This window comes from Musa acuminata, chromosome BXJ3-4 (assembly GCF_036884655.1).
Source record: "Musa acuminata AAA Group cultivar baxijiao chromosome BXJ3-4, Cavendish_Baxijiao_AAA, whole genome shotgun sequence".
Classification (NCBI taxonomy): domain Eukaryota; kingdom Viridiplantae; phylum Streptophyta; class Magnoliopsida; order Zingiberales; family Musaceae; genus Musa; species Musa acuminata.
Window position 1 is genome coordinate 37,685,205 of NC_088352.1, and position 132,762 is coordinate 37,817,966.

The 132,762-nt window shown below is 38.0% G+C and overlaps 15 protein-coding genes across 25 annotated transcripts in view; 8 read left to right on the top strand and 7 right to left on the bottom strand.

The window, feature by feature from the left end:
* The window catches only part of LOC103976054 (serine/arginine-rich splicing factor RS41), a 4,887-nt gene extending 4,654 nt beyond the window's left edge, over positions 1-233 (top strand). For all 3 annotated transcript variants that reach the window (XM_009391240.3, XM_065145834.1, XM_009391247.3), the window contains one exon: positions 1-233. This exon is cut by the window's left edge and continues 32 nt beyond it. The gene's annotated coding sequence lies outside the window, so the exon portion shown is untranslated.
* Positions 234-9,211: 8,978 nt separating this feature from the next.
* Positions 9,212-14,063, bottom strand: LOC135637313 (peroxisomal membrane protein 11-5-like). Of its 2 annotated transcripts, none has more exons than XM_065149979.1 (8): positions 13,919-14,063; positions 10,580-10,778; positions 10,418-10,492; positions 10,264-10,338; positions 10,089-10,169; positions 9,860-9,934; positions 9,603-9,776; positions 9,212-9,513 (listed from the first exon to the last, which is right to left on the bottom strand). In XM_065149979.1, the coding sequence occupies exons 2-8, from the start codon at positions 10,772-10,774 to the stop codon at positions 9,478-9,480; spliced, it is 711 nt and encodes a 236-aa protein (XP_065006051.1). In that variant the 5' UTR covers positions 10,775-10,778; positions 13,919-14,063; the 3' UTR covers positions 9,212-9,477. The 2 variants fall into 2 exon arrangements, with proteins under 2 accessions (XP_065006051.1, XP_065006052.1); XM_065149980.1 differs by having other exon boundaries at positions 10,580-10,840; positions 13,919-14,019.
* A 780-nt stretch (positions 14,064-14,843) lies between these two features.
* LOC135635390 (F-box protein PP2-A13-like) lies at positions 14,844-18,277 on the bottom strand. The gene is made up of 3 exons (XM_065146422.1): positions 17,740-18,277; positions 17,423-17,541; positions 14,844-15,683 (listed from the first exon to the last, which is right to left on the bottom strand). Exons 1-3 carry the CDS (start codon positions 18,067-18,069, stop codon positions 15,254-15,256), a joined length of 879 nt encoding a protein of 292 aa, XP_065002494.1. The 5' UTR covers positions 18,070-18,277; the 3' UTR covers positions 14,844-15,253.
* A 10,167-nt stretch (positions 18,278-28,444) lies between these two features.
* Positions 28,445-29,733, bottom strand: LOC135636137 (heat stress transcription factor B-2b-like). Its single transcript, XM_065147727.1, has 2 exons — positions 29,369-29,733; positions 28,445-29,278 (listed from the first exon to the last, which is right to left on the bottom strand). The coding sequence occupies exons 1-2, from the start codon at positions 29,630-29,632 to the stop codon at positions 28,661-28,663; spliced, it is 882 nt and encodes a 293-aa protein (XP_065003799.1). The 5' UTR covers positions 29,633-29,733; the 3' UTR covers positions 28,445-28,660.
* A 3,222-nt stretch (positions 29,734-32,955) lies between these two features.
* LOC103976022 (uncharacterized) lies at positions 32,956-36,593 on the bottom strand. Its single transcript, XM_009391197.3, has 3 exons — positions 36,238-36,593; positions 36,011-36,154; positions 32,956-33,289 (listed from the first exon to the last, which is right to left on the bottom strand). Exons 1-3 carry the CDS (start codon positions 36,442-36,444, stop codon positions 33,146-33,148), a joined length of 495 nt encoding a protein of 164 aa, XP_009389472.2. The 5' UTR covers positions 36,445-36,593; the 3' UTR covers positions 32,956-33,145.
* A 5,887-nt stretch (positions 36,594-42,480) lies between these two features.
* Positions 42,481-43,811, top strand: LOC135581711 (dof zinc finger protein 1-like). The gene is made up of 2 exons (XM_065145278.1): positions 42,481-42,656; positions 42,886-43,811. The coding sequence occupies exons 1-2, from the start codon at positions 42,633-42,635 to the stop codon at positions 43,744-43,746; spliced, it is 885 nt and encodes a 294-aa protein (XP_065001350.1). The 5' UTR covers positions 42,481-42,632; the 3' UTR covers positions 43,747-43,811.
* A 1,092-nt stretch (positions 43,812-44,903) lies between these two features.
* On the bottom strand, positions 44,904-54,445 carry LOC103976005 (uncharacterized). Its single transcript, XM_009391175.3, is given in 5 exon segments — positions 44,904-45,212; positions 45,214-45,252; positions 46,652-46,674; positions 46,676-46,801; positions 54,044-54,445. Coding segments are annotated over 5 exon segments (468 nt in total). The 5' UTR covers positions 54,230-54,445; the 3' UTR covers positions 44,904-45,118.
* Positions 54,446-58,780: 4,335 nt separating this feature from the next.
* On the top strand, positions 58,781-66,004 carry LOC135581716 (uncharacterized). Of its 3 annotated transcripts, XM_065145569.1 has the most exons (9): positions 58,781-59,041; positions 59,152-59,272; positions 60,115-60,222; positions 62,938-63,529; positions 63,608-64,728; positions 64,816-64,917; positions 65,029-65,181; positions 65,259-65,384; positions 65,473-66,004. In XM_065145569.1, the coding sequence occupies exons 4-9, from the start codon at positions 62,995-62,997 to the stop codon at positions 65,632-65,634; spliced, it is 2,199 nt and encodes a 732-aa protein (XP_065001641.1). In that variant the 5' UTR covers positions 58,781-59,041; positions 59,152-59,272; positions 60,115-60,222; positions 62,938-62,994; the 3' UTR covers positions 65,635-66,004. The 3 variants fall into 3 exon arrangements, with proteins under 3 accessions (XP_065001641.1, XP_065001640.1, XP_065001642.1); XM_065145568.1 differs by lacking the exon at positions 59,152-59,272; XM_065145570.1 differs by lacking the exons at positions 58,781-59,041; positions 59,152-59,272 and adding an exon at positions 59,593-59,691.
* A 1,470-nt stretch (positions 66,005-67,474) lies between these two features.
* On the top strand, positions 67,475-73,063 carry LOC135635110 (plant UBX domain-containing protein 10-like). 2 transcript variants are annotated; one of them, XM_065145976.1, is made up of 5 exons: positions 67,475-68,419; positions 68,986-69,156; positions 69,289-69,492; positions 72,514-72,714; positions 72,794-73,063. In XM_065145976.1, exons 1-5 carry the CDS (start codon positions 67,646-67,648, stop codon positions 72,938-72,940), a joined length of 1,497 nt encoding a protein of 498 aa, XP_065002048.1. In that variant the 5' UTR covers positions 67,475-67,645; the 3' UTR covers positions 72,941-73,063. The 2 variants fall into 2 exon arrangements, with proteins under 2 accessions (XP_065002048.1, XP_065002049.1); XM_065145977.1 differs by having other exon boundaries at positions 72,514-73,000.
* Positions 73,064-75,355: 2,292 nt separating this feature from the next.
* On the top strand, positions 75,356-79,410 carry LOC135636850 (probable serine/threonine-protein kinase WNK4). Its single transcript, XM_065148947.1, has 7 exons — positions 75,356-76,053; positions 76,265-76,302; positions 76,427-76,654; positions 76,739-76,959; positions 77,733-77,890; positions 77,993-78,392; positions 78,473-79,410. Exons 1-7 carry the CDS (start codon positions 75,940-75,942, stop codon positions 79,276-79,278), a joined length of 1,965 nt encoding a protein of 654 aa, XP_065005019.1. The 5' UTR covers positions 75,356-75,939; the 3' UTR covers positions 79,279-79,410.
* Positions 79,411-87,652: 8,242 nt separating this feature from the next.
* On the top strand, positions 87,653-88,643 carry LOC135637068 (calcium-binding protein KIC-like). Its single transcript, XM_065149435.1, has one exon. It carries the CDS (start codon positions 88,098-88,100, stop codon positions 88,470-88,472), a length of 375 nt encoding a protein of 124 aa, XP_065005507.1. The 5' UTR covers positions 87,653-88,097; the 3' UTR covers positions 88,473-88,643.
* Positions 88,644-89,409: 766 nt separating this feature from the next.
* Positions 89,410-94,004, bottom strand: LOC135637067 (serine/arginine-rich splicing factor RS31-like). 3 transcript variants are annotated; one of them, XM_065149433.1, is made up of 6 exons: positions 93,895-94,004; positions 93,608-93,743; positions 91,720-91,832; positions 90,890-91,125; positions 89,780-90,019; positions 89,410-89,598 (listed from the first exon to the last, which is right to left on the bottom strand). In XM_065149433.1, the coding sequence occupies exons 2-6, from the start codon at positions 93,711-93,713 to the stop codon at positions 89,565-89,567; spliced, it is 729 nt and encodes a 242-aa protein (XP_065005505.1). In that variant the 5' UTR covers positions 93,714-93,743; positions 93,895-94,004; the 3' UTR covers positions 89,410-89,564. The 3 variants fall into 3 exon arrangements, with proteins under 3 accessions (XP_065005505.1, XP_065005506.1, XP_065005504.1); XM_065149434.1 differs by having other exon boundaries at positions 90,890-91,122; positions 93,845-93,962; XM_065149432.1 differs by having other exon boundaries at positions 93,845-93,962.
* Positions 94,005-96,734: 2,730 nt separating this feature from the next.
* LOC135581725 (calcium-transporting ATPase, endoplasmic reticulum-type-like) lies at positions 96,735-104,087 on the top strand. 3 transcript variants are annotated; one of them, XM_065147094.1, is made up of 10 exons: positions 96,735-96,902; positions 97,013-97,227; positions 98,191-99,582; positions 100,186-100,291; positions 100,382-100,503; positions 101,061-101,339; positions 101,460-101,843; positions 102,386-102,495; positions 102,570-102,798; positions 103,260-104,087. In XM_065147094.1, exons 3-10 carry the CDS (start codon positions 98,221-98,223, stop codon positions 103,821-103,823), a joined length of 3,156 nt encoding a protein of 1,051 aa, XP_065003166.1. In that variant the 5' UTR covers positions 96,735-96,902; positions 97,013-97,227; positions 98,191-98,220; the 3' UTR covers positions 103,824-104,087. The 3 variants fall into 3 exon arrangements, with proteins under 3 accessions (XP_065003166.1, XP_065003167.1, XP_065003168.1); XM_065147095.1 differs by lacking the exon at positions 96,735-96,902 and having other exon boundaries at positions 96,969-97,227; XM_065147096.1 differs by lacking the exons at positions 96,735-96,902; positions 97,013-97,227 and having other exon boundaries at positions 97,376-99,582.
* A 1,154-nt stretch (positions 104,088-105,241) lies between these two features.
* On the top strand, positions 105,242-106,509 carry LOC103975927 (mitochondrial import inner membrane translocase subunit TIM23-1-like). The gene is made up of 2 exons (XM_018818674.2): positions 105,242-106,034; positions 106,118-106,509. Exon 1 carries the CDS (start codon positions 105,453-105,455, stop codon positions 106,026-106,028), a length of 576 nt encoding a protein of 191 aa, XP_018674219.2. The 5' UTR covers positions 105,242-105,452; the 3' UTR covers positions 106,029-106,034; positions 106,118-106,509.
* Positions 106,510-108,282: 1,773 nt separating this feature from the next.
* LOC135634666 (uncharacterized) lies at positions 108,283-112,313 on the bottom strand. The gene is made up of 8 exons (XM_065145134.1): positions 112,136-112,313; positions 111,306-111,450; positions 111,058-111,226; positions 109,727-109,997; positions 109,371-109,636; positions 109,077-109,289; positions 108,777-108,885; positions 108,283-108,622 (listed from the first exon to the last, which is right to left on the bottom strand). The coding sequence occupies exons 1-8, from the start codon at positions 112,284-112,286 to the stop codon at positions 108,561-108,563; spliced, it is 1,386 nt and encodes a 461-aa protein (XP_065001206.1). The 5' UTR covers positions 112,287-112,313; the 3' UTR covers positions 108,283-108,560.
* Positions 112,314-132,762: the final 20,449 nt, after the last annotated feature.

Here is a 132,762-nt window from a genome sequence, read left to right on the forward strand (position 1 = left end):
ACAAAGTTCTGGTACCTGCGAAAGCAAAAAACTGTGATGCAGTGTAGCTTATATTATTTAGATGTTTTGTTCTCTCTGCATTTAGCAGTGTTCACCGTTCCATTCTATGCAAGGACTTTAGCTTTTCTGTTTCTTATTAGAAATTAGGCTTTGGAATGTGCTTCTGCACTTATCTTTATTTTTGACTATTGTAGAACTCTTCAGTTTTATTTCAAGCACATTCCTTAGTTCCACAGGAGGCTTTGACTTGCCAGTAATGGTACGTTAACTTAGTTGCACAGGAGGATTTGACTTTCTAGTTTAGTTGGTATGGCAAATCCGATGCTGCAGGCCCGAATCACAACAAACAAGATTTGTCGCTCTGGTCTTTCACGTAGTTCTACCAGTACAAGGCATTATCGGGAGTTTTCGTTCCTAAGTTTACGATTTAATATAATTATTATTTAATATATATACATCATGTGAAAGTTATAAAAAGGAAGAAAGTTATAAAATGTTATTTAATATATATAGGTCATTTAGGGTTGTCTATCCTATGTTATCCACTCTCAGGTTTTGTATAAAAAGGTAATCATCAATACTGAATCATACTAAAAAAAAGATCTTGGTGATTAACTTGAGTGTTGAAAAGATCAGGTCAAAAAATTTCTCTCATCGGTCTTAGTGCATGTATCACATCGGGAGCTTAACACTTTCTTCTCTGAGTCGTCATCTTAGAGCCACATCGGACACTCCTATGCCCATGAGTTTAGACTATATCAAGTTGATTCAGACGTCGATGATGATTTCCCCTAATAATTTTTTACGTCAGGAGGGCCTGATATCGTAGGAATATTTACCCTTCAATCCCCTCAACGAATACTCCAACGAGAAGGCCCTGCCTCGAACCCATAGCACCTTTACTCAAGAGGGACAGCTTTTATCCTTCCCTCATGTGGATGTGTCCACTTCAATGCAAATATCGACACAGTATTGACATCTATTCAATTACCTAGGCTTTTCACCCTTAAGGACAACCTCAAGCCACTTATCCATCCCAATTAAGGTGTTTTTGAGTCTCACCTGTGTAGACACTAACAAGTTTGATGCATGTTATTGCCTTCCTTCTGGCTCAGTTAACCCAACAAGCAACACCACTATCTCAATCGTGATCAATACCTCAACCAACACTAGCTCTGGCACCCAATGTGGTGCCAACATCTTAAGATCACCCAAAGCTTGTGGAACTACTGGTCAAGGGAGCACCTTGCTCCCCAACTGTGGAATTCAATGGATAACTCCCTAAGGATCTAACTATGGCAAATGGACCATCATCTTGAAGAGATACGACAAGAGTTCGAGCAATCCCAAGTGAAAACGTCAGACGATCCCGATGAGCCAATCTTGACGAACTTTCACCTCATGTCATTGGAGGCCTTTGATGATAATATTGACTCGATAGAGAACATTATCGCCTTCTGCGCCCAGATGTTGCTATACGGTACCTTGGATGCCTTGATGTGCCACACATTCTCAACAATATTAAGAGGTTCGTCATAAGAATGGTACGCTCGCTTGAAGCCTCTCTCAATAGGCTCTTTTGCTCAACTCGCAAAGGATTTCGAGCTCAACTTCTGCGAGAATGTGCCTGAGGCCATCGTTGGTGATGTTTCTCGGACTTAGGTAAAGGGAGGAAGAAGCAGTCTCTGACTTTATCGCTCGATTTACTAACGAGATTTGAGGCATGCAAGAAGTTTATCTATCACTTGTAATACAAGCCTTCATGATGGGGCTTAAGCCCTTTTGCTTTTTCTGATTGTTGGTGGAGAGGCCATCATACCCGAGATACTCCAAATGGCCAACAAATGCATTGCTGCAAAGGCAATCGTCTCGAATAACATGAGAAGATACGCAAAAGGCCAAGACAAGAGCGACCATCATCAACGCAACCCCGAGGTCACCACAACGAAGAAGAAATGATTGACTTGAGCTACCTTGGCTGAGGTTCAAGTCAACTCCTTTGAACATGACTAAAAAAAACCAAAGTCTTTTTACAGATAAAGGGAAAATAACTCTTAAAAAACCCTAAACCAATATAGACATTCCTAGAGAGGAGAAATAAATCTAAGTATTGCCACTTCCACTATGATTATATCCAGGACACAAAGGACTATCACGATTTGTAGGAGCAAATCAAATAACTCATTTGTAGGGGACACTTCAGGAGGTTCGTCCGGAGGCACCAGAAACCCTCACCCAGACCTTAGGGGTTAGTGGAGAGGTAGATCGATGTCATCATTGGTGGACCTGCCTCGAGAGGAGATAGCTCTTCGAGTCACAAGGCCTATGCCCGAGCTACCATCAAAAAGCACCCAAGGTCTAAAGATGACTCAGAAATAACCTTTAAGAAGAGATAGAGTACCTCGATCCAAACCATGATGATACCTTGGTGGGCTCTATAAGGATGGTTAACGCCCAAATGAAGAGAGTTATAATCGACACAAGTAGCTATATCAATATCCTCTACTATGACACTGTTCAAAAACTTGGGCTCTCAGCTAACAATCTTATCCCTATGACTTCTTTACTAACATGGTTCATTGGCAACTCCATCTATCTTCTTGGACTATGAGACTGCACATTTCGTTCAGCGATGAGCCCTACTCCAAAATGATGAGGGCAAAATTTATGATGGTCAACATCCTCTCGATATACAACACATTCATAGGTCGACTCACACTCAATAGGCTAAAGGTGTCGACCCATCATATGTTGATGAAATTTTAAATGAGGATTAGTGTTGGAGAGTTGAGAAACAACCCGAGAGAGTCACACCAGTGCTATCTAATAACAATCTCCCTATTGAAGAGAGCTTGGCTTAAGGCATCATCGATGGACCCTCGTAATTTTGCTAAGTCCCTCCCACATCGAAAGCCAATGAAGTCCCTGATTGAGGCACCCCTAGACAAGGCTCATCCTGATCATATTGTCAAGGACGATGCTACACTTCCTAAGGAGAAGCAAGTGCAACTCATTAATTTTCTCAAAGAGAATATCGATGTGTTTGTATGGTTATTGAGAGTCATATTGAAAATCGACCCAAACGTGGCCTAACACCACTTGAACATCTCTCTCGAGGCTCGATTGATGAAGCAAAAGTCTTGCAAGTTTGCTCATGATTGCTAGCAAGCGATTAGCGATGAAATAGACAAGTTATTAGGAGTATGGTTTATTACTAAGGTGCAGTATCCCTAGTGGCTAGCTAATATTGCATCGATTAAAAAGTCTAGCAAAAATTAAAGGTTGTGTACTGATTATACCGATTTCAACAAGGTGTGTTTGAAGGACAACTGTCCTCTCCCCAAATTGATCAATTGGTTAATGCTACCTTGAGCCATGAGCTTTTTACCTTCATGGATGTAATTTTGGGATATAATAAAAAAAGGATGGCACCACAGAAACACACCTCCTTTATTATCGATCGAGGTATATATTGTTGCTAAGTTATACCATTTCGGTTGAAAAATACAGACGTGACATACCAAAGGATGATGAACAAGATGTTTAAGCATTAGATAGACATCTATGTAGATGACATTATAGAAAAAGAAAAAACAACGAACTCATATTTAGTGGACTTGTCAAGACATTTCAAGTTATGAAAAAGTTTAACATGCGCCTTAACTCATCTAAATGTGCTTTCGAAGTTAGCTTGGGAGAAATCCTCGAATTCATTATTCACTAGAGAGGAATATATGTCAACCCCAAAAAGGTGTGAGCTATATTGATGATCAGCCCACCTCAATTGGTAAATGAAGTACAATAATTAATAGGGCAAATAGCTATGCTTAACTAGTTCCTATCTTGATTCGGTGATAAATATCTATCCTTCTTCCAAGCATTGAAGAATCCAAAGAGTTTCCTATAGATTGATGAGTGTTAGAAAGCATTTAAAGATTTAAAATACCACCTTGCCTAGTTACCACAGCTCTCCTCTACCTCGGGTAAAGCTTTAAGCCTCTATCTCGTCACCACCGAGCAAGCTGTCAGCTTGGTGTTGTGTGAGACAACTTAGGAATTTAGAAGTCTATTTATTATGTCAATCATGTCATAAGTAGACTTGATGAGTGATACCCCCCATCGAGGGACTGACATTTGCGTTAGTACTGGTAGTAAGGAAGCTCCATCTCTTCCAAGCACATGTCATATAGGTGATCACTGACCAACCACTCAAGCAAGCTATTTTATGATTTGATGTCTCGAGGTGGTTGTTAAGGTGATCAGTAGAGCTGGGTGAATTCGACATTTAATACGTACCGAGGACTATTATAAAGGCTCAAGCTTTGATAGATTTTATTTCAGAGTTGACTCTCTCACCCAGCGTCAATGCCGACAATCACACCCCCTCAACATGGACCTTATTCATGGATGGTTCCAGCACCTCAAAAATGAGTAGTGCTAGACTTGTCCTAAAGGACCTGAACAAGTAGTTGTATGAACAAGCTCTCTAGTTCAAATTTAAAATCTCCAACAATGAGGCCAAATACTTCTCGTCGAGGTCACCAACCAAGCCATTCTCGAAGGATTAAAAAAGTGGATCATTAGAACAAATGGTACATAAGAGGATGAAATGCAAAGCATTCTATGGATCTCTCAAATGACACTCAAGAATGACTTGAGAGAATTATCATTTAGCCTTACATTTAGCACCAAAACTATCCTGCCACCCAAGATAGTTTTCTCGAGATCTTAGATTGAGAGCTTTGATAAAGTAACTTCCAAGGGATTTTAAGTTGGGTTTGACTTGATTAGTGAAATTAGAGCCGAAACACACCTACGAGCGCTAAGATACACCTATGACCGAGGAGTTCACCCTCTAGAGGTTGGACTAGGGAACCTGGTTATCTGAAAAGTCAAGGTCAATTAGGAGAGAATGACACTCTAAGTATCAAATATTGGCATGTCAAGCCTAGGGTGTTGATTGTATAATGTATCTTTAAAGTGCTAGTTGCAAATAAAAAAGAAAAAAAATTATTACTAAAAGGATTACATTAACTAGGACAAGCTTCTACATCCAAGATAAAGCCTCAATCTATCAAAATAAAGCATTAGTGGGGCGGATAAAAGGAAAAGTCAAATAGATTGACCCGACAACCAAAAAAGAGATCAAGTTGAATATGACATATCAAGTGGCAAGGTGAGGTGACGAGTTAAGACTATCGTCGAAGGGCATCTTGATCGACATTGAGATGTTCTAGTCCTTGGGGTGACTATGAATTGATCCTCCTCAAGCTCTAGCTTAGGATACCTCGTATTAAAATGAGACAAAATGATTTGGTACCAGAATCGGTATAAGGTGACCCTGTCCTCTCCAAACCCTTCTTGAACTCGACGAATGCCTTATAGTCAGCAATTGCTTTCTTGTGATACTTTGATATCCTATTCCACTCGGCCTCCTTTAATGTGTGAGCCTCCTCATTGGCCGGCATGACCTCCTCGGTAAGCTTCGAGTTGCACATTCGCTAGACCTCCAATGCTTCCCTTAACTAGCGAGCCTTCCTAATAGTCGATGTGACCTCATTGGTAATCTCCGAGTTGTGTATCCTTATCAAGTCTAACTCCTGGGTGAGTCACAATAATTCATCCTCCATGGCTTGATTATCACTCTGAACCTCTTTCAGCTATTTGGTTAGGCTAGCCAGGTGTTGCTCGGCATCTAATTAATATGCTAGCTTAGCCGCCTAAGCCTCCACCTCAGCGACTGTAGAAGGGCTCCTCCCCCCTTCAACTCTTCGACCACTACTTGGACGTCATTAACTATAAGAGACTGCCAGTGAATAATAGTGCTAGTGTTTCAAACATGATCAATAAGAGACGATCAATGAGGGTCGTCACATAGTGGTGGTATTGTGAGTAAAAAAAAAAAAGTCAACAAGGTGAAACTAAAGGAGCTAGCCACCACCTAACTTACCACCACTTAATTTTGGTAGCAAGTGTTAATTAGGACCTCCGAGGGGGAGCAGTAGATCTGCTTCACCATCCCCGAGCACAAGGACTCGTGGTAATATTGCTTCGTAGCCACGCCCTTGTCCCGCACCTTATGCATATCCTTTAAGCCTTCCCACCTTAGTTGCAGTGGCACATCTAGAGTTGAGTCTAATAGATTAGTCAACTGTAAAACTATAAAGGGTAGGGGCTTTCCTTTGCACAAGTCTAACATCAAACTCGGCACGCTCTTCTTTTTCTCCGAGGAAGACCTGGAACTTCAACCTTCGGGTGGTGTAGGCATATTGTGGAAGACCTAGAAGACCTGTAGTGGTTGGAGGCTCCCTTTCCTACGATAACTTTTTGGGTGCATCATCCCTTTGAGGGCGTGAGACCTTCCTTACAAAGATTTTATATTTCTTCATCGATTTATTAGTACTACCGTGACAATCAGACTAAGGTGGGTTTAGTGCCTCTACCGACGGGTTCGTGAGTGGCAACCTAGGCTAAACAGGACTCCACCATGCCTGACGAGAAATCAGGCACCTTCCTCTTTGAAGAGTGCAGATCCATGCCTATAAGAGATCCAAATTACAAGGTTGAGGACTAAAAAAGATGAAGTGAAGCGATGGGAAGTTCAGGTCATACCTCGAGGAGCCGAGTTAAGACTCACATCGATCAGCTATTCTTCATCCATCTTTTGGACTACCTTGGAGGAAGAGAATATGTCCCTCAATTGAAGCACTTGACTCGTCTCCACGTTTGACAAGAAGGGATAAGTATTATTAATGCAATGTGTCAACTCAACAAAGTTGAATTCTCAATCTCAACTTGAACTCACGATGAATAAGCACTCTTTCCAACTTTTGTGGTTGGAAAGGACACCATTAACCTTGAAACCTCCTTGAGTAGCTAGGTCATAGCTACTTATCCCCTTGCATAACAAAAAATTAAGTGACAAGAAGGGTTCGGGTTAGAGTAATATTTGCACATCGACATTCTTCGATGAACACTATTATGTAGTGTCACGAGTTTAGTGTCATTTGAGAAGGGTAGACCACTATCATCAAGTAGAGGGGAAGATGAAGTCCTACCTCGAGAGTGTTGCAAGATAAGCAGAAAGGCCCGAGCATGGTGTCGAAAGGGCATTGACTAGGTCGAGAGACTTGTAGATTAAACTCGGTCAAATTATAATACCTAGTTTGCAAGCGATCCAAGAAAGGCATGCTTACCATTGAGTCATAGTCATATGAACTTTTTAAAAGCTCCAAGTCCTGAAGAACCTTCAGGTTCATAGGAGATGACTTCTCCGATAAAGGGGAGGACACAACCTCCTCCACCCTTTAAATGTCTAAAGACGAAGCACATACCTCGATCAACTAGCAACTAGAGGATCGAGAGAAACTTGTACAAGAAATGAAAAACATCTTGACCTGAGATGGAGCAAAATGACTAATGACTAGTTTGTTGCAGAACTAACACCAAGACAAAGGATTCGAAGACTAACCCACCCATCCAAGAACTAGGGCAAGGTATAAAATGCTCCTAAGGAGGCCCTAGGGGTGAGACTAAAAGCTTCCGGGGAGGCTCTGAAGACTAGGGCCTTTGGAGGCTTAGATGGAAGAATGAATACCACCCTAGAAGAGAGGAAAATTTATAAAGAAGATGCCAATCTCTCTCTTCTCTTATGATCAAAACAAGTGTCCCTTCGGGGCAATTCCCAAAGGACATCGATAATAAAAGAATCCAAAATCGGTGACAAGAAAAGGACTTGAAGCCCACCATGGTGGAAGGATGACTCGAAATCAATGACGATGAGGGGAGACTTGAAGCTCGCCACGATAGGAGGATCCAAAATTTGTCACAACAAAGGAAGGACTTGAAGTCCACTATGGCAAGAGGAGAACTCGAAATCCACCATGACGAAGAGAGGACTTGAAGGCCACACGATAGGAGGATCCAAAATCTATCATGGTAGAGAAAGGACATGAAGCCTGCCATGATGGGATGAGGACTCAAAATCTACCATGACAAAGGCATAGAGCAAAATATACTTGAGGTATGTGAGATGAGAAAACCTGACCCACGCTAAAAGAAATCCACCACAGTGGTGGCATAAGGTGAAATATGCCCAAGACATGTGAGTTGGGAAAATCAAACTCATGCAAAAAAAAAAAAAAAAACACCATCACGGTGGAGGTGCAGAGCGAAATGTGCCCGATGCGAGTGAGTTGGAAAAACTTGATCTATGCCAAGAGAAATCTACCATGGCAAAGGCATAGGGCGAAATGAGCCCAAGGCATGAGTCGAGAAAACTTGGCCCACGTCAAGAGAAATCTGCCATAGTGGAGGCGCAGAGTGGAATGTGCTTGAGGCATGTAATTTAGAAAAACCCGACCTACACCAAGAGAAATCTGCCACGACATAAGCACAAGGCGAAATGTGCCTAGTGGCATGAGTCGGATGAAGGTGCAAGTTAGCAATAGGCCTATCAAATGAATTAAACTTCACACTCCGAGCTTATCTAAACAAGAGCACCAAAGCACGCTTAAGGGAGGGAGGGGAGAGACATGATATGAGATATATTAATAGTTAATCATAATCCGACACGTAAGTGCCACATGGAACCTATCGTAGACAGAGAAAAGTTCATATCATCACCAGTTTGTCTGCTCGCATGGACAAAAGTAAGGCAAGCTATTTAAGGCTATCTCTCCCTACCATCTACGTGGACAAAACATCAAGAGAGGAACGTTGGAGTGATTACAAATTATCCCCTACAAGATCCAAAATAAATGATAATTCTCGACTCTACATTGGAGGCTCTCTTAAAAAGACCTCAATGATTGATTTGAGCGTCAAAGGATCGAGTTAGAAATTTTTTTTCTGACATCAGTCTTAATATAGGGACCACCTTATGAGCCCAACATTTCTTCCTCACCTCAGATATTCCTATATCCTCGGGTTTCGACCACATAGAATTAACATCAATGATGATTTCCCGCTTCAATGCAATATAATCATTTGCATCACATATTTATGTACCCAAATTCTATATGGTAAAGGTAGAATTGTGAGTTTATAAAATTAGCTTATGAACAATTCGCTCTCACGTCCTCAGGTGCTTACAAGTGCTGGCTAATCTCTCTCTTCAATGATGCATCACACATCGAAGTCAAATGAACCTCGAGTCGGGTCCAAATTAAGAGAGCCCAAAGTACGTGTCCGTTGTGAAACAGATGCAGAATCACAGGAAAATGTTTGATTTCATTAGAAGGCACAAAAGCATAAACTTCTAACAGTATTGCATCAAAACCCTACATAAGAAGTACTTGACGCATTCAAACAGACGTAATTTCCAGAAACATCTACCAACGGTCATCCAGAATACATCAGTGACTTGGATTTTCATCTTTTATGGGTCTTTCCTCCTGATGTGGAGTGTTCTTAATAACATCTAAGATTATTTTTTGGCAGATAGAAATATCCAAGATTTAAAGACTGCCGCCACATTCATGCTTTCTTCTCCCTTGCTGGTGCAGGAAGCAACTGTGGCAAAGCAAAGCCAGCAAAAAACGGGGAATCAGAATTTTGCAGAGATTCTCTTGAAAAGTTATGGTTGATTTAGTAAGAGCTACCTGATAACAGGAAATGAGAGAAGTTACGAATCCAAGGGCTCCCGTCACTCGAGGTGTGATCTTCTTTGGGGCCAGTTGAAGCAGCCCAATGGCAACCACAAAATCCATGGAGGCTTTTATCAGAGCTAGCTGCCTTTGATTTAATTGCTTGATCTTGTTGTGGTACTGCTCATCCTGAAATTTCACGAGGAGAACATAGAGCATTTTGAACACAAAAGAAAACACCCAGAGATGGTGTGAATTATGGACAAACATACCTTAGATCTGTCGACTTGCTTCAGCTCCTTCTCTAACTTCGTCACTGCTGAAGATATTCTCCCAAGTTCTCCTAACTAAAGTTGATATAAGGTATAACTATGCTTGAGCAATAGATTATGGAACAAAATACTAACAAATTGCTGATACTCATCATACAACAAAGTTTGCCACGTGTTTTTTCAAAGATTTAAGTCCAAAAAGGTGAACATTCATAGCAACGACACAAACCTCAAGCAAAGTGGTGCATGCTGAAGATCCCATCCAACAATAAAGAGAAATTCTGCCAAGTAGCTCTGCACGCTCTTTATTCTTTGATACAAATGAATAAATCAGTCTTTCTACTTGTTTACATGTAAAAGAGGCCAGAAATTATAATTTCAGAGTTGATTCGGGAAGCACAAACCTTGTATATCCCTGTTCTGCTTGCCCAGACAATTTGATCCAAAAATAAGAATGTTGACAACAATGCATTTTTTGACTGCACAAATCATTTTGTAAGCTAAAAGCGGAAAGGACCTCCTGCAAATATACTGCAGAAAAAATTACTATCTACATACCTTTCCAAGTAAAATGACAGGGAGAGAAGATCCTGGGGATGGTGGAGTTATAAGAGCATGTAGATCGTTAACAAACTGCACATTAAAGAGATGAGGTTGCAAAAACATAAAAGCAGGAACCATTCAATCGTCTATTTCCAACCACAAAAAAGTAAATCTCACCTTAAAAAGTCGAAACACTTTACGTGCCAAGCTAGTTGTTTTATCAACATTCTGTGCGGTGCCAGGCTTTCCATTGCTCAAGAATTTTGAGCCATACTGGATAGCCCTACAAATCTTATCTCTTGCTTCAGCTTTATTCAAATACAAAACCAAGAGCGCAAGCTCTGCTCTTGTAGCATCTAATGTGATAGTCATGGGTCTGATGACCAATGATAGTACCCAATTTCAATCGTCAGTAGAAGGCAGTGTCAAAAGAAGAATCTAAACCAATTCCAACGATATTATAGACAATTTAATCAGATTTAAGATTATGAAATACAAAGAGAAACCTAGCAGACAAAAGTAATGAAGACATGTTTGAATGAAAGAATCCCTTTTATTTTAACAATTATTAAAATACAAATGTATCCGAAATACTTGGCAGATTTTTGTGCACAAGTTTAAAATATTTTTCCTGTTAATGAATGACAATATCTAATCATAGACAAGATGGATACTTTTCATTTTATGAACATGGTAGCATCAAAGGCTTCTAATGATGTTGTTTTATAATTTGGCTTCCATGCTTTACCTTATTGTCCCTGATATATCTATAAAAGGACATACAAAATATTAGTAAGTGTTGATATATTCTGGTACAGTACAATATGTTTTCCTACATACTAGTCATCAGACCAGCATAGGACAGTCATAAAATTGTGATAAATCCATGATGTATACCAATACACATATTTCAGGCTAGAGGCATAGCATATTGTTTGAGGTAGTTGCTTCCTAGTCAAGCAAGCTAGGTCTATCTTTAATGTTTTTCATCTGTAATAAAGCAAATAAATTATTTTATTATTAGGTATATCTAATATGTTGTCATCTGTAATATAGTTTGTTCAAATATGGTGTCCATTCTTCATAGCTATAGGTATATCTATTGCTTTGACTTGAAAGAAGAATTTGTGCCTGGACATAATAAAATAACAGATTTTAGTGTTCAGTTGGTAAATTTCCATCTTGTAACTAGTTCATAGCAAGCAAGTATTTTGTCCTTGGTGGCTTGTTCATGAGTCTAATCTGCTACACTTAACAAGTGTATCAAAAGCAGCTAGCCATACAGCCCTGCAGTAAAACAACTTACAAAGACAGAATTTTAGTTTTCGTTACAAAGTGTCTCACTCCACAGAGACACCTTAAATTGTTTAATGATCATAATAAATTTCTCAACAAAGAGCAACTAAAATTGTATTCAGAAAGTATCATTTAATTTATGATAACATATAGTCTATTATAGATGTAGGAAGAGATCCGATACTATTTTGACAAGCAAAAGACTTCTTTTATGATAACAGAGGAAGAAAAAGAGAAAAGAAAATATAACAATAGTAAGTGAAAAATCGGGAAAAAAGATAATTACACTACTCATTGTGTCTCAAAAAATAAATTCCAGTGATGCGGGTCATACACCTCCACACATTTCATATGTGGATGACGTGATCGTACCATTGGAACTTAAAATATGACCTCACACCATTCATAAGATAATATAATTTTAATTAATTAATTCTATGATTTATTCATATCCCAACTACAATCCCTTTGTAGACCCCAATTACAAGAAAAAATAATAAATAAAAAAAGATTACGATTGTCTCGATGCAATCAATCATCTTTTTTTTTACTTCTCTGAAAAAAAAAATTAGAGACTTGATCTAAAGAAAAATCTCTTTTTTTGATGATATATCTGATTGAAAGACTTTCATCCATCTACAATCTGATTGAATTTGATATCTTCAATCAAATTCAATGTTAAACTACTTGTTCATTAGGATCATCAATCAGACCAATTATTGACTCATTCCTTTTTGTTTGGCTTTCTTGTTTCTTCTTTGGCAATCGTGATAACATATATAGCATTGTAATAAATGTTCTCATGTGAGAAATTTACAAAAGAAATCCTAAAAAATATTATTCAAGAAAAAAAGAATCAAAATGGTTCCACATCAAGTATACTACTAGATTGTGTACTAAATATAGACATAAGGTCTTATACTTGCATCGCCGGCCAGTGATAAACAGTTATGATGGACATGGACTACATCCATGATAATTATCTGTTGCCTGAGTTAACTGGGTATCCTACTAAGCAATCAAATTGATCTACATTCTAAAATCTTTGATTCTAACAAAAATCATATGTATGTTTCTTTTTGTGAGATTCGCCAGAGTTTCCAATTGAGAAGTTTACTCATAAGACATGCTTGATTGGTTCTTCATTTTTATGCCATGTTAGTTAGAATCGCTATTGACAGATGTCATGAAGTTCAGACTTTGTTTTCCTCATTTTTACTATTCCATTGATAATGTGTAAATATCATCAAGACAAACAAATCTTAAGAAATAAACAAAAAATGATTGCCCATTGATGTCTCTTTCCATAATTATCCAACTTCAAATATGTGAATGCTATCTTCATTAATATTGCCTTCATGCTAGATGACAGAGAATCCAAAGCTCTAATACTAAATTCTTGTCTATCTTTTGTTGACCATGCCATGAATCTTCTCCTGATATTGCTAAATTTGCACTTTATGTTGAGATTGGTATTAGTTTTTCTTAGGTTAGAACTGTATTTTCTAGCATGTCTCAGTAGCACAAGTTCAACACTATATCAAATAAACCATCATCAAATGAAACAGTATGATCAGCAAACAACAAGCATCGTGAAAGTTCATGTAAAAAATACCAGGAATTTGATAATCAAGAGTAATAACTAATAACAATATCTCAATCATGCTGTTATCTTGAGACCTGCCGATCAGAGTATCACGTTTGCAAACGAGATGATAAAAAAAAATGGCGCGTAATTATGCTTGGATGGCAGAATCTACAAATGTCATTTTTAGGGCACAAAATGTTGGGAATACACCCCATCGAATTTTAACATGCTTTGACCGTAGCCTAACGATTAGAAACATGGAAGGCATATAAATCGATCGCGCAAGCTGAACAAAAGGCACATGTACGAACATATCATCGGATCATATATCACATCAATCACTGCTAGGGATCCACCCATTACCACCACAAGTACTCGATTCATGAACTATCGATTGTTAAACCGCAAGATGACGACGGAATAAAGCTAGCGATCTAAATATCGCACAAATCGCAATCCATCCATGATGCGCACAGAACGGGGCAACATAAATCATAAATCGGAGAATTGGCAATAAATACAAGACAAATCACATAGAAAAGAAAATTCTCCAGAAACAAATTAATAGTTCCCAGATCTCGTTAACGGTTGATTGAATCTTGCGAGAAGAATGGGGCGAGCGAGAGAGATACCTTGAAAGAAGCGGAAGAGGAAGGAAGAAGAGCTACAGGGATTCGTTGAAAGGGGGCAACACTACCGCCGCCTCCGTATTCTATTAAGTCACTTTGTTTTGGCGATGAGAGAGAGAGAAACGAAACTCTTTCAAAAATAGACTGATGCTTATCTGTCTATTTTATTTAGTCATTTAAACTACCTGATCTACCATTGGAACCACTGCTGGGCCCCAGCAAGATTTAAGTTTGAGCAACTCATCGTCCAATAAGAGGACAGGTACGTCCGTCAATTAAGAAGAAATCTTGAGGAAGCGTGACGTGCCGCAGGCTGGGTGTTGGCCTGCCGTGTCATCAAGTTCCTTCTCTTGGATTTGGTGCGGCTAAAATGAGGCGCCTCATACAGCCATCACCATTTTTATATGACCTGTCACGTAGGCATTTGGGTTGATCGGTGCTCGGTGCGTGGTATAAGACTGCGAGATTTCGATGGCACGTTTTGATGGAATGCTGCTATAGGGGAAGCAATATTTAAGTTTATATGCATCTCCAAATTCACTATCGGAAGGTAAGAAAAGGCAAAGATTAATTTCCCAAAAATCATTACGTTGATCGAAGTGCTAAAACCTAACATTTCATCGATTGGTACGGTTAAATCCATCAATCAAATGTGTCGAGTGTAGGTTAGTTTAGTGAGTAAAGAGCCTGATAATTTAAACTTATCATAGGTTAAATCCATCATGCTTTGATTCGGATGATAATAGCACTATAATCTTAAAAATCTTGTCCTGACATATGAACATCTTCAATACAGACAAAAAATAATAATAATCAAGATGACATGACATTTTATTCATCTCTATTTTTTGCTCGGTGAATGCAAAAGTTTATTGGAGAAAGAACCTTTAGCTTTAGCATATATGATTTGGTAGAAGTCACAATACCATGAAAATGAATGACGGATCATATACAATTTACCTCACAATTACATCCGGCAGTGTTGTGTGCACGCGACGCACGCACACAAAAGTATACATTAGTGTGAGAGCACTGAGAACAACTTGGGTGCATGAAAGATTTATAACTGGATTACATCCGTCATAGCCGAAACCATGTCACTCAATTTGCCTAAACTATGTAAAAGATTTACTCAAAGAAGTGTCCTTTAGAAGAAGTCTTGGTAGTCCTCGAACAAAACCATCACCGAATTCTCATTCTCAATAAAAATGAGAATGGGGACTCATATACAGACATTGCCATGCACCCTATATAAATATGACTAGGGAACAGAGCGAACTTGCTACCTTCTACTGTTCCTACGTCGAGGTTGTTGTTTAGAGACCACACTCAAAATGGTTATAAGCTGGAGGTAAAGATTTTTTCCTGCATGAATCCTTTGGGATATATCAACACTGAGTCGACGCAGATGCCACCCTTTGTGTGTGTACAATCAATTTGCGTCATTGAGAATTCGAGCTTGGTTGACACATTCGAGTTTTCCACAACAAAATCTCCAGCATGGCAGAGGATCCATCTCCCAGGTTCATCTAAATAACGATGAGATGTAGCAATCTGACCCTCTGAAGTTGACAGCTGAAAGTGCACTGGTTTTGTATCCCATCCATGGACATGTTCGAAGCTGCAGATCCGACGGCCAAGTCGCTTGGAGATTCGACCCAGATGGAGCCGGAAGAACAGGCTGTAAGCACCAGCAGGGAAGCAGAAATCTATTTGCCCATCCACCTCGAACCACCAAGTTTGCTGAAGATAAGCAACTGTATGGAATCTGCAAAGAGAAAATTCAAGGTAAGTCATATGCGTTTTCACTTAGAGCAGTATGTTATCAAATGCATCAGGATCACAACACTAGAAAATTAAAGGTAAGTCATATGTGTTTTCAATTTCAATCAGCCTATACCAACACCAACTTGATCAATACATCATCTCATTCTGATTGAGTAAATTCAATTACTGGTGCATAAAGTTAATTAAAATGACAAATATATATCCCAAAGAAAGCAAGACAACTTCAACCCTGTCAAACCCTCAAAAGAGGTGACACTTCTGCAATACATGTAACAAGCCCACGCACATCAACAGAATTATTACCATTGCAAAGAGGCGGTACAAGGCAAAAGAAAAGAGTAGGAAAGTATCAATATGCAACAGCATGGCTGGAAGAAATCTTCTTGCTTTCTAGATAAATGACTAACAAGCTTACTTCAAATCCACACGATTAAGTATGCACTAGTCCTCATCCACATAGTACAAGATGCAATTGCATAAAGATTACCACAGTTTAACAGTTAAAGACAACATCAAAGACAGAAATTTAGGTGCAGCTTATTTCATAGGAACCAATTCACCAATAAAAATATTAATCGTCAGTCCTTATCTTTTTAAATAAATTGGCTTTACGAGTCCATTGTCATTCACCACAACTCAATGACTCAAAAAGACATCCCCTCTCAACCTAATATCAACAACTTTGTGCTCAATTCTCGGCTAACCTCAGCAAATCTTGTCTTTTTTACAATCAGAGGTTGGAAATCTATTATAGAAAGGAGTCCACCATCAGCAATTCTTGTTTTTCCTTCATTTCACTTTGTTTTCTTTAAAATGTACTACAGAAGAAGCAATAATACCAAGACACGAATACAAAGGAAAGACATGGGACGTCCTGAAAAGCCACCAGTAAGCTGTCAAGAATCTGAAGTGCTGGAAGAAGGATGAATGGAACTTTTAAGAAATTTTAAACGAATGGGATATCCCAAAAATGATAGAAAAACGACCACATTTAATCCTTTCTTTGCTCGATGTATTACATGTTCATTTCATATTAATACACATGGTCATTTTCCAACAAATAATGATGTCTGCCTGCAACAGTGTCTGGCATTTCAGTCTAACCATGATGATTAATATACAGGAAGGTGATCTTATAGCTGCATTTGGAAATCGCCTAATATTCCTAACTACCGAAATCAGCTAGGTAAAAATAAACCTAGATAAACCACATAAAGATTGCCCACAAATTCTTTAACAAAAATACATCTGACAGTTCTTCAACAAAGGAGAATGGCCAAAAATCATATATAATCATGTATGCACTATGTGCAAATGCCAAGAATTTCACAAAACCCAGCAAACACAGAATTATAGATATGAGTGAACCAATCATGTAAAATAGGGTTAAACAATCTTCTATTTATAGATGCCTGTTCAGACAAACTTTTGCAACTGTGACAAAGCCAAGCAAGATTGACTTTTTTTTTTCTTGCAAGGCAAAATTGACTGAGGATATCGAAAGAGAGGTTAAGTAGATGATATGTTCGAAGTAATGTTTAGGAAGATCATTTTTGGACTACTCAATTCCACCTTTAAAAAGATTGTTTGATTAGAAAGAAAATAAAGCAAAAACTACATCACATCAAGTAATCAGACAAATTAATTGCCTATCATCCGTTGAAATAAAGAGGAACAGAACCGAATCAAATAACAATTAGCGCCATTCAATTGATGTACCTGGATTCGTCCGTCGAGATATGATTCCAGTATCTTCTGTCATCAATCCCTGTAATAAGCAACGCCTTTGAGGAAATTGACATGCAAACGCCACCCCGGTTCTTTTCAAGCCAGAATTCCTTAAATCCAAAGTAAAAAAAACATAAATTAAGCCCTAAATTAGGAAGAAGATGACCAATTTATTCACTTCCTTCTACAGAATTATACAAGACAAAATCCATTTTAACCCAAAGATCCAAGTGGTCGACCACACAGATACCTACCTAAAACAAAATTTCGTATATCCATAGAATATAATCAAGAAAAAAAAATCTCACCATGGTGCCCCCATCGAGGGGATTCGGCCGGCACAGCCGCGCATAAATCTCCTTCAAGAAAAGGCGCCGCTTTCTGCTACTCGGGCTCTTCCCACCGCAGGCCAATTCCATCAGATGCACGTAGTTCTCCGGGAGCTTCGCCTTCCAGACGAAGTCCGCCGAGGCAGCGCCCCGGAACGTCCGGCTGAGCCGTGCCGCACGGCAGATCTCCGGGGGGTCGAGGTGGAGCAGCACAGCGGCGACGCAGCTTTCCGGCAGGTCCCCGAGCCCCGTCTCGTGGCCCCCCGTCTCCCCATCCGGCCCCGTGATGCTCGACGCCCCGGCGCCCATCGACAGCACCAAGCCACCCAATCCGAGCACGCAAAAGATATCCAATCCGCGGCAACCAAAAAACAAAACAAAAATCAGCGCTCCGTAGACGATGAACAAGGACGAAGCATTCGGCGCCGGTTCCGGATCTGTCAAGACCGCGAAAGGAGGAGGAGGAGGAGGGTATCGAGGGAAGCTCGATCGGGCGGCGAGGGAAGAGAGGCGCAGACGATGGGAGGCGGAGGCCAAGTATAAAGGCGCGATGACGGGGACAGGCGAAATGACACAGATACCCCTGCAGCATTCTGTTGAACGGCGACCCGTCAACATGTCGCGGTGTTTCCGGACCATGACACGTTGGATCGCGTCAGCAGCTACGCCCAATTGTTATTACCGACCGAGTGGCGTAAACAAGTAAGCGCGTTTTCCCCCTTCCCCTTCTGAGAGAGTTTGGTATCGGCCGACACAACAAAATTCACAGTTACTGTATTATTTATTATATATCTCATATTCGAGTCCATTTCCAAAAAATATATATTTTTTCTTTTTTTAAAAAATAAAATATTATTTATTATTAAATGAATTAAAAATATAATTGAATCATGGCAAGGATGCAGAGAAGAATGGGATAGAAAAGGGTTACGTCTTACCTGTCACAACACAATTAATTGGATCCATAAAGTTGATGCTCGATTGAGATACCAGTTTGTACACTTATCGAAAGCCACCTCATGTCTAAAAAGAGGACAAATATGTTAGAATCGCCTTTCCAGTTCTATGATTGAACAATTCAATCAAAGAATAGCTTAAATCTTACTACTGTCGATGGAAATCTTACAAAACCTGCTTCCTCATAATCTCGGTATCTCGATAAGATGAATTTTGAGTGATAGACTAGAGATTCAACGACAGCCTTGCCTCTAAATTGACTAAGTAGACTCGATGCATCCATTCTTTCTTCCAGAATTCTGACGTTGACCAGATCCCTTAGTGAGCGTCGGATGCCACCAAAATAGATCAATTGAATTTTCCAATCTACTTAGTCTGGAGGCAAGACTTTTCCCATTCTAAGGTCAAATAAAATTTGGTATAGCGGACTACCGTTGAATTTTGAATTTATCACCAAACGGCTAATTATAGGTTATTCCTTATATTTAGATCCTATTAACATCACGATCTTTGTACTTAAAAAATTTGTATTATGTTCCTTATAATTTTAAAAATAAAATAAATAATTATATTTATAGTAACGTTATTAGTTGTATTGATAGAAAACACATGTTAAATTAGTATGAAAATGATTAGTAAAAAAAATAGTTTTAATATTTCTTATGTTTCTAACGATTTTATTGATGAAAACGTAATTTTAATATTTTTAAAAAAAAGATATTAGAATTATCCTTTTGTCCATCGTGTCGATCGAGTTACATATTATGTTTTTCATCAATACAACTTATGGTGTTAGGACAAACAAAATTATTTATTTTAATCTCAGAATTATAAAGATTTTAATATAATTTTTTTAAATATAAGAACCATGATGCTAAAGGATAATATAGATAATATATAATTAGTTTTATCGAATGGAAAGAAAGAATGATGATTAGAGGGAGTCTAAAGGAGCAAACAATTTAATTATAATATGAGAGAAAAAAGTGAAACCATGATTTCAACCCATAGATATCAATCCACCTTGAATTATTTGCCAACAGTACAATATGTTGTTAGAAATTAAGGAGCACATCAAATTAATAATTTGATGTTTCCCTCATGTCATTATTAATATACTCCAGCTTACATAAGTTATTTCTCTAGCCACATGCTTGGCACTCCACTTCGTATACTAAACAATATTAGCAATGCTTAATCAATGAGTGAGGACACTATAGGAAAAAGAGTACAAAATTATAATTATTATTATCTCAAATGTAACAAAATGAATCCAACAAAGCACCACCGAAAGGGAAGACAATGAGGCACCAAAAAGTCATGGACAACATAAGCTTCCTTTGTCCCTTCCTTTGATCTTTTTTTAAGTACCCTTTTGAAAGTATGGCGTGCACTTCTTTCTTTACATTACATTTGCTGGTCATAAAAAGAATGCATGGAAGTTGATGGGAAGCAATGGTGCACCAAATGGCCACCACTTCATCTTTTACTGGTTTGCTTCCATCTTTGAGTCTCTTCTTGTTGCTAGTTTTCCGCGTCATTTCCATCTTCTACTGCAAACTTTCTTAGGACATGGTTGACTATGGAGATGTAGTGGCAATTAATGTCATTGTATGCCACCAACAACTACCAACAACTACGAGCTAAAGGAAACCATGGTTGCTTTTTCTTAGTTTCTATGTGGGTGCGCATCGAACAGTGGCTATAAATAAATACAGTTATTAGAATCGAATGGATTTGTCCAATAATTATTAGAGTCAAATGGAGTTGTCAAACAAGTTTCAATATCCTGACGTAAGAGATATTATTGATGTTTGAGATTTGATTGGAATTTATATGTGTTAGAAAATTAAATAGAACCAAGAAGATTTGAGATACTGGAGCAAATATCGACTTACATTAAAAAAAAAAAAATTAAGCTCAAGTGCAGTTTTTAACATGATCTCTTCGACTCTTTAGTTAATCATAAAAATAAAAAATAAAAATTTTAAGTAAAAGTATATTTGACCTCAATTATCATGATCCAATGAGATTTTATAATCAATTTAATAAGAAAAAATATTCTATGATATGAGTAAAATATTTTTTAAAAAAATTACCGACTATGGAAAGTCTTGATTGGGGTGAGCATTTCCTATATCATATCTAAATAAAATTTATGATCGATTAGGTTAAAATTATAACTTCAATTAAATTAAAATTATTTAAATATTTATTTATAATTATTAATAATATTTTTATATCTCTTTTATTTTTTTATATCACTAATAATAATTATTTCTCATATGGATAGTATGTATCTGACTCAACTCTCTTATTTTTTAGAAGCTCGTTTTATACCATGAACAATCTTTTTGTTTACTAAAAATTAGAATTATTTAACTTGTTAGGTGTTAATAATGATTTATATATTAGATTATATGATCCTATCTAATTATATAAGATATATTTTAGATATAATTATATTTAACTAATAAAAAAAATTTAATTATGGTATAATTTCTTAGAAGATAAACTTGATGGAAGAGACACTCTTAATTACTTATCTTAGACCATCTATTTTCGTCTATAAATAAACAAGACATCCTAAGGACCTAAAATATAATACAACATATAGATACGTAATATTATCGAGAGATTATAGATCTTTCCTTAGTCACATGAATCAATCAACGAAAGACTACGTATCTTCTCTCATCTTTTTTTTATCTTTAATCCATTATTCATAGGGGTCCTATGAAAGATAAAAAGAGAAAGAATATAAATCTAATTTTTTTTATATAGATCAACATTACTATATTTTTCGAATCAGTCTAAATAGCATAAAAAGGCTTAGTCTACTTCTATCTTTAATGCAAGCCAAAGTTAGTCAATTAGCTTTTAAGTTTGGATTAAGAGAAGAAAGTATGTAAGCGAGATGTTAAAGAAGAAGTCAATAATCAAACTAGGAGAAGACTATAGAGAATAAAGTAAACAAGAAGAGAATGAACATGGTAATAAATAAGAGCAAGTGGTAAAGTAAAAGATAAGTTAATTCTTTAGACAACAAACAATGGTTGCGAAGCCATTATGCGTTAGTAAGAGTTGTTATGGAGTATAGTGTTCATTAAATTTAGATATATTATTATTTAATTTTAGATTTTGACATTAAATTTTTTTTGCATAAAAGTAGTATAGAAATTATTTTTATGCTTACATTATAATGGTCCTTTTTTGACCTACATAGATTTTTCAAGAATGTATTTAGTACTTTGTATTTGTAGTAGCTAACTTCCAATTTTGTAAACTAGTGTTGAGCTTCTAATAATTTATTAATTAATATTTTTAAGGTTTTATTATAATTTAATAATGAGTTATAGACAAGTATAAAGGATGATTACTCGAGATTATTAATAAATTTTGTCCAAACTCGAATATAAATATAATTAATTATTTAACTATTTATTTCAAACTAAAATACGATCATACATGTTTTATTATTGAGTCAAGTCAATAGGAATGTTATCCTTAAAATGGTTGGATATTGCTTTAGGATGACTCTTTTACGATGAGTCTCTTATTATATTATGAACATGATTAAACTATTGACAGATCCAAGATTAAAAAATATTTTAGATTTTGAACCATAAATGAAAAGCTATTACTTAAAAAGAGAGTGATAATGAGAATGTTTGATTAACCCACAATATTGATCATATAAATATATTCTAAATTCAAATATAATGATATAAATAAAACATATACATATGTCGAAAGGATCAAACCTACAAGTGTAGTTATCTCATGTCAAAAATGATAACAAATAAAATATTTGAGAATTTTACTGTCCATTGTTTTATTCGAACATGACATCCAAACTCTGCATTAAAACCGCAGCCCAGCAATCGCTGCATCTCAAATCTTTCTTGGCAAACATAATATCTCCTCCAAATGCCATGGCACCACGTCCTCCGATGATTCCAACCTCAAACATCCTGTGAGGTTGGTCATCCCATCACCGTCAACGCGGAAATATCTTGTGATTCGACAGTGAAGTCAGAGTCGGTCGGCAAGTGACACGAATCCATCATAGATCCTATCATCATTCTCGTCGCACACTTGACATCGACAAGGGTGCCTTTTGCCCGATTCCAAACACCACCTAACAAGAAGCAGCGGCAGCAGCAAAAAGAGCAACGCAATGGCTGTGCGAACAGTGAGGTAGGGCAGGCCGCACACACGCACGCAGCAAGGAAGGCTGTGCATGACATGATGCTGGTGGCGGAGATGGCATCACGACAACTGGGGCGGCTGCGAGCATTCCGCCTTTTGCATCAGCTTTTCCGGTGCCTTTAGATTGTGAAAGCTGCATCACCGTCACCGTTTCGGAGGTTGAGATGATTTGTCCCAGCAGCCATTGTCGGACGCAGAGGACGTGTTCTCCACTCCGTCTTTGCCTTGTTCTTTGCCTTTGCTACCTCCTTTTTCTTATAATAAGAAAAATTAAAATATTTCATAATGAAATCGAAAGGATACTATCCGTTTGTGTCAACGCAAACACAAACTAAAAAATAAATAGGATGATATATATTCCTTCAAATATTAGAAAAATCATCGATCCTAGTTTGAGTGGCAATCAGTTTGCTATATAATTCTTTTCACAAAATACATGTGAGATGACTCATCACAAACATTAGTTATAAAATATTCCTAGTACTATTCAAAATTTATCGTGAAAAAAGAGACTATCTATTTTTTTTATATCAACCATCATCGTAAAATATATCTGTTATTCGGTTGATAAAATTGCTACAATTCGAAAATATAATAGCAGCATTATCCAATCTTCGTCATAGTTTAATTTAATCCAATCAATAGTCAACTTTCTTCGTATAGCAAAGTAAAAGAAAATCCTAATATGTCACTAAGTTCAGTCGACTTCATTATATCATATCATATCATATCATATCATATATATATATATATATTAATGAATGTTCATTTGAAAGATAATAATAATAATAATATTTTTTATAAAAAAAATTTATGATAAATTATTAAAATCTTTATTAGCTAAACTAATTAATATGATGATTGTAATTGAATATATGATATTCTTTTCAAGACTAAGGTACACTGATTAGATTTGTGGTGTCATGGAAGAGAGAGAAAATTTCTCATGTTGTAGTCCATCTCCAAGACTGGCACAGAAGAAAAAATCTGGTTCAGACTGCTACTGTCTGCGTTTCTTTGGATCAAACGATACAAAGCACGAGAAAGTGACATCAGGTTAAAACTAGATGGATGATGGAGACTCTTCTTCGACCAGGCTTTGGTGTGCAGGGAACAAGAATCAATGGAGGCAGCTACATGCAGATGGAAAATGATGGGACATCACCTTTGCTTCCGAGCTGGTTTTAACATCAAGGTGGTGACTACAGTCTGACAAAAGACCTTTTCGTTTGTCTAACTAGAAAGATTCTTAATTTAAGTTTCACTTTTCTCCATGAGAATGTGAGAGAGAGAGAGAGAGAGAGATAGAGGGAGAAGAGCAGTTGATGGATGTAAAGAATCCACTCGACCATGAGGAAAATTTAAGCTGAGAACATTACAGGTTATATTGGCATATGCATAATATATACATATATATTGTATCATTGCATGGGGACATGAAATATGGCCGATACATTTAGAAGTAATGTGTGCTTAATTGAAAGTAAATGTTTCTGAGCATGATCTCAATGTAGAAGTGACATTATTGTCATTTATTTGCTTGAGGAAGAACCCAAAAGTTTGGAGATTGCAACCAAAACAAAATAGGAGGTGAGCATCTAATCACTTTCAGTGAGTTAGAAGAACAAAACATTAATGAAAACAAAGGTCTACTTCTCATTTCTTTTCCTAAAACAGAATGGCATATGATTCGACGTTAAGCTTGAGCGAAGAATCCTCGGAAAAAAATATTTTTTCACATCAAGAATGTTTTCTTCGTCACTCTATAAATAATATTCTCTTACATATGATTCAAAGTTCTAAACTCACATTAGTTGTTGAATTGACTTGAGTATTGAACTAGTCTTATCAATTATATTTCAATGCTAGTCATATAGACGCCACTCGTAATGCAAGAGACCCTTTAGGATCATCCCAAAAAATCATTTGTCCTCCTCAAAGATCTAGTTCTCGAATTCGATCTACAACCAATTCTGATACTAAGAATAATAAACAAGAAGAATTCCTAGAAAAAAAATTAGTAGACAAGGAAAATAATGCACTCCTTCAGCAAATTGCATCATTAGATCTTAGCTAAGCAACTCATTTAGGCATTTGAAGTGTAGGAATATTGTCATTGGAACAGAACAAAATGGACCCCAAGACAAGAAGGAATTAAGCCATTGATTGGATCCCAAGACAACAAAGGGCTTGGAATGATACTAAGACTCGTTGTATTTTTCTCTCTGATGGCTCTGAGATCATGTCACATGATTGGAATGCATTATTCCATTATTTCAAATATATAATAATATTACAGGAGGTTTATACATCATTTGATGCGTTCATCCCCTCATACCTAATACAAGAGAAGCCAACTAATTTATCTCATTCACCTACCAAGTCATTGCACTTATAACTCAACCTCTTCCAAGCTAACCTCTCTTTCTTGAGAGTAAGAGGTCTTCATAATTTGAAGGCACAAAAGAACTCCTTTGGCAACCTCACAAATGTGTCAAAAGAGTGAGAAGTCTTCATGTAGTCTGATCAAAGACGACCAAGATGTCTTCCTCTTTAGAGGATAGCTGCATCAAGCACAAATCTCTCCATAATGAGGCAAAGTAAAGTTAGGTTAAAGAAGGTAGACTCTTATGGAAGCATCGAGCTTTACGGTTGTGATTATATTAATCTCCATATAGGTATATCTTTCTACAAATGAAGCTATGAAGAAGTTTGAGAACAAATTGTTGTGAGGGTCTTTAATGTTGAGAATTACATGAGAGATTGAGATTTAATGAAGTATATATAGTTTGGGTTTATTAGTCCACAAATTTAACTTAAATTATTCAGATTTTTTTGACCTAATAATTAAAAGAAATCCAATAACAACTCCAGTTTATAGCTCCATAAGTTGATCATTGTATCAACACTCCAATAATTAAAAAATGACTCCAAGATAAGAATGCTGACAATTAAAAGATGACCATATGTGTGTGTGTATATATATATATATATATATATATATATATATATATATATATATATATATATATATATATATATATATATATATATATATATATATATATACATATATATACACACATATATATATACATATATACACACACACATTGTGTAGCCTATTTAAATATTTCTATAAATTAGTTACAATGTACATTTACAAATAAAGGAATGTCTAACCATGTAATGAAAGTAAATTAACAATTCTCATATATATCTTGAACAATAGTATGCTATTTATTTTAAAATATTGGTTAGGGGTAATCTCTGTTGGTAAAAGGTGTGAAAAAAACTAAGTTACTACTAATCTTGAAATTTTGAATATTAATTAATTAGGCCATTGAGTTGCATATTGTTGTTAATTGGTCTTTCAATATTTTTAGTCCTAAAAGAATTTTAAATAAATAAGCCATATTCATGTCCAATATGCTTCTCAATCTTCAGAAGTTCAATTTGGCAGTCACAACTCCATGAGCTTCTCTTAAAGGAGCACATTATTCACACAAAAAATTGCAAGTTCTTGGCATACATTTTAATACGTCTAAATCAGAAAAGCATTCTAGACATTTGCCATTGGTGCAAGTCATAGTGCATGTGGTTGAAGAGATTTGCTACATTGAAGAGGCAAAACAAGATTTTCCAGACGTTGTTGTGAGGTTAATTATGCTGAATCTGGATTAGATCAATGTATAATTCTACCATAATTCCAAATCGGAGAAATGGCCTACTCATGCTAAATGTCATTTGATATCTTTATGCAGTCTTAGGGCTGATTTCTACAACTGGACTTTAGCAAGATGAGGATTCTTCCCTGCTGACCACAAAGGTTTGCAGTCAAAAGCTAATCCCCACAAGTTGTCATTATTTATGTTATCATCTTCAACTCTTCCGGGAGCTTCACCATTATGGCAGTCAGCTTTGATGGGACAAGCCAAAGGTAGCTATTTGTGTGTTGGATTGCATTGGTTCCAATCACTCATTGGAAATCATTCAGCTAAGTTATTTTTGCATATAATGAGATCTCAGAAGAAACACTGAGATCATTGACATTTGCTGCTTATTGTCAACTTATTTAATTCATCTTCGCTGATCAGGCCATGTAAGAAGACTTCAGCTCAAATGAAAATGTCAATGCCGTACATCATAAGCAAAGTTGAACTGCTAGCAAGATGGCCAAGTGACAAACATCCCATCACTTGGAGTGTTGTGAGCTCTTCTCAAGCTAAATAATTTATGATTACTGCCTTTTCACATCAATCTCAAGACTTGACACCACAATGAAACACATGGTGAGTGCTACAAACATAACTTGGTAAATTGAATGATTTGGCACAAATAATTGAATATGGGAAGGTTAGCGCTACATTCATCCTTTTTAAAACTTGATACATGCAGACTAATGTGACAAGAACACGATAAAATTTATTAATATTTTTTATTAGAAAGTATATATATATTCTCTAGACTGAATATTAAAGTTCTACCAACTTAGGCATCATAATGAACAAATAGAAAAAACTCTTTTGTGGGCACCTCGACAAATCGAGATCATAGGATATGATGGATGAGCTACAGTACTATGATATCTATATTTTAATTGATTGTTTTAATATTGATTTTGATAATATAGTATTAAAATATAAGCTACAGTACTGTCACATCCACCTATATCATTAAATATATTATATTAGTATGTACTAGTAGCAATATCTTTTTATATCGATATTACATCTAATTTACTAATTTGATCAGTATTTAAAATCTCAGATTATACATAATCAACAAACAAGTTTTCTCACTACAAAACTATAGTTAGATGCCATTTTGGCTGTCACTATAATTATCCCTTAGCAATCATCAACGACTAGTGAAATTAATGGAGTCTCACGTCTGTAATAGCTTATTTCATGCACCATGAAAATTTTAATACGATCATTATTGAGGATACCAAAACAATTGGCTTACTTCCGAGAAGTAATACTTGGACACTGTGTTTGACTAGATTTGGCTCATTCCAAAAAAGGAAAGTATGAGCCAAATTGAAACATGAATTTGTAATTCCTGATTGAGGTGACTCGAATATGGTATGGTTTGAACAATCGAAATAACTATATGACTTGTATTACATATATATTTCATCGTTTAGGTTCCAATAATTGATTGATCTAACCGATTTAGGCTTTTCTTCTACTAGAAAGTAATCCTAATATGCTATCATATATTTCCTTTATCCTACACAAGTGTTTTACTGTTTAGGTTTTCTTGTCCTTTTTTTTCTCTAAAGTTTCCCTAAAAATTGACCGATCTTATTTTATTGTTTGTTGATTTGAATTAAGAGAAAAAAATTGGATCGATTAAATAGAGAAAAAAAAATAAAAATAAGACAATATTGGAACATCAGAAAAATACTCTGCAATAAATAGTGAAAATAGAGGTGTTCTACAGAACAAATAATAATTCTTACCGGTAAATTATCCCTGCGGAAGTGTATTGAGATTAATCACTGCCGAGATTTAGATCAGAAAAAGGAAAATATTCAAAGTAAACAGAAAAAATAATGAAAAAAGAAAAAGAAAGCTAACCAACAAACACCCTAAGCTTCGGATCCTAACGAGTGCTTCGGATCTTCCGCCAGCACTGGCCTCCTCGCCCGAGCGCCGTCGACCCCGTCGCAAGCACGGGCGCGGTACGGTCCGAAGCATCAACCGTTGTGGTCCGCTGTCTCTCGTCACTGTTCGGCGACAGCGTCCGAGGCGCTCTCTTCTTTTCCGCGGTTCCGCTTGAACCCGATCGACACGCCGAAGAGCCTTGGGCCCTCGCCCCGGCCGGAACTCCCCTCCGCCTCCGCCTCCTTCGCCGCGACCTCGTACTCCCCCTCTTCCTCCTCGTCCCCATTCGACGACCTTCCCGTTTCTGGGGGATGAGATGTCGACGCTCCTCCTTCGTCGGCTGCCTCGCCGTTTCCCCGGCGTGGCGCGTACACGGACATGAGCTGGAGGATGTCGTTGCAGAGGCCCTTCGTCTGGTCGAGCTCCCGGGAGAGCTGCTCGTTCTCCCGCCGCAGCCGCTCGTTCTCCTCCGCGATCTCCGAGGCTCCGCCACTGCCCCCCTCGGCCGCCGCTGGCAGTCGCACGCGGCCAGAGGAAGGGTTCGTGAACAGGACCTGGTCGCCTCCGGAACTCGATGGCGATCCGATACGATTAGTAGGAGCAGCCGCGGGAACCTCCGCGAGGCCGGGCGTGGGCAACAACTTCCGGCGCTGGATTTCGCAGAGGAGCCGCTTCTCGCCTCGGCGGAAGCACTCGTTGGCGAACTCCCATCGATCCGGCACGGTCTTCCGAAACCCCTACCAATTCCAAACCGAAAAAACCCGTTTTTTGACACCGAAGAAAAGGAGAAGTCAATCGAATCGAATCAAAGAGCACGGCGAGCGCACGTAGGTGTTGAGCTGGCGGACGAAGCTGGAGAAGTTGTTGTGCTTGAAGTAGTTGGGGAGGACGTCGAGGGAGAACTCGGCGGGGCGCCACACCACGAAGGCGGAGCCGTCCTCGTTCCATGAGATGACGTCGTCGATGGAGGGATCGTCGACCAGCTGGTACGTCTTTGCCAGGAACGGCGTCGGCACCGTCCGCTGCGGGTCCGGCGCCACCTCGGCCGCCTCCTCACCAGGCGCCCGCGGTGCTCGTGTCCGTGGACCCATGCGAGGGCAAGGATAGCTCGCCAGCCAAAGGTTTTAGTAGGGCAGATGGAACACGGCGGAGGTAAGGTAAAGCGGATGGCGGTGGGAAACGATCGGGTCGAGAGGCTACGTTATTTTCCAGAAGGTTCCGGGAAGATGTACCTATAGTACGAATCGACACGCGTCGGGCGCCTAATGGGAACGAGATACGCTACATCCCGGGAAGGTGCAAATCCAACCGCAAGAGCGACTTAGAATTCCATCAAATTCCACGGCACGAATCTCCACGTGCGCGACCCGGAGGTGGGACTCTCAGCCTCGTCTTGATATGAGAAAGCTTATCCATCCGCCTTGTGCGAAATGTACATCGGAGACGGGTACGACAGTGGAGGATTCATCCTATTGCATTAATGGCAGCGGTCAAATTGATGATGGAGGAGGATGGCGATCATAAGCCTCAACCGCTGCTGCAGAAGCTTTTACTCCTATCTCAACAGATCCGGATACGGCTAACCTGTGCCCTCCATTCCTCCTCCTACTGCGGCGGCGCGCGGTGCCGTTCACGTGCACGCCTCCGAAATATCTTCCAAGAACGGTGGCCAGAAATCTCAAAAGTTGAACGGCGCCCGACTTGGAGACTCCGTGGAAGCTGTCACGTCATCATTCCACGTCGTCTAAAGCCAGGAATTGTACTAAAGTGTTCTCGTGCAGTAGCATCCACATGGAATTGATGCATAGCTTTGAAGTGACTCGGCCCTTTGACATTTGGGCCACTTGGAGAAATCCATGAATGGTGGATGATGAGACGCGAACCAACTTTGTTGACCCAATTTAAGAGCAGAAATATTTACAAAAAATAATTATTTTTTTTCAAAGATAAAAGATTATTATAACCCACAACAATGTCATAATCTTGATCATAATTTTATATATTTTAATCGATAATACAACAGCTTACAACTGAAACAGAAAACATGGGAAATCACGAGAGAATTTGATGGAACAGACCACACGGTATCCGAGATAGGAAAAATAACAATGTAACAATGTTCGGGTGATTGGTTCCCTTTTATGATTAGGCTCTCAAATCTATTTGTCCGAAGAATGTGGCAAATCCAGCAAGAGCATTATAGCATCATGAAACTTTAAATAAAAGACAGTTGATCGATACACCCGTGGCCATTTGTAAGCAAGTTTGGAAACCGAAGAAACCATGTCGACTAAATCCATTTTATTGTTAATATAAGTAAAGATTAGAAGACGAAGCTGTCCGTAAGTTATTTCAATTTCGTGTAGAACAAATTAACTGTCGTAGTCAAAAAGTACTTTGACGATCACCGCAACATCCCAAAATCTCCACTTTTCGTGCTATATCCAACGGCTAAACTTTGTATCTCGAAGAGTCGAAGATCTTTCGATGGATCATATTCACTTGCGTGTGTGATTGGTGTGGACAAGTTGGATTTGAAGTGCTTGTTCCAAAATCAACAGGTCAATGTTTATTTATTTCTTCTCCTCTTAAAAGATGGCTATTTCTACTTGGCCTCTTAGAGTATATATTCATATAATCTTTCTTATTGCCACGACGTGAGATTTAAAGTAGAAAATATAAATTTCTTTCTCATTCATAAAATTTATGACAAGAAAAATTATTTCAAACTTTCTTATCATTCTTTAATGTATAAAAATATATTTTGAGTAAGAGAAATTTTTTTTTTCAAACTATTTAAACTTATATTTGGGGATACTACTAACTGAGGGATTGTGTTAGAAAATCTTTCTTAACTTCGATCTTCATATAGATGATACCTTGAAAACATACTATTTCAACTTCGAAGATACTTTGAATAATCATGTGCCCACAAGTTTGGATTACGTTAGATCGACTAAGACGTCAATAACATTTTCTCTACATAAAAAAAAAATTTAATTTATAAAAAAAAATGTTATTGAGGCTTCACAGAACACACGAAATAAACAATCCATTAACTAAAACTATGTTAATCAAAGAAGAAAGACAGCAAGTTTTGGATTAGATTTGTGAAAGATCATATCACCTAAAAAGGTATATTAAAGACAGCAAGCTTTTCAACTAATACAAAACTAATATTGCTTGAACGGGAGTTTGATCTCATTTAGCTACATCGGTATTTTCTTTTTTATAAATTGATTAAGTAGATTATTCTTTTCCAATTCTATTTTTGATATATGTAACACTTGTAATAATTTTAAAATAATAAAAAATATTAACTCGTATTTTGATTGTCCAACAAATCAATGGCTCAGATCCATTGAGGTCGAGGAGATGAGAAATTCAGCAAGAAGTCATACAAAAAATGTTAGAGAGGTAATCGACAAAGAGACCTTGATGCTTAAATTAGTGAAAATTCAAATGATTCGAGAACGAAAATGATATAACTTTCAGATAGATTCAAACATACACCTGGATGAACTAGGATAATCGTCGAGTAAAAGTTAGCTCACTGAGATGGTAAAATGAAATCATCCATACGAGGCCCATCAGGCGTTATAGTGCAACAATTTTATTGATGTTAGGCACTCTCGATTGGCTTCTTGAGAACGATTTGTTTTTTTTTTGTGAAGTAAACATGCATTAACCAACCCGGATGTGTTAACAGAGATCAGTTGGCACTTCGTAGTTCTTACACAAGTGCTGCAGTATCATGGTTCAGTCCAATTACTTTTTTGTCACTGCGACTAACCATCACCAAATGCTGATACTATCAAGAATATAGATCTTTGAGATTTAATACCACTATGCTAATTCTATCACTCTGTTTGAACTAAGTAAGATGACAAAGGTTCACGAATGAGATGAAAGATAAAATGTTCGGGAGTAGTATCAGTGCTTAACTAGGAATAAAAACCAGACTATTCCTACAAGAACCACTTTCTTGGTAGGAAACATGAAGAACAGATGAATGAAATATGGTAAAGAAGACCTTGATAAGTCAATTGCAAAGATTATATAAAAAAAAAATCAATTAACGAGAAATAAATATGCAGTTAGAATTAATTTGTCACAGGTGTGAAGAAGAATAAGAGGATGAATCAAATTGGAAAAGCTAAATTACATTATTTATGTCAATTCACATCAGATGTAGTAGCAGGACAGGTAGGAGATAGGAATCATGAAATAAAGTAAACAGGAAAGTAGTCTATTGCAGCTGATGTTTCTACCTAAGAACAGTATTTATTTACCTGTGCTTATAATTTGGCAAGGGGCACCTCTAGCAGTCTCATCATAATTAACTGTCATGATGTAAAGAAAGACTGTTACACAAAGATATTAAGATATTTGATGGGAATAAATTGCAAAGAAATTGAATAGCCAACATTGAGTAGGATTGACATAAAAGAAATTTTTTGTTATTATACAATCAACATAAGATCGCCATTTACTACAACCAGATACATAAATAGAGGAGCAATGCAAATATACCACCTCGTTGGTTGCTGTTCCTTATTCACATATTAACTTATTATAATACATAAAGTTTCATAAAATAGAGTTTAAAGACTTGACACTGGCATAATGTAAAAGGTAGAGCGAGATGTAAATAAAAGCTTCCCAGTTTTCTTTGTTCTGAAATCTACTGATGTTACTACCACGTTTCTCCCCTGCCTCAATATGGATGCATTGACTTCCACATCTTCCTGCGAATAGTCATCCATAACGTAAGTTAGAGATGAACCAAGGTTTTTTTCTTTTTAATACGATTCAGGTCAATTAAACCAACCATGACAAGAGTAGATGAGATGAATTTTAAAGCAAATAAAACTTTGGATTCAAACCATCAGTTGCATATTCCATCAGGATGCTGATTAGTAGGCATCTGATAATAATTTGTATAAACTTCCAATCGCAAGTCACATTCTACCTCTCTAATGTCCGATTCTCTCATTAGAATTGGCCCAAAATTCTCATTTGTCTCCGGTGTGACCCTACCTCAAGGATACCCCATCTTTGGTCTATATGAGATCATTCATGTGCTACCTGTTGTGATCAGTACATACCATGCAGTACATAATGTTTCAACCAGCCAACCTGCTGGTTTTGAACATTTTGTTAAATGGAGGTTCTACATTGATCTGCTTCAACAAATGATTCCAGAGGAGGAAGATGAAGGGCCCTAAGAGAGCAGAAGAAGGTAAAACCTAAACCAAAACCTAACTCATTTTAATTTTTCACCTGTTTCTTTCAGCAGATGCAGGTGATGCAGTCAGTATACCGTTCATACCAGTTTGACTACAGATCAACATGCTGCCACTAGTATGGCAATCCATGGAAGAAATAACTCCTGTCCCATGCATGTTAGCTTAGGAGCTTGGAAAGGTAATTTTATGCCATTTGCAATGACTCAAGTGGGCTATTGATCATATGCAATGGAAGTGTCTAAAAGCTCAAGAAGCCTTACAGTGTGAATGGAGCAACCACAATTTAATTTAGCCTCAGCAACTAACAAAAGAAGACAATAGGTAGTACATCACCATCTAATTTGAAGCCCATAACTGGTACTTTATTGTAAGCTAGCCTTTTTGACATAAATTAACATACCAGAAAATCATGCCAGACTTCTAATGGGGAAGAGATGAATACATATAAAGATCAGGTTCCTCCAATTTAGCTACTAATAGTGATGCCATTTGAGCAACAAAGAATTACATTAACCATTTTAGTAGTAATGACTGCAAGCATGCTCGTATGGCAAAGAAACCAATCAAGTTCCTAGATCTTCTAAATTTTCTTTATTCTAACTCCAGATTACAAGTCTGCAAGCTATGTACTACTCCTCATCACCCAAAATCTTATACAACTTTAGAATAGATTGCCAAGTCAACGAAAAAGCAGGGGACTCTTCTGATGCTTTTCATGTGGCACCTAAAAAAAGTGTCCAAGTATACCTTTTCAACATGGTGGTCAGCAAGTCACAAATGTTCAATGAATATATGCTTTCAAGAAGACAACGACAAGTATAAATATATTTAAAAAGAATTACAAAGTTTAGTTGACCAGAAATTAATTAGGAAATAATAACAAATAGAAAAACATATATAAAGTAATTCATATAACTGATGATTTATCATAAAAAATCCATCAAACAAAGCTAACAAAGCACCATATAAGGATCATAGGACAGCAGTATAATCACAGGAAGTAAAAGAAAGCCACAACTCAGAGAGCATCATACACTTTTCTTATCCAATGAGATTAAAATATCCCAACTAATTTTGAAAGGATATTGTAATAATTTGTCTCGATGAGATCATAATCCAAATAAAGCTCTTAGGTACCTTAGAGAAGTGTCACATAACATATCACATCCTCTCCTCAGTTCGAAAGAGATATCACAGATTTCTTTGAGATGTGTGTAAGGTAATAGCAAGTTATCATAATAACAGAGTGCTCATAATAAGCAAGGGAAACACAAAATGTAATCTATATGGATCAGATGATTTTGACTTATTTTTAAAATATGAATTCATGTCAAATTCTTATGATGTAAATGGAAAGAAAAAACGTAGGACATAAAAAGAGTGCACAACATATATGGATCAGTGAATTTGAGATGACAGAAAATGGAGACATGATCCTGACAGAAACATGAAACAGTGTCATAAACCCCATCTAAAAATGTCTGCTAGGCAACTCTGGTTGCATTAATTACTATTGCTCAGTCACCACAACCAAGAAAAAGGGTAAAGAGTGCCTTTTTGATAATCCTTATGAGGTAAAAGGAGACTTTGTGTAAAATCACACCTCTAAAGAGATACAACTGGTGCAACAGCCAATTATTTGCAATACTAAAGAACGTAAAAGTTTGTTGACTATGCTAGAACATAGGTACTCTATAAGACAAATACCATTTAGAAAAGTCATTTTGCAAGAAGTTTTAGAAATTGATTAAGGATAGAAGAAGAATCAAATGGTTTTGTTAAAGAAGTCCTACAGTTTGCCTTTAGAGCACGTTTGTTCTCTTCTTATGTGGAAATCAGAATACAAGGAATATTTCATATTTCATAGGGGTAAATCCAAAAAAATTCCACTAATTTCAAAGGGATTTGTGAATTCAATATTGCCTTTTTTTTCATTTTTGTAAGACTAGACTTTCTTATAAAATCATAGTTCATATCAAACATTCTTGTACAAGGAACATAAGAACCATTAGGGCAAAGATTTCTTCTAATCTCAACTTATTCTTATTGCTCGAATAATGCTACTACTGTGAAAATTTTGTACAGAGACTAAACAAAAACATCAAATCAAACGCACTAATTTCCGATCAAGTAGAATATTTGAACGCAGACGGTTATCAGAACAAAAGACCAACAAGCGGAATCTGACAAAGAAGACCCTTGATGGGCTTGGTTTCTCACATTTAGCCTTGCAGCGGAGAGGTAAGCAGTGCTCGACTCCCCGAGAAAGAAGTCCTTGTCGCCGGCCGCCGTCTTCGCACAAGCCAGGGACACCATCTCTGCCACGGCCGCCACCGCACCTCCATGCAACGTGTTGTATGGATTCTACACGCAACATAAGAAGGAAAAGATAATCAACTGACGAACGAAACGGAGGAGAAACGAGAGGGGAAGGGGCGGGTTTCAACGGTGACGGCAGAGCAGACGGTGAGGGTGCAGGTGACGCGGCCGGGCTCGACGCGGTCGACCTTGAGGATGCTTCGGATGAGGTCGGAGAAGAAATCCTTCTTGTCGGCGGATTCGGGGAGCATCTCGAAGAGGCCGAGATGGCGGAAGAATCCCTTGGTAGCGGCGAGGGGGTCCGGCTTCTGTCGCTGCTCCGGAGGCGCGGTCATCTCTACTCCGACCGTGCTGAACCGTAAGGCGGAGGCGAGGGCTCGCGACGGCCAACGGGAAGAGAAAGGGACGAGGGTTTGCGAATGGGGAGAAGACGATGACGACAACAGGGTTGTGTCTTTTTCGTGATCAATTAGCTGATTTCTCGACAATATTCAATACACCAATGCAACCAAATATGATACCATGGTATCCATGTTAATTTAGGGATTTGGGGATCGAAGAGGCCAGGAAGTCCGTGTGAGAGAATATACTTTAGGCGTCAAAAGAATTAACATAAATTCACTATAAATATATTAGATATTGTTCAATCAGTATCCCTTTTTTTTATTTTATTTTTTTAAATAATATTTTAAATTTAAAAATTAAACTATTTCCTATAATTTTTTTTCTTATAGTGTTTAGATGTTGTTTTTGTCTTATTATAATATTTTAGTCATCATAATAAAAATACTATAAATCTTACATAAAATACTGTAAATGAATCAAATAAAATCAAAATACATTAAAAAATATTATATATATCATAATTCAAATAGATGTTTATAATAGTTTAGAAATAAAAAATATTTTATTATAATATTCTAACCATCATAATAAAAACAGTATAATATTTATGATATTTTTAGTAATATCAATAAAATATTACAAATGTTACTGAAAAATATTGTAAAAGAGTCAAATGAAAATACTATAACGATTGAATATTGATAAACAAAAATTAATGGAAAAACTCTTGAATAATATTTTAGATATTTTTAAAATTAGAGGTATTTACTTATAAATTATAAAATACATACATCCACTATTCACATATTACAAAATCTATCATACACAAGACACACTTATTCATGTCTCTCTTAAGCTTTCCTACTACTGATTACTTTGACTGAAATTCCACTAATTGAACTCTCAATCCTCAATAATATTTTCACTTAAGTGCGGAGAAAATTTATTAAAATTTCTTCGATATCCAAAAATCAATCTTCCGTTACCACTTTTGATGGACTAAAGAATGTGAATCTAACCAGCTTCGAACGATCTAAATTTGATGATCAAGAAAGAGACCCATCATTAATAATAATAATAATAATAATAATAATAAATACGATTAAAATCTATTTTTTTATATATAAAAAGCTAGGCTTAAGCTAGCAAATCCATCAAGGTCTTATCTTATAAACTATTCCAATTATTTACTTGGAGGTTGGGTTGAGATAGATATTATTTGGAACACGCATGTCTTATTAGTTGACTGATCAATGTTTCTTTGGCTGTTCTGTAGCCACAGAGAAGGGAACCGGGCGTTTAATATTGAACACATGAGCAACGTGCTTGTCTACAGGACAAGAAATATCTCTGGGAAATCATGTCTACAATGACGTTGTTATGTGCTGCCTTATCGTTTGTTCGGATTCCTCTCTCCTTTCTTCTTTGTGCGTACGGATTAATTATCTTTAGGGTTTTTATATTTAAAAAAATTATATTATCATCCTTATAGTTATAAAAATAAAACATCTAAATTTGTTTATTATTGATTTTATCAATAGAAACATAAAAATAAATAAATAATAATAATTTTAATATTTTAATTGATGATGATAAATGACGACATCGTTAGGGATCGCAAGTGGTTGTTATAGATAATGAGAATGACAACGAAAAATGAGGATCGCATAGTATTTACATTGACGATCCTTTCAATGCTTAGCAACAGTCAATATCAACACCGACGAAGAACGATGAAAGAATTATTCGACAACTGATGTAGAGCGACTCTCACTTATTGCTATCACTCTTCTCATTCATAATAGTCGCTCGTTACTTCCGACATCGTCATTCGTCATCACCAATTGACTTGTTATTTTTTTTATTTCTATTAGTAAAATCAATGATATTATAGTAAATAAATTTAGATATTATATATATATATATATATATATATATATAATATAAAGTATAAAGTATGTATCCGTCGGTCCGGGTAGGTGAAATGCCACTCAACGAATGGCATGTCTCTGTGGTGCTCCATGACTTTCTTGGTTCTATTCAAGAGGCTACAGCAGAACCGGAAGAAATGTCCCGGTGGGAAGAACCGGTAGGTGACTCCACATGATTTCGTTTCTCTTCTCCGGTGTGCACTCTCAGAGGCTGGCTCTGTTCAGGTTCCAAGAACACGTCTCCAGGTGCTGTCTTTCAACTTTGACGTGTTCTGCTGAGGGGTGGATAGAAGAACATAAATAAACTGACAAAGGTGATGAAAGATTAAGAGATATTAAGCTAAAGATCGTGGATAATGTCATCGTCACATGCCATCTGACAGCCATAAGAGGCTCCAACAAACCATCAAAGTAGAAGAATACACGCATGCCATCTCTCAGTGTTCGATCCAAGTAAGGCACACCTAAAAGAAGGCCAGGAAGAGGCAGATGAAGCCCAAGCACAGGCTCTATAAGAAGGACAGCAAAAGGCAGCAGCATCCTTCATCAGCAGAAAGAAGGTGGAGGAGTAGAGGAAGTCCGAGTAAAACCTCCCATAGGAAGGCCTTTTGCTCAAGTGAGTATTCCATCCAGAGCCTCGTGTGCCATGATGGCATGTGGGGTTGCAGGTGAAATGCTCACTCGGGCAAGATGCATTCCATGGAAGGGTTCCCAGCGCAGGCAGCTTCTTTCTCTTCCCTTCCCAAGCTAGGCTAGTTGCTGGTTTCCTGGTTGACGTGTTTCGTATCTGATGACTCTTCTAGTGCTTTTGGATTGCAGGAGAACTTTCTCATGGTCTGTCTTCTTGCTCAAGTAGACACCGAATGATGCACTGAAAGTGAGAGCATCTCTGGGTTCATGTTCTGATCTACATGTTTCATGTCTCTCTGGATTCCTCTCTTTATCCCTTGTGTATGTTTGATTCCAAGGAGAAGAATCTGCAAGGAAAGCAGTTTCCATGGAAAATACTCTTCTTTTTTTTCTCCCTTTTTTAAAGAGAAAACCTCTCCTTTTTTTTTTCATGAAAACTGTTCTAAATATTTTAGTAAAAAGCTCTGTTTTTGTGTTTAGCAGAAATTTTTCTAGGAAAACTTCTTAAAGAAAAGGTTACTTCTCCTCTATGGATCCATTCCCACTTAAATGAACAAAAACAACAAAGATATCTCAAGTGGGATTTACTTATAAACAGTTCCAAAAAAATATATATAGATATCAGACAGATCTACTCCTCTCATTTCCAAGAAAGTAGTTTAATAGTTCTCATTGAAACTAAAATGAAAGAGATTTGGGGAATCTCTGGAGAGTCCTAAACCTGGTACTATTTGATCCCAATTCAAAGGTACTATAATCAATCTCTATTTGATGAACACATAGTCCTGCAGCATGTGGAGAGTACTGGCACTGTCAGCTGCATGAGAGTGAAAGAGAGAGGTGTCTACTCCTTAGAAAAATTGATGGTTCACTAATGTATCACTTATATTTGTAGTATTCTTTAACTGCAGTTGCTCCCCAGTGAGAGCATCAGGTGATTCAAAATAAATAAGCATGAAAACAAGGACTTCTCTCTGTGAAAAGCTGTGCTCATGGCAATCAACCCCATTCTCAGTCACCTTGACATGTTAACACAAGCAGCTAATTATCCAAAATATTTCTGAAAGCCATTGCTACATGTGAATTAATTATTGGCCACTGTGAATTCATCTAAAAACTCAATGAAAACTAAATCCTGCAGAAGAGAATGTCATCTGATGTTGTCCTTTTTGTCTCAGCCAAAAAAGCATGTTTATCATGCATGGAGTCTGCGAAATAAAGACAGATGAAAATTCCCACATCAATTTGACTTCCTCAGAAACCATGAACGCATGGAAGTGCATAGTAAATAACACAACACACTGCTGGTAGATCTGCAATTGTTTATACCCATCCACAGTGCAAAAGACACTCAACATCATTTCCTCACTGCTGCAGGTGATGCGCAATGATCCATCCACCTAATGGGCAGTCAGTCTATCTTGCAGAGGTCTCTGGCGCTGCACTGCACAGTCCCCTTAAGTCTTTGGACATACTGTATCCTCGGCGACTCATAAAAATATTAGAAGACGAGAAACAGTGGTGCTATTAATGGATTGTCGAGATATGAGGAAGGAATTAGAATCCTATTTTTCATGTTATTTGAAGAAATATGTAAGCATAAAATTATGTAATTATGTTATATCTGAAATATGAAAATAACCTATATGTCATGAAAGGAGTTGATCCTACTAAGATTGATGGATTTTGGGGGAGAGAGTTTTGGGGAGAGAGCTGAGGAGAAAAACTTAACAGAGAGATATGTTTGTACGTGTATACGTGCTAACGTGTCAACGCTATCTCAATCCCTGGAGGTCATGTTCTTTTATAAACGAGAGTAGAGGGTCTACGATAAGATCTTATCTAATTATAAAATGATCATAAAAATCTAACAAAATATTCTCACTCCATGGTGAAAACATGTAAAGATTCATAGTTATTGGATTCAGATAAGAGGATCCCTAAGACTCTCAATAATTGTGATTGAAACTAATATCATCTCATTCAATAATAACCACGGTTAATTCCAGCGTTTTAGAAAAAAAACTATCTTTGTTGGGGGTGTCCCAATCAAATACAAAAACTAAATCAAATTATGGATTAGTTCAGCATAAGAATTTTAAATGATATAAATGATTTTACTCATCTTTGATTTAGTTAATTAGTTCGATCGAACTAGATCGAATCGATTTTAATTTTAAAAAATGTTAGCTTAATGGTGTTCATTGTTAAGACCATTAACTGGTTCATATCAATTTCAATATCATAATTTCATAAGTAATATGAGCTCGATTTGAACACTCCTAATCTAATCTCGATCTCGGTGTTAATGGAAGACTTATAAAATATTCAAATTTAAGCTAAGCAATCGAATGGAAGCATGACTTCTGCACCTGTTCTGGAGATCTCTTATGAAGATTAAAATAGATTAGAAATGCAGATAATTAAGCTAAAGTCTCGAACCTTATTTCCTCTAATTGTTGAAGCTTTTGGGCCAAATTGAGCTATTGTTATATTAGGCTTCAGTTGGGTCTCATGTACACTATATTGACCTCGAAATCTGAACTTGTACACGATGTGTCTCTTTCTCTGCTTCGAGCATATAGAGATCAGTCTAAATGACTGGGCAAGAATAAAGGCTCTGTGAGCTTTTGCTGTTTTCTCTGAGAATTAGAAACATTTAACTTAGTAAGTGCTTTAACAGAATACTTCTATTGATTTATATGTCTTTTATAATTGTTATATTTTTAGTTATTAATACCTGCCCCAAATATTAAAAAAATACAATCATAAGGCTTTAATTATTTTTCTTATACTGAATATATATATATATATATATATATATATATATTATTGATAACAATAGTAAAATAATAAAATCTAATTACTTAGGATCAAATATATAAGAAATTATATGTTTAGTTAAATCAAGAATATTTAAATTATTATTTATTATTATTATTATCATTAACTAGAATCACTTTATACTATCACATCTTAACAGTGAGTCCATAAACTCATCTCAAATGGAGGTCTTAGTTTTGAACAATCCCAATCCAACAAAGGAAAACAGTGGGAAGTAGATATCCCATTCATGCAAAGTTCCCCAGTTTGGGACTCTTTCTTGAACTTTGACATTTATGAAGCTCTATGCAATGGGTCCTCAATCATTGGATCTCCTTAAATTTGAGAAGAACTGACACCAACCACCTACTTCAACTTGTCTATGCATAAAAATAAAAAAGGATTAAAAAGGAGGAAAAAAAACACTTGTATATGCATCCGGCAGATGATGCATATCTCTGACCTAGCAATCTCCAACACCATGATTGCTACCTGTCACCTGCATCTTACACACATCACCGAAAGTGTAGTTAACTAGTTGATTCACACTCTATATATATATATATATATATCTGCACAAAGAGATGGCTATAAGTACAGAAAGTGGGCAAATACTCACCCAAATTTTGGTTTTAAATGCAAGTAATGCAATGATATATATATCTGTGCATTGCAGAAAAATGATCAAACACGAGATTGTCATCTTTGACGATTATCCTTAGCAGCCCGTCTCTGAGAATAGCTGCTGCTGCTTCTTCCTCCTCTTCTTCTCCATCTTTACATCTGCGAGCTGCATGGATAGAGTGCAATGGACTCAGGTAAATGACCCCAAGCGCTAACATAAGTCTTGCCTCCATATTTTTGCTTCGTGGGTTTCATTAAGATGGTGTGTGTCTTTTGTTTCTCTTCTCTCTCTCTCTCTCTCTCTCTCTCTCTCTCTCTCTCTCTCTCATGCTGCGCTGGAGCTTTGTCTTTCATTGATCTCTCTCTCCTTGGCATAAGGTTCCTTCAAAGATTCAAAGATTCCTCTTCTATTTCCAAGTGTAGGGATGTGGCTTTATTGGTGGTCTTGAGGACGACGTGGGGCTGCTGAAGGCCGCGGAGGGCGGATTGGTTTATACCGCCACCATCGGTACCATGGCAGGCAACAGCATCTGCACCGCCACCAGGCCGCAGCAGGCGGTGGAGAGGAAGGTGAGGCTACACAAGAAGGCTCTCGACTGCCCCAGGTGCAACTCCACCAACACCAAGTTCTGCTACTACAACAACTATAGCCTCACCCAGCCCAGGTACTTCTGCGGAGATTGCCGGAGGTACTGGACGCATGGTGGATCACTCAGGAACGTCCCTGTCGGTGGCGGCTCAAGAAAGAACAAGAACAAGAAGCCATTCTCCTCCTCCTCCACCTCATCAACGACCGTCTCTACTTTCAAGAAGTTGACGCCTGCAGGCCTCGTCTCTCCTCCTGTATCCCTCTCCTCCACCCCCGGAGCCCCAAAGCTCTACGAGGGACATGACCTCAACCTGGCGTTTCCTCACCACAGCACCCCCGAGCAGCACAAGTTCCGCAGCTCAGAAAGCGGCAGATCCAGAGACGGAAACAGCAACAGCAGTGATGGCAGGAACACATGCACTGCCGTCGTTGCTGACTCCATAACGGAGCTGCTCAGGAGCGGGATAACTGCAAGAGGACTGATTGCGCCATTCACCCCGACCGTGACGATGGAGTACCCTTGTGGCTCTGGATTGCAGGATCTCGGACGGCCAACGCTGAATCTAACGTTGGTTGGATTCAATGCAAGTGTCGGGGGAGGGAGCAGTAGTGGCCATGGGAGCTTGCAAGGGTTGCAAGAGTGTTCTTGCGGGAAACTGCTGCACCATTTGGAGGACTCGAGCGCGAACCTGTGAAGAAAAAGATTGTGTATGGATTACGACAAAACCAAAAAAAAAAAAAAAGTAACTTCATGCTTCAATTTCCTCTTCTATCTTTGAATCTTTTGATGTTGCTTTCTTCTGCAATGGGTCTGAGATCTTCCAGCCATGAGAACAGAGGTATGACAACACACACACACACACATCCAAAGTTGTTCTCATTCGCATGGCTCCATAACTGTGCAAGCACATCTGCAAGTGGGCAGTGCAACCACTTGGATTATTACCACCATAAAAAGTACATCTCCCTCTTCGCCTCACTGCCTTTTAACCCTTCCACTTCACAGAGGAAACAAAACAAGAGAGGAGGTAGAACCCTCTGCACATAGTAGCCGCAGGAAGGCAGCAGCACAGGGGGGAAAAGTTTTTTACTCACCCAAGGATTCATGCACTTTTCTCAGATCCCTCTCTATCTTCACCTAACAAATGGCACCCAATGTCTCCTTCCCATGCATTTCTCGATGTAAATACATCTTTGAGAATGCAAGAAGAACACAGTGCCAAATGATGAGCTGAGCTATTCATTTTGTGCATCTATTCCTTGTACCACTACCTCTTCACGTACTGTGCATCTTTCACGTGCTTTCCTTGTCTTATTAGGCAACCGAAACTGACCCTAAACATTATTGCATGTACCTCCGTTGTCCTGATTACCCAATGCAAAAGGTAATGGCTTCAAGTGTAGCCGACCTCTCCTTGTTCTTCTCTGCTTGGGTGGTGACAGTACACAGTAAGTCCCACGTTTGGATATTGACAAAGATTTTGATTATATCTAAAAATTTAAGAACGAGATCTTACCATTGTGTTGTAAAGTTGGAATCTTGATTTCCTGAGTCGCAAAGGAGCCACGGTATGTTGAACCTGCCCAAGATTAAAAGATCTTGATTTTTCTTGGAATGAATGAAGAGGCAAAGCATGAAGTAACTCAAAGCATACATTATATTGTCCCAGTTTGTCTGATATCGTCACCATAACAATGCTTTGACATCACCAGCAAAGCCAAATCCAATATCAAAAAGACTTTTCCTGCAGCGAAAAGCAACAGATTAAATCCTTTTTAAAAGATCTATAATTTCAAACAACACGATAAAAGCTTATTCTTATAGCAAAAGTTGAAAGCCAATCCATTCTGCTCGCGGGAACAACAAACTTCTCATTCATCATAAGCATCATGACATCATTTTAACTCGGGTTACTTCTGTACAAAGACAGTATAAGCATCAACTTAAAGAGTTGCTTCTGTACAAAGACATTATAAGCATCAACTTGGTGGCTTATGGGCTGCTCAGTATCACCAGGATCTTTGTAGTACCACCACAAAAGGAATCTGTAATCCAACAATAGCCACTCAGTAACCTGCATTGATCCCAACGATTCGTACTTTGTGCATGTTGGCCAATTTGGCAACGGCCAGAACGATCACTGCAATCGTGTTCAGGAACTGGATGTCGGTAATCAGTCGTGTGCGAAGCTATCAAGTACCTGGAAGAAGAAATTGACAAACCACTCAATTAAAATCAGCTGGTCAAAAAGCAACGGCCCACACAATTGTTCAGATGCAAAATTTCTTAATCGATGTATGCGATCAAACCTTAAGATAATGACCATCTAGTTAGGCAGGAAACAGAGAAATGAGTAGAAAGGTATTTATTTTATTAATCATTTTTTACCTTTCGGTATAAATGACGATGGTTTGAGATTACTCGTAAAGTTCAGCCACTAAATATTCCTTGATGTGAGCTATAGGCACACAATATACTTGAAGTAATCAAACCACGTCAACAAGATGGGCAAAATCAGAAGAATCCAAGATATATATCAAGTAATCTAGCTGTGCGACAAGCGTCTTTAATTGCGCCAGATGAAGAGACAGAACCAAAAAATATCTTATCATGCAAACAATTCCTCATTATTCCAGTTCTTAATCAGAGATATATGCCAACACTTGGAATCTCTCAATGCAAGCTACATCTTTATGAAAATATTTACTCGAGCACATTGTTTTTCACACCATGTGATTCACAAGTTTTGTTAGATCCATAGGTGCACTGGATGCATTATATGCATTCACATGTTTCAATGATTTAAACCATGTCCTTTTCCAAAAGGAGACCTGTAGAAAGTATTCCTGTAAACATAAAAATATATTTCATGGCTCTTAATCCAACTGGTGATGTTGCTCTAAACGGATCTTAGTAGAGTTAATAAATTGATGTAGATGAACCCAAATATTTGAGACATTACAGCTTGTTGCACTTTTATCTTGACTAGAAACAAAGCCATTCATTTTGAAGATCTTGAAGCTCAAAGGTAACTTAGTAGGCGTGCTTAAGTATTTTGTTTCTCTTCCTAAGATTTTTTATATTTATAATTCATTATGAAGTAATAACTTGTAACTATTTAACTCTTAATCCTAGAGTAAGTTCCGTGATTTTAACCTTTCAAAGCAAATTCATCACATCGATGTCATACTTAAGTTTGTAAAAGCATATGTATGATAAGATTTATAACTATCAATCTAAAATCAACCAACAATCATCCCTATCCAACTTTAATGCTTAATAATGCTAAAAAAGTTTTAACTTTTGTAGCAAGGATCTGTCTGGCAATTACCTACTTCTCTATCGTATAACAAACAAATACTTGACTATTGCAGACGAACTCCTCTGTTGCCTTTCTATGATACATGTGCTTAAAGAGGCCAAGAAAGCACATATTTTATAACATGCTTTGTTCACTAATGAAAGAATGCTGCGTCCAACTTGACTACCTAGTATCTGTAAGTCCTATATGAGTCAGCTGTACAACATAATTTGCTAGTGATCATTCATTTCACAAATTGAATATCAAATGAGGGCAAGATTGACAAAAGAATACTTACAGAACCACAGGGACAACGGTCAAAGAACTTCCGATTACGTGTAAGTTGTTTGCCATTGTCCATCTGCTCCCACCATGTCAAGCTATTGTAGATTCCTTGATCATCAGAAAAGGGTGTTCCCTTCTTCCAATGGAAAAAGTGGTAGGTTATCTGGAAAACCCAAATCATCAGAGAACATAAAGGATTCAAAAGATTGAAATACAATCAGCTGGCTAGATATTGTACTGAAACAGAGAAACGAACAATACATCCATTGAACTGTAATGTAAGTGATACTTTGTGTTGCATTTCTCAACGAAATCTGCAGTTTCTGCAGATGAATTGAACACACCGCTGGGTGAAACTCCAAGAGAAAATTCAATAAAGTCCTGTTTCTACTAGTCACCGACTTAGCAGTATAAAAATACTTGAAAGCCAATTAGCTGAAATTCTTGGTACATAAACTACTTGATCATAGAGACAAACACTAAAATATTCACAACTATTAAACTAAGTTGCAGCTCAATCTTACAGTAACCACATTCGTAATCACATATCGATACCCTCAGATTTTCGCATAGTGCGGAGTTTTTAAGGCCTTATGAACCAACACCATATTGTGTTCTAGCTTTATGAAAATACAAAAAAACTATAACTGGATCCTGAAGTCATGGTACGAACCAGCACGAAATCCATAACAACAAATGCATATAGAAATTTTAATGAACCAAAATACAAGATGACAATGACACAGTATCTTGAAAAACAGAATAATGCACTTTTTCCAATTCTGTGAACAAGCTGACAACAGAAAATAACATCCCAAAACCTGACCCAATATTTCATGAGCCACAAACTTAATATAGAATAGTTTTCCAATAGCATAATATAATGAAAAGTAAATGAACACCCTTCTGACTGAATGTTGACAATTTATTATAACACTATAAAATGTTTTTGCAACTTCCATTCCTCGATAAAATATTTTAGAACCTCAGAAACACCATTTTTGAGTTACTTATAGATGCCATATATTTTTTATGCAACTTGTGGTTACATTAGGCCTCAGAAATCAAAGATTAGAAGTCTTAGAATTACAGAGTCCTAAAAATTATTTTATCCCAGATATCAAGACATTAGACAAGTCCAACTTACAAGTTACAAAGGCATATAGATAATCGGACAAGAAGAGAAAAGAATTATATAAATATGACACAACTGTAAGCACAGGGCTCCTATAATAAATGAACGGAACTTGGACAGTAGGCTCAAAACAATTCGATATACAACCAAGGACTTCTCTGTGATCTGAAGATACAGAATTCATCGAAAGAGGAATCAAAAATTTTCACTTAACGATGATTTCTTATTCAGCACTAAAACTCTGTAGGCAAGTTTTTACACCAAAAGATCTACACCAATTAATTCTTCTTAGACATTGCTTCCATTTTCCATTTTTCATTTTTGTCTAAGAAGTAAATAATCAAAGACTGGACACAACATTTTTAATAAATTAGAACTGTTTTTCTCTTTGGTTTCTTAAATGTGGTTCTATTTCTCAAAGTCTCCTAGTAGCAGAACAACTAGCAGCTATTTTAACCTCATGACCATCCAATGGTCCTTGCGAAACTCATGAGCATCTGATCTTCCAAACAACCAAACAAGTTACAACCACCTAACATGTCTTTAAAAACTGAACACGATGGAAACAGTATTCTTACTTATTGATTTTATAACAATAAAAGCAGAAATAGTGTCAAATTGAATGGACAGCATCGAGGTCTATAACTGGTCCAACTCTACATTGCATCGTAACTCGGTTATGGAAACAGAAAAACATCAATTCATCAAGTCAGTGAATAGCATAAACAATTTATTAACATCTGACAATGAAAAAAAAAAAAAAAAATCTTACAATACATCCTTCTGATAATGTGCCAGTCACATAATAACTACATCAGAAAAATGGCAACCCCCGAAAACGAACAAAAAAAAAAGAAAAAGAAGAAACACACATCCCAATTCAAATTGAAGTCCTTAAGCTTAAGAACTGAAGTAGAATCACAATATTACAATATTGTTTCAGAAAGTATGAATATTAAGTGAAAGTGATCCCAAAAATCATTGTTGCATTCACCTGCATTATATTTGCAAGGAACAAAATATTTCAACTTTATCATGCATAAGCAGCTTAATTAAAGCTAAAGACTCCACTTATACCCTGTCAGACTCCTCCATTTAATTAGAAAGCTAAATACTTCTCGGCTTAATTAAGAAGATTTTTCCTTTTTATTACTTTAAAAACAAGTCAAAGATGACACTTTCAAGGCCCCCACCCTCAACAACAACAAGTGAAAAATCGAAGCTAATGTTGTCATGCATAAGCTCTTCTTTTGAGCTTCTAATTCTCATCCTTAGGCTCCCAGTGCAGTAATCATAATAAAGGCAGGATCTCAAGTGAATCCTGTCTCCACAATGTACGACTTCTTTTTAATACCCCAACCTTTTTAAATCCAAAAAAGGAAACCAAGAAAAAGTGCAATTTATGTATTGCGAGGACTGCTTAATTCGGTATTCGTAACTTTTACTCTTTCCAAAACACCAGTTTCTAGTCACAATTATACAAGAGCAGATCCGTTAAAAAGTCCTTAGCCTCCCAATGATCACTCAAAATCTTGACCATCAAACCAAGTTCGTCAAATGCCAACAAGGTTGTTAAGAGAATTAAACTTAATTAAAAGAGAGGATTTAAACATCTCTCATGAGTACATAGGTGAAAACTATTGTAACTTCTATAATTTAATGAGAATGGAAAGGTTACACCATGATTAATATCACCACGAAGAAGGAGGTTATCAAAATAATAAACCACCGGTAAATTAGATAGGTTACATACAATAAAAGTATATGAATATAGTCTTAACAATTGAGTTTTGCAACTCTCATCTATGGTCCTATAAATAGATGAGTTTGTCATGAGAAAAAGAGAGAAAAGAAAAGTGTAAAGACTTATCTACAAGAAATAAAAAATTTAGTTTGCATCTTGTTTCATCTCTCAATTCTTCCTCTCTAACTCTTACTATCTCATCTTTTCTTTTCCCCATCAAAGTGGTATCAGAGCCAAGTCCAAATAACTAATAACATGCAACTTCAAGTGCCTCGCCCTACAAAAAACAACTACGAAAACTGGAGCATATAGATGAAAATCTTGCTTGGATCATAAGATATATGGGAAGTGGTAGAGAGAGGCTATGAGGAGCCTCAAGATGATGTCATCCTTATGGCGAGCCAATGAGATTCCTTGAAGGACAAAAAGAAGAAAAACAAGAAGGTGCTCTTCCTCGTCTACCAAGGGTTGGATGAAGGTAGCTTGGAGAAAGTTGCGACCCGCCAACACCTTCAAAGATGCTTGGGAGATTCTTCAAAACTCTTTCAAATGAGTTGAGAAGGTGAGAAAAATTTGACTTCAATCATTTAGAGCTGAATTTGAAACATTGCAAATAAATGAGTCTGAGACTATTTCGGATTATTTTACAAGAGTTCTTACTATAGTCAATCAACTAAGAAGAAATTGTGAGAATCTAGAAAATGTACGTGTTGCCGAAAACAATCAAGTTGAAAATACTAACCATGTTGAAAAGAAGGAAAAAGATTCTCTTTTGTTGCTAGCACATAAAGAAGACGATATCGTCATGCAAGACAAGTAGTACTTGGACACTGGAGCTAGAAATCATATATGTGGTTACAAAAATCTATTCATGGAGTTAGATGAAACAGTGCATGGATAAGTCTACTTTGGAGACTCCTCAAAAGTGCCAGTGAGAGGCAAAGGTAACGATATTCTTTCAAAGATGGAAGTCATCAATGTCTTTCAAATGTTTATTATGTGCGAAGAACAATATTCTTAGTCTTGGACAACGATTAGAAAATGGTTATGATATTCACATGAAATATAAACAACGTTTTATTAGAAGCAACACAAATTGCTTAATTGCTCAAGTGGAGATGTCAAAGAAAAGATTATTTTTCTTAATCATTAACCATGATGTGGCACAATATTTAAAGACTTGTGTGAAGGACTCCTCATGGCTATGGCGCTTGAGGCTTGGACAATTGAATTTCAATGATCTCAATATGCTATCAACAAAGAAGTTGGTAAATGGTCTTCCCTATATACAACACCCAAGTCAAATATGTGAAGGGTGTGTTTTGGCCAAACAACCAAGAAGAAGTTTTCCATATGAGGCAAATTTTAGAGCAAAGAAACGACTTCAACTTATTCACATAGATGTTTGTGGTCCTATTGCTCCAATAACCTTTGGTAAGCATCACTATATTCTAACTTTTATTGATGATTATACAAGAAAAACTTGGGTTCATTTCTTGAAAGAAAAAGGAGAAGTCTTTAGCATGTTCAAAAACTTGAAAACTTTTGTGGAGAATGAAAGTGACTTCTACATTAAAACCATCCGCTCTGATCGAGATGGTGAATTCACCTCCAAAGCATTTGAAGATTTTTGTGATGAACATGGTATTCGACATAAGCTCACAACAACATATTCTCCACAACAAAATGGTGTGGTAAAGATAAAGAATCAGATGATTCTCAACATGGTAAGAAGCATGATCAAGACCAAAAAAAGCCCAAAGAATTTTAGACTGAAGTGGTGGCTTGTGTTGTCTATATCCTAAATTGGTGCCCTACATCGAGCTTGAAGAACAAGACTCCACAAGATGCATAGACTGGAAGAAAACCAAGCGTCTCACATTTCAAGGTATTTGGGTGCATTAGTTATGCACATGTACCTGATCAAAGAAGAACCAAGTTGGACGACAAGAGCTCCAAACTCATCTTCATTGGGTATAACGCTAAATCCAAGGCTTACAAATTATTTAATCCTAATAATTCAAAGATTGTTATAAGCAAGGATGTAAAGTTCAATGAAGGTGTATGGAATTGGGAAAAAAAACATTGAAGAGTTGCATAAAGACGAACAAAAGCAAACAAAGTTTGAAATTGCTTTGCCATCTACACCACCATCATCGCTAACATCTTCTTCTTCTATACAATCAGTTCTAGAAGATAGCCCAGTACCTCAAAGGACAAGAAGTGTAAGAGATTTATATGAAGTAACAGATGAATTGCATCTTGTTTGTCTCTTTGCAAATAGTGAACCACTTCAATATAAAAATGTCATGAAAGATAAAAGGTGAAAAGATGTTATGGATGAAGAGATCAACTCCATTATGAGAAACAAAACTTGGGAGCCAGCATCATTACATCAAGGATAAAATCCTGTTGGTATGAAGTGGGTTTACAAAATAAAAAAAAAATGCATAAAGCCAAGTTGAGAAGTACAAAGCTAGATTGGTGGTAAAGTATTACAAGCAAAAATCTGGCATGGACTATGATGATGTATTTTCCCCTATTATCTGAATGGAAACTATTAGATTGATTATATCCGTTGTCGCATAAAATAATTAGTTAATTTATCAAATGGACGTTAAATTTGTATTTTTGAATAGTTTTCTTAAAGAAGAAGTATACGTAGAACCAAGGTATACAATACCGTACCGTATCGGTGTTTCGAGATTGGCTCGGTACGGTATGGTACCGATGTACTGAGCGGTACACCCTGGTGTACCGAATAATTTTATATATTTTCTTTATACTGTAGCACTGCTACAATATAGTACTATAGCACTGTAACAATGCTACAGTGTAATACTGTAGCACTGTAGCGGTACCGGGCAGTCCACATACCGATACGTACCGCCTATACCGGACGGTACCATTCGGTACTGCATACCATGCGTAGAACAACCATTATGTTATATTAAAAATAGGTATAAAAAGAAAGTTTTTAAGTTGAAGAAAGCTTTGTATGGGTTAAAGCAAGCACCTAGAGTCTGAAATGTTAGAATTGATGACTACTTCAAGCAAATGGTTATGAACAATGTCCTTATAAAAGTTCTCTTTATAAGAATATGAACAAAAAAGAAGATATCTTACTTCGTTGCATGTATGTAGATGATCTTGTCTTTATAGGAAATAACTCATGTTTGAAGAATTCAAGCAAACAATGGTCCAAGAATTTGAAATGATCGACATTGGGCTCATGTTTTATTTCCTTGGTATCAAAGTGAAGCGAAGTAAAGAATGTATCTTCATTTCACAAGAAGGATATGCAAAGGAGGTTCTCAAAATATTCAAAATGGAAGATTGTAAACCAATTGGCACACCAGTTGAATGTGGCATCAAACTTTCAAGACAAGATGATGGTGATATAATTGATCGAACCTATTTCAAAAGCTTAGTATGAAGCTTGAGATATCTAACTTGCATGAGATCAGATATTCGATATCGAACCGGATTAGTAAACTGATTTATAGAAGAACCAAAGTCAACACACATGAAGGTCGCTAAAAGAATTTTACGCCACATCAAAGGTACCATAACTCATGGTCTACTATATTCATTTTCTAATGATTTTTGACTTGTTGGCTATTCCGATAGTGATTGGGGTGGAGCTCTAAAAGATCGAAAAAGTACAATTAGCTTTGTTTTTTATAAGGGCGACACTATTTTCACTTGGTATTCGAAGAAGCAATACATTGTGGCATTATCTACATGTGAAGTGGAATATATAGCAGCATTATCAGGTATATGCCATGCTTTATAGCTAAGGAAGCTCTTGAATGAAGTCAATTATTCACAAGATCAAGCTACAAAGATAAATGTTGATAACAAGTTGATGATTGCATTGGCCAAGAACCTGGTCTTTCATGAACGAAGCAAGCATATTGACGTTTCACTAAGCCCCTCACTTCGGAGATTATTTTCAAGATGAAGACATTACTTGGAGTGTGTGATAAAAATGAATTAAGTTTAAGGAGGGTGTTAAGAAAATTAAACTTAGTTAAGAGAGATGATTGAAACCTCTCTCATGATCACATGGTTGAAAGCAATTGTAACTTCTAGAATTTAATGAGAATGGAGAGGATACACCATAATAAAGATCACCATGAAGAAGGAAATTATGAAAATAATAAACCACTACTAAATTAGATAGATTACATACAATTAAAGTATATGGATGTAGCCTTAGCAATTGAGTTTTGTAACTCTCATCAATGACCGAGTATCATCATAAGAAAAAAAATAGAAAAGTATAAAGACTTTAGTTTTTCATCTTGTTTTATCCCTCAGTTCTTTCTCTCTAACTTTGTCAATCTCATCTTTTCTTTTCTCCATCAAAGGTAGCGCTCAAGCATATCATAATCCACAACAACTAAAGCAAAGGACTATTATTCTTCCAAAATAATCATCAAAATCACAACTTCCATCATCCTGGTATTCAAACAACTATCGGGAATAATAAAAAAATGAAGGAATAGAGAGATAAAGAGTACGGCGAAGTGGACAAGATTCACGACGGTCCATGCCGTCCCCGGGGTGCAGCTGAAGACGGAGAGGACGAGAATCCAGGAGAAGAAGAGGATGAGGATGTAGGTGGTCCAAACCCCAGGGTACATGAACCACTCCGTGTTCTTGTGCAGATCCGCCGGCGGCACTGCCTGCACGTATAGCTTCGCCATCCACGGCACCGCCTCTTTGCCCTCTTCTCCGATCTCTCACCCTCCGGACATTATATTCGAGCTTATAAAGAGAAGGGTCAGATTCTTCTTGCAGAATTCCTGACAAGCGACGGAACCGACGGAAGAAAGCTTCAGAGAATGCGAGAGAGAGGCAGAGCGAGCAACTCCGGGCAAAGTTGTTACATTTTGGGGGTTGAAGCTTCAAGCTTGAGACAGGGAACACGATTTCACCACATCAGACGGTCGGATCCCTCCATCACATCCATCCACGTAATATTTTCATCAATATTCGCTAATCCAATTTAATCCTACATATTAAGAAAAAAAATTCACATAATTAACTATAAATTTGCAACCTGCATTTTGTAGTGCGTAATCTTAGTGGGCCGGGTTGGACATCTAACAGGATTCCGACCCAATGATAAGTCCATGGTACTCCCAACGAAGGTGCTTTAATTTTCACGCCACAACCCATCAGATGGAGAGATGACGATGGGATAAGCCCGTCATACCAATCAAGACAACGGCTCCTAAAAACATTGAAGTTCGCGCCACAAGCAGATCGTATCGTTCGATATCGTTAAGTGTCATAAGCCCCTCGACTTGCTGTAAGCGACGCGCCAAGAACAGGAGACAGAACTGAAACAGTGGTAACAGAGAGCGGTGCCGAAAGCCAGAGGACGGTGCAGAGATGTCTGTGTGTGCGTGTGTACCAAGAGAGACGAAGCCACCGAAAGGAGGAGAGGGGGCGGGGTGGGGGTGGGTGTGGGGGCGGACAGAGAGATACGGAAGCGTCAGGCCACTCTTTACGCTTTTATTGGCTTTCTGCTTACGCATCCGTCGCATCATATCATCATCATCATCATCATCACCATCATCGCCCTAAATGCACATGATGGGCATGTCGTTCTCTGTCTGCCACTTCCGGCGAGGCCGAACGCCATGGGAACGGTCGAACCGGACCGGAAAGTGAACCGGCTACTACCGACAAATGTCTGTCCCCGCGCGTCTGACACTCGCAGCCCGGCGCCGAGAGTAATGTGGGCTTCGTCGCCGGTGACGTCATCCGGCTTCCGGACAGACACGTGGCTGCCCTTTAAACTCGTCCTGGGTATTTTCGGCTCAAGTCGGTTCAATTTACTTAAACGGTCTAATGGTCATATATTAGGAGGTCAATTCGACTTTACGAAGTCAATCATGTCACACAAATAGAAAGCTAATTTAGTAATCATTATTTCACATCTTTAATTATTTCAATATATTCTCATACATATGATGCAATCATTTGATCAAAAGACTAACTTAGGTATCGAATAAGTCTTATCGAGTATGTTTGGAACATAGTCTTGTAGGATCTTGGCTCTGGATTTTTCTTCACTCGATACATGATGACTTTGAGATAAATGCGGAAGCAAAATGTAGAAACATTGTTTGATGTAATAGCTCTTAGTAGATCAACATATGTTGGTATTGGGTGCACCAATGTAGGTTGGTCCCGAGCCACTTAAACCTACCATCTGCTTATAATCCACTGCACAAGCTTGTGTGCCGGCTGCCCAACTTGCACGCAATATCACAGTCCCAAAACCTTAGCAGTTGCTTCCATTCACACACTGCAGTCCGATCTTAGCATCTCTTCTACTCTTTGAAGGTGACATCCATGAAAGATGAAAGGCTGCGTTGGGCATTTCGTAATCTCTACGGCAGTGCGACTTGCAGTATCAGATAAAAAACTCAGAAAAGACTGTTCATTTGCAATTAAGTACTGAGTTTGGTGTTTTTTTGATCGACAAAGAGATGCATGCTGTTTAACTCCATTCTTCTGGTTCGTAGAAGATACAGTTCTCTTGTGTACTAAAAGAGCCATATTTGAGATCCCAAAGGAACGTATACTTTCTGGGTTTCCATGCCAAACATAAGACAGTAGCTAATTGAGCCTTAGGCATGCTCGGATAAAACACTCGATGCATGACAAGTGCTACGTATGCATGGTTTTGCATGAGGTTAGCTTAACCAATCAAACCTAGTCTTCTATACACACCTTCAGCATTCCTCCAGTAGAGGAATGCATGTCCTAAACTCGATTTTGTTGTGGATGATATTGGTGGTATTACATGCAAAAGAAGCTCTTCCACCTCCTAATATATGCTATATTATTATTCACTTTGACTACAGTGGGGAAAACAGTTTTTCTAAGCAGCACCAGTGTGAGTGTAGAGTGATGCTCTTATTTTATGGTATACAACTTCAGTAAGCTGATGTTCTCTGCCCGAAATTATGAAAACCATATGTTACCGCAATATAACTGCTTGGGAGAGCAAAATGAGCTTAAAATCTTCATTGTTGTACTTCCAAAGAAATATGAATCCTTAGTATTGTAATAGGTGCATGGGATGATATATATCGTGTTTGCTCTTGTTGATGACCACTATTATTTGTAGTTTATGTTTGTCCCGCAGTTGAGTTCTTGCAAATTGGCTATTGAAATACTTGCAGGCCTACTTGATACTTTTTCCATGGAGAAAAGAATGAAAGAACCAAAATCTTCCAAGAGAACAAACAAGTAGCTGCACAACTAGATAGATACAACATCTAAACAGTCACTCACTGCAGGCAACAAACAGTAGGCTCGTTGAGGGACAGAACACTAGGTTTTTGATCAGCAGGAGCCAAGTGGAAAAGAACATCAAGTAAACAAAGGACACAGTTGATGCAGCATTTCAGTCCACAGTGAACTCACATGGGGTTATCTTCTTTTTTGCTCTGGTGTCATCCACAACCAGCAACACACTGCCCCTCTTTTCACCGGCTCTCTTTCTGCAAAAGAAAACTGAGTGAAAACACAAGGAAAGCAGCACTTTCTGAGGCCATTGACCCTGCTGTGAGCGGCCATGATTAAGGGGGAACACTTTCAGAAGCTTAAGGAGACAAAATTATAGGGCTTGATGCCAAGAATAATGGGAACACCTTTGTGCTTGCAGCATCCAGTGGTGGACCCCCACCCTCAAGCTTTTCCCACCCACAAGATGATGATGATGGTGGGTTAGGGTTTCCCCCAGACCACCACATCCATGGAATAATCGTAAGGGCTGACTCAAACAAACTCAGTAGGAAAACCATGAAATATTCCTTTGGTAGGCTCTCAATCATAGGTGAACAAGTATGATCGGATTAGCAACAATAGAATAATCACTTGTGTTGTTGGAATGCCAAGTGAGCCAAGGATAACACCACCACAGGCTCTAGATGTTTACTGTATGAACCATTTCTTTTTCCTCTTTCTCTGTTGTTAGGTTTTTTTCAAGGTTAAAGCTTCTAGTCAAGATTCCTATGTTGTGTGGGTCTTATCATATTAAAGAGAGAGAGGTCATATCTCTTGGTTCTGTGAGGGAAGGGGTGAGTGCCATTGTCCTAGACAGACATTATGCCTTATGATGGATGATCCCTACACTTTATGACTGTGGACCTTGGATTCCATAGCCAGAGAGCTTTAGCTTGTGGTTCAGAGAGAGTGAGAGAAAGAGAGAGAGTGAGAGAGTGTGACAGGTGATCTCTAAAGTTTAGGGTAGTGGCCTGTGGAGGTCCCAGCACAATAGTAGATACAGTTCACTGGCACAAAACAAAAACACTCAGAAATAGGAGAGGAGGGACTGATCTGGTACAGCATATATAATCCATTCTCTTTTTTTAGGGGATTACAACCTTATCTTACACCCATAAAAGTATAAGAATAGGCAGACAATGTCTATAGATTTATATTTTACCTGAAAGAGAGTCCCAGTTCATAAAAGAATTCTGCAACCGGAATGCAAGAATTTATGCACCTTGGTGTCATATATAAAATACACATGTATATGGAGAAAGAAAGACTTTTTGATTCCATCTTGGTTAGGCTTCATCACTATCCTAGCAGTCTAAGGAGATTAAGAACTCTTGAAAGCTGTGTTGAACTAAGAGAATTAAGCCATGATAGTAAAAGCCTCACCTTATATCACCAATTAATTCAAATTATGTCATTCTTATGGATGACTAATATCAAATTATGTAAGTAGGTCTCACATAACTTTACAACTACAATTTTAAACAAAGAACTAAGAGAGATTATTTTATGAGGAAATTATGTGTTTTGCAATATGTATTATTCCCTTTTGGAGCATATTTTACCAACTTATTTATGGAGAAGATATCACATTTACCTCTTCTCTAATCATACTATCTCTCTTAATTATCATCATTAATTAAGAATTTGCCAACTTATTAATGGAGAAGATATCACATTTACCTTTTCTCTGGTGCATGTGTTGTTCGTCTTAATTACCATTAAATAATCAGATAAAAATATACACCCTCTCTCTCCCTTTCACGAGGGAGCCCACTAATATCCCATCGCCAAAAGATCGCCGATCTTTATACCTATAACGCCCCCCAACTGCGATTTTTATTTATTTATCTATTTATTATTATTATTTTTGGCATCTGGAAACCGGTGTCTGGACCGGGCCCGGTCGACCCGACAGCTACTTGAACCGCCTTTCCCTCCCTCGAAGGGAGAGAGAGAGAGAGAGAGAGACAGAGAAGAGAGAGCGCGCGAGAGAGACTGTGAGGGGAGTGGGAGAGCAAAAGCGAGGTTAGCTTTAGGGTTTCTTTTTCTGCTCCTTCTTGGTTCTGTTCTCTTTCCTTGGCATCTCGGACAGAGGAGGTGTTCTCGGAGGCGGCGTCGGCCGAGCAGGGGATGAGGTAGGCGCTCGCGGGTCTGTGGTGGCGGCGACGGCGGTGTGCTCTGGTCTGGTGCGTCGACCGCCAAGATTATGGGTAGGGATCGGCTGTGATCTCTAACTTGTTTGCATTCGGTTCCCGGATTCGGAATCTTTTCGGGTTTGTTTTTACAGACGCCTGCGGTATCTTTTGTTTTCTTGCGTTAGGAACCGATGTAAGCTTCATGGATTCTTTGGGGGTTCGATTTAGGCCTGCTTCTTCCTTGTTATGTTCCCTACCTTATCCCCAAACTGTTGGAATATGACATGAATGGAACATAGTTCTCCGGTAAGAGTCAGTCCTTTTCTTGCTTTTGAGATTGAAGGATTTCTCAGCAGTCGTCTTTATTGACATTTTCTTTTGTTGATGCGTATATGTTGGTTTGGTTCTTGATGGTTGAAAGAGAATATTCTTTGGGTTTTGTTGCCTGTGATGGACGGCTTTCCTCTTATACTGCAGTAGAAAAAAAAAAGAAGCCTTGCCCTTTCTTTTCCCCTTCCTGGTAAAAGTTCTCTCTTTTTTGCCAAAGCAACAGAAAGAAAAACGATTTGTGGTTCTTTAAGGGGCTATAAGTTCTTGTTCTGTTAGTAACGAGCTTCTTGCAATTGAACTACCAGTAGTTTTCCTTGACAAAAGATTTAGATCTAGAAGACTTGTACGTATGTGCTGAAGTTCCTTTTTAGAAAAACTGAAAAGATCTTTCTACGGTATGTTAGGATAAGGGTGCTACCATTTGTGGCGTTTTAACTGGACTACACTTGCTTTCTTCATTTTATTATTGCGTTGGGTATCAATAGTATGATCCAATTCAGTTTTGTGGGACATTTCTTGGTCTAAAGTGCTTGATGTGTGAATTTCTTTAACAATTGGACATATCTCTTGTTCAATTTTCAGGGTTAATTTAGTCTAATTACTCTTCCCCACATATTCTTCCTATATAGTTTAGCTGATGTCTTCCTGGGTTTACTATTTTTTATTTGTGTAAATACATTTTTTTTTGAGTAGTTTCTTATTACTTGTATGCATAGCTTTGTGAAAAATCCAAATGTTCTGATGATCTATGTTTATTAGTTGCAAAAATAATTGTTCTTTTGGAATGCCAACATCTTCTTCTGTTTCTTGTTGTGCAGAATAGTTGTTGGAGAGGTTACAAGTGAAAAGCATTAGTGAATTTGCCACTATTCTTATAGTTGAGATCTAGTTTCAGCGTCTCTTCTAGCCAGCTGAAGTTGTCTCAGGTAGAGCTGAATATCTTTTTGTATTAAGTTGCACACACTCTTTGCCATACTTACATGCATAATAAAAAGATGAGAATATTTCTTGATATTTTTATCTTGTTAAAAGTAGATCAGAAAGTTAAAATTGGAAGGTATGCAAAATTGTTTAGAGGCATTAGAATACATGTTTTAGGCAACATACGTATTTGCAAGTCAAATAGAGAACAAATTTCACATGTCTCATTCTTCCATATGTCAAAAGAAGCCTTAAAAAAATATGAAACATTCATCCATTAAATTGCATATGCTCTGTAGTGGTTAGTGTCTTGCAAAGGCTACTTTTGCTAGTGTCATCTTTTCATAATTAAAAAAAAAAAATCCAAATGTATGTAGTACCACCACATGGACCCTTGTAGTATTATTCTTTTATATATTAAGATAGTATCTAGAATTTGATTACTTTGCTGCTTCTGAAAGCAAAATTGGAAAGTGTGTCTTTGCTTGTACTTCATTTTTTATTGTACTGCTGAAAAATTAAAACCTCTGGTATTTGCATCATACAGACACTGTTACTTCTTAAGTAATGTATCGATGGATGCTGCGGTGTCTTTAATTAATAAGAAGTTTAGTTTATTGCTCAATAATCTCTCCTTTTCAAGGTAAATATATGTCAGTTGGCTGGAAGCAAGATTCTTGCTTGGTTCTTTTATGTTCTTATTCAGTTAAGTGCAGGTTTACTAAATAATATAAACCATTAAATCAATTACTTATCTAAATCAGTAAATGGGATGCTTTCTTAAGTTTGGCTGCTGAACTACAAATAACTACCACCGGAAGTATGCACTAATATTGGTGATTTCTTCGACATTCCAGGCTTAAATTACACCATAAAGAATGGCGCCTTTGATGAAATTAAGCTTCATGAATCAAATATTCCTTTGAAGACATTAAGCTTGTGAAAGAATGAGCCGATTCTCTTGAAATATAAATGTCTAAGAATGACGGAACAAGAGTATGAATTTTAACTGAAGCATAAGACCTGGTGAAAAAACTCAGCTTACATAGAAAATCAAGAAAACTCTTGAATGGATGATTATGTAAAAGAAAGATTTCTGCTATGATTCCTGTCAAGTTAAATAATGTTCAAGCAGATGTGTTAACTTTCAATAACTTAATCATCTCTTGTTTACATGACTTGAACCTTTCCAATAAAGATGCTGGACTTCCTTTTTGTGAATTTATGACATTTGATGTTCTGTCATATTTAAAATATGATGACTCTTTCTCTCCATATGCTTCAAACATTAGGGGACTGTCACACTATGGAAGTAAGACGACAAGTAAAGAAGTTTGCCACCCATGCAAAATTGCTACACAGTGCCCATTCTATATTAAGATCATTATCACATTATTCATTTTGATCTATGGCAAATCATATATTTAAACAAATAACACAAATGTGGAACAGAATGAGGAAAATATATGTGGCCATTAATTTGTCAATTGCTGACTGTACTGAAATGTAAAATCTAAAAATGTTAACAATCCTAAGAACAAATTATTGTGAGCATATTGACCATGCTTGTAACAGGATGAATATAAAAGTCCATTATGAAAACGTGTTATATGCTATTGATGACGATGATGGTTCAGATTTAGATAATTAAGTAAATTAATTCACTTAAACAAATAAGTTAAACCGTAAACAGACGGAGAGATCCAAAAAGTTTATTCTGGAATGCTATATGTATAAACCATTCTCTTACAAAAATTGTGTAGTTTAGTAAGTGATGGCAGTCAAGATATAGTGATATGCCAAATCTTCTTCAACTTTAGAAGTTAAAGATTTTGCACATATTGATCTAGCCACTCCTTATATGTTGTTCATAATTTCAACTATTCTTACTATTGAAGCAAATATGCAGACTTGTCAAGTAGCAGGGAATATTTATTGATGCTAGCACCTGGAGCGTTTTGTTGTGGTGTTTTATAGTAGCATTGAACCTAAAATATATTCCAAACACAACATGGGCATTTAGTGCAGCATGTCAAATCTTCGTAGTCTATGGCTAGGATCATCTAATTGCATTGGTATGCATTAGAAACATAAGATGCACTATTGTGGGAGTGTTAGCTATGTCCAAAATCTTCTAGAATAAGTCCCCTTCTATAAATAAACTTCCATGTTGTGTTTCACCCAAAATAACTTGTAATTGTTTTTGTTCATCATAGAAGTACTCTGTTACCATGGGAACTTAATAATTGTGAACCTTTACAACATAGGAAAGTTCAAACCTCAAGGCAGTACACCTTTAAAAAGTATTTTCTGTAAAAAAAATTGATGCATTTGATCAAAACAAATAGCAAATTAATTGGGCTGTTTTGGTCATTTTAAAAAGATATGTTACATGTGAAAATGAAGTTTATCCGCGGTGGTTAATAGGCATGAACAAAGTCCTGGTATTGCATAAGGCAGGGATGTATTGCCTTGGACAGGAGACATAGGATATCCTTCATTTGTTTGTTGCCATAATGTTTTATTTTATTTTTGTTCCAAGCCTCTTCAATATGTGCCACATAGAACAAGAATAGGTCTATGTTGCATTTTCCTCAACTTAATGCCAATTATTTCTCTTATCGTTTGGAACTCTTATTGTTTACCATGTTGATTATTTCCAAATCACTTGATGAACTCTTTATCATTTCTGATGTTGATCATGATTCATTCTGGCACAGGCCTAGCATATTCCTGATATTTGGATTTTAAATCAAGCCAAGTGCTTAGTCCAGCTAATGGAGAGCGTGACAGGACATTTCCAATGCATAGATACTCATGAAGAAGTGGAGTTTCATGATCAGCATGGAGCATTTGGTTTTACAAGTTCTTCAGGAGATGCTTATTCCTGTTACCAGAACACCAATACAATCCATGAAGCCTATAGAGAGCAGCTAAATAACACCAACACTTTAGGTGGACGAGCTATGGCTCCCCATATATTCTCTTTGGAGTCTTATCATGGTTCCAGTTCTCATAAAAGCAAAATGAATCCTTTTGCAGTAGAAACCCCAGTAACTTGTTCTACTGGTGATTCTAGAGACTTCTGCAACTCATTCCAGAATACATTCTTCACGAGTAGAAATTCCTCATTTGACTTGACAGAGCAACAAAATGCAGCCGCTGTTCAAGCTCAAGTTCAAGTGACACCCAATACCAAATTTCTATCTATTTCTCATCATCCAGAAAATTCAGGTGTGACATACTTGAAGACAGTTAATTGCTCTAGCAACATTTTTAATATGCCAATGATGGAGCACGGGCTGTCATCTGGTATGCGGAATCACTTAGTTCTTACAAATTCAAATCTTCCTTTTCATTGTATGAATATATCGCATAAATTTTGTGCAGATTCTCCATCGTCTAGCAAATTTGCATTACATGATTCCATTCCCAAAGCAAGATCTTCAAATGTTGTCAAAGCTTGCATTTATGGCGCAGAGAAGTTACCTTTGCCTTTGGGTGCTCTATACGGTAGCAAGCCTTCTGGCCTTTTCTCCTCTTTTGCTTCAGAGCATCTAAATGATTTTGTCACTGATCCTTCAGACTTGACACCTGAAAATCCTTTATTATGTCATCCTAAAGATGCTTTAGTGGCTAGCCATTGTCATCAACAATCAGAGCATGTTATTGATGATGTAACAACACAAATGAATGAGAACCTGCTGGGTGCCAGGTCTATACCTGCTGGACCTACTGGCTACAACTTGATTAATGGATCATCTGGGAAGCAAGTTGAGAGTTCCATTTCAGCTGCAGTTAATTCACTGGTCCTAGAAAATGATAAAGAGCAGTCTTCATTATCACCTGTGCAACCACTTTCTGATAATGACCTGTTTGATGGCATGCAGTTAGATATGAGGCCAAAAGACTTTGTGCATGAGTTGTGGGATGATAATACTGGCCATAACAGTTGTTCGAATATGAGTGCTGATTCAGATTGCATCTCAGTGACAGAGATGGGCTTACGTCCTCGTGGTGATAAAGGGCTGTTCTCAGAATCTAGTCTTCAACAATTACTGGATGCTATTGTCGGTGACCACCTAAATAAAGCATCTTCTCATGGTTCTGCTGCCAAATATGTTCATGCCATATCTGGTCCTAATTTGGAGAATCAATTTTCTACTAGTTTGGTTGGACCTTCAGTGTACAGCAATCTGGTTCCATCACTAGGTGTTCCTACCATAAATGGTACATCTGGTGTTCTGTTGCCTTACTGTAACTCTGAAATTGGTCATGGATCTCCAAAACAAGAACTCTCAAACACCACCGTCTGTTCATGGATTGATGATAGCTGCAGTATGAATACTGAGAATTCTGTTCTGAATCAGCCCAAGAAGCCTGAAGAAGCTGCAAAAGTTGTTAAGAAAAGGGCAAGACCTGGTGAAAGTACACGGCCAAGACCAAAAGATCGTCAACAGATACAAGATCGTCTCAAAGAATTGAGGGAGATTGTGCCCAATGGTGCAAAGGTACACTCGGAACTTTGTGATTAACTGAATTTGTTTCTGCATTATTTTTATTCTTTGATTATCATATGTTTTTCTGGGACTTAACAGTGTAGCATTGATGCTCTATTGGACAAAACGATCAAACATATGCTCTTTTTGCAAAGTGTGACAAAGTATGCAGACAAACTCAAACAAGCTGATGAGCCCAAGGTACCAACTAATTTTGTAGCTTCATTCTTGTTTTCGATGTGCTTATTGCAAGCAACATATTTCTTAGTCTGTTTTTCATTTACTCCTTATATCATTATATGAATTTTGTAGATTATTGGTGAGGAGAGTGGTGTTGTTTTAAAAGACAATTCTGGTGGTGTTGGCGGTGGTGGTGCAACCTGGGCATATGAAGTGGCAGGGCAAACAATGGTCTGTCCAATAATAGTTGAGGATCTCACACCCCCTGGCCAGATGCTAGTTGAGGTAAAAATAGCAGGCAGCATAATTTTTTTTACTTCTAGTTCCAAGAACTGAGAATTGGCCACATCATGTGAGTGCAGATGGTTTGTGAAGACCGAGGACTCTTTCTTGAGATAGCAGATATCATACGTGGATTCGGCTTGATAATCTTGAAGGGAATAATGGAGATTCGTGAGCGTAAAATTTGGGCAAGATTCCTGGTTGAGGTAGGTTTCATTTTAAGAATTTTAAACAAATTTCTACATGCTAGATACTATGTTCAGCAGTCAAAGCTGTGTTTCCATTCCACTGTAGGCAAACAGGGAGGTGACGAGGATGGATATATTTTTGTCACTCATCCAACTTTTACAACAAAACAGCTGCTTGAGATCCGGTGATCTAGCGAATAAGGTCATGGATAAAGGAGCTCCAGTGTTCCCTGGATATCATCAATCTCCTATTGTTAGTTCCAGTTAGTGTATCTGACAGGTTGTGATGATCTAATACATGCGTTAGCTCTATAAATGCTTGAAGCTACACATGTGTCGAGTATGGCATCCTGAAATCTTGAAGGTAAAAAGTCCTGCTATCAAGATGGCAAATGATGTGGTCAAACATACCGTTCGATGTGTAGGCAGGTAGTCAACCATGGATACCGCCACTGACGGTTGATAGAGTTTGCAGCTGCCAATGTAATATCTAGGCTTGAAGAGAAGGCATATTCATCAAATCTCATCATGTCATGATGTGTGCATTGGATTGAGATATCTATTGCTTTTAACCATGTAAAGTCTGTCAAGTCGTCGAGACTCTGACCTCCAGTAAGTAATCTAACCTGTTTAAATGATGGAATTGGTTGTTATAATGTGCTTGATGCTGTCTACAGGCTCATTGTTATTCTCCTTAGTAGAATTAAGCTGTGATTTAAAAAAATCTAATGTCATAGATATGGAATGATGTTTCATAAGGATTGGTGCCAAACGGGTGGTATGTACCAATTTAGATGTTAATCGATACACGGATTACTTCTGTTTTAGATAGTCCTGTTCAACCCATAAGATATTTAAAAGAAAGTTTTTCATTTCAATTAGGGTAACTTTCTACATCAAATAGGGTTCATGAACAGTATGCTTTCTTCTTTGTGTGTAGGGAATAGCCCTCTTCTCTCTTCTTTGTGTGTGGGGAATGTAGAACCATGTCATATTGTGCATCTCATCTCTTGTTGTCTTCAATCATGATTGTGTTTCCTAATCTCTTTTCTATGTTTTTCTTCCTCCATCATTATCTTTTCTTTTTATTCCTCTACGCTATTTTCTTTTCATCATTTTTTTTTTCTTCTTTCCTCATCCCTCTTCTTCTTCCTCCTCTTCCGCTATCATCTTCTTCCATCATCATTTATTTATTTTATTTTATTTTTCTTCTTTCAATCATTGATATATTTACCAATTTGATCATGAACTAATACCATTGGTGATTTTGCTCGGGATTACCGAGGAATGAAAGTGGATATTGCATGTACGATGCTATCATTGTCTTCTGTATCCTGTGGTAAACGAAACCCACATCCTTCTAGAAAATCAAAAGAGTTTGAGTGTTCACATCCCTTGTCAACACAGTTGAATCCTTTGTGCCACTTCTCTAAAACAGCATCTGAAATAGTCAAAGAGACTATATCCACATAAGAGCTGAAGAAGGATCGCCGATGTGCAGTAATCGGCGTGTATCGATTATCTTTACTCACATATATATTCTAAGATAGCAGAGGCTCTAATTACTTCGAAGATTGCTCTGATAAAAAGGTTACAGGGTTATGGAACATCAATTAGAATAACATGGTTGCAGATAAGCAGACTGGTAGAGTCACGTTAAAAGGAACATGAATTAGATACTTCACGTGTCTCTTTTTTTTTTTTTTTCGATCGATGTTCGGATCGATATCGATTAGGTCGATTGTCACCCACGATTTCATCATCTTATATCATCATTAAAATTATTTTTTTATTTATTATTTTTATATCATTCGTTGTCACGTGATGTATTGTCCGTCAATAAAATCAATAATGTTAGGATAAATAAGATTAAATATTTCAGTTATAGATATTTTAATATAAATTTTTTAAATTTAGTAATCGAGATGGTAAAGAGATTTAACGTAATTAGCCAGGATTTATATGTAAAATTATAAGATTCCCATTCACTTAAAATGGATATGTCAAGACGTTTTGGGAATTTTATTATAGTTATCAAGAATTAAAGAATATAAATATATATATATATATATATATAATCGAAATTAGTATCGATCGTATATTAGCACTCGAAAAGATGCGAAACAAGCGAAATCGAGAGAACCTTCGGGATTCGAGGTGGAAGGAGAAGAAAGCAGGCAAATAAAGAGCCCTTTCTTTGATTTGGAGCGTCGAACCCCAACTCCCTAATCAAAGAAAACCTAGTGGCATCGATCTCGACGAAGCGAGAAGTAGCAGCCATGGCGGATGGATCCGACGAGAAATTGGCCTACTTCCAGGCCATCACTGGCCTCGACGACCCCGACCTCTGCACCGAGATCCTCTCCGCCCACAACTGGGACCTCGAGCTAGCAATCTCCTCTTTCACCTCCCATGCTGCCCCGTCCTCCTCCTCCTCCATTCCCCCCTCTTCCGCTGCGGCCTCCTCCTCCGCCCCGCCCGCAGTCGCCGCCCCTCCTCCTGGTCTTGCCTGGAAAATCGTCACCCTCCCTTTCTACGTCGTGTCCGGCGGAGTCCACCTTGTCACCGGCGCCGTTGGCCTTGGTTTCTGGATCGCCGGCGGGGTCCTATCCCGGACCCTCGGTCTTCTTGGCATTTCCGCCGCGCCGAGGGATCAGGAGGCCGACCGCCTGATCCCCCTCTCCGCCTCTGCGGCTGAGGCTGCGGACTTCGTCGCGGCCTTTGAGAGGGACTACGGAGGCGCCGCCTCCAGCACAGGGCCCCGTTTCGTCGCAGAGGGGTTCATGGACGCCCTCCATCGATCCCAGCGGGAGTATAAGCTGATGTTCGTGTACCTGCACTCGCCGGAACACCCGGACGTGCCGGCCTTCTGCGAGGGATGCCTGTGTTCACCCGCAGTGGCGGCATTTGTGAACGAGAACTTTGTGGCCTGGGGCGGGAGCATAAGGAGGGAGGAAGGTTTCAAGATGAGCAATAGCCTTAAGGCATCACGGTTCCCCTTCTGTGCCCTGGTCATGCCTTCCACTAACCAGAGGATTGTTCTACTTCAGCAGGTGTGTCAGTCTTTGTGTTGTTCTTTTATTTACTTTGTATGCATTTTTATGCATTTGAGTTTTTCTTGAACTTGATATCTAGACTGGAACAAGATTATGCCACTATAAATTACAGAGGACCTTAGATTGTTGTTGTTAGAGAAAATGACACATTTTGTAGTAGCAGCCCAACCATTTGGCATTACTATAGACTGATCTATATCAAATCGTATGACAAGTGGTTTGGAGTATTTTATAATTATTCTCATGTGCAAAATCTCTATGTACTCACACTTTTGTAAACAAGTAATATATACTCATATTTCATTTTTATGAATGTGAATAATTGAGATAAAATTCAATTGCTCATCTTGGACTAATTTTTCTTTCAAGCACAAAGGTACCTTACTTGTTCTTTACTTTTTGCATGTGGGTGATGTCTAGCTGATGCTTCTAAGGTTCACAATCGACATTAACATTTTTGTCTCTTTCTGCATTCTGTTTACTTGGAATCTTTGCTTATATACATAGTGGATGCCATAATTTCTTAATGACTTTCCAGTTGTCCCTTATACTACGCTCTACAGATCGAGGGATCCAAGTCTCCAGAAGAAATGCTTACGATCCTTCAACGTGTAGTAGAGGAGTGTGCTCCATCATTGGTTGTAGCAAGACTTGATGCAGAAGAACGGCGAAACAATCAGCGATTGCGAGAAGAACAAGATGCCGCATATAGAGCAGCACTTGAAGCTGATCAAGTATGCTGCTTTCTTGGTCTAAGTTGCAGTATGCTTTGTGATGAGATTTCACAAGCAATAATGTTTTACCAAATGGGATATCAATGTAAACCTTGTTCGCATCTAAAAACTGTAAAACTTCTGTTAAACCAGGCCAGAGAGCATCAGAGGAGAGAAGAAGAAGAGAGGTTAAAGAGAGAAGCTGAAGAAGCTGAAAGGAAGTGTAAAGAAGAAGAAGAGGCCTTGGAAAGAGCAGCACGTGAAGCTGCTGAGAAAGAAGCTGCTCTTGTTAGAAGACAGCAAGAGAAAGCAATATCGCTGGGTCCTGAGCCTGACAAAGGGCCTGATGTTACGCAAGTAAGTATCATGGAAGTATTTGATAACTGAATTTGAATATGGTGTTAATTCTTTACCTTGTCTGCTAACTTGTGATACTTTCTCATGTCATATAAAATGACAGTTAAATACTGTCCTGACCTAGTTGTAAGATGCCTTGTGAAATTGTTACCCAATACTGCTGGAATAGTTATGACAGAACTTATCATTTGAAACAATTCTTGTCATTTTTTGCATATAATAATATGCTGCAGCTGACCAGAGAAAAACAAATGTCTTTGTGAATCATAAGTTTGTTTTGCTCTCAAGAAATTTTCTCCTTTTGCTAACAAAATTATATTCTAGATGTCATTGATTACTTGCGTTATACATGTTTCTTATTGACATAATTACCATCACAATGGTCATGAGTTCAAGTCGAACGTGACTGAAATGTCCAGTGGTTCTCACATAATGCTTAATCGAACACGACTGGAATCTCGAGAACCTAAAATTGTAAGTGTAGAAGGAAAATGTAATATCTTTGCTAGTATCTGTGCTTCTTGTTTAATGCACCATGATAAAAAAAAAAAGGGCTTTACTTTTGCCATGTATCTTTCAGAAATTAGGTCACCAATTGGGTAGCAGGTTTCAGAGGAAAGAAGGGGAATATATTACTTATCATTATTTTTAATAGTTATCATTATTTTTACAAGATGCATGGAATATGTAGAAGTTACTGCTAGATTTAGTGGATTTGTCTGCAAGCATTTGATATACGTATATTCAAAATGGTAGCCTGGTATTACTATATGAAAATTCTATATTTGGTGGTTCTGAAAAAAAATTCACATTGTTCGACTAAATGATAAGGTTACAGTCAATGCTAGTATGTAATTTACAAGTATTTGAAAGGATGCTTATTCATGCCAGGCTAGATATGGGGCATCTCAATATTGCTTTTGTATGGGTTTGTTGCTGATGTAAAGTGGTGTGTGTAGTTGGCATGGATCAATGCAACTGATATAACTCACAAAAAGCACCTTGTATGTTATTTTAGTTATTTGGGCTTGTTTGAACAATCATCTGAACTTATAAACTAATTTAAACAAGTCTTTCATTGATGGGAGCATACACAAATCTATACTTTGGAACAGAAATTTCACTCTAGCATAATTGAAATATATGTTTGAATGTACATGAACATTTGCTGGTTTAAGTAGAGAAAATTGGCCAACTTCTAGAACAGAAGTTAACCTCAAAAGTTCTGTCAAAATTAAATTATGTATTTTTAAAAAGAAAGTTTATGAGGATACCTACAGATTGATTTTAGTGTACACATCAATATGCCATGCAGCAAAAGGGAACATAATTAGGTATTTGCATCTAGTGGAGTTAAGTTTAAGGAACTTTGGGAGTTGGTAGGAAGTTAGGTGATAGGTAGTAACACTGGATTGGAGGACAATATAGAGAGTACATATTGGACTTGATCTGAACACCAGCCTGACTCAATCCAGCCAAGGTTCAACAGGCTTCAGATAGTGGGACCTGGGAGGACTTCCAGAGAGATTTGTTCATGTTTCAACAATCATTTTGATTTGGGAAGGCCTATAAATGAAAATCAGCTTCAGAAAAAAGTTTGAATCGAGAGAGAAACAAGGATCCAACATTCCTATTACAAAAGAAAATGGGGCACAGATAAGAGGAAGGCTAAAACATTTGTCTTTCACCAAAATAACAGATTGCTAGACCCTGTTTGCCATTAAATTCCTTAGTCTGTACATGAGGTATTATAAATGAAAATCAGCTTCAGAAAAAAGTTTGAATCGAGAGAGAAACAAGGATCCAACATTCCTATTACAAAAGAAAATGGGGCACAGATAAGAGGAAGGCTAAAACATTTGTCTTTTTCACCAAAATAACAGATTGCTAGACCCTGTTTGCCATTAAATTCCTTAGTCTGTACATGAGGTATTATAAGTATAGCTATTTACAGGCTTATTAGTACTAAAATTTTGTAAACTAACTGGGACTCTATAGTCTAGAAATTTGTAATTTTTTTGTTAGATATACTCTATAAGTATCTAATTATTCACATCAAATCACTTATCCTGGTGTTATAGCAGTTCTTCTCTACAAACCTGATTGACCATAATAAAGCCCCAAATTTGCTGTCTTTTATCTGTATAAAATGTCTGTACCATTTGTACCTGTTTGTCAGTGGTTTTTAGCAGTTATCTATAGCAAAGTAATCATTGAGTTATTTTATAGCATTGCTTGCTCCTTACTATTTATCGTTTAGTACAAGAAAATCTGTGACCGAATTTGGTGAGTAGATTTTTTGTAATTTTTTGTTGGTTGATGATCTTGAAATAACAAAATTTGCATATCCAGTGAAATCTGCATACTGACTCTGGACATATAACAGTCTTTTTTTTTTTTTTTTTTCTGATGTTAGCTGAATTACTTTTTTTATTTAATGATTTTGGCAGCAGAGAGATAGACCATTGTCTCTATATTGTCTCTTATACACGACCTAATTTTTTTGTTTGAGGAGGTTAAGCTTCTAATTTCATTTGCAAAGCTTATCAAATACCATGAATATTCTTTTTTTTGTTTTTTGACACCGTAAAGTTGTATTATATGTTGAACACAAATGATTGTTATTGCATCTAATGAGTATGGCATGCTATTGTTGTATGTTCTCAGCTATGGCTTAGAGTGATACATGGTATATATTGTACTACCAAGTACATTGCATACCAATACGTTGATCCATGCACTCAACTTCCGTTATTTTAATTTTTTTATTGCGTTGCCTGGAGGATCTTCTGGATCCTCTTTCGTAGTTTGTTTTGAACCTCTTTTTGTTTTTGAAAATAGTTTCTTTGGAATTTTGAGTCAACTATGTTGAACTAGAATCTTGATTTCCTTATAAATCAAATGCTGCTGCCAATCTTATATTCCAACTTTCTGCATGCGCATCCATGAATTACTATGAACTGTCCATATCAAGTTATTTTAATGTTAAAATAATGATGTTGATGTTGGATTTAAAATTAGGTCCTCGTTCGATTCCCAACCGGAGAGCGCAAGGAAAGGAGGTTCAATAGCTCAGCAACAGTTAGCTCTTTATATGACTATGTCGATTCGCTGGGGTGCTTGAAAGCTGAAAACTGCACGCTGGTTTCGAACTTTCCCCGTGTTTCCTATGGGTCAGAAAAGCATTCGTTGACGCTGAAGGAAGCAGGTCTGCATCCACAGGCAAGCCTCTTCGTTGAGATCGACTCATGAGAATTAGTCATGAGGTCAGGCCTTTTGAGTACTTACATGCTTCTTGTAGATACTACCTTTGCTTCTGAACGAAGGGGAAAAGAGCGCGAGGGAAGGTCATCTGTGTTTTGTTGAACATGATTCGATGTTCTCCATTCATCTCAAATTTCTTCTCCTTTATTATGATCCTTTTCCTTTCCTTCATGATGATAATTAGGATTCTACAGTTCATGGTCAGTACAATAATGTTGATTGTTAGGCCGTGTGTTTGACTTCATTTAGCTGTTTGCGCTATGTACTTTATAGGAGGTCTAATAAACCGCAGCAGTCATTTTCTTTATCGACTTGGGGAATTGGCTGAAGAGTGTAAGAAACATATGGCTGTGTATTACATCTAGCTTAGTGGTTGAGTCACAATAAATTAACATATAATGGTTTTTAGATGTACATTAATTTTTTTACATAAAAGCATATGCCTCTTCAAAATTTAATAGTATATTATATTAAATGTTTTAGCTTTGCATAAAATCTTTAACTCTTTGGGTGTTCGAAAAATGGAATTGGAATTCGAATCAAATCGATTTAAGGTTTAAAATTTTATAGTTCAATTGAGTTTACTATCCTAAGTTTTCTGGACTTAGTTTTACAAATCTTATTATGTTGACTCAATTGGATCTAGATTTTATTCCATTCCATTCAATTGAATTGAATCGTTCATTTAAAAATATTGATCGATTAATTGGTTTTGAATTGGTTCAATTAGGTAAGTCCGAATCGATTTTGGTTTAGAGTATCTTTACTTTAATCGAGTCGAATAAAAAAAAAAAAGACTCACTCGGTTTGCTAATTGCTATTAATCATGGTTACCAATATTTATGCTAATATTAAAATTTAAATACTTTAATACCTTAATCGAAAACTTAGTTAAAAGAATAAATACAAAAAGAGAACTTAACTCTCGAGGGAGATATATTACTTTTGTTCATAATCGTGAAGGCTACCCAAAAATCCATCTCAAGACACTCACTCTTATGTGGCTTTCGTACTTTAGACTTGAAGACCGCATGTTGGCCAGTGGGGGCTCGCTTTACTTAAACAAATGAACGCATCACATTCTAAAGCTTTGTTTGACATTATCCTATTCTACACAAAGCATAACTCCTCCTCTACTTAATTTTAATTATATACCTCTTGCATCTTCCTCTGTATAAGAAGAGCAAGTGGGCCTTAACAAAATGGAAACATTATTAGATTCTAAAGTTGCATCGTTTTGCTGTGTATGCGTCATTCGTTGACTTATATCAAATATACTCTTACATCTATTCCTTCGGCTGTCGTGTAGAATGACTATGACTCGTTGAGCAGAGGAATCATCCCCACAATCCCACAATAGTATCACCTTTCTTCAGAAGAAGCGATTCGAGAATTAATTATAGAGCTTAAATGACAGAAGAACTCTAACGAAAATAAATATTATTCCAACGAACAATGGGTTGTTAGTCAATTAACAATCTTATTGTCTTCACGTTAAACATGCAACATGAGATATTGCATGTTTAAGATATGCTCCATAGTAGAGAAGATTCTTTCTTTCCCAAGTAGATGACCAAGAAAGATTTGCGTGTTTGTTTCCAAACCAATGTGTTGAATTTTCTTGTGCTCGACAGCCTTAAGCCCTTCCAAAATTGCAATGGCTTCACAACATAGCATATTTCTATTTTTGAAATATCTATAATCAATCAAAATACACAAAATCATCAGATCCTCTCTGATAACAAAATCAGAGCTCCATCCTCGAGATGATTCCAATAATCATCACAATTAAGCTCGAATCTACCAGTGTTAAGTTGAGTTGATCTAATAATAGATCTAACAAATAGCAACCTTAATATAAAGATTGTATTCGATAAAATGATTTCTTATTCATATCCTAATTTTAACTATATTAATTAACTTTATGCACAACATTCGAACATACATACATTCTTATGTTGAAAAGTACATACGGAGGAGGAAAAAACTATACACAAATAATTTGGAATGATTTCAAAATATTGTTAATGATCGAGTAATAAATTATTGATGGAGTCTAAATTGTTCGGATTTGGAGCACAATTAAGAAGCGATGGGGAAATGGTTTGGAAACGATCTCTTGCCATGTATTCATTCTTCTTTCTCACTTTGCCATCATTAATTCTCTTTCTTCTTTCACATGCACCGCATACAGCGAGTGCATAGAAAACCATATTTATTTAGATTTTTTTGGGTCGTCAAATAATTCTTATTTGATGGTTGATCGAGTTTGATCGACTTAAATAAATCATAAAAATACATATAATATTTATATAATATCATATAATATTATTCGGAAGACCGCCTTCCTATTGTATCGCCGGTAGCTAAAAGAGGGAGGGAGGGAGGGAGAGGTCGTTTCCAGCAATTAAACGGCCACCGGAGAGGGATCTCTTTAATTATCCGAAACTAAGAAATAGGAAGGGAGAAAAGGTTCGGCAATTCTACCCAACACCTGTTAGATCTTCCCTTCTCTTTCGGTCCGCCTCCAGCAATTAAACGGCCACCGGAGAGGGATCTCTTTAATTATCCGAAACTAAGAAATAGGAAGGGAGAAAAGGTTCGGCAATTCTACCCAACACCTGTTAGATCTTCCCTTCTCTTTCGGTCCGCCTCCCGCTTCGCCGTTTCTATCCTTTCCGCCCGCCTTCTCCTGCCCCTGATCGAGTTAGGGTTTTTGTTCTCTTCTCCCCTCGCCGTTTCCCGTGAATCCGGCTCCTGCCCCTCGCCTTGTCGATCCGATCCCTGTGATGGTGGTGTGGGCCGCCCTCCTGCTCGGACCCGCCTCGTAGGGGCTTGACCCCTTCGCGATCGGGGGATGGAGACCACGAGCAATCGGCGGGCACCGGGAGCTGTCGCTGGAGAATGAGGGGCCGGCGCCGATCTTCTAGCGGGAGCGGGGTGATGGATCTGGGCTTCGCGGAGACCCCCGCCGTGGCTTGCAGGTGCCGCCTGCGATCTGCCTCTGACTCCTTCTCCGTCGCGTCCGAGGCGTTTTCTGAGAAGGCTGCTACTGTCTCTGTCGGATCTCCTCAAGGCGCCTAAGATAGTTCCTTTTCTCTTTCCTTCCCTTCCTTCTTTTTTCCTTTGCTGTTTTTGTTCTCGCCGTCGTCGTCGTCGTCGTCGTCGTCGTCGTCGTTACAAATGGGACCGGCATCCATCAATGGATTCCCGTTAGAACTTGGGGTCCGAGGCGTTGGTGGCGGCACGTTGGATGCCGAGTGCGTGGAGGTTAATCCCAACGGACGCTATATTCGTGTGAGTTCATTGTGTTTGACGCCCTGTGTTATATTGGTTGTACAATTATTTACCTCAAGTAAGATGTCTTTTTTTCACCATACGAGCTGATTGTAGATACTTGAGACCTTTGTTTTTCCTTATTATTGTAAACTGATTACTATTTCGGTTGATCTCTTCCGACTTATAATTTTTATTAATTTATTGGTTTCCTCTTTGTCTGGCACTGCAGTATAAAGAGATTTTGGGGAGAGGAGCATTCAAGACTGTGTATGTCTCAAAATACTAAACCTGTTTCCATTTATAATTTGCTTGGTTTGTTGCACTTGGAAAAGTTTAAGCATGATAAATGTCTCTGAATTTTGCACATTTATGTTCTCCTGGTGCTGTGTAGGTATAAAGCATTTGATGAGATTGATGGGATAGAAGTTGCATGGAACCAGGTGTGCCTCGATGAAGTGTTGCAATCTCCAGACAACCTGGAACGGTTGTATTCTGAAGTTTATCTGCTCAAGTCCTTAATGCATGAGAATATCATCAAATTTTATGATTCATGGGTTGATCATCAAAATAAGACCATAAACATCATTACCGAGCTTTTCACTTCCGGAAGTCTAAGGCAGTAGGTTTTCTGGTCATTCTATCAGATGCTTGGATTCTTCGGATAAGAAACTCTTGTAAGTCATTTTTTGTTTTAAACTTGTAGATATCGTAAGAAGCATAAGCATGTTGACATGAAGGCAATCAAAAGCTGGGCAAGGCAAATTCTTCGAGGTTTGGAGTATCTTCACAATCACAAGCCTCCTATTCTTCATCGAGATCTGAAATGTGATAACATCTTCGTGAATGGCAATCATGGAGAAGTTAAAATCGGCGATCTTGGGTTGGCAATTGTCATGCAACAACCTAGAGCTCGAAGTGTTATTGGTAAGAAAAATGGTTTGATTTTTTTATCCTTTTGTGCTAAAGAATGAAACTGCACCTGTTTGTATTCTGTGCACAACAATTAGAAAAATCTTAAACTACTCGAAAGCGTGTTGGGAAACAATTCATAGATTTTTGGTCTCATTATTGACATATTCGTCATTAGGATTTAATGGAGAATTTGTCTTGATGATGACCTATATAAGTATTGCCGATTAGCATTTTCATAGTAGCTAAGCAACTTATGGCTTTGTTGTTTTTTTCTTTTTGCCCGTGATTTAGTATTTTACTTTCCATTTATAACTTGTTTCAGCAACTGCATTTGGTTTTCTGCATATATTTGTCTTCTTAGGGTAATTAAATAATGCGTGTTAATACCTATAAAAATCTTAGACTATCTGAAAGCGCGTCGATAAACAATTTGTAGACTTTTGGTCGCATTATCGACATATTTATCATTAGGGTTTAATGGAGAATTTATCTTGATGATGATCTATATTAGCGTTGCCTATTGGCACTTTCATAGTAACTAAGCAACTAATGCCTTTGTATTTATCTTTCTATTACCCATGCTCTAGTTTTTATTACAAAGGATCAGTTTCGAACCCTCAATCTTTGGTAAGTACATCTGGTATTATGACCACCAGCCCAATGTGTTAAGTGCCATGTACTAGTTTTTTCTTTGAATTTATAACTTGTTTCAGGAAATGTATTTGATTTTTTTCCATATATTTGTTTTCTTAGGGTACGTAATTACTGTGTGTTAATACCTGTAGGTACCCCTGAGTTTATGGCCCCAGAGCTTTATGAGGAGGAGTATGATGAATTAGTTGACATTTATTCTTTTGGAATGTGCATGTTGGAGATGATTACACTTGAATACCCATACAGTGAATGCAAAAATCCAGCTCAGATTTATAAGAAAGTCACATCTGTAAGTTGCTAACTATATTAGGCATGTATGCCCAACGAGTTATTAAAAAATTTACAAGCACTTTTTGTTTGATCAAGAATCATTGCATATGTAATATTGTAGGGAATAAAACCTGCTGCACTTGCTAAAGTAAAAGATCCTCAAGCACGGCAGTTTATTGAGAAGTGTTTGGTTTCTGCTGCTAAGAGATTGCCTGCCAAGGAGCTCTTGAAAGATCCATTTCTTCAAATAAATAGCACAAAGGAACCTCCTACAGATCCTATTCATGTGCCCAACAATATACAGAATATGGATAATCCAATTTCAAGGCCTCTATCTATGGAAATTGATTCTGATTACAAGTCAATTCCAACTAGTACTTGCACTGAGAACTTTAATCTAACAGCACTTACCCCGGCGCTGGAATTCCAAAGAACAAATCGAAATAACGAATTTAAATTGAAAGGAGAGAAAATTGATGACAATTCTGTCTCATTAATCTTGCGTATTGCAGACACATACGGTACGTAAACAAAGGTATTGGTGATTTTTTTTGAGTTTTTGTAAAATTGTTAATCCATCTGTTATCCTTCATTCTTGTAGGTAGGGTGAAGAACATACATTTCCTCTTTTACTTGGATTCGGACACAGCACTTGCAGTGGCTGCAGAAATGGTGGAGCAGCTAGATCTGTCTGATTATGATGTTGTCTTCATAGCTGATTTTATTGATTTTTTGATCATGAAATTCGTACCTGGTTGGATACCTTCTACCAATCATTCTTCTAGTGAGAACATCAGCCCATGCAAGCGGTATGATGCTTATGACAATAATGAACTTCACTCTGAGTGTCCTTCAAATACACTAAAGTCGAGTGCTGACTCTGGGAGAAGCTATGACCATGCTGAGTTATCTCAGTTAAACTTGGGAATCTCAGGACAACTTGCAGAAGTTGATGATGGAATATCATACAAGAAGATGTATGAGGCAATGGCAACTGCTGGTTGTAATTTATTATGGAGTGGGGTTGATGGAGCAGATAAAGGTTCTCATATGTCAGCTAATTCAGTTGTTTCTGGAATTACAAAAAGCTTAAGTGAATATACTACTGATGTTGATTCTAAAGGAGATAGAGGTGTTGGGGAAATTGCTGAGGAACTTCCTTTGAGTGGCAATGTGAATAATTTGGAACCTTCTATATATCATGTAGGTGAACATCATAGTAGTTCGTATCTATTGAAGGCCTCTTCTTCACTGTCCCTGACGGATAAAGATCAATGTGAATTGAGGGCGGAGCTTGATTTGATTGAAGCTCAATACCAACGTTGTTTTTATGAGCTATCAAGGATGCGAGAGGAGGCAATGGAGAATGCTAGGAAGAGATGGTTTGCAAGGAAGAGTGGTGGTTAATTGTATCCTACTCTTCCTATTTATCTCAAACTTAATCTTTTTCTATTTTGGTAGGGGTTTTCCTATGGAATATGATGGATACCTTGTCCAAGGAACTTATGGCAACATTTAGTGTTAGTCTGTGATTTTTTATGATGTGGTTGCATATGGTTGGACTCCATGGACTTACAATTTGCCGTGTGTTTTGTTATTCTTTTGCTTCAAATCTGATTTTTTTTTTGGACAATATAGAATCCAGACACATTTGTTTCTTATTTGCACAATTCATCTTTCAACCTACGACTATGTTGAGATATCATCTTCCATGAATTATTGCAAACTAGTCTTTCTATGACTATCATGACATCTATTAATCGAGGGGTTGACCCGAACCTGAAGCAAAGACTTGTTTAGACTTTGTGTTGTCCTTCCTGCTTTTGCCATCCCTGTGGAATTAACCAAACTAGCATCACACATTTAATTTTCATTTGCGCCTACTGACACTGTTAGAACTGCTTCTGCCATCATCAGTGACATGCATAATTTTGTGATGCCTTTTTTATGTCAGAAAAAGAACTATTTAGATAGATCATGTGGAACAAGAGAATATATTTCATTCCATATCTTCTTGAGGGTTCATAAACATCTAAGATTGGGTGTGGCTGCTAAGCCAAAAGAAAATTATTACTGAGCTGAGCTGTAGTTATATAGTCTTCATCCTGATTATGACATTGTCAAGACAAGAGGGCGTTTTTTTCATCCTTTTTTTGTATTAAAATTTATATGGGTATTGTAAATTTGTATTCCAGTTTGTTCATTAGATCAAAGAGACTATACCATTCTGGTCTTTGAACATAAGGTACCAAATTACAGCTTTGCCTGCAGGTTTGTATCCAACTTACTTACTATTGAACCCTCCAATGAATTGCTACCGTAAGATATTTTAATGAAGCCAACTTGTGTTTCTAAATCATTGTAATAGAAACATAATAAAACAAATGCGGAAACGAAATAGCGTACCTCCAGCCATTGTCGCCAAGAATTTCTGCAGAGGTTTCTTCTTGAACTTTGGTTCTTCTCGGCTCAGAACTCTCACTTTAGATGGTGTAGGAAAGCCTTTCGCTTCAAAGAGATTGTTTGAGCCAAGGGACCAAAATCCTCATGTATATATAGATGTTCTCCCATCAAGAACATTTATCATCACCAAATCATAACGTTCAAGAATTAATTCAGATTTGTAACGTTTGGACCATAATGAAGAACTTTAATAATATTAAATATTTAATTTAATAATAACGGTTTCATGTTTAAAGAATAAAAAACTGAAATCATTTAAACCATAATTAATGAAGAAATTCATGATAATCAATTATGAATCTTAATGATAACAGTTATATTATTATTAAATTAGATATTTAATAATAACGGTTACATTCTCCCACTTGGTCCATACGTCTATCTTAATAATTTGAATTAATTTTTCTTGAACAACTTTCTTAAGAAATAAATACACGAATCATAGCGATAAGTCCTCTAAAAGCGAGTATTATCATCCATGTATCACGATGTATTTAGTTTCTTAATCTTAATATGGTAATATTACTTAATGAATAAACCTTATGTTTATTCTTGGTCCAGCAACAATATATTTTCTCAAAATAATATGCGCATGAATGAGAAATTTTCACAATATATATAAGAGTTTCAATATCATTACAAAGTGGAACAAAGTCCCATTTTCTCTACATGATCCTTGAATTTCAGAGGTGGCATGCCTTTAGTCAAAGGATCAGCAATCATCAATTCAGTGCTAATATGTTCAATGATCACTTTCTTTTCCTTTACACGTTCTCTTATGGCTAGATACTTAATGTCGATGTGTTTACTTCGACTTCCACTTTTATTATTTTTAGCCATAAAGACAGCAGCTGAATTGTCACAGAAAATTCTTAATGGCCTAGAAATAGAATCCATGATTCTAAGCCCAGAAATGAAACTCTTAAGCCATACACCATGTGAAGTAGCCTCAAAGCAGGAGACAAACTCAGCTTCCATGGTAGAAGTAGCAGTCAAGGTCTGCTTAGCGCTTCTCCAAGAAATAGCTCCACCGGCCATCATAAAAATATATCCTGATGTTGATTTACGAGAATCAACACAACCGGCGAAGTCTGAATCTGAGTAACCAATCACATCCAGATTGTCTGTATGTCTATACATAAGCATGTAATCTTTGGTTCCTTGTAGATACCTCATCACTTTCTTTGCAGCTCTCTAGTGGTCCATACCTGGATTACTCTGATATCAACCTAGCATCCCCACAATAAATGCAATATCAGGTCTAGTACAGACCTGAGCATACATAAGGCTTCCTACGACAGAAGCATATGGGATGTTTTTCATTGATTCCCTTTCAAAATTGTTCTTTGGGCATTGGTTCAAATTGAACCTATCACCTTTCACAATGGGAGCAACACTTAGTGAACAATCCTTCATCCGAAATCTTTCTAAAAGTTTATCAATATAGGTTTCTTGTGATAGACCTAAAATGCCTCGAGGTCTATCTCTATAGATCTTAATGCCAATGACATAAGATGCTTCACCCATATCCTTCATGTCAAAATTTTTAGAAAGAAATTGTTTCACCTCATGCAGCAAATCCTTATCATTGGTTGCAAGCAAAATATCATCTACGTATAAAACAAGGAAATATATTTTACTCCCACTAACCTTCTGGTATATGCATTGATCCATGAGATTTTCAACAAATCCGAATGAAGAAATCACTTCATGAAATTTAAAATACCATTGGCGGGAGGCTTGTTTTAAGCCGTATATAGACTTCCTAAGCTTGCAAACCAAGTGCTCACCAACACTAGAGGAAAAACCTTCAGGTTGTTTCATATAAACCTCTTCCTCTAGATCTCCATTAAGAAATGCTGTTTTCACATCCATTTGTTGCAACTCAAGGTCAAAATGAGCAACTAATGCTAAAATAATACGTAGAGAATCTTTCTTAGATACAGGAGAAAATGTCTCCGTATAATCGATTCCCTCTTTTTGAGTAAATCCTTTTGCAACAAGTCTTGCCTTGTATCTCTCAATATTGCCTAACGAATCTTTCTTAGTTTTAAAGACCCATTTGCAACCAATGGCCTTTGCTTCATTAGGCAACTCTACAAGATCCCAGACTCCATTGCTCATCATGGAATTCATCTCTTCTTTCATAGCATCATGCCACAAATTTGACTTTTTGCAACTCATGGCTTGTGAAAATGTTTCAGGATCATTTTTGGCTCCAATATTATAGTCAGATTCTTGTAGATATACAACATAATCACTAGGAATTGCTGATCTTTTATTTCTAGTGGATCTTCTTAATGTTGTACCAATGGTTCCTTGAGGAACTTGTGGTTCAACTAGTTGTTCAGGAGCTTGTTGTAATTCCTGAACTGCTTGATCTATTAGAATACTATCAACAACTTGTGGAATTTCAATGATTGGTTGTTCAGCACTAGTTTGTACTTGAGGAGTGCTATGAACTATAATCAATCTATCATTTGATGTGGAAGGTTGAGATTCTATATGATCATGTGTGGAAACTATATTCCTGAAATGATCGCTCCCACTAATCACATCATCCTCAAGAAATTTAGCGTTTCTTGATTCCACAATCTTAGTTGTGTGAGATGGACAATAGAACCTGTAACCTTTGGACTTTTCGGCATATCCAATGAAATACCCACTAACAGTCCTCGGGTCCAATTTCTTCTCTTGTGGATTATATATCCTGACTTCAGACGGACATCCCCAAATGCGCATATGTCGCAAACTCGGTTTCCAACCTTTCCATAGTTCAAATGGTGTCTTTTGGACAGCCTTGGTTGGAACTCGGTTTAATATATACACAGCCGTTTTTAATGCTTCAGTCCACAAGAACTTAGGAAGATTGGAGTTGCTAAGCATACTCCGCACCATGTCCAATAATGTTCGGTTTCTTCTTTCTGCAACACCATTCTGGTTTGGAGAACCAGGCATAGTGTATTGGGCAATAATCCCATGTTCTTGAAGAAACTTAGCAAAAGGACCAGGTGCTTGTCCATTTTCAGTATATCTACCATAATATTCTCCACCCCTATCTGATCTCACAATTTTAATTTGCTTACCACATTGGTTCTCAACTTCAGCCTTAAAGACTTTGAAGGCATCCAATGCTTTATTTTTATTATGAAGCAAATATATATACATATATCGTGAGTAATCATCTATAAAGGAGATGAAGTATTTCTGACCATGTATGTCCATGTCTGGACAACATATATCAGTATGAATTATTTCTAATGAGTCTGAACTCCTATTAGCACCCCTTTTGGACTTATTGGTCTGTTTTCCTTTAATACAGTCCACACAAGTCTTAAAATTAGTAAAATCAAGAGTACTAAGTACCCCATCTTTAACTAATCTTTTAATTCTCTCTATAGAGATATGTCCTAATCTCCGATGCCATAATATAGAGGAGTCCTCATTAATATTACACCTCTTAATGCCAGCGTGAACATGCATTGAACCTTGAGTATTATCATTTTGTAATAAAATACGGTAAAGATCGTCAGACAAAATACCATTCCCAACACAATCAGATTTATATAATAAACGAAATGATGTGTCTTTAAAATTAAAGGAATATCCAAATGGTACGAGTCTGGAAACAGAAATTAAGTTTCGTGAGAAACTTGGTACATAAAAGGTTCTTTCCAATTTTAAAACAAAACCACTACTTAAAGTTAAAATGCATGTTCCAATTGCTTCCACATATGAGCCCATCTTATTTCCTGATAAGATGCTTTGCTCACTTCCCACTGGCTTCCTTAGGTTTTGCATACCCTGCAAAGAGTTTGCAATATGGATTGTTGATCCAGAGTCAATCCACCAGGTATTAATATTAACATTGACCATATTAGATTCATAACATACATATGAGGTTGGTTTACCTTTCTTTTCAAGCCATTGTTGGAATTTCGTACATTCCTTCTTCATGTGTCCCTTTCTTTTACAAAAGAAACACCTTGCTTCTTTCTTGATATCAGCTTGGGGTGGTATTTTACTTTTTCCCTGCTGATAAGCTTTTTGATTGGCTTGATGTTTGTCAGTTTTGTTCTTCCCTCGAGTGGTTACCATCAATGCACTCTCACCCAATTCCATTACTAGCCTCTCTTCTTCTTGAACACACATGGTCATTAATTCATTAATTGACCATTTATCCTTATGTGTATTGTATGAAATTTTAAAAGGGCTATATTGAGGTGGAAGGGTGTTCAGAATATAGTGCACCAGGAAGGATTCTGACATATTAACCTCAAGTTTCTTAAGTTGAGCCGTAATATCTCGCATTTGCATTATGTGCTCACGCACACCCTTTATGTTGGTGAGTTTAAGTGATGAAAATTTCATAATAAGGGTGCTTGCTAGTGCCTTATCCGAAGTGATGAATTGTTCATCGATAGCCTTTAGCAAGTCTCGGACATTTTACAGAACCACGTATGCCAGCAGTTATCTTAGTTTTGATAAACATCACGCTGAGCCGATTGGATCGCTCCCATCGCTCATATAACGCGATCTCAGTTAGAGTGCTGGTATCAGTGACTATAGGTGGTTCGTCTTTTCTAATAGCATAATCAATATCCATCCACCCTAAATGGAGGAGAACCCTCTCCTTCCATATCTTATAATTATTACCACTAAGTTCGGGAATATCACATCGAATATCAGATAAATTAACAGTTTGAGAAACTGCATAAAATCAAACATGCTTATGTCAAAATTTGAAGCTTAATAGACTAAATTACATGTTTTACCAATGTGAAACATGCCAAAAATATGAATCTCATGACATAAAAATTGCCTGTGGGCTAAATTCTTAATTCAAATAGATTCATATGGTCTTTATGATAAAACTATCAAATTATATTCCAATTCATAATCTCTGTGGGTAAATTATGAAAATAATCTGATATTTTATCCTGATTAATTATATTAAATATAATAAAAGATCCTGTGGGATAACAATTATTATACGAAATATAATCAATCACAATATGATGTCTAATTACTTATGTGATCCTTATTTTAACTTTATATATAATTTTAATTAATTAAGGATGCTGTGGCTAATTCTTAATTAATTAAGATTATATGGATCACTAGACATTTTAAACATAAAAAATTTGCTCATAAACATAATTTAATATAACTAAATATGCATACATAATATGAGCATTTTACCGACTAAAAATGTTGAAAATGATATTTCCTCATAATTTTCAACAAAATATATCAACAAGTTTCCAAGAAGAAACCAAAATCAAATCATTTTCATGGCATAAAAATGAAAACTTTTTCATATCAAGGCAGAGGTCATTCGGCTCTGATACCAAATGTAAGAAATTTTGATGAAGCCAACTTGTGTTTCTAAATCATTGTAATAGAAACACAATAAAACAAATGCGGAAACGAAATAGCGTACCTCCAGCCATTGTCGCCAAGAATTTCTGCAGAGGTTTCTTCTTGAACTTTGGTTCTTCTCGGCTCAGAACTCTCACTTTAGATGGTGTAGGAAAGCCTTTCGCTTCAAAGAGATTGTTTGAGCCAAGGGACCAAAATCCTCATGTATATATAGATGTTCTCCCATCAAGAACATTTATCATCACCAAATCATAACGTTCAAGAATTAATTCAGATTTGTAACGTTCGGACCATAATGAAGAACTTTAATAATATTAAATATTTAATTTAATAATAACGGTTTCATGTTTAAAGAATAAAAAACTGAAATCATTTAAACCATAATTAATGAAGAAATTCATGATAATCAATTATGAATCTTAATGATAACAGTTATATTATTATTAAATTAGATATTTAATAATAACGGTTACAGCTACATCTATTTCAGATGTTTGCTATGAAGTTTCCTTCGAGTACTTTTGCTGTTCTTTCATTAGTTACTTTGTGAATTAGAATTCAAAGAATTTTATTTTGAAGGTTATCTAATGATCTTGTAAAACTTTTTTTCTAATTCAGTAGATTTAGTGGTGGTATGTTTGCTATGCAAGTGTAAGACAACCTTATCAGCTGATCCATCATGGTGTCTTATTGACCAACAGTGCATACGAGAATTATCTGCATTCTGGTGGAATCAACCCAATAAAGTGAAGCACCTTCTCTTCTCTTGAGCTGATAAACGAAGACAGGAAAACAGAGATTCTATAGCAATTTCTTGAAAATTTTAATCTTATTCTATCTTTTCTTCTCGATTCAAATCTCACCAAACCATTCAACTTTCTCGATAGTGCCATCCACGCACTTCTCTCTATCCAACAAGTTGTAATGGCCAAATCCCTGCTAAATCTAATAATTTAGATAGAAGAAATAGATGATGTTGTGATAAGATTATGATTAGATGATCATAAATCATAAAAAGCTTAAGCAGTTGAACTAAAGAGACGAAAAGAATAGAAAACAAAATTTAATTAATATATGAACTCTATGATATTTAGTTTTTTTCATTGGGTGATTTCAAGGCATTGAAAACAAAATTTCTCATTTCGTGTCTTTTTTTTTTCCTTCTAAATATCTCCGTCATCTCCATCCAATGGGCATCATCACCTCCTTATCATAAACTTAGTTGATTTTGTTTAAGTCGTACAGCCCTTTATAAGTTCATTTGCAAAAGGATTAGTTTCCCCAAACCATCTTCTTATGATCCCTTAAGAACATACGAAAGAAAAAAAATATGGGTTAATGAAAATGTTTAACTTGGGTTATTATAAATAGTCATTTCGTTAAACACTTGATAGATAATACAAATTATAAACATAAATTTCATAAACTCTAAATGGTTACATGACAAACGATCAAAGGTGGTCCGAGCATAACTCCTCACAAGTGCTCATATAATTCTGCTACGGATCAAGACAATTCTAATACCATCCGTTATGGACTTAACTAGTTTTGTCTAAATCATACATAACCTTAATTTGTAAAGGATTAGTCTCTCCAAAATCTTTTATAGTCTTTCAAAGACTTAAAAAGAGAAGATAAATTAAAAAAAAATATTTAACTTGATATCTTACGAATAATTATTTTAGTAATTACTTGATAAATAATATAAATTATTTTGAATGTTCAGACTTGATTTGACCTCACCATCTACTTGAAAAAGAGATTTAAAAAAAAAAAGAGCATTGGCGATCATTGATATTTAAGGTATTAAAGAAAAGCTAAATAAAAAATTGAAAACTGAGATATCTTCTCGTGAAATCACTTTTTTTTTTTTTTATTCTTTCCATCCAACAAAGATATTGGAGACCAAACTGAGAGCAGAATGAACAACAGTGCACTGAACGTGGAAATGGAGCGGCCGCTTGAGGCTGACGGTTGCACGGTTTGACTTTTCAACACCGTGTTGATTGGCCGACAATTAGGTCGAGAGTCAAATTCTCTGCTAAAATTGGCCCCGTCCCGTCGTCACGGGATCCAACGATCGCATCCTTCACGCGTGGCGACCGCATGAAACCTGCCCCAGAAGAAGTCGCTCGTAGCTCACAGCACAGGCGATGCCGAATCCTCCGAAGCGACGACGAAGCTTCGGAGAAAGCGCCCATTTGAAACCTCCACGACGACAAGGACAGCAAACGCGAATGGCGCGTGACGCGGTCGGCACGTCCGGCTTCGGCCCCACACCTTTGCAGCCTGGCCGAAGAAGCCGATAGAAGACAAGTTGTACCCTCGATCGACGCCTAAACCATCTCTGCAGCATCAACAGAGACTTGGAAGGTCTGGCGATGGAGGAAGAGAAGCACGCAGCTGCGACGGAGTCGGAGGAGTACGAGGACTTGCTGCCGGTGATGGCCGAGAGGCTGGAAGCGGAGCAGTTCGTGTCGGAGCTGTGCGGGGGCTTCCGGTTGCTGGCGGAGCCCGGGAGGGGGGTCATAACGCCGGAGAGCCTGAGGAGGAACGCGGCGGCGCTGGGGATGGCGGGGATGACGGCGGAGGATGCGGCGGCGATGGTGAGGGAAGGGGACATGGACGGGGACGGGGCGCTCGACGAGAAGGAGTTCTGCGTGCTGATGGTGAGGCTGAGCCCGGAGATGATGGCGGACGCCGAGGCGTGGCTGGAGAAGGCGATCGAGAGGGAGGTGTTGAGACCCACGGCGTGATTCTTGGAAGATGTTGGAGATCATAAATCTGCGTTAATAAATGTGGTTAGATGCTGATCATCGATCGGATGCTGTAAAAAAGGCTGCAGCACCTCTTCGACAATCAATGTAGATTTCTCCTATTTGATGGAAAACATGCGACGCAATAAAATGGTCTATAATTTCGCATCACTGATGACAATACTGTGCAATGATTTTGCTGTTTGATTACCTCCTTTCTTTCAGAAAGAACAGTCGATTTTTTTTTCTTTTTTTTCTTTTTTTCCCCTGAAGCAACAATAAGATGCAACTTGAATTTTTCTAGTTTTGTTATTAACTCTTTTTTCCTGCACAGCTAAATGAACACTTAGTTGATTTTATGTAAGTTGCATAGTTAGTACAACTTCCTAGATTGAAGCATAAGCCTTGACATCTCAAAAGCAACGGTTCCAATAAATACACGATAAGTGATATAAAATATAATAAATAAATTTCATAAACTCTTAATTCTGAACAATCGTGTAACAAAAGACACCAAGCCACCAGAGCCAAAAAGACACCTCAAAACACACACCACAAACACCGTCCACACTCAAAGGCAACTCCAACGTTTTGAATTGAATCAAACACCAGGGAAACTGAACCCAGATGTATGAGCAAATCATGCTCACTAGAACATCCATAATGGGCAGAGGAAAAAACTGGAAAATGGCCTCCGTCCAATTGCTTTGGTTCCATGGTTACAATCCTCATCGTTAGTTACATCGTGGTTATCCAGCACATTCCATCACAACCACATCGTGGTTATCCAACCACAACAACACTAGGCTTGTATTCGAGTGTTCCTAGCAGCTCTTCATAACAGGAATTAAACGGGCAAATATAAATGCTACCAGCATTCCAAGAGGTTAAAACAGCTAATACACCGAACAAGTTGCCAGCAAAGAGTCACCCAACATAACAATCATCAGATTTTAAGTAAAGAAACTAATATCTAGCCATGACATTCTATGCAGTATCATATGCATAATATTCAGGATGTCTAAAAACGACAAGTGCAATCAACAACAGAACCAGCACAAAATTTCTTCATTCACATCCCCTGCATGATCTTCAAGTCCTCGATCTTCGACCAGGAGGAGAGCGGCTGTGATCCAGAAAAGCAGATGAGATCAACAAGTTGAGCAATGGAAATATGTCACAGTGGAATTTTAAAAACAACCTACAGAATAAAAAGCTTGAGATACTCTTATCAATATGCCATAAATGTCAATCTCAAATGCCTCCGACTACAAACACTTCATATCTCAACGATTTGTAGTCCTCACCTTCGATAACGACCATACTCCGGACTCCTATCATGCGAAGGACCATTGTATCGGTCATAGACAGGACTCCTTGCACGTCCATAATCAGGACTAGGTCGATCCCTTCGGTATCCTGGGCTGTCAGAGCGTCCATATGCCCTATCATCCTGCTTCCCATAACCACCTCGGCTATCACGCACGTCACCATCATCATCATCCCTAAAGGCGTACTCAACTGTTACCATCCTATCCAATATCTTGCTGCCAAACCAAAAGGTTAAAAAAAAAGGATATAGTCAGCACAATCCTGCAAAAATGCATATTTCAGTTAAAGAAGCTGCAAGAAATTAGCAACTCGGCCCCTCCTTTTTTTGCAGCAGCTCACAGCCGCAAATGACAACAACTTATTGTGATTTTAACAGGGAAAACTAAAGTTCTTAAATGGGTGGCTGAGTTATTTTTTAATTTCATTTAACTGCACTCTGTTAACTTCATCCTGAATTCTGATGCATTGCAAAGTTGATTGTTTGCTAGTACATGGTACATGAATGAAGCATTAACACAAAATTCAGAATTATAGGAGATATGTTTAATAAATTAAGGAAAGAGAGAACAAGGTTTGATTAAAAAATCATTCATAACAATATGTTCTTAATGCACTTCTAAAATAAAAGGCTAAGATTCTCCAACTAATGATTATGAGAACACTAGAAAACATCAACACTGAGGAAAACATATTTACCATGTTGAAAATATGTTCTAACGTAGTGCTGTTTGAGAATGAAAAAGAGATTGTCAGAATTTCACACTTCAAGCCAAAATGTCGCTAACATGAAGACAAATAATCAAAGCATCAACAGTTGCTTCAAAAGTAATTATTGAAATTGCATGTAAAGTATCATGATCAAGTGAAGACATATTTGCAGCAGTCACTGCAATATGAATTAGCAGTCCCTGCAATATCATTTACATATGCAGATAAAAACTGGGCAAACATCCATGAATACCATACACATCATGCTAATTTTACTACTGAGGATGACGAGGGAAACCATAGTCATAAATATCAATTCACACGAAACTGGTGGAAAAAAATTTAGGGCATAAAAGATCAGAGCAGAAAGAACGAACCTAAGGTTGGTGCATTCAAGGGCTTTTGTGGCTTCCTCCTGGGTTTCAAACTGAACAAATGCAAAGTTCCTTCTGATCCGAACATTTAAAATCTTCCCATAAGATTCGAAATGCCTTTCAATGTCCCTGACCCTTGTATGAATTGGGTCAAAATTGATAACAAAAAGAGTTCGCGTAGGCCTCGTGTTTGCTGCTGGCCTGGAACCATCACGATCCCTTGGTCCACGTCCTCCCTGCTGAAAAATTAGACCAGTACAACAACAGATCAGCACAGGTTAGGGTGAGATAATATGAAAATTTTGAAGACACCAAAGTTGTCAGGGTCAGTCAGCTCATAGCGTAAATTGTACTTTCTGGATCAAAACCAATATCTGTCTGACTCATACCACGGGAACAAAAAATTTAGGTACATCGAAACCCTTGCCAAAGCAGGGTATTAATGGGAGCCTTGTGCCTGGGACAATCCTTTGGTGAATTTTTGACTCAACCAGAATTTGACCATCTTTTTCATTTAGTGAGGCATGACAAACAACCCAGTCAGCTTCATAATAGTGCCACAAGACCTTGAAAAATAAAATAATATGCTGGTTGATGCTTTTCAGGTATCCATCAATCGTCATATGCGCATGTATACACACACACACACACACACATCAAATCTATAAATCTTTGATTTATGATGCAACCTTTGTTTATGATCCTATGAAGTCCCTTAAGAGATTCATGATCAAATCATGATCCTGAAACATCAGCAGATAATACATCTATTCAACTGCATTATAAATATATTATGGTTGTATACAGAAAATTTTAGTCAGAAAGCATATTACCTTTGACCACTCGACTGACAGCCTGCGTCTACTATAACCAAAAGGTATACCATCAAGCCTATGAATGGCATCTTCAGCATCACGCTCATCCTCAAAATAAACAAAAGCATATCCTGCCAAAGACAAATATAATTATATTGAGAGCAATAAAATTTTGTTGGTCATTTTCATTTTTCTCTTAACAGTATCACATGCAAAACTGATTTCTTAAGCTTGAGGAAAGCAAGAAATATCAGAAATACTACACCTGCATTTATCTGTAGGTCTGATGAACCTTAAGAATGTGAAAAATGGAGATCTGATATGATGGCAACTAAAACATGATTTCGTATATGTAAAACCAAGGTAAGAAGTCATTGCTGAATATGCTTCCCCCGAATAGAGCAAGCGTTCAATTGGCATGTAATGATGATATCTGAGGGCATGGCATGATGATACAATCTGAAGGCATGGCATGATGATATGATCTGAAGGCATGGCATGATGGTACGATTCTTCAACAATCAAGCTTGGGCAACAACTTTAAGCAAAGCAGATCCTAACATGTGTTTGTTTGATGCAAATGAAGAGTGGCGGTTGCATAATGGAGGAGTTGATGTTCTGAAAGAAAGGTTTCCTTTGACATGGATGGTTTTTGCATGGAACTTGGAGAGCCTAGAAAGAGCTCAGCGTCCTTAGTAGTTCCTGCATCAAAGCAAACTTTTAAATATAGGCATTCTTCACAGAGGTATTACAGTTCTGGTCTTCTCAAGACAAAACACTCTGTGATGTGACATGTAAAGCAACCCATGCTGTGAGTGGATGCAATTTAATAGCATTTTTGTTAAACTTTTGAAACATCTTATCTTTGTGCATTCTGGAAAGATATCAAAGCAACCTCCAGCAATATATTTGGTATGTTTAACAAAGTAATGAAGAATACCGTGTTTAGAATATTTTGTTAAAATTGATAATGTAAGGTTATTAACATTGCAATTGTCCTCCAGAACCAAAACTCATCAAAACTACACAGGGATCCCTTTTTACGATATACTTAATTTTGCTTGTGCCCTGTCAATTATCTACATTGTTAAAAAACAGTGACTCACCTATAACCTTAAAAGCTCATTATCTAAACTAAAGGTAATCAACAGATAAGAATTATATGATCTTGTAATTTATATGTGCATATATTGCTTCGGTTAGATTATATAATGATATCTAAGATACACTGCTGTACGACAGCAACACCTGTATTATCATATATTTGTCAGTTAAATGCTCATTCTTCTACCATAAGATTATGTTAAAATGGTTATTTTATGAAAACATGTGCATTAACTTAAACTTAGATGGTGACACTTGAGCTTTTCACCTGATAACCGATTAGACAAGGAAAACAAAAAGCAATAATCTCTTGGGATTGTTTAATTTATTCGACAACTACGAGCTCTGACTCCAAGCAGATCAATAATAAAAGAACAAAATATGTTGCAGCAACTGTGTTTTAAACTGTCATCTACTTTCCATGTGGAGCAACAAGAATGGCATGTATACTTTTAAGAAAACCAGCAGCTTCTCCCAAAGAAAGAAAATGGTTAGTCACGTCTACAAAATTTTTACCCTAAGATAGGCTTTCTTTTAATCTTTCCAGGAACCTCATAAACCACAATGCTCCTCTGCTAAAAAGGTTCTATAGGAGCATCCAAAAAGATTCACCAAATCTCCTAAAAGCACAGACTAACACCATAAAATAAAAACCAACCATGGTTAACACCGTTTTTCTCCAAGAAGGTTACTTGAGACAAAACTCCACAAAAGAGGGAGGCAGCCACTTAAGCCCTTCCGGCTATTGAACGTGAGCAAAACCAAACAAGAAGAAAGGAAAAAGAGAAGGGGAGGAATCTACCAGACTTCATGTCGATGCGATCTACCCTTCCATACTTGGAGAAAAGCCGATCGAGATCGGAATGGCGAGTATCGCTCTCCAGATTTCCAACGAAAACAGGCCTCATCGTTCCGAACCGATCACGAAGGAAGCAAATCTGCGTGCGAGGTATATTTATAAGAAGCAAGAACCAAACCGATCAACAAAGGTACTCGAACATCAGATTCGACATCGAACGCTGTAAAGAAGAACCCTAACTGAAGGAAAAGAAGACCAGAACAGACGACCGTAGCAAACCCTAATCGTACCCAAGAGATGCGAAGCGACCAGCCAAGGATAAACGAACGCCTTCCGATGAGGGGCGCTAAGCCGTCTTAAATCGTGTAGTGGACCGACTTTGACGCTAATTGGACACAGCCCAAACCCAATTGGGAACTACAGCGGGGACCACTAGTTGGTCAAGCAAGACGTTACGCATCACATCGAACCTGGACGGTCATTGGAGAACAAATGGGGCCACTCGTGGGGACCACTAGCGGCTTCCAGTCACAGCGCAACTACAATTCGTCGCAACGTCAACATCTAAGAATATTAGATTGATAATGACGACGACATAATGCTAATAATTTGTGTAAATTTAATTGCAGGTGTATAAACTGTAATTAAACCCCCCCAAAAAAAAGCTTTTTCTGCTAATTCGCCCATAATAAAAAAAGCATAGTGTTTAATGACCAATCTAAGAATATTAAAAAAGAATCAATTCAACAATTACTAATATAAGAATATTAGACAAATCTAAGAAATATTTTTTGTAAAAACATTATGTTGATATTCATAGTGTTTTTGTTTTTAGCAATACAAGAAAAAACTATAACACAGTAAAAAAAACATAGTGTTTTTGTTTTCAACAACACTACAAAAATACTATAACAGAGTAGAAATATAATATAATATTTTTGTATGTTTTTTAGGTATTGCTGAACATATTATAACATAGTGTAGAAATAATGTAACTTGACTAATTCGTAGTGTGGACCGATTCGTAAGAAAAATAAGAAACCATTTCTCTTTCTTCCGCATTGAACCTCAATGAACACTCAAAAATTTTCTTGAGTTGATTCCATACCATTAAGTGGGATAAAAGATGAACTATTGAGAGAAAGGAAAGCACAGAGCAACTTCATTGGAGTCATATATTAATTTGATATTGCCTGATGTGACAGTGGTTTTGGGTGTTGATAATCTAAATCTCACTTCCAATTCCATTTTGGTGGTACTGTCGATCATAAATATTTATGTGCTGATTTACAAGTTTTTTCATGGGAATCTATTCCCAAACACCAATCATGAACAGCTATTAGCAGAAACTCGTTCTACGTATATGCAACATCTATTATCTTGGTTTGTACTCTTCACTGGTGTTCATGTAGTTTCAGCTTGATCAGTAAAACATAATTCAAGTTCCTCACTGTTTTCTTTTCTTAGTTTTTCATTCGACAGAAGAAGGTGGTCAAAACATATATACATGAAATTTGTAAAAGATTTAAATGATACCATAAAAACCATCCTTATACTTTTGTTAGGTGAAAATTTTTAATATTAAAATTTAAAATCAAACAATTATATATCAAACTTAGCATACGTACCTTTTAATATTATTCAAAAAAAATTTATATGATCTACGAGTATATCTTTATGGAAAGTTATAATAATGCGATCTACAAGAGAATGTCTTCTCATCTATTCTTAACATTCACAAAATCATCATGAGTGATGGATTTAGGAACAGACAAAAGAATATCCATAATTTCTCAATGGTTCACGTAACTAAGGTAAAATAAGAAAATATTTATTATATCTCAATAATATTATGTATCTTCGTCATCTCTATATCCAAATATTTATATATAGTCATATCTATTTATATACTAGAGTAGACGGTAATAATCAGGAGAGTTCCTTTTATTAAGTTCATCTCCTAAAAAATCTTATCGTAATTAAAATTTCTTTCACTTGATCGATAACTATAATTAAAATCTAATCATATACACAGAATCTAATACTAAATACAATAAACTTATTTTCTCACTTGCGAAAGCATGTTAGAGACTAATCCTAAGCTAAAATAATTCAAGAAACACCAATCGTTTAAAAGCACCCATTGCTTTGGCATTCTCTTAGATATTAGATTTTGAGTTGCACCGTAGATGTAAAGGTTTCTAAAGCTCTTTAGTACAATCATATAGAATATAGTTTAAGGTTCATTTTAACTCTTGTAACTTTGATTAAAGTACTTAAGTCCTTATAGTTTACTTATTATTAGAATAACTTATATATTTTAAAAAACGTAGCATATAAGCTCCTCTTATTAAGTCTAAGTTAATAGATGTTAGAGACTACTTACGTAACATACTAACTCATAATAAACTATTAATATAACGATATATATAATTTAAGTTAAAAAAATGTTAAGATTCATTTTAGCCCTTGTGGTTTTAACTATGGATCACTTAAACCCTTATAGTTTACTCATGTCTAAAATAAGCCCCTCCCATCAAGTTTGAGTTAACAGATGTTAGAATCTACTTACATCTGACTTATAATAAATTATTAATATAATGACATATATAATTTAAGTTTAAAAAAGGGTTAAGGTCCATCTTGTCAAAGAAGAGAAAGTGGTGGAGGTCGTAACGATGGACAAAGGCGAAGAGACAAAGATAGGAGAGACGGAGGCGGAGGTAAGGGAAAGTTGGACCATCACGTTGTAGACGCGATGGGTGAGGACACAAGAGAGGACAAAGTGAGAGGCGATGGGGACGAAAATGCCCAAGAGGAGAATGAGCGACGAGGAAACCATAAAAACTTTAATGGTCCATGACAAAAACTATATGAATGAAATAAACCTTCATCTTTTTTAAACTTAAAATATATATCATTATATTAATGATTTATTGTGAGTTAGTATGTCATTTTGAAAATGTTATGTTTTTAAAAATATAAGTATTATTTTAGCACGAATAAATCATAAAAATTTAAATAATCAAAATTATAAGAATTAAAATGGATCTTTTAAACTCTTTCGAATATAACGGAACCAATGACATGAAGTCAAACTGTAGGTTTCCTCCCAGTGTTACCTTTCTTTCAAGCCCTCGGGTTGTCAGCGAGCGCTTGAAAGAAAGAGGAGCAAGAGAATCGAATCGGTCTGTCATAAATGCCTTCTATGCTGTTTTAGTTCATCTACTGCTCAATTCTGAAGTCTGAGCCAATGCAATGAGCGACAGAAGTTGCAATCTGAATTCTACATCTGGAGGTTGTTGGAGTAGATCTTTCATAAAATGTTGTTCTAAATATGTAGGACAATCTACGTAAGTCCGACAAATTGATACCTGGCTCCAGCTAAACTTGCCTGTGCTTCCTCAGGAAGATCGAACCTTTCATCAACACTCTGTTCTCGTACTCGAATTCAGGAAATGCTTATCATCATCACATCGTTTGGGAATTTTGTTCGATGATGCTCGAGTAGTATCTTTACGGGCAGAGAGAAGGAAGTCACCGCGCCCCTCTCCACTCTGGTCGACACCGATGCCTTGCTTTCGGCCCATGCGAATGAATGCGCCGCGTCCCATCCCACGAAGGTGCGGGATCCTCTCTTTCTCTTCGTACCTTTCTTCCTTCCGTTCCTTTTCCTTGGGGCCTATTTTGTACTCTCACTGCTATTGCAACTTCGTTCCATACTCTCGCTAGTTGCTATTTTGCGTTAATGCGGTTCATTTTCTGAGAGTTTGGGAGGAAAAGGGGTTCTTTTGGGAGGTATAGTTACTATTCTGCTCTCTGTTTTGTACTGCTGTAACCCCTGCAGTTCCGGGAAGCTGTTCCAGTTTGCGTGGGTAGAGTATGATCGAACCCTTGCCCACGGGATAAATGATTTACTTTTTCGTATGTTCTTATGAAAAGATCGTTTCTTTTGGCTGTTTGATTCTCTTATTGCTCATGCTTTCATCGGATTACTTGGATTGGCTTGGCAAGGTAGAGTATTGAAAGGAGAATGATCGTTACCATCTGTTTTAATCTGAGGGTCGTTGTTGCTTCTTCTGTGTTGTTCGTTTTGCGTCGTAAGACTTTGATGGATGTATACAGAGTATCGCGATCACAGAGTACATTAATGGTTCCTATTTGGAATCCATCTCTCTGTATGCTTCTTTGTTTTTTTTTTTTTGCTTCCTAATGCTTGATCCAAAAGACATTTTGGATCAAGTTGGGAGGGAGAAAAGGCATTTTGACAACTCTCAGTTAGCTTATTCTTGATTGATCCTACAGTGTAATTCAATCAAGGTTTGATCGTTTTTATCAACTTTGAGCTTCCAGACGAGACTTACTGTGTTTGCTACGTACTTGAAGAGCTCTTGTTGTTTGATTGAATGCTTCTCTGAGATGGCCTGTATAGATTTTACAATGTTCCATTTGTTTTTGATTGATCCTACTGTGTAATTTCACCACGTTTTGGTTTTCTTTTCTCATTTGAATTTCCAGATGATACTTTTATGTATGCTTCGTCGATCGATCACTTACTGTTTGATTAAATGCTTCTCTGGTAACAGCCAAGTATAGTCATTAAAAACATTTAATATATGGAGGAAAAGCTATTCCCAGCTTGGTCTTGGTCCGTGGAGCGGTGCCTGAAGGAGTACAATGTCAAATTGAGCAAGGGTTTAAGCTCCTTTGAAGCTGAGACACGGCGGGAGAGGTATGGGTGGAACGAACTCAAGAAAGAGAAGGGAAAGCCTTTGTGGTTTCTCATCTTAGAACAGTTCGATGATGTGCTTGTCAAGATCCTACTGATTGCAGCCTTTATATCCTTTACGCTAGCCTACCTGGAGGGAAATGAATCTGGCCACACTGGGCTTGAGGTGTATGTGGAACCTGTTGTTATCCTTTTGATTCTTATGCTCAATGCAATTGTGGGTGTCTGGCAGGAGACTAGTGCTGGAAAGGCTCTTGAAGCCCTGAAGAACATGCAGTGTGAATATGCCAAGGTTCGCAGAGATGGACGCTGTGTTCCCGACTTGCCTGCTCGAGAGCTAGTTCCAGGGGATATCGTGGAGTTGAGGGTTGGAGATAAGGTCCCTTCCGACATGAGAATAGCAACTCTGACTATGTCGACTTTGAGGGTTGAGCAGAGTTCATTGACCGGGGAGAGCATGCCTGTGCTCAAAGGAACAAGCCCTGGTTTTGTAGATGATTGTGAATTGCAAGCAAAAGATTGCATGCTGTTTGCAGGAACAACTATTGTCAATGGTAGCTGTATTTGTATAGTCACTAGCATCGGAATGGACACTGAAATAGGAAAGATTCAGACTCAAATCAGTGAAGCTTCACAGGAGGAACAAGACACACCCCTGACAGAGAAGCTCAATGAGTTTGGTGAAAGGCTAACTACTGCAATTGGAACAGTTTGCTTGATAGTTTGGGTCATCAACTATCAAAATTTTATCACTTGGGACAACTCAAATACATCAGTGTGGAATTTTCACTTTTCTTTTGAGAAATGTACCTATCATTTCAAGATAGCAGTGGCACTTGCAGTGGCAGCTATTCCTGAAGGTCTTCCAGCTGTAATCACAACCTGTTTAGCTTTGGGTACAAGGAAGATGGCTCAAAAGCATGCGATAGTTCGGAAGCTTCCAAGCGTGGAGACACTAGGATGTACAACTGTAATATGCTCAGATAAGACTGGAACTCTTACAACCAACCAGATGTCTGTGAATGAATTTCTTACCCTAGGTAAGAAGCTCTACACTACTCGAGTGTTTCGTGTAGATGGTACAACATACAACCCCAAGGATGGAGGAATCATTGGCTGGAGCAAGTGCAACATGGATGATAGCTTGCAGACTTTGGCAGAGATATGTGCTGTTTGCAATGATGCTGGACTTTATCGTGAAGGTTATCTTTTCCGAGCTATCGGTTTGCCTACTGAGGCAGCTCTCAAGGTTTGTGCCTTACCTAATAGTGGCTTCGCTTTTATCATAGAAGCAGGTACCCATATGCATAAATTATATGCTGATGACTACTAATTCAACATTGCTCCTGAACTCATGACGTGATGAATTTTCACATCCTGTTTTCAGATATTTGAATGGAGAGTTGTCAAAGAACCATAATGGAACCGAATGATTAATGATTAGTGAATAAAGCATGTAGTTGATAAATTTCTATGTGCATAGAAGGGATAACTAGTGCAAAGTACATAATAGTTGCATATTGGTTGAGTGCACAGCTTACTGCTTGTGGCAGATCGATGATAAAGAATTGAATGGGGGTCCTTAATTATCGCTTATGCTGCACAGTAAGTTAGGTACCCGATTTTGATGTTATTCTTGACCATCTTTTGCAGATTTCCTCAGTGTTCTCACCTTTAGATAATAAAAAAATTGTTATGCATTTCAAAGAGGCAAAAAGTTGCCACAAATGACTCTTTTCTTACTTTTTACGATTCTGCTCAATTTTCATGTTAGTGTTTGTGTCTCTTATGGTTCCTTATATATTTATTCTTCTGATGCTCAATAAAATGTTTCTGATGTCCTCTCTTTAAGGTACTGGTTGAGAAGATGGGACTTCCAGATGCAAAGGCAAGGAGCAGAATTCATGATGCAGAGTTTGCTTCTGACTTTTCCATCAACCATACTACTGTAAAATTAGGTGAGAAGAAACATGTTTCATCTAAGTTGTTTGACATTGTAATGGTCCCCCAATAAATTTTGTTTTCTTTATCACTTTTTTTTAAGACAGGCTGTTGTGAATGGTGGATAAAGAGATCAAAAAGGATTGCAGCATTGGAGTTTGACCGAGTGCGTAAGTCTATGAGTGTTATTGTCCGTGAATCAACTGGAAGTAACCGTCTTCTTGTGAAGGTGCTTAATATTTCTGATTTACTTACATTGCAATTTGATTATTGTAACATTCTATATTCCAAAATTAAGGCATAGTTTTAACTTTTTGTGCCCATTAGTTAATGAAGCATCTCTTTTTGTGTTAAAAGGATGTAATCCTCCACTCATTGAGAAGTGAATTGTTGAGTACATAGAAATGCAAAGTTCAGGTAAAGGTGGAGCCCTCATATGTATCTAATGCATAGAAAAAATTATACACTACAAATACACAGCCAATACACAACCAACACAAACAATTAGGTCTGAGATTGCAGTTGTATTTAATTATCGATTGTGCCATCGCCATCACCTGAATTAGTGTTCCCATCAAATGACTCAGTAGTTTTTCACAAGAAGTTTGTCAGTTTCACTAGATCAACAACAGCATGAGATAATTTTTATTGAAGCATACAGTGTTGCTGAAACTGCTTGATCTAGTTTATTGTATTTGACATTTATGTAGAGGTATTTATCTTGATGGTAATATTTAACAGCATCTGATATTGTCCTCTTTGCATTCATTTGGTTGTCATTGTCAGGGTGCTTTCGAAAGTGTTTTAGAGAGGAGTTCTCATGTTCAGCTTCCAGATGGATCATTTGCTCTACTGGATGAAGCATGTAAACAAATAATAATGTCGAATGTACATGAGATGAGTTCGAAGGGATTAAGATGTTTGGGATTTGCATTTAAAGACGACTTGGGAGAGTTCTCTGACTACAATTCAGAAACTCATCCTGCTCACAAGTGGTTGCTTGATCCTGTTAACTACTCTGAAATTGAAAGTAATCTAATTTTTGTTGGAGTTGTTGGTCTGAGGGTAAAGTTCTTGATTTATTCCTTATCATTTGTTGTAGTCTTCACTGTTGCTTTTTTAACTACTCTGAATTGCAAATATTTTTCTGTGGACTGATAATTGTGATCTTTCAAATTTGAGTAGGACCCTCCTCGTGATGAAGTTCATAAGGCCATTGAAGATTGTAACTGTGCGGGTATTAAAGTTATGGTCATTACTGGTGATAACAAGTCCACAGCAGAGGCAGTATGCCAGGAAATTGGGTTGTTTCTGGACAAAACAAGCCTCAAAGGAAAAAGTTTTACTGGCAAAGAGTTCACGGCTCTTCCAGTTAGCAAACAAATAGAAATTTTGTCAAAGCCTGGAGGTATAGTTTTCTCACGTGCCGAGCCTAGGCATAAGCAAGATATTGTGCGGCTACTGAAGGACATGGGTGAGATAGTTGCAATGACTGGAGATGGTGTCAATGATGCACCTGCACTAAAGCTAGCTGATATTGGTATCTCTATGGGTATAACAGGAACCGAGGTAAATGAAGCATGTTATTCTTTGATGCCTTAAATTTAAGCAACTTCTCCTTATGAAAGTAGTGGAACATTATGAGCCTTGTAAATAATATTTCAAATTTATTTGAGATGACAAGCTAGTGTTTAAGGTGCAATGTGCACAATCTAGAAGTTAGGTGTTCCAATTCTGTTGGTGTCAAGCCTTCTTGTTATGTAATGTTTACATGGAAGGAGTAAGATTAAAGAAAACATTATCAAATCATCCATCTGAAAATAAATATTGTAATATTGTTCTTTAGAGATTACTTTGGAGATGAACTTGTAATGTATCAGTTCTTAAGCTTTTTCTGCTCTTAGGCATATTCCTAACTAGTACCAACTTCTCTATCTTGGTAATCATGAAGTACTGTTTAGAAATTTTGAAATATTCTTCTGTACCTTAAAAAGGTCTTTTTACTGATTATACTCTCAAGCTTATGTTTGGACTAGGATTAGGAGTTCCACCACTATTTACTGAAATACAATTGATCTAAAATGACAGTTTCTAGTTTGTATCTGTTTCAGGTAGCAAAGCAAGCTGCTGATATGGTTTTGGCAGATGATAATTTCAGTACGATTGTCTCAGCTGTTGCAGAAGGTCGTGCTATATACAACAACATGAAATCTTTTATCAGGTATCTTTCTGAGCATCTTTCAGTTTGCTAACTTTCTATGGGCTCTGCTCATTTTATACAAATTTTTTGTTTAGGTATATGATTTCATCTAATGTGGGAGAAGTGATATCCATTTTTCTGACTGCTGCACTTGGCATACCTGAATGCCTAATACCGGTTCAGCTTCTTTGGGTCAATCTGGTCACAGATGGGCCTCCTGCAACAGCTCTGGGTTTTAACCCTGCTGATGTTGATATTATGCAGAAACCACCCCGCAAGAGCAATGATGCTCTTATCAATTCTTGGGTTCTTTTCCGTTATATGGTAAGTACAATGCTTCATGTTTAAGCTTTTCTGTAGTTTCCTTTAAATGATGAAATCTGCACTCTTGATTGAAGAACCACATCCACAGATTTAAAATTTAACCGAGTAAGTTCCCTAAATAATGTGTGTTCAAAACAATGAAATACTAGGTTTAACATGAGACAGTGCCATTTAAGTTTTACTGAGTTTTGGACAATCTCTTGAAACATAGATGTTTAAAAGTAGAGGAAATTACTGTATATTATTCTCATCTTAACATGTGTTGCTGTTAGTTTGTTCTTATGATTTTCTAAGTACTATTGCTTTTCAAGATAAATCATGATAGTTTCTTATCATAGACATTTAAGCACTGAGGTAGAAAGCTTGGAAATAAGTCATTAGCTGTCACTTCCATTTTCATCAATCAATTACTTGTGGTGTACAAATTGGTCATGGATTAATGTCTGTTTTTCCTTAATCAGGTGATCGGTTCATATGTTGGCTTAGCAACTGTTGGTGTCTTTGTCATGTGGTACACGCAGCCATCCTTCATGGGTATAGATCTTGCAAGTGACGGCCACACAATCATCTCCTTGGCTGAACTCCGCTCATGGGGACAATGCTCCTCATGGACCGATTTCTTGCCTAATCCGTTCTTGGCTGGTGATCGTGAAATATCTTTGGCAGATCCCTGTGACTACTTCACTGTTGGGAAAGTTAAGGCAATGACCTTATCACTATCTGTTTTAGTAGCAATTGAGATGTTCAATTCTCTCAATGCCCTTTCAGAAGACAATAGCTTAATTCAGATGCCACCATGGAGGAATCCTTGGCTCCTTCTTGCGATGCTGGTTTCATTTGGCCTGCATTTTGTCATTCTTTATGTCCCCTTTTTGGCAAGTATTTTTGGCATTGTTCCGTTGAGCCTGAACGAGTGGCTTCTGGTTATCTTAGTTTCTGCACCTGTGGTGCTAATTGATGAAGTTCTGAAGTACATCAGCAGGAAGCAGTGCTGGATTGATGATCATAAGCAGAAGATGGCATAGATTGTTGCTTTGAACTTGAAGGTCCAAGGTTTGAGAGATTGTTGCTAGTCTTACAGATATCGATAAAGTTGTATAGTAGGATTTTTATTGGAAATCGACCAGTATTAGTCCTTTGGAAACCATCAGATGAAAAAATTTCATTTCTCAATGTCTTTGTATTGCCTTCTATCACATACGGATACATCTATAGCTGAAAGTTTGTATGATGATCAATGTGTTGTATTCCTCAATTGAACTTTTATGGTCTATATTGGTGTTAAGCTACTGGCAAGTTGTTGTGGTGAGACCAAGTGGTATGTACTCATACAGGTGACTAATGTAGGAACTACTTGTTTCAGGCTATCAAGTTTTTCTATCAGATAGAAAACTTAGTTTCTCACTTCATCTCTGCTCGTGGAAGAAATTAGTAGATAAAATAAAAGAAATCTTCAGCTAATTGCAGAAAATGCACCAACCATTTCTAAGCATATATCTACCAATACTCTTTCATTATGATCATTGACCATGTTTTCGTTAAGTTCATATAATTTCTCTTATTGATCATGAAACCTTTTATCGTGTAATTGTTTATATCTTATAAAGTTTATGTTTATAATTTATATTGTTTATCAAGTGTTTGCTGAAATAGTTATTTGTCTTCTCTTTTGTAAATTCCTAATAGCTCATAAGAGGTTTCGAGGAGATTAACCTTTTACGAATAGAAACATAAGAGTACAACATAATTTAGATAAAACCAATTAAGTCCGTAATATATTGGTAGAAGAAAATCTAACACTTAGGGTCACCTTCGGATGTATTAATTATGCTCGTGAGTATAAGTTTCATGAGAATCCACTCTCAATGAAATAAAAATGAGAGAATAAATAAAGACGAAGATATTTTCTATTATCATATAAGGCAGCGATGGGTATAATACTCCTCACCCATTTTCATTTTTGTCCTTGTCCCACTCTTATCTATATTATTATATTATATTATATTTAATAATATATATATATATATATATATATATATATATATATGAGAATTAAATCTAATACTTTTAAATATTAATCATTAAATTTATCTTATTTTTAATTTGTAATATATTTTAAAAATAAAATAATATTTTATCAAAAATTTTGATGCTTTTATTATGTAGGATTAATTACATATTATCCATTATAATTAGTTATCTTTAATATTTTTAATCTTTAAATTTTTAAAATTATATTGAGATTAGTATACTTACAAAAGTGAATCATGATTTCTATACATGATTTAATATTTTATTTTTATAGATACAATGATCTTAATATAATTTTTAAAAATATAGAGATCAAAATATTAAAAGTAATTATAATTTATAAGTACAGCGATCGAAATATCAAGGTATACATGTAATAGCCAAACAGGCACGTGAGGAGAATCGGGTGGCGGCCAACTGGGTCGACGAAGCATTGCTGTTTCCGGAAGACTCAAGAGGGACGTTTCTGTAATTAGAGTGAGACAAACCCTCGTCAATTGGAACTCTCCTCACCCCACCGCCTTCGCCTTCGCCTTCGCCTTCGCCTTCTTCGCCGCCCCTTTCTCTCGTCGTGTTCCTTCCAGTTGGAACCCGAGGGATTAGAGGCGAAAGGAAGAGTTCCGATGGCGGATCCAGGAATACACGGTGGAGATGACGTTGACCACCGCCAGGATTCCGGTAACAGGCGACTCTACAACCCCTACCAGGACCTCCAGATCCCTTACCGAACCCTCTACGACCTCCCGACCTCGCCGGAGTTTCTCTTCCAGGAGGAGTCCCTCGCCCAGCGCCGTTCCTGGGGCGAGAATCTCACCTACTACACAGGAATTGGCTACCTCTCCGGCTCCGTCGCGGGAGCCTCCCTCGGCCTCCGCCGCGCCCTTCGCTCCGCCGAGCCCGGCGACACGCTCAAGATCCGGATCAACCGGATCCTGAACTCCTGTGGCCAGGATGGCCGCCGCATCGGTAACCGGGTCGGCGTCATCGGCCTCATGTACGCCGGTCTCGAGAGCGGGATGGTTGCCGCGAGGGATACGGACGACTGGGTCAACAGCGTCCTGGCCGGGCTCGGCACCGGAGCCCTCTTTAAGGCCGCCAATGGGCCTCGATCGGCGGCCATCGCCGGTGCCATTGGCGGCTTGATGGTCGGCGCTGCTGTAGCTGGGAAACAGGTCTTGAAGAGATACGTGCCGATATAGCATTTGGTTTGGATCTCTGTCTCTTCCCCCTTCTTTTTCTTTCTTCCTTCAATATTTCTCATGCCAAATTTTGACCTTGCACGTAACAGTGGAACGGCGGGAGGGTATTAGAAATTTGTGGCAATAAGTTTCTTAGCACCAAATTGATCGACATATTATATCTTGTGAAAATAGCTGCTCGCATTTGGATTGACGAGTAGCATACATCTGCTTGTTGGATTTTGAATATAAGAATGGAGATCCCATTGGCACTTATTGCTGTTCATGGAAGAGAGAGGGGAAGTGGGGAACAATTTGATTTTGATTAGTAGGTTCTCCTTTTGCTTCTGGTACTCCATACCTTTTGTGAAACTAGTTAGATTCTTATCTTGCAATGGAATAGTGTTCATGTTGTATGTTGTCTTGCTCAACTGTAGAAAATTATGTTGCATTATGTTGTTGCACTTTAGAAAATTATAAATAAACCCTTTTTAGGTATCAATGGATTATCTGATGCATATCAGTCTGGAAGGACATCTTTTAATCATGCTGAACCTAATTGAATTAGCTTTACGGCTACTCAAGACATTCTTGGAATGAACTTTACGGGTGACAAGATGTAGTCTTGTGTGAGGATAGTTTGGGTGCTCTTCTGTTGATAGAGATATGCATTATCGGAATTTGGTACTGAAGGCATCTCGTACTTGATAAAATTTATTTCTGTAGAAATAATTGATTGCTCTTTTTTTTAATTATTGATTATAGGTGACACTTGAGACATTTGTTGTGTCATATTTTGCTTCCAATGAAAGCTACATCATAAGGAACAAAAGCCTACGTATTTTCTCTCCATAGCTTCTTGTTATGGATGTTATATTTCCTTTTAATTTTAGTTTTCGTTTTCCACTCATCTGTTTGTAGTTCCCGTTCATGCGGCCTGTGTTTCTTTGTAGTAACTTTGTCGGCATCCATCTGAATCGTATTTTTGGTTGATTGTCCTGGAAAGTGAATCACCTGGGATCGTTTTTAAGAGTTCAACCGTTGCAAGAATCAAGTTGCAAAGATGGTGCATAGACCATCCTACCACTTGAACCTTGTAATAATGGTGGCAACTTGTTTTTGTGCGCATCAATACCCATTGGGAAACATTGGTTGGTAGTCATTCACATTAGTTAGGCTTCCTTACCTTTTAATTTAATCGCTGCACATTCTGTTTGATCATCACTGTGTTGGGCAGTAACTTTGTTGCTGCTTCAGAAAAGCATTGTTGAAGGTTGTTCTTCGAGTTATGTTACTGGGTTCTTTAGAAGGATGGCATCGAACGACTATGTATTTTTCCTCAAAGCTAGCAAGTGTGTAACACAAGCGCTGTCTCTTGTCTGGACATGATATTTTCTTTAGTTACACGTCCATGGCAGCATTAGAGGAGAGAATAGTGTGACCACTCCTTTTTTTTTTTTCTCTCTAATTATTTTTGTAGAGTTTCAAAGATTGTGAAAGTGAAAGTAAGTTTGAACTAATTGTTAAGGGCGGTTTTGACGTTCATGGGGTGGGTTGCATCAAACTAGTTTTTATGGTTTTTTTATTTTTATTTTTAAACGAGCTTGTAGTCACGGAGGTCGATCCTTTTGTGTTAGGACATGGTTGACAGTTCAAATTATTTGAGGTTTCTTTTGTTTTGTTTTTCTTAATGTGATTGTAGCAAGGATCATCATTATGGTGATCTGATCGGATCGGCACGTATCAGTCAATATCGGTGTGCGATGTGTCGACCAGTCAGTCAATACCAGGAGAGGAAAAGTAAAAGAGGAAGGAGCGGTGTGCTATGTGTCCACGGTACATCGGTGAGGAAGAAGAAGGAAAAGAGGAAGAAGGAAGAGAAGAAAAAAAAAAAAGAGGAAGGAAGGAAGGAAGAAGAAAAATGGTGGAGGAAGAGGAAAAATAAGACGCCCACTCGGTATGGTATTATGCGGTGAGGTCATGTGATCACTCACTGAATCGGTTCAAGTTTGGAGTGGTATATATCATCCGTTTCGAACTGGTGATTTACTGGAACTGCAACCACCATAATGCACGACCAGCTCAGATTTCCTCGATGGTCGGGGGCTCTCAGCAAGACTTCCATTTAAGCTGCGGCGGAGAGAGAGAGAGTGAGGTCTTATTTTTCTACGTAGTAATAAAAGTTCAAAAAAAACTAATTGATGAGAAAGTTGTAGCGATACGAGCCAACGTTGGCAACACAAGTGTTTGGGCACCAACAACACAAACAGACGAGTGAAGCATGGAACCACCAAAACGTTTTGACCACATTTGGAATAGCAGATGGAACAGCCAATGGATTATAAGAATGCATGACCATTTATTTATTTGGCCAGCTCTCTAAACGGAGACGCCTCTATGTATTTCTATATTGTGTAAATCGAACAGAGAATCAGATACAAACCACTCCATTTGGAAAATTTTTGCTGCTTCTAAATGAAAAATGAACTCCAAATTCTTTCTTCACCATTTAATCACATACTGTGAGTGCTCTACTGCCCCCCCTTAAGGGGCTCAAATGTTCAGAGTCTCTGCCTCATCATCCCCCTCCATCATATCAGTCCAAACTTGTGGCACTGCAGAAGAAAGCACCCCCAGTGTAGTGTGATATGAAAGGGTCAGATTTGCTTGGCAAAATTTAGCCAAAGAAAATAATAATAATATAAAAAAAAGCTGCAATGATAATTCAATATCACATTTTTACTAATTGATAAAACATGTATTACTTACTTGATTTGTGGCTGTCAGAAATCACCATGAGCCGCTTTTGCAAGACTGAGGCCATGAACAGGAAAATAGAACACATTCCAAACATGAGTGTGATAGGGAAAGCATTTACCTGCATAAAACCCAAAGTAAATCACTTGTGAAAAATGCAGTGTGTTTTGTATTCTTTTTTTGCATATGTATCGATGATGCTTATAAATACAGCATCGTCAATCAGCGACTTCCTTCTTATAATAGAGCTATCACATAGCCATTTCAACTTCATTACATAATAATCACGAGGTAGAAAGTTTCGATGCTTACGTTGTAGAGTACCACACAGACAAAGATGTTGAGGGGAATGCGAAAGAAGTTCATGATCGTGCTCCTGGCCTCCTCGGGTATGTACTGGGATCTCATCTTCATAATGGATGGCCAAAATATGCCAACACAGGCTTCGAAGACACAAAACCCAAGGAGCTGGATGCAGCCTCCAAAAGATATGCTGTCACCTTGCTCAGAAGGTGCTACCAAGAACTGTTTCACAGTAGCGTTGAAGTAATACTCATTAGCCAAAAGAAAACTTTCAAAAGTACTACATCTTAATAACAGGCTTACATTACAGACAATTGGAAGCAGCAGAGTGACAGCAGAGATCGCAAACACTATCTGCATATAACTTTCAACTTTAAGAGTTGCATGGGTCATCAGCCTGGATGCTATAGAGCTCCCCAACATCGAAGACAGCATGAACGTTGCAAAAATAAAGCCTTGAGGTATATCCTCATCGTTTGGGCTCAAAGCAGGGGTCCACAAAAAGACAAAAGTGTACATGGAACCTTCAAAGAGTGATTGTATTGCACCCAGCAAAGCAATTTTCTCATCTGTTATCAACACAACAATTAGAGCAACTGATGGCCCTAAAATTAAAAAAGGTATTCTGGTGTTGTCAACAGAAGTTAAATCACACTTACCGGAAGCAATGGCTGCGGCAGCACCATTGAACTGTGTGATCAAGTCTTTGCTTTCAGAAGGATCTCCATAATTTTCACTCCATGATGACAAGATAACAGCCATGCCAAAGGTAAGGAAGCATGCAGCAGCATCGAATGGAGCCACAGGATGAAATTCCAGGTTATCAATCAATAAACTAGCTAAAAGTCCAGAAACAATGGCAATAAGACCATTGCCAAGAAAGATAGCCTTTGAGAAAATTACTGACAACCACTGTGGGTCAAACCCTCTCTGTGGAAGGGGCAACGACCAATTCATCAGAACAAGGAATAGGAAACTAATGTCATATGAGCTTGTAGCCTACTGATCAAGCAGACCCAATGGTTTAGCAGTTCTAATTCTCATTATGTAATGACAATTTATTCTTTTACGCAAAAAAAAAAAGAATATTAATTACACCCTATGATAATAAATTTAGTCAGATCAGTAACTTGGCTACAGAAAAGAGTATTTTATCCTAGTTTTAAGCTACCAATTATACAAAATACAATAGGCAATGTTTTAATACATGGAACAAAAACTGCAGGAGATCTGATACATAAAACATAAAGTGAAAACTTCTGGGGATTAGTAGACAGATGAAACTGCACAATAAATGAATTTATAGAATTGCTTCTATCATTACTCTTGTCGATGAATATTCATATCTGTGACTCTGTCACAAGTGCACACCCACCGAAACATAAACAAACATAATCATATAATCATTCCATATAGGGCTTAGACATAGCTGAGCCACATACCCAAAGAAATGAGTATTTATGCATTCCCCAACAGTTGAACTCTAAGGAATGGACTCGGCTTATCTTGAGGCTCCAAGAAAGTACAAGTACTATCATTCCATGGAGGCCTTGCCGGCTGTTAAATGAAGCCGTGGCCCTCGTGGCTCTCATCAGCACAGCACCTTTTACAGAGCTTTCAGGCCAAAAGTCATCATTTGTTGATCATAAACCATGATTCAAGATGGTCTTGATACACAATGTATATTAAATCTTGATTAAGAAAGAAGGTGCAGATAAAGGGGGTGAATGACGAGCTAGCAAATTGAAGAAGCAAAACCTACATATAAAAGAACCTAGGAAATATCGAACAAGTCAAAGAGCTGCTAGAGTTGGGATGTTTTATAGCAGAGACAAAGAGTGTCACAGTTATTTCATATTAATTCCTACAAGATCAACATCTCATCTCAGTCCAGCAGCTTAACCCTTTAAGCCATGAACAAAATCTCATTGTTCTATATAACCGAAGTGGTCACAGCCTCAAAGTTCTAGTAGTGGTTGGTCATCCTCACCTTATTATGTTCTGCAACAAGCCATGATTCAAATGCTGAGAAAAGCAGAGACGTAGAGATTCCTCCCAGTATCCGGCCTATCAATAAAGACGTGTATTCTGGACAATGCTTAGTCAGACAGCTGACAATGTACGTGATGCAGTAGGTGACACAAGCTCTCTTACGACCCCTGCACTCAGTTTCAAAAACCGCAGACGCCTCTCAGAAAGAACTCGAGCAATTTAATCGATCGACGAGGAAAGACTCACTGTTTATCGGCCAAAGATCCCACAATCGTCCCAAACAACATGGAAGATCCAAACCCCGCAATGAAGAGCCGGCCGATCTCTCCCTTGTTGAAACCATACTGGCTGTAGAGGTAGTAGACGTACGGACCCTGCAACCAGTCACCGGCTGGAAACCAACCCAAACACGCAATTCAATCAGATCCTTCAGTGACAAGATCCACGATGACAAAAATGATGTCTGGTCACTTTTCGAGACTCGGATCTATTCAGAATAGCGTCCCTTTCTCGATCATACGAACCTACTTCAACTCCGGCATTCAAAACAAACATCAAGAAACGGAAAAATCAAGATTCCAAGAAACCAAGTCGCCGAGCTACCAGAAAACGGGAATAACCCTAGAATTCATCCGTTCAAATCCGGCATTCAAATCAAACATCAAGAAACGGAAAAATTAAGATTCCAAGAAACCAAGTCGCCGAGCTACTAGAAAACGGGAACAACCCTAGAATTCATCGGTTCAAACCCGGCATTCAAATCAAACATCAAGAAACAGAAAAATCAAAAAATCAAACAGCAAGAAACAGAAAAATGAAGATCCAAAGAAACCAAGTCGCCGAGGTACCAGAAAACGGGAACAACCCTTAGAATTCATCGGTTCAAACCCGGCATTCACATCAAACATCAAGAAACAGAAAAATCAAGATCCCAAGAAACCAAGTGACCGAGCTACTAGAAAACGGGAATAACTCTAGAATCCATCGGGTCGGGCAAAAGACGGCTCCGATGTGCCTACGAACGCGCGAATCGATTTGGATAAAGGCGAGATCCAAAGCGGAAGGGAAGGACGAACCCATCATGAGGGAGTAGACGAACAGGTAGTTGTTCTTGAACGTGTCGAAAGCAGTGGAGATGGCGACGCGGTCCTTCCTCGTCTTCCTGAGCTCCATCGCCGCGACCGCCGCCGCCAGCCCGCCGAACACCAGGTAGTAGAACACCTCCATCGCTCCCCCCGCCCCCCCCCCCCCCTCTGCTTCAGAGCTCGATCGGGCAAGAAGGAGAGAGATCAGCGATGTGGTCGGTTGGGCTCGACGCACTCGGCTTATATGGTTTCGCTGGCGAACCGTCGGCCACCACGTGGCGGTCACGTGGGGTCCAACGTCGTCAACACCAACGGATTGCAGGTGATACGTGGGACTGACCAAAGAGATGTACGAGATATTATTTCGTTATGTTGGTTTATTCGTTGTGGTCAAAACTTAGGTTGCATTAAGTTATAATTGATGTGGAATTAATTGCAATGAGGAATTTAATTTTGGAGCTCGATTTGAAGGATTCATTAATAAGTCTACGTTTGATGAGAATAATTGGATTGAGCTTTTTAATGCATACATAACATGTGAATTGTGATATTTCTTTCATTCTATTTTAATATAAAAATAGATTTAATATTTCTAGAAATATTCTTCCCGCCAATTCATGAACACACACGTTTGGTTGATTGAATTGGCATCATACATGAATTTTGATTGGGTTGTAATATTAGTGGTATCATAGGAGAATGAATACTAAAAAGGAGTAATAATAAGAAAAATACATAGATAACTATGTATCAGCTTAAAGATACATTCTCTTCGAAAGAAAAATATGGTCTTTCACCGCTCACCGTAGAAAATATTATAGTGCTTAGATCTCATGTTATAATTAGCATATCAATTGAAGCATAAATAATATGTATATATTACCTTCACTTTATGATATGATTTGTGATATTTATGCTTAATAAATATGATAAATAATAATATGTTCATATTTTTGACTTTTAAGATTGAATTATATGTATTTTAAAAATATAATTCTTAGTGTTATATAAATTATTGACTAAGTATACATAAGTGTTTATATTAAGCATAGTACAAATAAGTGTGTTAACAGACTTGAAAATGAGATTAAGTTATAGTAATAAGCATAAACTAGAAATGATGATTGAATTATAATCGATTTTAAGTGAATATTGAAGCTTGAATATAATTAAAATAAGAAAGATTATGTTTTAAATCTTATGTATCTACAGAATAATAAGACACTTACGAGTAATAAAAAATTAAATGAGAATACAAATGAAAGAGAAGTATTAAATTAAATGTTGAAATATATAAGTGAGATTGAAAAATGAGTTTAGATCAAAAATATCATCTTTGTCCAAACTAAATCAAAATTAATTAAAATTGCTATGACATTAAAATTATATTAATAAAAAAATTAAAAAATGCCTAATGGAATTAAACCCTATATCTTAAGGTAATCTTTTCAGCGCTTCTATCTTAATTTTGACCTCATCCTTTTTACCCAGCTAATAAGCTAATAATCTATAACCCTTTATCTCCTTCTTAAGCCATTCTCTTAGCTTCTATCAAGGTCATAAAACCTCAACTCTAAGGAAGACTGAGATAAACAAACTCAATTCTTTCCTTACTATACTTAGGGTTTCGATCTTATGAATTATAGGTTGATCTTCCTTTTATTTACTTCGAGTAATCTAGACTTTGAATTTATCTATATTTTTTAGATATATTTTGGATTATTCTCTTACGGTTTTAAGGCCTCTAATATGATCTTAATTTGATATTAGTGTATAGAGTTATTACTGTTTTAATATGAGATACTCCGAATCTTTTTTTTTTAGAATGAGTTTTGTCGTAGTTAAATTAATCCATTTAGGGATATGATTAGATTATAACCTTTTCATATATTTTAAAAGTTTTCCTCGAAATTTTATGAGATTTGAAATTGAGTGAAAATCACCTCTATACACCAGGATACAAGATTTATAAATTCAAATAGTTTTAACCCAATTTTAGTAGAACATAATAAGTATTGGTAATTGAATTATGAGAGTATATAGCCTCCAAATGATTTGGTTTAAAGCTAAATTTTGGTGTGTATTTAGTTCTATATGTTTTGTAGTATTTTATAAAATTTTATGATAATTCAAGGTCGTTTGGTCAGTTAGAATAGTGAAAAAAAAATTCTTCATTGAATTATATGATGGTTTGATTAATGCTAGTTCATTTGATTGATTATATAATAAATTATTAGAAAATTTTATGGTGGAATCTAGGTTAATTATAGTTTATTTTATGAATAATTTTATCAAACTTTTTCTATGAATTATTATAAATTGAAAATCAAGATGTAAGGTTCTTAATTAATATATTTCATGACTATATGCTCTCAATTTAATAGATATATCGCTCCCTAGTATACTCGATTATTAAAGAACATGATCTTTCCTTAATATTTTTATTTTTAAGTTTAATCAAGTAAATATACATTTAATTTACTATAAAATAGTGATCATATGAATTATCATATGCATAATATATTTTAGAAAATATATTTCGAATGATATAATTATCATGAGCTAAATGAAAATATATGTATTGTGTATATATCAAAATATATGAACTATGATAAAAATATCTTACATACATGCATATATGATGATGTGTAGTGTGAGAGTGCATGTGTTTTCTATGACATACGGTGTGGGAGTGTACAGATATATTAAGATATGTAATACACACACACATATATATATATATATATATATATATAATATGACATGCGGCATAAGAGTGTACATATGTATTATGACATGCGGTGTGAGAGTGCATAAATGTATTATAACGTGCTGTCACGACCTTAGCTGGAATTGTCTAAGACGTGAGGCACCCTTGCGGCCAAAGACGCGAACTTAGCTTGCGTTGCCTAAGTCGCGAGTCACCCTTGTGGCAAAGACGCGAACTTAGCTTGCGTTGCCTAAGTCGCGCTTCGCCCTTGCGATCTTGTTCCGCAAGGATCAGCCCACTTTGTAACCTCTCGCAGGTCCCGAAGGACCTGTAAAAAAGAAAGAAGTTAGTTCGAAAGAACGAGCAACGGACAAGTCCCGAAGTCTCGCGAAAAGGGAAGATTTACAAGCAATTCGACGAACACCTTGTGTGCACAAGAGAAAAGAGGGAGAGGGAGAAAAACAAGGCTTTCAAGGATGAACGAACAGTTGCAAGCCCACAAACATCCGCTCACCTGGTCCCGGGCACAAAACCAAGTTCCCGTAAAGGTCACGTGCGAACTTGCGAAAGAGAGTTCAACGCCCGGTATATAACCGAAGCCCCATCCAGCCCTGTGCCACCCGGGGGGTTCTTGGGGTCTGAGATGGCTGACATTTTGGTGAGCGGAGGTAGCTCTCCGCTCACCTCCTGCGGCACGCGAAAACGGAGCTGTTTTGGGCTGTTTTGGGGCTGTTTTGCTCGGTTCGGTGAGCGGTCGCTTTGCAACGCTGCAACTTGTTCGAACTTACATATTTACAAGCAAAATGACCCAAAACCATGAGAAAACATGCTGTCAAGCAGCTGTACATGCAGGTGTGAGCGACGAACTGTTCGTTGAACGGAGTTGTTGCGGGTGCGCGACGACCGTTCGTGACATTCTCCCCCACATAAACTGTCGACGCCCTCGTCGACGCTTGTTGGTAGTTGTTGATGACTTCTTCTTCATGTCGCAGGGCGTCTTCAGGCTCCCAACTGGCTTCAGTTCGGGGTGTTAGGATCGGAGCGGCACTAAGAGGGGGGGGTGAATTAGTGCAGCGGATTAAAACTTCGATTTTAATAAAATCTTTCGTACGTTAAGAACGAAACTTGAGAAATTTAACTTGAAGGCGTATTCTTAAAGTTGCGCAGCAAGAGTAATAAGGAACTAAAGCAGTAAGAAGATTTGCAGTAATGTAAATGACAATAATAAAAAGCAAACCAGAGATTACGTCGATTTTTAGAGTGGTTCGGTCAAATGACCTACTCCACTTGCGAGGCCCCTCTTCGATGAGGCTCCCACCTTCCACTAGCAAGTCCCTTGAAATGGAAGGGTAAACACCCCTCTTACAACCTTTTACAAGCAGCTCAACCTCTTACAAATTTTCAATAAGAAAGAAGGAGGAGAACTCTCTAGCAAATTGAAAACAAGACTTGCTAAGACTTTCTAAGACTTTTCTCTCAATCAAAATGCTTCTCAAAAAGTTGTAACCTCAGCTGAGATTTGAGGGGTATTTATAGGCCTCAAGAGGATTCAAATTTTGGGCTCCAAAATTTGAATTCTCTTAGGGTTCCCGGTGCTGGCGGTTCCACCGCCCAGCCAGGCGGTTCCACCGCTTGGCTTTCCGATTCATTGGTTTGGCTTATTTTTCGCCCAAACCAAATCTGACTTTGGGCCCAGTTGGCCCCTAACGAGGATATAGGATTATCTCTTAATCCTAATCCTAATTACAGGTGAACTACATAACACAAAAAAAACATCCTAAGCAAGTTTTTTAACCGCGAACGTCGAGTCTTGTTCCGGCGAGCTTTCCGACGAACTTCTTCCGACGGACTCCCTGCAAGCTCCCAATCTTTGTGATGACTTTAACGAGTAGCCGAGCCTTCTTGGTGATCTCCGCGAGCCTCCGACGATTTCTTCGGCGAACTTCCGACACGTTCCCGATTTCTTCTCGGACGGTTCCGGCAGCATCTCCGATGATTCTTCGGTCTCTTAAACGTCCATCGAGCTCGACTCCGGTATCCTTGCTTTATGTTTTCTGATTATCGTAGTTAATCCTGCACACTTAACTCAATAATATGGATTAGATCAATTAACCCACCAATTGATTATATCATCAAAATCCGAGATTCAACAATCTCCCCCTTTTTGATGATGATAATCAATTGATGACGGAGTTAAACATAACTCCCCCTATCTATATGCCATATTATGAGAAGATAAAAAAAAACACTTGAATTCCATCCCATTGGATTCAAGCATAACCCGATAAGTTCTAATCGTGGAACTTTATCGTTATCCTCATTAAACAATAGTGAGTACGAAACTTCGATGAAAATCATAAGTTAAATGATACGGGACGAGTTTTGCTACGATAAAAGATAAAGATTTTCAATATAAATTTCATGATATCAATCTTGTGATATTTTCAAGGATTTGCAAGTCATATAAGACAATCATATCACACAAGTTTTTGTAATTCATATTAGCCATGCTATCGTTCTGGTGTAAGTCATCACTTCTCCCCCTTTGTCATCAACAAAAAGAGACAAGCCAGCTAATTGATGATCATAGAAAAAGGTTTAGCATTTATCAAAGTTCTTCATTCAAATTTGCCAGAAATAGTTTATCCAAAAGACATCATCATCTATGCAGATTAAGACAATAGTTATCTAAAGGAAAGATCAGTTATCGTACAATCGATGACAAACATGAACTTGTTTTTTTTTTAAAAGCAAACAGGACAGAATAAAAAGATACATCAATTTAATCCTTAGGAGGTAATCCACAGTGCTGATACATGATATCTATTTTTTCATTCATCTGTTGTAGTGTCTTCAAAATTTCAACTTGTTGATTCTGAATTTGTTCTTGCTGTGATTTGATCTGAGATAGCTCCGCCATAATGATATCTTCAGAGGAGGAAACAGGAGCTGAAGGTGCTGCTCCAAAGGGACTAGGAGGAGGAGATTCATTTCCCATAAGAATTGGTGTTTCGGGTTGTTCTATTGGTGTAGGAATTGGATCCGTCCTTCTAGGCTGCCTAACCCATATGCCATTACTAAAAGTGCACCTAAGTTTTTTTAGCAGGTTTTTATTTATTATGTTATATCGATCATTTTGAATAGATGCTTCATCGGGTGGAATGCAAATGTCATAGGCATGAAGAATTCTAGTGATTAACCTCCCATATGGCAATATAGTATCCTTAGTCATAATTTCCTGCATGTGTTGGCGAATCAAGTACCCGAAACAATTATGCTGACCGGTCATAATCCAATACATGGTTCCTATCTCTAATTGACTTACTTCGTCAAGATGAAATTGTTTGGGGAATATGATGCTCGTGATAATGTGATGAAGAATTTTAGAGTTGAAAGGCATTAAGTGTTCACAGCTCTTGGGTAGGAAGTCAAGGTTTGGATTTGCAAAAATTGTTTTCACGGCTTCGGAATAGGTTGCTCCTATTTTTTTGACGTCCCATTTACCTTTAAAATAGCATCCCCTATCTTTTTCAGTTATGCCAATTAGCTCACAAATGGTGCTGTCAAAAATTCTAATGGGTGTTCCTAGAATGTAAGTGCTTAGGCTATCATTGTCTTCATATAGGTTGGTATAGAACAATCTCACTAACCGTGGATAGATTGGTTCATCTATTTGTAGTAGAGGTAGAGCTTCTAGTTGAGCAAACCACTTAATGGGATCTAAGTCCTCTAGTTCATCCAAATCAATGTATTTTCCCTTATGGACACATCGTGTTTCAAATTTTGGAAAGCTAAGGGCTACCTCTTTTGATCTAAAAAGGTCATGGTTATATGAATCTCCTTCAATCCTTATTCCTTTTGATCTCTTTGGAGCCATTTTCTAGACAAGATGATGATTAGATTGTGAAAAATAAGCAAGAGAAAGAGAAAAGAAAGGAGGGATTTCAAGAGTTACCTTGTGGAGATTATGTTGAGAGATGGAAAGCTTGGACCACCAAGAATCCTTCTCCAATGTTTCTAAGAGTTAGAATGAGGGTTAGAGGGAATGGGAGAGGGTTTTGGAGAGGTCTTTCTTCGGGTTGGGGGCGGTGTCACCGCCGGCCCTAACCCCTCGGGTTAAAAGGATGACTCGGTCGGTGTCACCACCAAACTGGTCGGTGTCACCGCCTGGCGCCCGAGCGCCAATCGGTGCAACCGCCGGATCTGGCGATGCCACCGCTGGCATCACGCGGAGGAAAGAAAGAAAAAAAATTTTCTTCCTTCCTTTTGTTTAGCTTCTTCCCTCAAGATCATAATTTATACTTTAATGGATCATTTTGAATTGAAGAAGAAGGAAGAAATCAAATTCATAAACGAAGGGAAAAGAACGAGTCCTTTTTGTGAAGTTCATTTTATGACAATTTAGCATGCCTAATTCCCTTCGGATGAATTCAAATTGGTCTTCATTCAAAGCTTTTGTAAATATATCTGCTAATTGATGCTTTGTGTCAATGAATTCTAGAACAACATCATTGTTAAGAACATGATTGCGTATGAAATGATGCCTAACGTCGATGTGCTTAGTTCTAGAGTGCTGAATTGGATTTTTAGTAAGGCATATGGCACTAGTATTATCGCATTTTATGGGAATATTTTCAAGGTGAATTCCATAGTCTTCTAATGTATTTTTCATCCAAATTACTTGTGCACAACATGCACTTGCAGCAATGTATTCGGCTTCCGCCGTAGATAGTGCAACTGAATTTTGTTTCTTGGAAGTCCAAGAAACAAGTGCATGTCCTAAAAATTGGCATGTTCCGGATGTACTTTTTCTATCTATCCTGCATCCGCCAAAATCGGCATCTGCATAAGCTATTAGATCGAATTTTTCAGATTTTGGATACCACAATCCTAAATTTGAAGTTCCTTTAAGATACATAAATATTCTTTTAACACTCTTAAGATGAGATAATTTAGGATTAGATTGAAACCTAGCGCAAAGTCCTACACTAAACATAATATCCGGTCTAGTCGCAGTGAGGTAGAGTAGACTACCTATCATTCCCCTATATGTTTTTTATCGAAACTTTCATCATTTTCATCCATATCTAACTTAGTCGCAGTACTCATAGGGGTGTTTATTGCTTTTGAATTATCCATGTTAAATCGTTTTAACAATTCTAATGTATATTTGGATTGGTTAAGAAATATACCATCACTAAGTTGTTTGATTTGTAATCCCAAAAAGAAAGTTAATTCACCCATTAAACTCATTTCAAATTCAAGACTCATACATTTGGCAAATGATTCACATAGTGATTCATCCGAAGAGCCAAACACAATATCGTCAACATAAATTTGCACAATAAGAAAATTATTTTCAAAATGTTTAATAAACAATGTAGTATCAACCTTGCCTTTGGTAAAATTATTTAAAATAAGAAAGGAACTAAGCCTTTCATACCAAGCTCTAGGAGCTTGTTTTAAGCCATAGAGAGCTTTAGTCAATTTGAATACATGATTAGGAAGAAGAGAATTTTCAAATCCGGGAGGTTGTTCGACAAATACTTCTTCGGAAATAAAACCATTCAAGAAAGCACTTTTAACATCCATTTGAAATAGTTTAAAATTATTACTACTAGCATAGGCAAGGAGCATCCTTATGGCTTCTAATCGAGCCACGGGAGCGAAGGTTTCTTCATAATCGATACCTTCTTCTTGGTTGAAACCTTTGGCCACTAATCTAGCCTTGTTTCTAACCACGATACCATTTTCGTCTTCCTTGTTTCTAAAGACCCACTTAGTACCTATGACTAAGTGGTCACTTGGTCTAGGAACAAGCTTCCATACCTCATTCCTCTCAAATTGGTTCAATTCTTCTTGTATTGCAATGATCCAAAAATCATCTTTTAAGGCTTCGTTAATGCATTTAGGTTCAATTTGAGAAAGGAAAGCGGCGTTAGCACAGAAATTTTTGAAAGAAGAACGAGTTTGAACCCCTTTTGATGTATCTCCTATAATTTGCTCTTTTGGATGAGCATCTACATACTTCCATTCTTTTGGTAAAGAAATTTCGGAATAAGATGCATTCAAATGGCTATTTTGAGGAGAGGGTTCATTTAAATTCAAATTATCAAAACCAAGATCATCATCAAAATCATTTTTCTTTAAATCGAAAATTTCATTAAAAACTACATGAATAGACTCTTCAATGACTAAAGTTCTTTTATTAAAAACCCGAAAAGCTTTAGAAACGGAAGAGTAACCAAGAAAGATGCCTTCATCGGATTTAGCATCAAATTTTCCTAAAGCATCCCTTTCATTTAAAATAAAGCATTTACAACCAAAAACTTTAAAATAGGAGATGTTTGGTTTTTTGTTATTCCATAATTCATAGGGAGTTTTGGATAAGGATGGTCTTATTAGGACTCTATTCATGATGTAGCAAGCCGTATTTACGGCTTCGGCCCAAAAGTACTTAGGTAAACAATGTTCATTCAACATAGTTCTTGCCATTTCTTGTAGGTTTCTATTTTTCCTTTCAACTACTCCATTTTGTTGAGGATTTCTTGGAGTTGAGAAGTTGTGATTGTACCCATTACTTTCGCAAAAATTTTGAAAGTCATGGTTTTGGAATTCACCACCGTGATCACTCCGAATTGATGAAATCATGAAGCCTTTTTCGTTTTGAGTGAGTTTACAAAATTTAGAGAAACACTTGAAGCAATCACTTTTGTGAGCTAAGAAATAGGTCCAAGTGTATCTAGAGTAGTCATCCATAATCACAAAAGCATATTTGCTTCCACCTAGACTTGTTGTATCAATTGGTCCAAATAAGTCCAAATGGATCAATTGTAATGGTCTAGTAGTGCTAATTTGATTTTCTGGTTTGAAGCTTGTTTTTATTTGTTTGCCTAGTTGACATGCATCGCATACTTTGTCCTTAATAAACTTTATATTTGGAATTCCTCGTACTAATTCTTGAGATGAGATCTTAGATATTGTTTTCATGCTTGCATGGCCTAATCTCCTATGCCAAAGCCAAGCATCATCATTTACGGCGGAGAAGCACATTTCATTACTTAGTTCATCAAGATTGATGGTATAGACATTATTTTGTTTTAAAGCAATCATAGTCATGTTATGATTTGGTTTTTCAATAATACACATATTTGATTCAAATCTAACGATGTAACCTTTATCGCATAGTTGACTAATACTCAAGAGATTATGTTTCAATCCATCAACTAGTAAGACATCATCAATGGAAAAATTAAATTTGTTACCAATAGTTCCCTTGCCAATGATTTTGCCCTTGTTGTTGTCTCCGAAGGTAACGTACCCTTCTTCTTTGCTAGTGAGCATAGAGAAATGAGATGGATCTCCAGTCATATGTCTTGAGCATCCACTATCGAGATACCATCTCTTGCTCCTAGCTTGTGGGTTTGTCTACAAAAGAGGATGATTTTTAGGTACCCATTTGATTTTGGGTGCCTCAAAAATTGACCCACTAACTTTGTTATTTATGATTGAATTCTTTATAGTTCCTTTAGGAACCCATATTAATTTTTGTGAACTAATTTTCCTAAATGGGCATTTGTAGGCAATATGTCCGGATTTGCAACAAAAGTTGCATTTCATATAAGAGGAAACATGTAATGTAGGTCCTTTTATGAAAGTGGTAGGATTTTGATGTAATCCTTTTACAAATCCAATTCCATTTCTATTTGCGATGTGACCCTTGTGTGCAAGGATCATATCTAATCCTTTGCTACCAACCTTAAACTTGTTTAAGGTTTCCTTAAGAAGCAAATTTTCATTTTTTATTGCTTCTAAGTGCTCACACTTAGAGCATGGAGGAGTTTGAAGACTATCAAACTTATCTTGTAGCAAAGCATGCTCTTTCTTTAAGATACTTAACTTCTTGCTAACAGTTCTACATTCATCAAATAATTCATGAAAAGCGATAGATAGTTCTTTAAAAGATAAATCTTCATTAAATAAATCACATACCTCTTCTCCTAACGCCATTAGCGCGTAATGAGCAACTTGCTCGGTGTTGGACTCCTCTTCTTCGGATGCGCTTGAATCATCCCACGTTGCCTTGAATGCCTTCTTCTTTGATGTTCTCTTTTTGGCTTGAGGATAATCGTTCTTATAGTGTCCCGGTTTTTTGCATTCATAGCAAATCACTTGGTCCTTCTTTTGTTCAAATTTATTTTTTGTATTATTTTTAAATATGTTCTTTCTTAAATATTTTTTAAATTTTTGAGTCAAAAGTGCAATGTCATTGTCACTGTCCTTATCACTTGATGTTCCTTTCAAGTGGTCTTCTTGTGATTTGAGTGCCATATCCTTCCTGTTCTTTGGAAGGGGGTTCTCGAGCTCGTCATGAGCTTGACATGTCATTTCGTAGGTCATTAGAGACCCAATGAGTTCTTCAAGAGGGAATGCTTTAAGGTCTTTGGCCTCTTGAATGGCCGTATCTTAAGATTTTAGTTACTAGTTCAAAGTTAGTAAAATCTTTACCAAGAGCTTTGAGTCCATTGATGACATCCGTAAACCGGGTGTACATGTCTCCGATGGACTCACTTGGTTTCATTCGGAAAAGTTCGTAAGAGTGCACAAGGATGTTGATTTTGGACTCTTTCACTCGGCTAGTGCCTTCATGAGTGACCTCAAGAGTTCTCCAAATATCAAAAGCCGAATCACACATTGAAACACGATTAAATTCGTTTTTGTCTAGTGCACAAAACAAGGCATTCATAGCCTTTGCATTTAAAGCAAAAACCTTCTTCTCCGATTCATCCGATTCGCTCATCGGAAGAGAAGATTTTTGAAATCCATTCTCGACAATAGACCAAAGCTCAAAGTCCATAGAAATGAGGAAGATTCTCATGCGAGTCTTCCAATATGTGTAATCCGACCCATTAAACAAAGGTGGTCATGCAATAGAATGGCCCTCTTGCATGCCGGAGTAAGCCATCTCTCTTGGGTATTAAACCAAATATGAGAGATAACCTTGCTCTGATACCACTTGTTAGGATCGGAGCGGCACTAAGAGGGGGGGGTGAATTAGTGCAGCGGATTAAAACTTCGATTTTAATAAAATCTTTCGTACGTTAAGAACGAAACTTGAGAAATTTAACTTGAAGGCGTATTCTTAAAGTTGCGCAGCAAGAGTAATAAGGAACTAAAGCAGTAAGAAGATTTGCAGTAATGTAAATGACAATAATAAAAAACAAACCAGATATTACGCCGATTTTTAGAGTGGTTCGGTCAAATGACCTACTCCACTTGCGAGGCCCCTCTTCGATGAGGCTCCCACCTTCCACTAGCAAGTCCCTTGAAATGGAAGGGTAAACACCCCTCTTACAACCTTTTACAAGCAGCTCAACCTCTTACAAATTTTCAATAAGAAAGAAGGAGGAGAACTCTCTAGCAAATTGAAAACAAGACTTGCTAAGACTTTCTAAGACTTTTCTCTCAATCAAAATGCTTCTCAAAAAGTTGTAACCTCAGCTGAGATTTGAGGGGTATTTATAGGCCTCAAGAGGATTCAAATTTTGGGCTTCAAAATTTGAATTCTCTTAGGGTTCCCGGTGCTGGCGGTTCCACCGCCCAGCCAGGCGGTGCCACCGCCCAGCGCTCGGGTGCTGGACGGTGCAACCGCCCAGCCAAGGAGGTGTCACCGCCCAGCCAGGCGGTTCCACCGCTTGGCTTTCCGATTCATTGGTTTGGCTTATTTTTCGCCCAAACCAAATCTGACTTTGGGCCCAGTTGGCCCCTAACCAGGATATAGGATTATCTCTTAATCCTAATCCTAATTACAGGTGAACTACATAACACAAAAAAAACATCCTAAGCAAGTTTTTTAACCGCGAACGTCGAGTCTTGTTCCGGCGAGCTTTCCGACGAACTTCTTCCGACGGACTCCCTGCAAGCTCCCAATCTTTGTGATGACTTTAACGAGTAGCCGAGCCTTCTTGGTGATCTCCGCGAGCCTCCGACGATTTCTTCGGCGAACTTCCGACACGTTCCCGATTTCTTCTCGGACGGTTCCGGCAGCATCTCCGATGATTCTTCGGTCTCTTAAACGTCCATCGAGCTCGACTCCGGTATCCTTGCTTTATGTTTTCTGATTATCGTAGTTAATCCTGCACACTTAACTCAATAATATGGATTAGATCAATTAACCCACCAATTGATTATATCATCAAAATCCGAGATTCAAAACGGGGAAGCTTTCGCCACTTCACCAAGTACTCTATCTGCTCCGCTCCGTTAGGTAGCTTTATCTTGCGATCCGCCAGAATGGTTTCCACTCGCTTCTCGTAGGAGGCTGTGATGGGAGGTAGCCAAGTTGGAACACTTCGGGAAGCATCTTGCGGATCCGAGTGGCAGGCTTTTAGGTTACTAGCGTGAAGAACATTGTGAATTTTGAACCACGCCGGCAGCTGCAACTTATAAGAAACATTGCCTACCCTACTGATAATTGGGAAGGGCCCTTTATACTTACGCACCAATCCTTTGTGGACTCTGTTCCTGAAGACCAATCTTTACCAACACCAAATCGCCAACTTTGAACTCTTGTGGTCGCCTTCCTAAGTCTGCCCACTTCTTCATCCGTTTTGCCGCCTTCTCCAAGTAAGCCCGCGTAATATCTGCATTTCGATGCCACTCCTCAGCGAAATGATAGGCTGATGGACTACTCCCAGTATACCCAATTGCCATAGTGTGCGGAGTCGACGGTTGTTGTCCTGTGATAATTTCGAAGGGGCTCTTGTTGGATGCAGAGCTCCGCTGCAAGTTGTAGGAGAATTGGGCGATGTCCAACAGCTTCACCCAATCTTGTTGATTGGCACTCACGTAGTGCCGGAGATACTGCTCCAAGAGCGAATTTATTCTTTCAGTCTGGCCATCCGTCTGGGGGTGGAGGCTTGTAGAGAAGTATAACTTCGACCCCAACAATTTGAACAACTCGGTCCAGAATCGTCCCAGGAACCGAGCGTCTCGATCGCTAATGATATTGTGCGGGACTCCCCAATACTTCACTACATTCTTCATCATTAGCTTGGTCGCCTCCTCTACTGAACAGTGTAGGGGAGCAGCAATGAAAGTTGCATACTTTGAAAACCGATCGACCACCACGAGTATCGATCCAAGTCCCCCTACAGGTGGCAAGCTTAATATGAAATCCAAGGAAATGCTCTCCCACAGCCTTTCTGGTACGGGCAACGGCTCCAAAAGTCCCACCGGCTTCCGCTGCTCCACCTTGTCTTGTTGGCAAGTAAGGCATGTTCGAACATATTCCTCCACATCAATCCCCATCTTCGGCCAGTAGAAGACCCTCTCCACGAGAGCCAAAGTTCTGTGAATGCCGGGGTGTCCAGCCCAAAGGGAATCGTGACACTCCTTTAAGAGTTCACGCCTTAAATTGTCCACTCGGGGAACATACACTCTATTCCCTTTTGTGTAAACAAGTCCCTCCTGGACCCAAAATCGCCGTGCCTTGCCTTCTTTGATGAGCTGCATTAGGATAACTGCCTGGGGATCACTATACAGTCCATCTCTGATTCGGGAAAGGAAGTTGGAGTGCAACTGACTTGCTTGGCCTCTGCCCTCCAGTTGTACGACATTCACGCATTCCACTTTCCGACTCAGCGCATCGGCCACGACATTCGCCTTCCCAGGCTTGTACTCCATTGCCATATCAAATTCAGCCAGGAAGTCCTGCCATCGCGCTTGCTTTGGGGAGAGCTTTTTCTGAGTTTGGAAATAGCTCAGGGCGATGTTGTCTGTCCTCAGCACAAATCGCGACCCGAGGAGGTAGTGTCGCCAAACTCGCAGACAGTGGATCACTGCTGTCATCTCCTTCTCATGCACTAGATACCGCCGCTCGGTCTCGTTGAGTTTGCGACTCTCGTAGGCCACCGGATGACCCTCCTGCATGAGTACCCCCCCAATAGCGAAGTCCGAAGCATTTGTATGGACTTCAAAGGGCTCTCCATAATTTGGCAATTTGAGCACCGGTTCTTCCAGAACAGCAGCCTTCAGATCTTGGAATGCTATCTCACATTTGTCCGACCACTTCCAAGGCTGCTCCTTCTTCAGCAACTCCGTCAGTGGGGTTGCTCGCTTCGAATATCCCGATATGAAGCGTCGATAGTAGTTGACGAAACCAAGGAAGGATCTCAACTCCGGCACCTTCTTTGGAGTTCGCCATTCCGCAACTGCTTGCACCTTCGACTTGTCCATCCGAATGGAACCATCACCAATTCGATGCCCCAAGAATAAGATCTCAGTTTGAGCAAAGTAGCATTTCTCCCATTTTACGAACAAAGTGTTCTCCCTGAGAACCTTGAAAATCGTCCGAAGGTGCTTGACATGCTCCTCGAGCGTTTGGCTGTAGACGACGATATCGTCTAAGTAGATGACCACGAACTTATCCAAATACTCCTTGAATAGCTGGTTCATGAGAGTACAGAATGTGGCCGGAGCGTTGGTTAGGCCGAAAGGCATCACCAAGAACTCAAACGCTCCATATCTGGTCACACAGGTAGTCTTTGCTTCGTCGCCTTCAGCAATGCGCACCTGCCAATACCCCGACCGAAGGTCGAGTTTTGAGAAATACTTTGCCTTGCCCAATTGATCGAACAAGTCCGCAATGAGCAAGATGAGATACTTGTTCTTCACTGTTACTTTGTTGAGGGCTCTGTAGTCGACACATAATCGGAGACTCCCATCTTGTTTCTTCTAGAAGAGAACTGGAGCTCTGAAAGGTGCTTTAGAGCTGCGGATGAGACAACCGCTTAGTAGTTCACCTAACTGCTTCCTGAGTTCTACCAACTCTGGCGGGGGCATGCGGTAGGGAGGTCTTATTGGGAAATCATTGGGGGGCGACATCACATGCGCAGCGGAAGAACAAGAAAACAAAATCCCCGATTCCCAAAAAGATGTTCGTCGTCGTGCGAAGATTGGTGCGCAAAATCTGCGAAACATGAAACTGCGTATAGAGTAGATTGTGTTACCTAGGGAGATCGTATATCCCTGTTTCCTTGCAGATCCTTAGGAGAGGGTAAAGGAGGTCAAGCGTCCTCCTCTCTAGCGGTGATCCACCCAGCAGGGTTGCGACGACGTTCCTCAAAACTCCAAGCCTACTCTAAGGTGGAGAGGGAGAGGAGAATAGGAAAGGCAAGCAAAGACTCTAGCCTATGAGGCTGTGAATCCCTCCTATTTATAGAGATCCCGTGTCAAACCCTAATGGGTCCTTCCCTAGTGGGTTTTGGATCTGCATCCAATAATACAAGGGCTCCGTCGGATATCTCATATCCGAACCTCTACTCATCGCAATGCCTACCATATGTGTGTGACCCTCTAGGCCCAATATCGAGCTGGCCGTGAGTCATACCTGTCAGAACTCCTTCTAACTCAGTGAATTATTATCTCTGTAATAATTCACTCGACTCATCGACTACGGACGTACTAGGCCACTACGCCGTAGTCCCCAGACGATACAGGGGAATCCAATCCTTTGGACATGTCTGTCCTCAGTTACCATGTACCTATAGTCCCTCATCCATCTAATATCCCAGAGACCGTATATCGAGCATGGTGCTGTCAGACCCATACGGTTTCTACTCGAGTCTCACTCTAATCGGATTCTCCCGGAGAACTCTTTCTCTCTCAACCCGAATGACCCTGGCCAGGGATTTGTCTGAGCAAGAACACATAGGATATTCCTCTCATGACGCCGAGAGTGGATGATCCTCTGTCGACACTCAATAGCCCTCGTAAGGTCGACTACCACTCCCAATGACCAGCTGTACTAGATCTGGGAACAGCCAAACCTATAAGTCTGGTATCAAAGAGTGGAGCACTCATACAGGACATCCTTGGTGTCTCAAGTCTAAGGACCAGATACACCACTAGGACTACGGAATCGCTGTCTGACAATAAGGCATCATCAACCATCCAGCATTCCGTAAGCGGATCAATCAGTGAACTCATTCTCCAATGAGCACCTGTACTGTATCCCTAGTGTCCCTACACAAGCAGCTATGAGACCAGCTGCATCCATCATATGGACGGGTATACAGCACACCAGTCTATCCGGTTATCACGATGTCCTTCTCGAGTAACCTATGACTGGGATTATTTAGGATATGTGTTTAAAGGTGAATCGATCTCATTATCGTGATCTCATCACGATCCGATTCCCATTACACAAATCCAAGGACATCACAATATATATATGCATTTATGCAATAATTATAAAGTGATATACACCAAAATATAATAAGCAAAAATATTCTGTATCAAGTCACACGTGCCATCACTCACGTGATTGGCTTGCTGGGCACCTATGACTAACAGGTCTTGCTGGAGGCTTCACTCCTGGCTCCAACTCGATGCTGTGATCCATGCCTCTGCGTGGTGGGAGAGTCTTCGGCAACTCGGGTGGCATAACGTCTTTGAATTCTTTTAGGACGTTCGCCACCACAGCATGTTCTTGAATGGCCTCCTTGTTGAGTGGCTCTAGCTTCATTGCAGCCACGAATGTCAGTTCGCCTTTTCGCACCCCTTTCTTCAATTGTAATGCCGAAAGGTGTTGGGGCTCCTTGGTTCCTTTCCGAGAGATGGGAACCACGCAGGGGTCGTCGCCTCCCATCATACATAGGGAGTTCAAGAACGGCATCGGCACCAACTTTGCCGCGTGCATAAACTCCATTCCGAGAATCACTTGGAAGTCGTCCAGTGGCACGGCCATCATGTTGGTGTTTCCGCTCCAAGTCCCGATTTTGATAGGAACACCCTTCGCCAACCCGGAGATTCGCCTGGCCTCCGAGTTCACCGCCTTCATTCGGCTTGGGCTCTTCTCCAAGGTCAACCCAAGTCGCTGTGCTTCGCGATCGGCTATGAAATTGTGGGTAGCGCCCGTATCCACCATTGCACGGGTCATTTGGCCATTTAACTTGATATCCACATACATCAGCTCGCTACTTCCTGCTTTTTGTGCCTTCGTCTTCATGTTCTCCCCCACTTGACCCCGCATAGCGTTCAACAAACGCATTGCTCCCATTCGGGGTCCTTGCGACTCCTCATCGTCACTACTGGATTCTGAATTGCTCGAACTAAGAGCAACAGCTTTGCCCTTGTCCGATCGGGGAAGGTGGATGGAAGCCGTCAAAGCATTGAGTGCCTGTTTTTGTGGGCACTCCCTTACCATGTGTGGTCCTCCGCACAAGAAACATCCTCCAGGTTTTGAGGCCTTGCCTTTCGGGTTCGGCCCTTTGTGGGAGCTCTTCTTCTTTTGTTCGCCCCCGAGCTCCTTCCCTCGAGAATGCTTTGGTGGTCGATTGCTTGAAGATTGTTTCCTTCTTGCTGGGTCTTCAGAGGAAACAAAGTCAGTGAGCCTTTCTGCAGTCGCAATTGCTGTGATAAACTTCTTCACCCAGACTCCCTCCTTTGCTGCATCCAATGCAGCAATGTACTCCGCCTCTGTGGTCGAGTCAGCAGTGGTATCTTGCTTAGGACTCTTCCAGCACACTGCTCCTCCATTCAAGGTGTACACATACCCTGAATTCGACTTGCTATCATCGACATCAGACTGAAAACTTGAGTCAGTGAAGCCTTCAACCTTAAAGCTATTACCTCCACATACTAGTAAAAGATCCTTAGTCCTTCTCAAGTACTTAAGGATACACTTTATTGCTTTCCAGTGCTCCAAGCCTGGATCCGCCTGATACCTGCTCGTGACACTCAGAGCATGCGCTATATCAGGCCTAGTACATAGCATGGCATACATGATAGACCCTATTGCTGAGGCATAAGGTATCATATTCATGTTTGCCCTTTGGAATTTTCCATGCCAAACCTTTTGACAATGGTTTCTATGTACCTGGACTGGGACAAGCCAAGCATCCTCTTGGATCTATCTCTATAGATTTTAATCCCCAAGATATAGGATGCTTCCCCTAAGTCCTTAATGGAGAAGTGTCTAGATGACCAAGTCTTTACAGTGGATAGCATTCCTACGTCATTCCCAATGATGAGGATATCATCCACATATAACACCAAAAAGGTGATAGCGCTCCCACTTACCTTCCTGTACACACAAGGCCCATCTTCGTTCTTAACGAAGTCATAAGATCTGATTGACTCATCAAATCTTATGTTCCAACTTCGGAAAGCTTGCTTTAGTCCATAAATGGATCTAAGCAACCTACACACCTTATCTGGGCAGTTCTTGGACACGAATCCCTCAGGTTGCATCATATACACCTCCTCCTCGAGGTTCCCATTGAGGAATGCGGTTTTCACATCCATCTGTCAGATCTCATAATCATAGTGTGTTGCAATAGCCAATAGAATTCTGATGGATTTTAGCATTGCTACGGGTGAGAAGGTTTCGTCGTAGTCAACACCTTGTCTTTGACGATACCCTTTAGCCACTAGCCTTGTTTTATAGGTCTCTACCTTTCCATCTACTCCGATCTTTTTCTTAAAGATCCATTTGCAACCGATGGGTACAATACCTTCGGGCGCATCAACTAGGTTCCAAACCTTATTGGAGTACATATAATCCATCTCAGAATTCATGGCTTCTTGCCACTTCCCGGAGTCTATACTCATAATAGCCTCCTCGTAGGTCTGAGGATCAATATCCTCAGCATCCTCTCCTCTAATATGTCCCACATATCTCTCAGGAGGATGAGATACTCTATCAGACCTGCGTAAAGTTGAAACTTGTGTATTAGGTACCTGAACAGACTCGGGCTGTAGAGTGGTGCTTGAGCTTGGTTCTCTAACTTCGCTCAACTCTATCATTGTCCCACTGTCTCCGCCAAGAATGTGTTCCTTCTCAAGGAACACTGCTCTCTTAGCTACAAAGACCTTTTGGTCCTCGAGATGATAGAAGTAATACCCACAAGTTTCCTTGGGGTATCCCACAAATTTTGCATCGCTCTGTCCTTGATTCTAACTTATCGGGGTTGTGTCTTTTAACATGGGCTGGGCAGCCCCAAATCTTAACAACCTTAAGATCAGGCTTCTTCCCTTTCCATATCTCATATGGTGTAGACACTACCGACTTAGTTGGAACTCTATTCAGAAGGTAAGCTACGGTTTCTAGGGCATATCCCCAGAATGAGATGGGTAGGTCAGCGAAACTCATCATGGACCGTACCATATCTAATAAAATACGATTTCTCCTTTCAGAGACACCATTGAGCTGAGGTGTGTAAGGAGGTGTCCATTGGGATAATATCCCATGGTCCTTGAGGAACTGAGTAAACTCTGTACTTAAGTACTCACCTCCTCGATCTCATCGAAGAGTTTTGATACTCTTTCCAGTCTGGTTCTCCACCTCATTCTTATACTCTCTGAATTTCTCAAAGGCCTCGGACTTGTACTTCATTAAGTACACATATCCATACCTTGAGAAATCATCAGTAAATGTAATGAAGTAGGAGTAACCTCCAATGGCATGAGTTGACATGGGTCCACATACATCACTATGTATGAGTTCCAACAACTCAGTGGCTCTCTCTCCAGTTCCACTAAATGGAGATTTGGTCAGTTTTCCACGAATGCAAGGCTCACAAGTTGCATATGACACATAGTCGAATGGATCTAGATATCCATCATTTAGCAACTTTTGAATCCTTCTTTCATGGATGTGACCTAGCCTACAATATCACAGGTATGCACTGTTCAACTTATCTCGTTTTCTTTTGGACACATTTACATTCATGATATGTGGAGTGGTGTCTAACATAAATAAACCATTATGCAATGTTCCTTTCGTGATGATCTTATCATCTAATAATATCGAACAACCATTGTTCTCAAAAACAAATTTATATCCACTAACTGTTAAACATAAAATGGAGATAATGTTTTTGATAATAGAAGGAACAAAATAACA

Coding starts and splice junctions, on each gene's coding strand:
- LOC135637313 (XM_065149979.1), bottom strand. CDS start 10,774: ATGACTATCACATTAGATGCTACAAGAGCAGAGCTTGCGCTCTTGGTT. Junction 10,170..10,263: donor GCAGAACAGGGATATACAAG/GTTTGTGCTTCC, acceptor TTTGTATCAAAG/AATAAAGAGCGTGCAGAGCT. Junction 9,935..10,088: donor CATGCACCACTTTGCTTGAG/GTTTGTGTCGTT, acceptor TATCAACTTTAG/TTAGGAGAACTTGGGAGAAT.
- LOC135635390 (XM_065146422.1), bottom strand. CDS start 18,069: ATGGGCGCCGGGGCGTCGAGCATCACGGGGCCGGATGGGGAGACGGGG. Junction 17,542..17,739: donor CCCTCGATGGGGGCACCATG/GTGAGATTTTTT, acceptor TTTGGATTTAAG/GAATTCTGGCTTGAAAAGAA. Junction 15,684..17,422: donor ATCTCGACGGACGAATCCAG/GTACATCAATTG, acceptor TTCTCTTTGCAG/ATTCCATACAGTTGCTTATC.
- LOC135636137 (XM_065147727.1), bottom strand. CDS start 29,632: ATGGGTCCACGGACACGAGCACCGCGGGCGCCTGGTGAGGAGGCGGCC. Junction 29,279..29,368: donor TCCGCCAGCTCAACACCTAC/GTGCGCTCGCCG, acceptor TGGAATTGGTAG/GGGTTTCGGAAGACCGTGCC.
- LOC103976022 (XM_009391197.3), bottom strand. CDS start 36,444: ATGACCGCGCCTCCGGAGCAGCGACAGAAGCCGGACCCCCTCGCCGCT. Junction 36,155..36,237: donor CCGTCTGCTCTGCCGTCACC/GTTGAAACCCGC, acceptor TGTTGCGTGTAG/AATCCATACAACACGTTGCA. Junction 33,290..36,010: donor TCTCCGCTGCAAGGCTAAAT/GTGAGAAACCAA, acceptor GACTATTCGCAG/GAAGATGTGGAAGTCAATGC.
- LOC135581711 (XM_065145278.1), top strand. CDS start 42,633: ATGGATAGAGTGCAATGGACTCAG. Junction 42,657..42,885: donor ATAGAGTGCAATGGACTCAG/GTAAATGACCCC, acceptor TTCCAAGTGTAG/GGATGTGGCTTTATTGGTGG.
- LOC135581716 (XM_065145569.1), top strand. CDS start 62,995: ATGGAGAGCGTGACAGGACATTTCCAATGCATAGATACTCATGAAGAA. Junction 63,530..63,607: donor GGAGCACGGGCTGTCATCTG/GTATGCGGAATC, acceptor AATTTTGTGCAG/ATTCTCCATCGTCTAGCAAA. Junction 64,729..64,815: donor TTGTGCCCAATGGTGCAAAG/GTACACTCGGAA, acceptor GGGACTTAACAG/TGTAGCATTGATGCTCTATT.
- LOC135635110 (XM_065145976.1), top strand. CDS start 67,646: ATGGCGGATGGATCCGACGAGAAATTGGCCTACTTCCAGGCCATCACT. Junction 69,157..69,288: donor CAGCACTTGAAGCTGATCAA/GTATGCTGCTTT, acceptor CTGTTAAACCAG/GCCAGAGAGCATCAGAGGAG. Junction 69,493..72,513: donor AAGGGCCTGATGTTACGCAA/GTAAGTATCATG, acceptor ATTTAAAATTAG/GTCCTCGTTCGATTCCCAAC.
- LOC135636850 (XM_065148947.1), top strand. CDS start 75,940: ATGGGACCGGCATCCATCAATGGATTCCCGTTAGAACTTGGGGTCCGA. Junction 76,054..76,264: donor CCAACGGACGCTATATTCGT/GTGAGTTCATTG, acceptor CTGGCACTGCAG/TATAAAGAGATTTTGGGGAG. Junction 76,655..76,738: donor ACTTCCGGAAGTCTAAGGCA/GTAGGTTTTCTG, acceptor TTAAACTTGTAG/ATATCGTAAGAAGCATAAGC.
- LOC135637068 (XM_065149435.1), top strand. CDS start 88,098: ATGGAGGAAGAGAAGCACGCAGCTGCGACGGAGTCGGAGGAGTACGAG.
- LOC135637067 (XM_065149433.1), bottom strand. CDS start 93,713: ATGAGGCCTGTTTTCGTTGGAAATCTGGAGAGCGATACTCGCCATTCC. Junction 91,833..93,607: donor TCGCATCGACATGAAGTCTG/GTAGATTCCTCC, acceptor TGTCTTTGGCAG/GATATGCTTTTGTTTATTTT. Junction 90,020..90,889: donor CTTGAATGCACCAACCTTAG/GTTCGTTCTTTC, acceptor TTGGTTTGGCAG/CAAGATATTGGATAGGATGG.
- LOC135581725 (XM_065147094.1), top strand. CDS start 98,221: ATGGAGGAAAAGCTATTCCCAGCTTGGTCTTGGTCCGTGGAGCGGTGC. Junction 99,583..100,185: donor CTACTGAGGCAGCTCTCAAG/GTTTGTGCCTTA, acceptor CCTCTCTTTAAG/GTACTGGTTGAGAAGATGGG. Junction 100,504..101,060: donor GTAACCGTCTTCTTGTGAAG/GTGCTTAATATT, acceptor TGTCATTGTCAG/GGTGCTTTCGAAAGTGTTTT.
- LOC103975927 (XM_018818674.2), top strand. CDS start 105,453: ATGGCGGATCCAGGAATACACGGTGGAGATGACGTTGACCACCGCCAG.
- LOC135634666 (XM_065145134.1), bottom strand. CDS start 112,286: ATGGAGGTGTTCTACTACCTGGTGTTCGGCGGGCTGGCGGCGGCGGTC. Junction 111,451..112,135: donor CGTCTACTCCCTCATGATGG/GTTCGTCCTTCC, acceptor GTTGGTTTCCAG/CCGGTGACTGGTTGCAGGGT. Junction 108,886..109,076: donor TCTGTGTGGTACTCTACAAC/GTAAGCATCGAA, acceptor GGTTTTATGCAG/GTAAATGCTTTCCCTATCAC.